This window comes from Sorex araneus, chromosome 1 (assembly GCF_027595985.1).
Source record: "Sorex araneus isolate mSorAra2 chromosome 1, mSorAra2.pri, whole genome shotgun sequence".
NCBI lineage: Eukaryota > Metazoa > Chordata > Mammalia > Eulipotyphla > Soricidae > Sorex > Sorex araneus.
In genome coordinates this window covers 120,272,485-120,416,663 of record NC_073302.1, presented here as the reverse complement: position 1 = coordinate 120,416,663, position 144,179 = coordinate 120,272,485, and the positions used below count along the sequence as shown (strand labels likewise).

The 144,179-nt window shown below is 44.7% G+C and overlaps 1 protein-coding gene and 1 pseudogene across 6 annotated transcripts; one reads left to right on the top strand and one right to left on the bottom strand.

The window, feature by feature from the left end:
- Positions 1–41,180: 41,180 nt before the first annotated feature.
- Positions 41,181–41,261, bottom strand: LOC129401213 (U4 spliceosomal RNA; annotated as a pseudogene).
- Positions 41,262–64,748: 23,487 nt separating this feature from the next.
- On the top strand, positions 64,749–139,936 carry ZFR (zinc finger RNA binding protein). Of its 6 annotated transcripts, none has more exons than XM_055145457.1 (21): positions 64,749–64,903; positions 65,226–65,325; positions 81,385–81,408; positions 83,567–83,849; positions 88,325–88,469; positions 91,599–91,817; positions 99,144–99,391; positions 104,279–104,470; positions 105,347–105,638; positions 107,229–107,425; positions 108,213–108,332; positions 111,619–111,764; positions 115,424–115,586; positions 116,552–116,757; positions 118,414–118,564; positions 122,852–122,993; positions 128,067–128,164; positions 129,013–129,108; positions 134,457–134,568; positions 134,675–134,772; positions 138,418–139,936. In XM_055145457.1, the coding sequence occupies exons 1-21, from the start codon at positions 64,867–64,869 to the stop codon at positions 138,595–138,597; spliced, it is 3,249 nt and encodes a 1,082-aa protein (XP_055001432.1). In that variant the 5' UTR covers positions 64,749–64,866; the 3' UTR covers positions 138,598–139,936. The 6 variants fall into 6 exon arrangements, with proteins under 6 accessions (XP_055001432.1, XP_055001494.1, XP_055001555.1 ...); XM_055145580.1 differs by lacking the exon at positions 64,749–64,903 and adding an exon at positions 64,958–65,035; XM_055145519.1 differs by lacking the exon at positions 81,385–81,408.
- The last annotated feature ends 4,243 nt before the right edge of the window (positions 139,937–144,179 follow it).

The following is a 144,179-nucleotide window of genomic DNA, read 5'->3' as shown; positions in this document are numbered from 1 at the left end:
TTTGCCGATTCCCGTTTGCAGCAGATGGTGCCTCCTTCTAATCTCTCCGCAGAGTGATGTCGAGTGTCCTTGCTGCAGATGGAATCAGAGTGCTGTAGGCAGCGCTGGGTGTTTCTCTAAGTATCAGGAAGTAATGTGGGTCGGCAGCCACCATGACCATGAAGTCAAATATGGAGCAACAGAACCCCCGTTGCAAGTCAGGCTAAGATGAACCCAGTCCGTCCCCCCATGGTGCTTTCCAGAAGGGATAGTCCCACTCAGAGACCCACTGAGGTCTCGCCCAAGTGAGGGTTCTGAGGAGCCCTCCGCATGGGAGTCTGGGAAATCCAGGGTTCCCACGACAGCGTGGGGTGGGGGCAGGGGAACTCTGTGACTGGGGCCCCGGGCCTTGTCTGGGTCGGAGAGCAGAGATTCAGTCACGCCACCAACCACCCCCACCTACACCTCAGAAAGAACCGCTAGGGGGCTGGAAAGGTAGTCCAGGACTTAAGACGGGGAGTAGGCCAAGCTCCCGCCCTCCCCAAGCTCCCCTGCCTCTCCCACACCCCAGCAGCTGCCGCTGTGCTGATGGCCAACTGCCCAGTCAAACACTCCGGAGTTTCCAGAACGACACCTCCAAACGCTGCAATACGAACATCCCTGCAGGAGCACACCAGATTGGATGGGAACATAACGTAGTAAGCAGCCAACTAAGCTCGACTCACGAGAACATTAACAAAGAAGGCTTCGCTTACCGCAACCGTTTATTAAACCCTCAGACAAGGACTTCATGTCCCCATGGTGACATACAATCATTTTTGCATATTTTCAAGAAAACTGAAGTTTTTCCTTTTTTGTGGGGGGGGGAAAGGAAGGAATTAATCATCCCATTATCCATTTACAAGCAATATAAGATCAATAAGTAAAACAAGCAATATAAGATCAATGCCGTGGGCCTGCTACAGGGACAGGCTGGAGAAGTGGGTGGGAAATCGGAGATAATGGTGGCGGGAAGGTGACAGTGGTGATGGGTTGAGGTTGGGGCAGTGAGTGCCTGTCACAAGTCATCCTGAACAGCTTGTAAACCACAGTGTTTACATATAGTGGGGAGATAATCGCCTGGCATGTTGCCGCCCCCCAGGTTTGATGCCCCACAAGCACCACCAGTGGCTTACTCCTTGGCACAGAGCCAGAAATAGCCCCTGACTGCTGCTGGGGGGGGGACACCCAAAAGCCTCCCCCAAATTTCATGACTCATGTAGTAATGCAGGAGTTAAGGCGGCTGCTTTGCATGCTGCGGACGCCAGTTTGATGCCTGTTTCTATGTGGTCACCCCAGCACCACCTGGGAGTGACCCCCAAGCACTGAGCTGGCCCAGGAGTAGCCCCGGAGCACTGTAGGATCGGGAGAAAAATGCAAAGCAACACAAGACAGGAAGTCGACTCAGCCCCTCCCTTAGAAGGTCTTGATGCAGGGATGGCACTGCACTCGGCCAACCCGGGGGTGACCCCCCAGCACCCCAGATGGACTCCAAAGCCCACCAGGAGTGCTCACTGAGCACATAGCTAGGAGTCAGCCCTGAGCACTTCTGGGTGTGGCCCCCCCAACAATAAATAAATGAATAAAAGATTCGGTTCTGCTGATTTTCATGGCAGAGGAGCCAGTCAGAAAGAAGAGGTTTCAGAGGCCATAAAAATATCTCTCTTGTGTTGCAACATGGTATGACTGAAACCCAATAGCGAACAGATTTGTAATGGGCTATCCCACGGTGATTAAATTAAAAATATCATCACTGTCATCACTGTCATCCCATGGTTCATCTATTTACACGAGCAGGCGTCAGTAACGTCTCCATTTATACCAGCCCTGAGATTTTAGCAGCCTCTCCTTACTTGTTTTTCCCAATGAGTGGAGGAGACTATTTCAGGGTCAAGGGAATGAAACCTGTTATTGTTACTGTTTTGGGCATATTGAATACACTATGGGGAGCTTGCCAGGCTCTGCAATGAATTAAAAAATATATATATATATGTATTTTTATATATATATATAAAATTTTGTGCTGGTGAGAGCCGCAAGTGAACAGAGAGGAGAAAGAGGGCTCAGGATAGGATAGTGAGTTTATTAGAAGCTCAGCGCTGTGGACCCCAAGTCAGAAGAGAAAGAGACTTGGAGCCCCATTTGCTGAGAGGGCCTCTCTTCTATCCTTCAATGGTGGCCTTCAACGCACATCCATCCTTATCTGTGAAGCAGGGATACAGAGGTTATAAGCCAAAGAAAAGCAATCAAAGCATCTCTCCTGCATGCCATGGCCTTCGCGTGCCCTACAGAAAATCAGTGTCAGTGTCTCCCGCCCACTTGGTGCGGCCTCCCTGGTCCGCCTCCCACACACTCCCGTCAATCTGGTCGGCCCTGAACCGGTTGATTGGGGACATAGAAAGGAAAAACTTTTTCCTCCCTTCTCTGGTTAACCCTGGGGTCAGTTTCAGTATCTCAGTTCTCATTCCAGTTTTTTAGTCCTTATTACACACAGTTTCTTATTCTCATTACAGTTCCATAATTCTCATTACACACAGTTTCTTTTTAAAAAAAAAATATTTAAATTTATTTATTTTTTAATTAGTGAGTCACAGTGAGGGTACAGTTACAGATTCACACATTTTTGTGCTTGTTTTTCCCTCATGCAGTGTTTGAGAGCCCATCCCTCCACCAGTGTCCATTCTCCACCACCAATGAACCCAGTATCCCTCCCCCCCCCCAATGCCGTCCCTTCCACCCCACTCCGCCTCTGTGGCGGGGCATTCCAATTTGATATCTCTCTTTCCTTTTGGGTGTTGTGGTTTGCAATAGGGGCATTGAGTGGCCATCGTGTTCAGTCTCTAGTCCACTTTCAGCACGCATCTCCCTTCCCATGCAAGATCTCCAATCACATATTACTTGGTGTTCCCCTCTCTATCTGGATGACTTTCCCCCAGCGTACACACAGTTTCTTGGTTGTCATTACATTCTCCCCTCTCCTTGTAACTTAGGCAGGTCATCCGACCTCCTCGTCAAAGTCAAAGTTATCTGTTCTATTCAAAATTTCATCGTGCTGCCCTACCACCCTCAATTTTATGGTGTCCGTTCTTTCAGACCCAAAAGTGACCAGCTGGTTTAAAAAAAACTCACTATTCTATCCTGAGCTCTCTCTCTCTCTCTCTCTCTCTCTCTCTCTCTCTCTCTGCCCATTCGCAGCTCGTGCCAGAACGACATACATATATACATACATACATATATATATACACATATATATGTATATACATATATATGTTCCTTTTTTTTTTTTTTTTTTTTGCTTTTTGGGTCACACCTGGCGATGCACGGGGATTACTCCTGGCTCTGCACTCAGGAATTACCCCTGGCCGTGCTCTGGGAACCATATGGGATGCTGGGATTTGAACCCAGGTCGGCCGCATGCAAGGCAAACGCCCTACCCTCTGTGTTATCTCTCCAGCCCCATATGTTCCTCTTTAGGATATACTAGGCTTTGCAATTTACCAGCTGAATGTTTGCAGGCTACTAACATCAGTCAATATTGAAATGCAAATGAAACTTCCAGTCCTAGAAAGTACCCTGGGTACACACAGCAGAGGTTTCCTGCTCTCCAAACAGGAGACCTCGCCCTGAAGGCAGCCCCCCCCCCCCCCAGAAAGCAGAGAGGCCTGGGAGCTCAGGGGAGGGAGCAGTGACCCGGAGCGAGGGTCTGGCTGGCTCCCTGGAGGACACGCTTGAGGGACAGTGACCCTGAAGAGACAGGCCACATGCTCTGGGCCAGAGAGAAAGCAGCCCAGATGCAGTGTGCTCATGACCTAGGGCAGGACAGGTGGCTGAAGCCCCCGCTCCATACCAGTTCTGCCTGGCCCCCAAGACCCCCCAAACCTCAGAAGGTCGAGGCCCACCAGGGTTTCAATGTTGCAGCTGAAGAAAAGGCCAGTCTCCTCCTGGGAGCTGCTAGTGACCCCCAGAGGAAGAGATATGTGACAGTGGCCGGGAAACAGACTAATCCCAAACCAGCTTTTCTCTTTTTTTGTATGTGGGGGTGGTTGGTTTGGGGACACCCCAGTGGTGGCTCCTGGCTCTTCACTCAGGAATTCCTCCTGGTGGGCTCGGGAGCCCATGCTGGATGCCAGGGATTGAATCGGCTGCGTATAAGACAAACTCCCACCCCGGAACCTGTGCAACCTTGGGGGAAAGGGGTGTGTGTGTGTGTGTGTGTGTGTGTGTGTGTGTGTGTGTGTGTGTTGGGGGGGTGGAGATGGCCCCAGGGGCTGCAAGGCATGAGGAGCCCCAGGTTGAGCCCCAGTATGGCACAGTGCCCTGAACACTGCTGGGTGTGCACCTCAATAAAAGAAAAGACAAAGGGGCTGGAGCCATAGCACAGCGGGTAGGGCATTTGCCTTGCACGTGGACGATCCGGGTTTGATTCCCAGCATCCCATATGGTCCCCTGAGCACCGCCACAGGGTTAATTCCTGAGTGCAGAGCCAGGAGTAACCCTCCTGCAACGCCAGGTGTAACCCAAAAAGAAAAAAAAAAAAGAGAGAGAGAAAGAAAACACTGTCAAAATGTGTATAAACATTGGGCCAAAGAGAGAGAGAAAGAGAGATTACCAGGCTTAAGGCATTTTCCTGGCATCCCACTGACCCCTGTTTCAGTCCCGACACCACATCTAGTCCCCTGAGCACTTATGGGGTACTCCTGAGCACAGACTCAGGAATACCTCCTTGTGTGAACCTACCCCCTCCCCCCCCCCCCGCCAACCCTCCCCCCACAAAACACAATTATGTAGCAACAGCAAGGACAATTGCTGCTAAGATTCTTTGCAGATGGAGAAGTGAGAGGGAAAACTAAGGGTCAACTAAAGGTCAGCATCAGTGGACAGAGGGGGTGGGGGGCGATGACGTCTAACCATTGCCTCATCTCCAGGGCTGGAGATGGGGAGATTTGAAGAGGTGCCTCCGAACCCCTTTGGAGCCCCAGGACCCATGTTGGGGGTTTCTCCTCGTGGCCTCTAAGCTGCTAGTGACGCCCCAGAAGGCTGGGAAATAGGGCAAGCCAGAGGGGGGTTGGTCCTAGGCGTGCTGAGCAGAGGTGGACACCTGCTGGCCTGACTAGGCGCTGTGACATCAGGGAGGGTGGCCAGCTGCTCAGAAGAGCCTAGAAACACAACCTGGCGGGCTCCACGGAGAGCTGAGGACTCAGCTCCCAGTACTCCATGGTCCTTGAAGGAAGCTCACAAAGCAGTTCCTGACCGGGAGGGCTCTCTGGGGAACTTCACTCTTCTCTCCCCAATGCAGAGTTTCATCGCCAAGCTAGTTTACAGTATACGGAGGGAGGTGACGGACACATAGAATGAGCCCCGCAGGGCCAGAGTTAGGCCAGTGGCTAAGGCATTGGTCCTGTACACAGTCAACCCCAGGTCAATCCCTGGGACCACATACGGTCCCCTGAGCACCACCAGGAGTGGTCACTGAGTGCAGAGGCAGGAATAAGCCCTAAGCACAACTTGGGGCCAGAGACTCAAAGCTCCCCCCTCGCCCCACAAAAAAAAAAAAAGGAACCCTTAACCCGAGTGGACAGTGTGAGGGTAATACTGCAGATATCCGCGCCTGGGAACTAGAACGAGGTCCAGAGGGAAAGACGAGGTTTTCTTGGCCTTTAATAAAGACAATAATGGGGCTGGATCGAGACCATAGCACATTGCCTTGCACGCAGATGACCCGGGGTTCGAGTCCCAGCATCCCATATGGTCCCCTGAGCACCGCCAGAAGTAATTCCTGAGTGCATGAGCCAGGAATAACCCCTGTGCATCACCGGCTGTTACCCAAAAAGCGAAATAAATAAATACATAAGGACAATAAGTGTACCGAAAACTCCTTGAAAACCCCAGAAAAGTGCTTGAAACAATTATGACATCTGGAAAAGAGACGCCTAAGTTCGTTGGTCCAGTTAAATCAGTAACTAACAGAGAAACTAAAAATAACCACAAGCTCTCTTATGGGAGGGGAGGGGGCAAAGGAAATCCTTTGGGTTCACAGCAGGAAGCCAAGAGATAAAAAGTCTCAAGTTGCTGAAGCGAGAGAAGCTGCACCAGCCGGGTATTCCGCGCAGCGCGACTGACTGCCCCAGGCCCTGCTGGGATGGGCAGAGCATCACCACAGAGACCCCCTGAACCAGGAGAAGCCCCCCACCCCAACACCGGCCCCCACCCAGCACCTCCAGGCTTGTCCCCTCCCCCCACCCCAGACGCTGCTGATGAACAGGACCGGGCGCCTGGTTCTCCCTTCCCTTGGGTTTTCTTTTTTTCTTTTTTTTTTTCTTTTTTTGGGTCACGCCTGGCAATGCACAGGGGTTACTCCTGGCTTTGCACTCAGGAATTACCCCTGGCGGTGCTCAGGGGACCATATGGGATGCTGGGATTCGAACCCGGGTCGGCCGGGTGCAAGGCAAACGCCCTACCCGCTGTGCTATTGCCCCAGCCCCTCCCTTGGGTTTTCTTTCCAATCATGCGCCTCTATCTCTTGGCTAAATGTTTCGAGCACCGCTCAGAACTTGAATGGGCTCTGTGGCCCCAGCCCCTGAATCCTGCTTCCGTGACTCGTGCTAGGATGACCCCGCCCCTGCCCCCTTCTGCACCGGATCCACAGTCCCCAGGGAAGTGAAGGCTGCCGGGGGGGGGGGGGGGGGCGGGGGGGGGGCGCGGGGGGGACGCCCAATGCCTCAGTGTCAGCAGGGGTCCAGCTTCTGGCTGAAATTCAGCTAACGCCGATTTCCCTGCCGTCAAGGGGGGAAATGCTCCCCGTCCCAAAGAACCAGATCTCACGGTGGAGACGGCTTTCGAGGGGGCTGGGAGTGGGCCCAGCAGCTGGCCCGTGTCCCCTGGGCATCCTCGTTGCCCCCAATTCTAAGGACCCTCATCTGGCTGCCAGCAGCTACTTGGCTCTTCCACCCGCCCTTCCTTGCAGGAGCAATTCCTGAGGGCAGGAGGCGGAGCGTCCACCCCCCCAGAGCTGCGGTGCGTGCGGGCAGAGAGAAGGTGCAAATGCCCCGCCCGCTCAGCCCTCAGGAAGAGGGTTCCCGGCTGGGCTGTTCGACCACTTCCCCCCTGGCAGGAGGGAGCTGGGCTGCCGGACAGCCTGCTGGGAACCCGCGCTCTGGCCGCTGCCCCTGCACGTCTCTCAATCTCTCACCCCCTTCTCCTCTCGGAGCTACCTCGGTTATTTTCTGAACAAACTGCTGGCCCTTAAAGCCCCCCTTCACTGTCTTTGGTTTTGCTTGGGTATCGGTTTGGTTTGGGGGCCACACCCAGCCGTGCTCGGGGCTTACTCCTAAGCCCTGAGCACTCAGGAATCTCTCCCCACGGTGCTCAGGACACCATATGGGATGCCCAGGAGAGACTTCCCCGCCAGCCACATGCCAACCACATGCAAGGCAAGCGCCCTCCCCACTGTGCTACTGCTCTGGCCCCCGGAACTTTGTTCTTTTCTTAATTGAATTCCCGTGAGATACACAGTTACAAAATTGTTCAAGATTGAGTTTCAGTTATACAACGTTCCAACACCCTTCCTTTCACCAGTGTATATTTTCTGCCACCCATGTCCCCAGTTTTTCTCCAGTCTGCATCCTCCCTTAACCTCCCGCCTGCCACCTCACAGCCTACCACTATGGGAGACACTTTCCTTCCCTCCCTCCTCCCCTCCCTCCCTCCCTCCCTCCCTCCCTCCCTCCCTCTCTATTTTTTGCTCTCTCTCTCTTGCTCTCTCTTCTTCTTTCTTTCTCACTCTCTCTTCCTCTGTCTGTCTGTCTCTCCCTCTGTCTCTCTCAGTCTCTCTGCCTCTGTCTATGTCTCTGTGTGTCTCTGTCTGTCTGTCTGTCTCTCAGTCATTCCTTTTGAAGACAGTGGTACAGTGTGCTAGGCACTTGCCTTGCATGCACAGACCCTGGCTCATTCCCCGACCCCAGGTGGTCCCCCTGCGTGGCAGGGTATGGTTCAGTGATCAGTGCGCACAGCGGCATCACAGCCTTTGTATTGAACCGGCATGGCCAAGAATTCCAGAGAGCCCACCCTCAGCCCTCAGGAGCCCCGCTGGGAAGCACCATCCCCGGCCCCTAATCTCCTGCAGATCCCGGATCACTCAGTGAGCCTCTGGCACTGGGCTGGACTCTGGCACCTGCTGCACAGTCCTGGAGTCCACTCTGAGCCTCAGTGGGGGACTGACCAGCCCAAGGACCTAGAGCCACAGACTTGCTGTCTTTGATGCTTTTAGGTTGAGGCAGGGGCCCCCTCTGTCATATAAGAGAACCGTGGCTCTGCCGGCATCCCTTCATGCTCACAAGTGACCGAAGAGCAGAGTTTCAATAAGAAGCAGGCTTTCTGGTCTGTCTCAGAGCAGAGTGATGACAGGCCCTGGACGGCTGCCCTGGTTCTGTCTAGGCTTTGCTGTACTTCACTCTACAGGACCTCAAAGTCTCCTCCTCCTCCTCCTCCAGAATGGCTGCTCACATTCCAGCCTTCTCATCTGAGTCCCAGCCAGCAGGAAGGAGGAAATCAGCTTAAACTCTCTCTAAGCGCTTTGACAAATATCTTACATGGTTTCTTCTTCCTGTGCCCCCATGGCCAGAATGGAGACTCCCCTGCTGCCAAATGGCACAGTCTAGGAATGCTGTCATGACCGCACCGTGTGTGCCCAGCTGAAAAGGAAGTTTATTCCTGCAGAAGAGAGACAAGACATTGAGAGAGAAAAGTGAGTCTCCGACAGATCCCTGTAGCCTTGGATAATGGCCCAGGAAGTGTAGGAGAATTCCTGGAGGGCTCAGAGAGAGACGGAAGCACCAAGAGAAGCAACTCCGAATGGAATCCTACAGCCCAGAGGGAAGCGGGCAGATCCTTGGAGACCCCATGGATGCCAACCTGACAGATGAGAGCCGAGGTCCAACTGGCCTCTGCCATCATATCACACTCTCCCACCTGACACCTGGAACCCCAGGGAGTGTTTCTGCTCCCTTAGATCACTAGGACAAACATACGCCCCTCGGAGCTGCTGGTAGGACTTGCACCTCCCCGCATCCCGGAAGTTAGGTGCTATCCTTTGGCCAATGACTCTATTGTCTAGCTTGAAGGTAAAATGTTTTGGGGGTTTAATTTTATGTATCAACTTGAGTAGATCCTGGTACCCACTGTTTGGCAAACATGAGCCTAGATGTTGTTATCAAATTATTTTTAATTAATTTGGGTTTTTTTTGTTTGTTTGTGTGGGAGGCTACACTCAAATGTGTTCAGGACTTGCTTCTGGCTCTGCATGCAGGGATCACTCCTCATGGGGCCCAGGGGACCATAGGTGGTGGCACCAGGGCTATTCGCCATAATATCATGGGGGGGTATCTATGCCACTGGGGGTCAAGCTCAGGGGTTCTGTAAAGGATGTGCTTCATTTACCACATCAACCACATCCCAGCCCACTAGGAAAGTTGTGGGTTTTTTTTTTTTCATAATTCACATTTATATCAGGAGAGTCTGAGTAAAGCAAATTAACCCCCTCAAATGTGGGTGGACCCAAGGGCCAGGAATATTGCCCATAGTTGGAAGCCTGTCTCATGAGCTGGGGGAGAAGACAGCTGGAATAGAGAAGGGATCACTAAGTCAATGATGGTTGGAGGAGGAATTGTTTGGGATGGGAGATGTGTGCTGAAAGTAGATAAAAGACCAAACATGATAGCCTCTTAGTATCTGTATTGCAAACCATAATGCCCAAAAATAGAGAGAGAGAGAGTATGGGGGAAACTGTCTGCCATGGAGACATGGGGAGGGTGGGAAAGGGGGAGTATACTAGGGATATAGGTGGTGGGGAATGTGCGCTGGTGGAGGGATGGGTGTTTGATCATTGTATGATTGAAACACAGACATGAAAGCTTGTAACTGTATCTCAGGGTGATTAAAAATAATTTTTTTAAGTGTGGGTGGACCTCATCCAGTGATGCCTGGGGTCTCCCAAAGAAGGAACTCTGCCTTCAGACTGCCTGTGGACGGGAGCACGAGATCTCCCCTGGGGATCCAGGATGGCCTCACCATCTCAGAGCCACTGACCCCACTATCATGTAAGACAGTTTAAAAAAAAATTGAATCACCGTGAGCTACAGTTACAAAACTTTCATGTTTGAGTTTCAGTCATACAGTGATCAAACACCCACCCCTCCACCAGGGCACATTCTCCACCTCCAATGTCTCCAGTATATCCCCCCCACCCTGCCCCACCCCTCCCTCTGCCTCTAGGGCAGACAATTGCCCTCTTACTCTCTCTCTACTTATGGGTATTCTGGTTTGGGGGAGAGCCAGTTCTGTAAACCTGTCCCCTCCTCTGTCCTGTACACACACACACACACACACACACACACACACACACACACACACACACACACACACACACACACACACTCAAGCACTCAAGCAAGCACAAGCAGCACTCACGAGCACACACAGCTGGTCGTTTATCCTGCTTCTCTAACACAGCCTCAAGTGCCATTTCCACGGTGACCTTGGAAGTTCGTGTGCAGAGGAGGCCGGCAGGATCCTGAGCAAGTCGAGTCCCTCTGCTGACCCACAGTGGACAAGCAGCAACAGCCAGAAAGAGGCCTCTGTTGCTCGCTGCTTGTTCTGGCCGCAAAGGGAAACAAAGTAGAAATTAGGTGACCCAGAACCATAAATTTGGGGCCAGGGTGATAGTCAGAGACTTGCCTTGCACATGGAGGACCCAAGTTTGGTCGCTCCACCTCCTGAACGCCGAGCCAAGAGTGAGTCCTGAGCACCACGGGGTGTGACCCCAACACAGATAAACAAAGGAAGAGACATTCAGTTCTCCCTCTTCCATCCGAGCACTCGCAGACCGGCCTTCGCTGCAGCTGTAAGTCCTCAGTGTTTCTGTCTCTGCCAATTAGGATTTTTCCTAGGGCTTGAAACCCTCTGGGAGGAACCAAATCAGCATTCAGAGTTTTCTCTGCTTAGCTTGTCCCTGGAATCAACAATCTATTTCCATTTTTCTACCCTGCAGGAAGCTGTCCCAACTTTAAATGACATCCTTCCTCATAAGTCAACAGAGAGACGTTCTGTGAAAGCAGGAGAGGCGAACCCTAACAGCCAAGCTTTTTAGATGTGCCTGTCAACTCATATGTGGGATATATATATATGTATATGTATATACATATATATATATAATAGTCTGAGACTAATACCCAAGGACAGTAGAAACAAGGGCCTGGAGGACTGGCCCATAATTGGAAGCTTGCCACAAGTCAGGCGGCAGGGAGAGGAGGCGGCAATTAGCACAGAGAAGGGACCACTATGACAATGATAGTTGGAAGTGATCACTCTGGACAAGAACTGAGTGCTGAAGGGAGGTAAAGGGATATGCATGCTAACTTCTCAAGATCTGTATTGCAAACCATAATGCCCAGAAGGAGAGAGAGAGAGAGCGAGAGAGAGAGAGAGAGAGAGAAGTGAGAGAAGAGTCTGCCACCGAGGCAGGGATGGGGTGGAGGTGGCAGGTGGAAGCCCGGGGTGTTGGTGGTGGGAAATGCACACTGGTGAAGAGACAGGTGTTGGAACACAGTGCGACTGAAACCCAATCATGAACAACTTTGTAGCTGTGTATCTCATGGTGATTCAATTAAAAATGAAAGGGGGAAGGGGGCGGGGGCGGCGACCCCCGCCCACCGCAGTTAGATACTTAAACCCACCTCCCCCACGTGTGCTTCCTTTTGGACCCGGCTGTGGAAGGAGCATGATGGAGGGGCCCGAGGGAGCGCCCTCGGACCCCAAGCAGCCCACTGAACTAATTCCGGCATGGGACCAGAGACCCCACGGCGTGCTGAAGCTGTGGGACCCGGGCATCCCCCAATTCTTTTAACCTGTCTCTCTCTCAACTCCTCCCTCCTGAGCACAGCGCAGGGGCCGCGGTTTTCCTGAGCGCAAAACGGAGACGCCGAGCCTCTCTCTAGGTTTCTCCATCTTATGAGCACCATAAAAGGGTAAAAGTTTATAGTGATGTTATTTCTGGTTGTACTTTCCCTGGACTTTATACAGAAACCCAAAACCGCGCAGCCGCGGCAGCGGCCGCGCGACTTAATGTCATCTTAGTATGAGCAATATGTAATGGTTCCTTTCTAATGGGTCGGACTTTTGTGGGAGATCCTAATAGTAAGTCTGTTGCTGAAATATTGAAGGCAATCAAAGTGGTAGCCATCTCACTAGACTGAACTAAGCTATATCCCCACGCCGGCTGAGAAGAAATTTTCTTCTTTCTCGGGAAGAAACGCGGTGTGTCATCAACTACAGTGTGATGTCCATTAAGCAAACAGACCTGGTGGCGTGGGAATGGGATATAAGGGGAAAAATTATGTACAAGGAACAGCGGGACGCTGGTGGAATCTCGAGCCGGAGCCGACACCAGCGCAAGACCGTCGGTTCCAGAGACTGCTTGCAGATACTCTACAAGTCTATCAACTAAGCCAGAGCCCCACGCCTGCTGATGACGGGAAATAACCATCCTTTTCGGGTTTTTTTTCCCTTGTCAGGCAGCGTGGCGATTACTAAAACAGGCGTGAACTCGGTGGCGCGGGGCAAGGGGGAAAAAGAAAAACTATGTAACAAACAGCGGGACTTAATATCTCTATATTCTTAGCAATGGAGAACTATCAAATGCCTCCTTGGCAATAGGACTGCTTTTCTTTTTTGGGGGAAACCCCAACAACGGTAGTGAGTTGTGTGTTGAAACATGGAATGTAATCGAAATAAGGCGTAAACGAAGTGAAACATATCATGTGCAAGGGTTGGGACTGGGGAGGTGGGAGGGGGCGGCAGGTATACTGGGGGGGTTGGTGATGGAAGATGGGCACTGGTGAAGTGAAGGGTGTTTGAGAACTGTATAACCGACATAATCCTGAGAACTATGTAACCCTCCACATGGTGATTCAATAAAATTTAAAAAAAAAAAAAATGAAAGGGGGAAATATATAAAATGTGCCTGTGGAGGTGGCAGGCTGGGACGGGTTTAGGGCGGAACCTGGGGACACCGGCGGAGGGGCTGGGGCTGTCACACTGCGTGCCTTACACTCAACTATGAAGAACTTTGTCAATCATAGTGTCTTAATGTAAAAAAAATGTAAAAACACAAACGCTTCTTTGCTCCTTAGCGTGATGTTGGCAGTATTCCCCGCGTGCAAGCAGAAACTTCTTTTCCCAAGGCATTCGCCTTAGAAAGATCTGAAAACAAAACTAAAATCCCACACAAATGAGGTTATACTTGGCAAAATTCCAGAAGGCGTGAAAAAGCCAGCAGAGACGTCCCACAGGCGGGGACTGGGTGACATTCTCCACAGGTGCTCTGCAGACGGGCCCAATACCGTTGGATATTGTCCATGGGATTTCTGGGTACTCAGAGGGGCAGAAAATGAGAAACCCTGGGAATGAGTCAGAGCAGCCTCCGTGCTGTCATGCAGTCCCCTCTCTCCCTTTCCATCAGCTCCTCCAGCCCCCAGGAGTCCCTCCTCAGCCCTCACTCTCTGCCATTTTGCCGGGCGGCTTCCCAGGACCGGGAACCCTCGTATTGGAGTAAAAGGCGGGAAGCCTGATACAGAAAGGATAACAGTCCAAGACCTCATCTCCCCTCTCACTCTGCCCTAGGAGGTTCACTGCTAGTCTCAAGAATTATGCATCGTCGCCATAAACCAACCATGGATTGTCAAGAGATGAACACCCAGCGGTCCAACGCTGAGTCCGTAGCAAGGCACACAGCCCACAAAGCCGCCTTCTTGCAAAACTTCTTCCCCTGTGTGATGAGGTGCCAGGATGTGGTCCTTAAACCAACGTGTAAGATAGGGTGTCCCAGGAAGATGGGGTGAGCTCAGTAACACAGCCTGCCCGCCCGAATCTCCAGCAAGATTCACTTCTTAAAGCTCTGGCTTCATTTGTTATGGCTGTAGCAGGGGTGTCTGGTCACAGCCTTAGAGCAAAACAAAGCAAAGAGGAGAAGCAGCCCCAGGAATGTCTGCGCTGTCTTCCCCTCTTCGTTCAGTCTACCGAGAGACGCTCTTTTTCTTGTGATGTGGTCTTTAGTGACAAAAGTGAGGACCAGGTTGTCTCCTCTGCCCCTCGGCTTTTTCCCTATTTGCAGAGATCAGGAGACCAGGACCCAAAGTAAACAATCAGGAAGCCACAGCAACCAGTTCCCCAAAGAAAGTGGGGGTGACCAAGAGTTCTGTGCAACGACCAAAGCTATGCCTCTCTCTGGGGGCTGGAGCAATAGCACAGCGGGTAGGGCGTTTGCCTTGCATGTGGCCGACCCAGGTTCAATTCCCAGCATCCCATATGGTCCCCTGAGCACGGCCAGGAGTAATTCCTGAGTGCAGAGCCAGGAGGAACCTCTGTGCATTGCCGGGTGTGACCCAAAAAGGCAAAAAAAAAAAAAGAAAAAAAAGCTATGCCTCTCTAACCCTGCTTTAGAACCAACAGCCAGAGGGCAGAAGCAAGTCAAAATGACAATCCATTGGGCCAAGAGAAGAGTCATTTCACCCTGGCCCCTGAGAAAGGACTGAAAGTTCCTCATCCCTGAAAGGAAATATCCCTCCTGGGTCCCCAAGCAACTGGTCAGGTCCCCACCCGAAATCCGTGCGCCCTCTGGTGGTTGTAAATTAAGATGCAATTGACCGTGGAGACCCATCACCAGTTCATAAAAATGATTCTTTTCCATCACTCAGCACCCTCAAAGAGTTTTCACAGGAGAGGATCTGTAGATTTAATGGTACCCTCCAAAGGTTACACCAGACAGAAAAGGCGGTGGTATCCTCATACACCTCAAACATTTGAGCATATTTCACACACGCGCACCTGTAGTCGCAACCCGTAAAAGCACAGTGCTTGCCTAATCCAGCTCTGTGCATTGAAGCAGCTCAGCCTACAAGAGCAGGCCACAGAAGGAGCTCCTTAAAGGCCAAGTCCCGGGGCCAGAGAACCAGTACAGCAGAGCGGGCTCTTGCCTTGCAGGCAGCTCACCCGGGCTCGATCCTGGGTATCCCATATGGTCCCTTGAGTCTGCCCGGAGTAATTCCTTCCCGAGTGCAGAGCCAGGAGTAACACACACACACACACACACACACACACACACACACACACACACACACACACACACACAGGAGTCTAAGCCTTGGTTCAGGATATCTCAGTTGGATCACCTGCATGAGGCCTGGAGTTGGAGCCGCTGTCCGAGCCCGTGTGCAGAGCCCACGCCACGCCCGGCAGCTCTGCCCTGCGGGCTCCTCGGGTCGCAGGAGTAGGTGGGTGGGTGGTCTCTGCTCAGGGAAACCCCATGTGTGAGCGCCACAACTGAAAGCATGCAACGCCCACCAGGCACAGCAGCCATGGCTGAGGTCCCCAGGAATCACAGCAACAAGGGAAGAGAAAAATTACTCATAGATTACTTTTTCTCTTTTTAATGTTTTAAAAATCAAACTCCAAGGGACTGGCAATGCAGCCCAGTGGTTAGGGGGATGCCCTGCCATACTTTGATTCCTAGATCATGAAAAAGAATGGGGCAGGGAACGACCTTTCATGTTTGGCATGTAGGAGGCTGAAGTTCGGTCCCCAGTGCCACCAGAAGGGACACCAAGCAATGCACCAGAAGCAGGCCCTGCCCCTCCCCCCCGCCCCAGCACTGTTCAAGCACAGCCCCCCAAATAAAGTGTTGCCATTATTCCCCAATTCCTGATCCAAAATTGTCTTTTGGAGTAGGGGGAAGGCAGGGCGAGGTTGGACCACCCCTGGGAGCATTCAGGGATTATTCCTGACTCTGTGAGCAGGAGAGACCCCTGGTGGGCTTCCCAGAACCACAAGTGCTGCTGGGAATTGAATGAGGGTCAGCCATATCCAAGGTAAGTGCCTCAACCCAGCCCTCTCTCTCCAGTGCCCCAAATTATCTTTAAAATTAAAACTTTCTCCCCCCTGCCCCGCCCCTGCAAAGCTGAACCTACACCTTCTGCACCAGTGCCCAGACCTCAGTCCCCACCCTGCCTGCCCTCATGACAAAACCCAGAATCTGCTCCCTGGGGACAGAGCTGGCAGCCACCCTGGGCTCCTGGCTCCATCCACCCTCTGCCCCCTCCAAGGGCAAATGTCACAACTGAGAACAGGGAAATAATTTCTTTTAAGGCTCTGAACCCTCAAAAGATTCTGGGTGTTAACAGATACCTGCTCATTCACAGAGGTCTTGGTCTGTTTTGTTCGGGGCCACACACAAATGCTCAGAGGCTACTCCTAGATCTGCAGGGTGGGGTGTGGCTGAGGGGCTCCAGGAACCATGAGGTTACCACGTCAAAACTCCAGCAGGTAAAGCCTGTGCTCCAACTGTTTAAGTGGCCCTCTAGCCCTGGAGCTTCCTCTCTCTCTTAAATATACATTGCACAAATACATGCGTTGGTTTTTTTTTTTTTTTATTGTTGTTGTTGTTGTTTTTAAGTAGAGAAGTAGAGAAGCCCTTGTTTCTAGTTTGGTGCATTTCCTTGGGGAACTTTCAGTATGTATTTAAGTATATAAATTGCGTATGAAATGATCTCTCTTAGGTGGGGCTTCAAGATACATGGTGAGGTAGCAACAGAACTGATCCATGCAACTGAGTTGGGGTGAATTGGGACTTAGGAGAGAGGAATGTTGGGGTCCAGTGAAGTGGGTACACTAGGGATGGGTGGTTTGGAATTATGTGCATGAATAGCACTGTTAGCACTGTCATCCCGTTGTTCATTGATTTGCTCAAGCGGGCACCAGTAATGTCTCCATTGTGAGATTAGTTGTTACTGTTTTTAGCATATTGAATATGCCACGGGTAATTTGCCAGGCTCTGCTGTGTAGGTAGGATACTCTCGGTAGCTTGTCAGGCTCTCCGAGAGGGACAGATGAATCGAACCCGGGTCGGCTGCGTGCAAGACAAGCGCCCTACCCGCTGTGCTATCGCTCTAGTCCAATAATAACAATAATTGGAATTATGTGTATGAGAAACCATTATTGTAAACTAAAGTATATCAATTAAAATTTTGTTAATGAATGTATAGATGGGGAAAAAACTGAAAAAAGAAGTATATAGAAAGAGGTGGAGGGATGGAGGTCAACAGTGGAACACTAACTGTGTATGGCTAGAGGCCTGAGTCCAGTCCCTGGCACTGCAATAACAATAATAATAAAATTAAATTAAAAGTATTAGTGAAGCACAGAGTTTTATAAGCCTATGGAGTTTTTATCTCTAATGAGACAAATGGGATCCTATTGTACCTATCCTATTATTTTGTAATTTGACTGTAAATTAACAGGAAAGGCCAGAGAGACAGCAGAGGAGTTTAAAGCACTTGCCTTGCCTGTGGCCCACCTCAGTTCGAGCCCTGGCACTGCATATGGTCCCCAGGTGACCTCTGAGCACAGAACCAGGAGTAACCAGATGTAACCACTAAGCACTTTTGGGTGTAGCCCCAAAAACTCAAAACTAAGTAGGTTAAAAATCAACAATAATACCTTTTCTTGCCGGTGCATCTTTCCATGTATGTATACAGAAAGCCATAAGTTTTGTTTTGGTGGGTTTTGGGTTTTTTGTTTTTTGTTTTATGGGTCACACCCAGAGATGCTCAGGGGTTACTCCTCTTCTGCACTCAGGAATTACTCCTGGTGGTGCTCGGGGAACCATATGGGGTGCCGGGGGATCGAACCTGAGTCGGCCACATGCAAAGCAAATGCCCTCCCCGCTGTACTACCGCTCCAGCCCCAGAAAGTCATGTTTTAACCACTCCTGTATTGCGTTTCTAGTTGAGAAAGTCCACGAATCTCTCTTCCTTTCCTAAGCATGAGACGGATGGAGGAGATGGTAGAGGCCACGGAATCAATCAGAGGCTGACAGATCTAAAGAACCATGTTGAGAAGCTCACTGGGGGCCAGAGAGATACACCAAGGGTTCAGGTACATCCTCTGCGCACGGCTGGCCCCGCTCCTAATCCCCAGCCGCGCATGCTGTGCCCCGACACTGCCAGCAGTGACCCCTGAGCTCAGGGCTCGGAGTAGGCCCCCAGCATGGCCCATGTGACTCACTTTGTCTCCATTTCCCTCTGGGTGTCCCAGCCTGGCCTTGGAGGCAGGGGGCAGGATCACCGCAGCAGCCCGCTGTCCACGCTGTCTTCTCTCTCTTGGACGCGTGCCTCGCCCTCCCCCGTGTCCCTTTGCTGGCTCTGTCAGGCTCCGGCTTCTCCCTATGGCGCCTGCCCTTCCTCCTCGCCCCTCAGAGAGAGCAAAATTTTTAGCCTATCTACTATTTTATTTTTTTAATTGATGAAATTGACTAAAATGCGTTCCAAAATTGATTTGATTAACTTTTCCCAAAGATTCTCTCTAAGGAGCCTCAGCCCTCCTAACCCTGACAGTCAGGTTTTTCCAGATTTTTTAAAAATTAAATCACCGTGAGATACACAGTTACAAAGTTGTTAACTGGGTTTCAGTCATACAATGTTTCAATACCAATCTCTTTAACAGTGTAACGTTTTGCACCACCAGTGTCCCTCCTTTCCCTCCTGCCGCCACCACCCCAGCCTTCCTCTCTCTCTCTCTCTCTCTCTCTCTCTCTCTCTCTCTCTCTCTCTCTCTCACCCTGGGCATTATGGTTCTCAATACAGGTACTGAGGGATTATTGTGTATATCCCTTTACCTCCTTTCAGCACTCAGTTGACTCTCTTTCTCTGTCTCTCTCTGTCTCTGTCTCTCTGTCTCTCTCTGTCTCTCTGTCTCTGTCTGTCTCTATGTCTCTGTCTGTCTCTCTGTCTCTGTCTCTGTCTGTCTCTGTTTCTGTCTGTCTCTCTCTGTCTCTGCCTCTGTCTGTCTCTCTGTCTCTGTCTCTGTCTGTCTCTCTGTCTCTGTCTCTGTCTCTGTCTCTCTCTCTCTCTCTCTCCCCCTTGGCATTATGGTTCTCAATACAGGTACTGAGAGATTATTATGTGTATCCCTTCACCTCCTTTCAGCACTCAGTTCTTGTCCAGAGTGATCATTTCCAACCATCATTGTCTTACTGGTCCCTCCTCCACCCTAACTGCTCTCCTGCCACCCATCCGCTTGAGGCAGGCTTCCAACTGTGGACCAGTCCTCCAGGGCCAGCTCTTGTTTCTACTGTCCGTGAGTATTAGTCTCACATTTTTTTTAATCTCTCTCTCTCTCTTTTGACTCGTTTCACTCAGCACCCTTGCATCTTTCTGAGTGGGTTTCGTTCAATAAAACTTATCTTACTTTACCAAGGAGCTGGAGCGATAGCACAGTGGTTGGGCGTTTCGCCTTTCATGGGGCCGACCCGAGTTCGATTTCTCCGCCCCTCTCGGAGAGCCCGGCAAGCTACCGAGAGTATCGAGTCCATGCGGCAGAGCCTGGCAAGCTACCCGTGGCGTATTGGATATGCCAAAAACAGTAACAATAAGTCTCTCAATGAGAGACATTACTGGTGCCTGCTCGAGCAAATCAATAAGCAATGGGATGACAGTGACAGTGACTTTGCCAAGAAAAAGGCAGGGGGATTGCCAAAGTGATAGTACAGCAGGCAGGGAGTTTGCTTTGGACGCTGATGACCCAGCACCCCATACAGAGTGACCCGCCCGCTAGGAGCGATCCCTGAGTACAGAGGCAGGTGTAAGCCCTGAGCACTGCCTGGTGTGGTCCAAATCCCAAAGGGAGAAGAAAATCACCAGAGGGACTGCTAACGGGACCCCCAGAGCTCTGACACTGCAGTAGGGCTGGCACGTCGGCGTTCCGCTGAAGTCCCAGTCCTGGTCTGGGCCCAGCCCGTGGAGGTCCTGGTCTCGGCTCTCCCTCTTCGCTTACGAGAATCTTCCTTTTCTGCTTTCATTCTTCTCCTACTCAGCCCTAAAGCCTGTTTTCCAAATCTACTCCGGTTCGACTTCCTGTCTCTCTGAGAGAGGCCTGTGAAGGTCTTTCAAACCCTTGGCATGACAGTCTTGTCATGCCATTGACTGTTTCTTTGCCTCAATCTAGGAAATCTTTGTTTACCAATAAAAATTGAAAAAAAGCAAAAAACAAAAAAAAAATATTTCCTGGGCCAGAACGACAGTATGGTGGGTAGGGCATTTGCCTTGCAAGTGGCCAACCCAGGTCCCATCCCGGGCACTCCGGGTGCCCTGAGCACCAGCAGGAGTGATCCTTTAGTAGTGCAGGACGAGGAATGAGCCCTGGGCACTGCTGAGCATGACCCAAAAAACAGGGGGCGGCAGGGGGTGGGGAACGAACATTTCCTCACAATCTGGGCAGTCTTTGCGTGTATATTATACTCCAAAGGGGGTGAGACACCCCCAGCTCTGTGCTTAGGGGTCTCTCTCTCGGTGCTCAGGGGGACCACACGTCGTGAGGCTAGAACTGCTGTCTGCCACATGCGAGGCACACCTTAACCCCGGTGCTAGCTCTCTGGCCCTATCCTGGAATTTTATATTTATTTATTTATTTATTTATTGCTTTTTGGGGTCACACCCAGCAATGCACAGGGGTTACTCCTGGCTCATGCACTCAGGAATCACTCCTGGCGGTGCTCAGGGGACCATATGGGGCACTGGGAATCAAACCCAGGTGCAAGGCAAACGCCCTACCTGCTGTGCTATTGCTCCAGCCCCGGAATTTTAGATTTTTAAACATATACATATTCATTCTGATAATGAAGCTGTCATTTTTGGTTCTTTAAATTCCACAGCCCGGTCCAGAGGTTATGTAACCGGTCGAGCAGGTGGGATGAGCAGTTACAGACAAAGCAAATGATGGCAGCAGTATTGAGCCCCGCCCTAAAGCCAATGGAGAGAGTGGCCTCTTCTGCAAGCGGCCAAGACCAACAAAACCCCCCAACAGCCCCAAGCCTAGCCCCTGCCCTTTCGGCTGCAGCATCAAAGCATCCCTCCAGGGTCTAACTCTGCACGGTTCTTTCTATTCTCAAAGCTCTAGGTCTTCAGGATTTAGGAGGTCAATGCGCTACAGTTCTTTACTGCCCAGAGAGGGCCAGCTGGAGCACAGACAGCGGGCAGGATTTTGTGTCCCATGGTGTTTGCTGATAAGCATTGACTTGGCTCTGGACTCAAATCTTTAGCTATGAGCCTAGAGTTGCAGCCTCATAGTCAGACAGAGTTAAATAAGCCAGGCTCCCTGACTCTGTCATGGTTAACCGCAGGAGACTAGCACTGATTCACAAAATGCATAGTTCCTGAAGTCGCCAACACTGTAGCACTGTCGTCCTGTTGTTCATCCATCTGCTAAAGCGGGCATTAGTAACGTCTCCATTGTGAGACTTGTTGCTACTGTTTTTGGCATATCGAATACGCCACGGGTAGCTTGCCAGGCTCTGCCGTTGCAGGCGGGATACTCTCGGTAGCTTGCCGGGCTCTCCGAGAGGGGCGGAGGAATCGAATCCAGGTCGGCCGCGTGCAAGGCAAACACCCTACCTGCTGTGCTATTGCTCCAGCCTGAAGTAGCCAGAGAAGAGGAAAAGGAAAGGAATTAGCTGAGTAAATCTAGTTTTCTTTCTCCCATATTCAACAACCCTAGATGTTCCGAGGAGTGAATTAGAACTGGTCAAGGGGCTGGAGCAGGTAGGACGCTTGACCTGGGTTCGATCCCTAGCAACACATATGGTCCTCTGAGCACCACCAGGAGTAATTCCTGAATTCCTGAGTGTAGAACCAGGAGTGACCCCTAGCATTCATTGTCTGGTGGTGTCCCCTCCACCCCCTCAAAAAAAAAAAAAACACAGGGTGTTACTCCAGTTTATTTCCTTTCACTGGAAATATGAGGCCAGAAAAGAAAAATAGAGGTGCTCCAACATATGATATGGGCTTACCAGCATTTATTTAACAATTACGCTCTTTGAGCTACTTAAATTGGGAGTGTAAATTGTGGAGAGGTCACAGTTGGACCATACCCAGCTGTGCTGAGAGTTTACTCTGGGCTCCATCTCAGGGTTCACTCTTCACACTTCTGGGGGAACGTACACATAAGCAGGGATTGAACCTGGATCAACAGTGTGCAAGGCAAGCGCTTAGCCTCTGTGCTATCTCTCCAGCCCTTAAATTGCTCTAATCACCCACGCAATGGCCGTCTGTCCCTGAGGAAGGACCCTGTGTGTTTCATCTGGGCGTGTGCAAGCCTCTAAGTCAAGCTACCTTCGAAATGTTAATCGCCTCTGACAGCTGACTTTCCAAAACAGTCCTGAGTGATTCCCTGCCAGGAAATTCCTGTTTCCCTGCAACCCAATCAGCATCGGCAAATAAAAGCCTTTTGAATGTTTACCAGCCTGATAGGTGAGGAGGAGGTCAGTTTTGTTTTACCAAATAGGATTCTGATTCTGCGGAGACTGGGAATCCTTTGGGGGGGAAGGGGGGTGCTTTTTATTTTGTTTGGGGGCCACCCCTGCTGGCGCTCAGGATTTCCCTCTGGCTCTGCACTCAGGAATCACTGCTGACGGTGCTCAGGGGACCTTACGGGGGCACCGGAGATCGAACTCGAATTGGCTATGTGCAAGGCAAGAGCCTTACCCACTGTACTATCTCTCTGACCCCGAAATGAGTTTCTTTTTGTTTGGGTTTGGTCGGAGGGGCCACATCTGGTGGTGCTCGGGCCTGGCTCTGCGTTCAGGGATCCCTCTTGTCAGAGTTCAGGGGTGTTCGGGTGGGCTGCATGCAAGGCACACACCCCATCGGCCTGCCTGCCCCACTTCCTGGAACTTCCCAACAAGCCTAAAATAGACCCGGGAGCTCTCTCGTCCTGCTCATGCCTCCTGGAGGCCCGTGTGGTACCCACTGCCACGAGCGCCCGCTCAGAGTCTCAGCCTGGTTGCTTCTGCCCGGGTTACAAGCTCTTGGGGCTGGCAGCAGAGCGAGCGGCAGACTCGCACTTACCCTGCACAGAGGAAATCAAGGAAGCTCAAATTTTAGCCCGGAGGGTGAAAAGCAGGACCCCGGTATCAAAGGAACCTTAACAAAGGGGCCGGCTGCATTCTGCGTCCCTTCCGTGGACAGCGTGGACAGTGCCCGCTTCTCCCGCCTCAGCCCAGTGTCACCATGGAAACCCGCGGGCGCCTCCAAACAGCCCTGCCTGGGGCCCTGAGGGAGTCGGGTGCCGGTCTGTCCCTCCTCCTCACATGGGAGACGCAGCTCGGCCTTGCCCATGTGACACGTCCCAGGGAGGGTCTCCATGGTTACACTTGCACAGCCCGTTTTAAAGAAACTGCCAGGTGCGCATCTTGTTATTTTGATTACTTCAGAGCAGTTTAGGTAGCGTGGAGACAGCGGGCATGATTTTAGAATAGTCCAGGCAACACAGAGATGAACGTTCATGGTTTTGATGTGCACAGGCTGCCTCATGTCACCAGCAATGTGCTTATGTCACTTCCCGGCCACCCCATCGACTCCCGCCCACCCCCCTGGCCCCCTACGCTGTACGCTCAGGTCTGAACCCCAGGCCCAAGGCTTGATATCTGTTTCTATTACATCCCAGCGACCACTGGAAATCTATTCACCAGCAGAGGCAAAGCCGCCTCCACCCCTCCCCTTCTCCCATTTTACACACCCGCCCATCCCTTCCCTTCTGAAAACCTCCATCCTGTGGCCAAAATTTAGTGATTATTTTTGTTCATCGATTTATCTTTCACATACGAATGAGAGCTCTGGCATGGGTCTGCTCTGTCTGATTTTCTTCTATTTTGTGTGATTCCCTCAAGACTAGGTGCCAGGAAATGACAAGATTTCATTTCTTCCTCCCCCCACCCCCCGATGGCTCCGCTGTCGTGTGAAATGCCATCCCTTTTTTACTGGCTCGTTGATCCTTGGACTTCTGCCCCGCTTGACATCAGGCTTGACCCGTACGTTTTGTTTGTCAAGGAAATATTCGAGAGCTGTGACCTGAGCTTTCCTACACGGAGGGCTTCTGTTTGTTTGGAGGAGGTACGTGCCAAGGTGCTTTAGGGGCTACTCACTCCTGGCACGGCAGCTGATGGTTGCTCTGGGGGTGCTGCAGGGATCATGCGGTGGCAGGGATCGAACCCAGGGCTCTCTCTCTCTCTCTCTCTCTCTCTCTCTCTCTCTCTCTCTCTCTCCTCTCTCTCACTCTCTCCCCCTCTGTGTATGTGTCTGTCTCTCTCTCTCTCCCTCCCTCCATTGTGTGTCTGTCTGTCTGTCTCTCCCCCCTTCATTGTGTGTGTCTGTCTGTCTCCGTCTCTCTCCTCCTCTCCCTCCCTCCACTTTGTTGCTGTTGGGTTTTTTTTCTGGGGGGGGGGGTCACACCCAGTGGTGCTCAGGCTTCACTCCTGGCTCTGTACTCAGGAATTATTCCTGGTGGTGCTCAGGGGACAATATGGGATGCTGGAAATGGAACGCGGATCAGGCGCGTGCAAGGCAAATGTCCTATCCACTGGACTACCTTTCCAACCCCTCATTGCTATGTTTTTTGAAACTTGCCCATCCTCTCTCTCTCCCTCGCCCCCTCTCCTCCCCCTTCCTCTGTCTCTCTCTCTGTCTCTGTCTCTCTCTGTCTCTGTCTCTCTCTGTCTCTGTCTCTCTCTGTCTCTGTCTCTCTCTCTCTCTGTCTCTGTCTCTCTCTCTCTCTCCCCCCCCCCTCCCGCTCTCGCTCTCGCTCTCGTTCTCGCTCTCGCTCTCTCGCTTTCTCGGAACTGGAGGTCTGAAAACTGAAAACCGCTGCAAGATCCCGACCGGATCCCTAGATCCCGCAAGGACGCTTCTGGCGGCACGTAGCAGCTCAGGGATCCGCCCTGCGGTCTCTTTGGGCGGAGGTAGAGCACAGCTCCCCCTGGTGGCAGCTGCGGGGAAACCCTTTCCTCCTGTCAGAACTACTGAAGCTTAAACCAGAGCCTTGGGGCTGTGCCCCGCCCTTCCCCCCCCCCCCCACTCCACTCAAGCAAGACCACTGAGCCCAGCTTCATTCCGGACACTTCTGAGGGCAGCACGCTCTCCAACTATGCAGTGCTCCTGGAGTCAACATGAGTAGTCCTTTGGGGCTGAGTCACTTTCCCTTAGAATAGTCCTGAGGGGCCTGGAGCGCTCCTGCCAGGAGTGACTCCCGAGCACCACTGAGTGTGACCCCAAAATCCAAAATTAAGTAAATAGGGCCAGAGAGATAGTACAGCGGGTCAGGCACTTGCCTTGCACCGGTGTGACCCGGGTTCAATCCCAGGACTCATTCCTGAGTAAGCCCACACCACCAAAATTCTTAAACTTTTTTTTTTTTTTTGCTTTTTGGGTCACACCCAGCAACACACAGGGGTTACTCCTGGCTCTGCACTCAGGAATTACTCCTGGCGGTGCTCAGGGGACCATATGGCATGCTGGGACTCAAACCCGGGTCAGCTGTGTGCAAGGCAAACGCCCTACCCACTTTGCTATTGCTCCAGCCCCTCTTAAACATATTTTAAAATAAGGCATAACAACAGTACAATTATTACCTTTGTAAGAGTCACTTACCAGGTCATAAGTTGTGCCAATGTTTCAGTTTTCTTCTAAATGCCTGAAATATCTTCACTTTCCCTCACTTTCCTCCACATTGTTGCTCTTGGGGTTTGGGTTTTTTTGGGAGGGAGGGTGTCACACCCAGTGATGCTCAGGGGTCACTCCTACACTCAGGAATTATTCCCGATGGTGCTCAGGGGACCATATGGGATGCTGAGGATCGAACCCAGGTGAGGTGCATGCAAGGCAAATACCCTACCCACTGTACTTCCTTTCCAGCCCCTCATTGCTATGATTTTTTAAAATTTTTTTATTTTATTGAATCACAATGTGGAAAATTACAATGCTTTCAGGTTTAAGTCTCAGTTATACAATGCTGAAACAACCATTCCTTCACCAGTGCCCATATTCCACCACCAAAAAAAGAAAAAAACCACCAAAAACCCAGTATACCTCCCATCCCGCCCCCCCCCAACTGATAAATTTCACTTTACTTTCTCTTTACTTTGGTTACATTCAATATTTCAACAAAAATCTCACTATTATTGTTAGGAGTTCCCCGCTAGAGTCAGACCTGTTGTGAAGATATATGAGGTGCAATAGCGGCCACTCGGTTTTGGGTTTCTGTATTTTAGTAACTAAGTCCAGAGAAATTTCTTCCAGATATTGGATCACTGCAAGCTTGTAACTCTCATCTGTGGTTGTCATAATATGGCGGTTGCCACGCCTTTCACCCACGGCAAGGAAAAAGTCGAGAGAGAGAAATACCTTTCATCTCCTGGGCAGGCATGGGGCCACGGCTTAGTTCTCAGTCTGGAGACATTCTGCAAGGAGCTGCCCATACTAAAAGTAGTTTAGCTGGCCTCTGGAGTTATGCTCGTGCAGCTGCGGAGAGGCCGCACACATGCAGCCCCAGAATCACATCCTGGCAGCGACTCATTGCTATGATTTTTCAAACCTCTTCTAGCCATAGGTTTCCCCTCCACTTCTTTTTGTAACATTGGTGATCTATGTGTTGGAGAAATCAGGCTGTGTGCACTGTTGGTTTCCAAGAGTCCTGGGTCTGACTGCGGTATGGGGTTTATAAAGCATGTTCCTCTGACCTCTGTCTGTATCTTCCATCACTTCCATTAGGGAGCAGATCAGTTTTTTTTTTTTTTTTTTTTTTTTTCTTTTTGGGTCACATCTGGTGTTGCACAGGGGTTACCCCGGGCTCATGTACTCAGGAATTACTCCTGCCAGTGCTCGGGGAAGCATATGGGATGCTGGGAACCGAACCCAGGTTGGCTAATTGCAAGGGAAAGCGCCCTACCTGTGCTAACGCTACCTGTGCTAAGGGCTGTACTAACACTCCAGCCCTTCAGTTTTTTACTATGTTTTGGAAAAACACAAAGCAAACTAGGAAAAGAGTATACTGAACTCATCAGTTTAAGTTCCATCGCTTTAACCCTCTTTCTGAACACTGTTTAGCAGAAACTGGTCCTTCCCTGCTGCGGCCTGCGCGGCCAACTTGAACCTCGGCCGGAGAGAGGGAATGAGAGTTGAGTGGGCTAGGGAGGACCGCATGCAATATATGGCATACAGCCAGTTTATTGAAATCCAAGCGGGTTTATATAGTCTTATTTTAGCAACGACCAGCAGGTTACATAAGTGGCATAAACATTATTAATCAAGCGGTGCAGACAACTTTATTTTTGCCAATCTTACTTGTTTTTCAGTTCCTTCTCTCAGCCTTGAGAAACATGGGAAAGCAGATGTGGCCTTGAGCATGGCCATGGCAGATGTGAGCCAATCCTCCCTTCAGCCTCCTCTCGAGTCCAGCTGCCAGAGCATGGTGGCCCTTCAACTTTTCTCACGAGGCAGGTCGCCAGAGCATGGTGGCCTTTCGACCCCCTTTCCAGGCTGGCCGCCAGAGCATGGTGGCCCTTCGGCCACCTGTCAAGGTCGGCTGTCAGGGGATGACTCGCCCTCATGCCACGTTTCTTCATACTCATTCCTATTTACAGGAACTAAGGTAGGGGGTGCCTAGGCCCCCTCCTCACCCAGTCCCTGTTTACAGGCACAGAGGCAGAGGGTGCCTCAGCCCGTCCCCAACACTCCCCCTCTCCTGCACAGGCACGAAGGGGACTTGGAAGACATCGCTCCATTCTGATTTGCTTTGACCACGCCCAAGTGTTCTCAAGGGTTTTGCGTGGCTTCGTGTTCATGACTGTCGCGTGGCAGTCTCCAGGGGACCATATGCAATGCTGGGAATCGAACCCAGACATCGGCAGGCAGCGCATGGGCTCCAGCCCATGAGCTATCTCCAGTCCAGAGCTCAGCTTTAAAATGAAAGCAAACAGCATCAGAACTGAGTCACACAATTGAGTCAGGGGGAGAGGTTTGAAAGGGAGGGGCGCTGAGGTCCTTGGGTGGGGGGAGGCGGGTACACTGGTGCAGGGCGGGGGGTGCGTGCTGGAGTTTCTGTGCATGGGTGCCATCATTCATCTGTGTGCTGTAAACCACAGAACTAAAATAAATTTAAAACACAGTGAAGCCTAGAGCTGGGGAGTGGTCTCAAGGGAAAGTGCTCTGGGTGTGAGAGACCCAGGCTCCAGCCCCGACACTGCTCCATCCCTGAGCACTTCTGGAAATGACCCCCGCAGCATTGCAGGGTAAGCCCCCTGTAAAAAACTAAAGCTCGCTGAGGGGCGAGAGCACTCGTGGGCTCTCCGGGCGGCTCTGTCTCACCACCCGCGTTCGGTGCTCTGGAACCACAGTGTGTGGACTGGATCGGGATGGCCGGTGGTCAAGGAAAGGCGAAGGAAGAACGAGGAAAAGCTGGTTGCTGATTAGTTACCGTTTATTCAATCTTTCATCTTTCTCATCTCCCGCACTCCCAGCTCCGGCCTCTCTCTGGATCAACTGCCGCCTCTTTCTGGCTTCTCTCTCTCCTCCTACTTGTCTCTCCCACCTTGCCCTCTAGGCTACACCCAGCCAGGTAGCAAAATCAACATAAGAAAGCCCTCCCTGAGGGCAGGGCATTCCAAAGCCCTTCCTCACTCTTAAGGTTTTTTTCTTTTCCTTAGTCCAGGAACTTATTAACATCTTAATACTAGTTATTTTTGTATGGACATAGCAAGGGCTACATTGAGGCTTGCAAGGCAGCTCTCCTGGCAACATCTTGACACAGGCTCAGACCACAGCACTCAGGCCAGATTAATCATTCCTCACCCTAGCAGGGTCCGAATCTAGTTATCACTGTTTGGATCATGACAGCATTTGTCCATGATCAAGCTCTTAACTTATAGTTAAGCATTAGGCACTTTGGCCAGGCCCATCTCGATGCCAGGGTAGCACACAACTCACCGCTTGCCCTGGGTCCTTCTTGTCCCACGTCGGGACCGTGCTTTGGGGTGCTAGGAAGTAAGGGCAGCTGAGGCTTAGGTCAAGAGAACAGATGCCCTGGAGGAAAATATCATGTAGAGTCAAATGACTCCCAGGTTACAAAAGCATAACATTTGCTAAGTCTTCCTGTGTCCATACAAAAAGGACTTGCCCTGAATAAACTATGCAAAGGACTCAAGGAGAAGAGAAAAACATTATTTACAAGTCAACAGAACACTAAGAAAGAAGCTACAAATAAACAAAGAGGAATAGGAGCACTGTAACGGGAGTAACCCAATAAACCTAAACTACTGAGGCTATGTTATCCTACAGCCCCCATTTTATGTGTCCACTAGGCAGGGCTGCGAGGTGTTCAGACAGGTGGTCAGACTTTATTCTGAGTGTGTAGCTAAGGGTATTTGGGGATGAGATTAGCCTTAAGACCAGTAGACTAAGGATTGGTTGAAGACCTAATCAAGAACAAAAAGAAGAATCCACTTGCCAGATCCAGATTGCTTAAACTGAGACTCTGGCCCTTTAATTGGTCTTTGTATTCAGAGTGAAACTTCGGGTCTTCCTGAGTCTTGGGTCTGATAGTTTTGGGAATGAAACTTACTCCGTGAGTCCCCTGGTCCCTGGACCTTTGGACTGCCTGAAATGTACACATGAGTTCTCCTTGACCCCTGACCTGCTGACTGCAATCTTAGGCCACTCATCTTCCATGATTGCATAAACTGATTCCTTATCATCTCCTCTCCCTCCCTCCCTCCCTCCCCCTCCCTCTCTCTCTCTTTCTCTCTGTCCCTCTCTCCTTCTCTCTCCCTCCCTCTCTCTCCCATCTCTCTCTCTCCTTTCCCCCCAGATGTGTCTATCTGTCTGTCTCTCTATCTCCCCCATGTGTGTCTGTCTGTCTCTCCCCCATGTGTGTCTGTCTCTCCCCCATGTTATCTGTCTGTCTCTCTCTCTCACCCATATGTGTCTGTCTGACTGTCTGTCTCTCTCTGTAGTCGGTTCTCTTTCTCCAGAGAGCTCTAATAATGAAAGCTACATAAAGAGGATGGAATTTAAGTTAAGGCCTGAAACATTAGTGGCATTTAAATGCTTCAAGACAAGAGGAAGGGCATGCCAGGAAAACAAAGTGGGAGAATCTGGAATATGAAGCCGTGGCATCAGCTCAGTGGAAAAATTGGACAAAGGGCAGCTGATTGCTGGGATTGTTGAGTGACTAGTAACTTGGGGAGGCCAGAGTGAGGGTTAAGTCTACGGGACTCCAAGTCCACAGAAGTCATTGTCTGTTCTCACGGGGAATCAGCTCTGAGCAAGTTCTGTCTGTTCAAAACAGCTTAAACCACTGGGCTGGCTGGGCAGCTTCCCTGAAGGATTCTGAGGCTCCCAAGGTTCTCATGGTTAACTGGTGTCAGAAGTCCCACGTGTGACATTTAAGAGTCACCTTTGGGAGCTCTCCAAAGTTAAGGTGCAAAGGAAATGAAATCTGTGCAGAACTGGCCCTCAGTATGGTCACATGCTCACCTGACTGCCACCAACCATGGTCCGGACCCTCCTCCCCTTGTGGCCTTTGGTTCTTGTTCTTCAGATGCTTCCATTTCTGTGTTACCTTGAGTTCTGATGCATCAGGATTGCCCATCTTTGCTCGAAATCAGCTTAAGGGTCTCTGTTCATCTGCCTGGCTCACAAGAGAGGCAATGTTGGGGTGCTGAGTTTATTTTTGTTTTGTTTTGTTTTGCTTTTTTTGGGGCGGTCACACCCGGCAATGCTCAGGGGTTCCTCCTGGCTCTGCATTCAGGAATCACCCCTGGCAGTGCTCAGGGGACCTTATGGGATGCTGGGAATCAAACCCGGGTCAGCCGCATGCAAGGCAAATGCCCTACCCGCTGTGCTATCGCTCCAGCCCCCAATGTTGGGGTACAGAGTTTAAGTTTCTCTGGGATCATAATAATACAGCAACATTTGTTTTGTTTGCTAGGTGGGGCCACACCCAGAGGTGCTCAGGGCTTGCTCCTGACTCTGTGCTCAGGGATCACTCCCCACAGCACCAGGGACCATCATCAGTGCTGGGAATTGAACCTGGGTCAGCCACATGCAAGGCAAGCATCTAACCCCATGTGGTATCTCTCCAGTCCACATAGCATTAACATTTAAATCCTAGTGTTACCTTTTGGCAGTGGGGGGAGAGTGATATCACATCCGGTGGTGCTCAGGCACCATGCAGTGCCAGGGATGAAACCCAGGCCCCCTGCTGGTAAAGCGTGTGCCCCAGGCCGCTGAGCTCTCTCTCCAGCTTAGTTCGCCTCCTTCAGGAGGTGTGTGATCTTTCTTTCTTTCTGTCCCAAGAGCCTCAGATCTGTGTGGGCCTGTTTCCCCAGCTGTTAAATGAGGTGAGTTCGAGGTGGAACTGTGAGGAGGATTAACTGACGGCCTAGGTGGAGCACAGCAGAGCCCCAGCGTGCCGGTGACACTGGGGGTTGTCTAAAGGAGGGAAAACGCCATGCTCCTGCTCCCAGAGCTTGATTCCACTGTTGTCCACGCTGGCTTTAAATTTCAGCCTGTGGGTCTCAGAGCTGCTCTCTTGGAGAAAGCCCAGGTTTCCCCCTTCTTCATCTCCCCAAGGCTGGTTCCACGGCATCAGTCTGCAGCAAGTTGCACATCCTGAGCAGAAGAAGAGAGACCAGTCCCTGCTCAGCTGCGCACCCTGCGGCTGAGCTGACTCTGCCCCGAGGGACCTGGACATCTCAGCCACCAGTCACGGCAAAGCGCTGGGCTCAGTCACATTGCTGTGGTACTGGGGATCAGCGTGCCCCAAGAGTAGTAGAGATAAGGACCAGGAGGTCTGCCCCAGAGCTTGGAAACCGGCCTCACTTGCTGGGGGAAAGCCAGCTCAGATAGAGAAGGGAACACCAAGTAGAGGATGTAGGGAGGACCCATTCAGGTTGGAAGATACGAGCTGAAAGTAGACCATAGACCGAACATGAAGGCCACTCAATACCTCTATTGCAAACTACAACACCCAAAAGGAGAGAGAACAGGGGCTGGAGTGATAGCATAGCAGGTAGGGCGTTTGCCTTGCACACGGCCGACCCGGGTTCGATTCCCAGCATCCCATATGGCCCCCTGAGCACCTCGAGGGATTATTCCTGAGTGCAGAGCCAGGAATGACCCCTGAGCATTGCCGGGTGTGACCCAAAAAGCAAAAAAAAAAAAAAAAGAAGGAGAGAGAACAAAGGGGAATGCCCTGCCACAGAGGCAGAGTAGGGTGGTGGGGGATGGAGTGGGGGTGGTGAGAGGGATACTGGGATCATTGGTGGAGGTGAATGGGCACTGGTGGAGGGATGGGTAAACGATCACTGTATGAGTGAAATGCAAAAACAAAAGTTCATAGGTTTGTGACTGTACATCACAGTGATTCTCTAATAAAAAAAATTTTTTTAATTGCTGTGAGCTTAAGACCTCTCAGAAGTTCTTCAAACGTCGTGCCAGGCCCCCAGCCTGCCCCATCTCTCAAGATTCTGCCTGTCTCCCTCTCCTGGTCCAGACAGGAGTCTGCCCCTCCACAAAACTGGCCTGTGTGTGACACCTTGCTCCATCCTTTCTGGTGCTAAGGGCCGAGACTCTGTTTTTCTCTTAAGGTTTTCTTGCTTCCTTGATCGCATTAGAATTTTTTTTTCTTTTTGGGTCACACCCAGCGATGTACAGGCGTTACTCCTGATTCTACACTCAGGAATTACTCCTGGTGGTGCTCAGGGGACCATATGGGATGCAGGGATTCGAACCTGGGTTGGCCGCGTGCAAGGCAAACGCCCTACCCGCTGTGCTATCACTCCAGCCCCGATCGCATTAGATTTTACCAGCCCTGGGAAACGGAACCTGTCTCGGGTTGGCATGTTCTTCAGGGCCGAGACTGGAGAGGGGGTGAGTTCCTTAGGCACACGTGTCTCTCCAGGCTGCTCAGGCGCCCCTGCTCACTCCCCTTCAGCACTGGTCCAAGCCCAGCTCTCCAGCCTCCTGCTAAGAACATGCACTCGCGATCACTCCTTCCAAGTTTCCTGGTTGTGCCTCAGCCTAAGGTGAGTTCCTCTGCTCACCACCAGAGCCTTCATTATTAGTATTTTCGCTCTTGACTGAGATGCTATCACTGACAGTATTGTTAATAATCGTGTCCACACAGGTCATTCCAACAGCACACCCAGCACCAGAGCACCCACTTGCCTCCACCAAGGTCCCGAAGGTCTCGCCCACCCTATACGCTCAGTTCTGTGGCCCAGGTCTCCCGTTCTGTTGCCTTTGACTATGTGTTGCTCTTCCCATGTATGTCTCAGTCCCGTGTATGAGAGAGATCATTCTGCATCTGTCCCTTTCCTTCGGAATCACGACTCAGCATGGTAACCTCTAGTACTATTCATGTAGTAGCAAATTGCATGATCTGTTCTTTCTTACAGTTGCATAGTATTCCTTTGTGTGTATATACCACAACTTTTTTTATCCCTCCATCTGTAGTTGGACAGGCATTTGGGTTATTTCTGTATCTTGTCAATTGTACTAGGTGTGACAGTGAACATAGGGATGCAAATATCCTTCTGAAGTGGTATCACTGTGTCATACAGGACTCCTACTCTTACATTTTGGAGAAATCTCTATACTATTTTCCACGGAGGATGACCCAGAGGAGATTCCCACCCGTAGTGAATGAGAGCTCCTTTCTCTCCACATCCCCACCCGTGACAGTGGCTATTTCCAGACTTTATGATATATGCCACTAGCACCAGTGTGAGATGATATCTCATTGCTGTCTTGACTTGCATTACCCTGATCATAAGTGATGCTGAGCACTTTATTATGTGCCTATTATGTGCCATCCACATGTCTTCTTTGGCAAAGCCCTCATTTTTGTACCCAGAAAGGTAGCTAACTCAGGTTCACCTGTTTGGAGTGAAGATGGCGGGAAGGAAGAACTTTGAAGAGATCAAAGTAGGAAGTAGAGATGGCAATGGGTGGACTGTAAACGTCACACTTCTTCCTTTGTGCAGGCGACTCTAAGTGCCCATTCTCAGGCCTTGGCTAGAAATTGGACCCTTCAAATAGCCATAGAGATCTTCCTGGCAAAGGCCAGAGAGCTAGTACAGCCAGTAGGGCACTTGCCTTGCATGCAGCCAACCCTGGTTTGATCTCCAGCATCCCATACGGTTCCCCAAGCACCGCCAAGAGTAATTCCTGAGTGCAGAGCCAGGAGCAAGCTCTGAGCACTGCCAGATGTGACCCCAAAACAAACAAACAAACAAACAAACAAACAAAAAGATGTTCTAGTCATTGAGTAGACATAGGCAGACAAGACTGCTTTTGTGGAACATTCCAGAAACTATGATAGTCTTCCATATATCTGTATAGGGGCCAGGCTCGGGGTCAAACCAGGTCTTGCTCTGACAGAGCGAGTGCCCTGCCCATTCTCAGCTGCCCCAGGATGGCAGAGATGGCAAAGGGCCCTATGTGTGCAGAGTTCCTTGCTGGGACTCAGGCGAGAAGTGTGCAGACTTGTTAATTCTGAAAGTTCCTCTTCACATCTTCCAGGTCCCCTGAAACCAACACAGGCCCTGGGCTGGGACCACCAGTTCATCCCACAGACAGGAAATGCCAGATATTGCTTCTTCCTGGGAAAGGGTGTGAGCTATGTGTTAGCATTCTAACTGAAGACCATAATATGAGTGTATTTGGACATAAGGCCTTTTGGAGGTGACAGGGTTAAGTGGGAAGCAAAGGGCAGACACTCATGATCAGAGAGTTCCCTACCCTACAAAGGGACATGAAAACCCTCATCCATCTCTCCCTTCTCTCTCCCTCCTTCTCTTTCTTTCTCCCTCCCCATTTTCTTCTCTTCCCCCTCTCTCTCCCTCTCCCTCTTCCTTCCTTTCTCTCTCCCCAACTCTTTTCTCCTTCACTCCCCTTTCCCCCCCTTTCCCCCCTGCTTCTCTCCTTCTCTCCCCTGGTCTCCTCTTTCCTTCTCTTTTTCCCCACTCTTTCCCTCTCTCTCTCTCTCCCCCTCTCTCAGAGCACACATGCCAAGGAAAGGTCAAATGAGCAAGGACAAGATGGTAACGAGTGTCCAAACAGGAAGTGAGCTCAGCAGAAAGCCAGGCGCGCCTGACTCCACGATGCACTTTCTAGCTTCTCAGTTCACTGACTGAGAACTCACTCAGTTGATTGAAGCCACCTTGTCTGGTATGTTGCTATGGTAGCCCCTGCCGGCAGAAGCTGCAGCCTTTCCCTCTCTGTCCTAACAGAATCCTCACTTCATGATGGGTGGCCATCCCGCGTGACAAATCCCAAGGGGGTGAAGAATGTCTGAGGCAATCATTGTAATGCCAGTCTCTTCTTTTCAATATTAGACTTACGGACAAACATTTTGATGATAGCTAATCTCTCTCCCTCTCCCTCGCTCTCATCTTTTCCCTCTCTCTCTCCTTCTCCCTTTCTCTCCCCCCCACCCTCTCCCCATCCTATTTCCTTTTGGGCATTACATGCAATATAGGTTCTGAAAGGTTATCACTTTCATCCCTTGACCTGCTTGGAACACTCAGTTCTTGTCCAGGGTGATCATTTCCAGCTGTCACTGTCATAGTGGACTTCTCTATCCTAACTGCCTTCCCCTTCCCTCCCCTCCAGCCTCCAACCATAGCCGGGTTCTGATCAGAACAGTGGCTCGGATTATTTACCTCTCTGGAAAGTTGCGTCACGGTGCCACTAACTAACTGAGCTCACAGTCTAGCTGCAGCAATGTTACCTTCTGCCATCTGCCTTTCCACTGGGGCATTCTGGGAGAGTTTCCACTGGATGCAGGCACGTGATGGCTCCCTTAGGGCTTCCAGAGATGCATCGCCAAACATTCAGATGCTGGAATACATGTCTGTGTGGTTGTGGGTTTGGGGATCACACACAGTAATGCTCAAAGCTTGCTCCTGACTCTGTACTCAGGAATCACTCCTAGCAGTGCTAAGAGACCATATGTGGTATCAGGGATCAAACCTGGATGGGCGGCGTGCAAGGCAAGTTCCTTAACCCCTAGACTATCTCTCTGTCCCTGACACGTGTTATTTTATGATAAAAGTTCCCTCTCTTTTTCTTTTTCCTTATGCAATTGCTTTTGTTTGGAGCTATACCAAGCGGTGCTCAGGGATTATTCCCAGCTCTGTGTTCAGGAACCAGTTCTGGCAGTGCCCAGGGACAGGGCCCAGGGAATCTGAACAGTGCTGGGGATCGAACCCAGGGCCCCACTCACACAAAGGAAGTTAGCCCTTTGAACACTCTCCCGACCTCTTTCCTTATTTTTTAGAGAAATCACTCTGATGATTCAAGGGGGGAGGGGGCCTGGGGCCTATGACCACCCGTTCTGGTGACACTTGCCCCTGGGGAGGGTCAAAGTTCAGTGCTGGCTTCTGTGTTCATTCCAGCCCTAGTCACAATAGCCAGAATCTGGAAACAACCCAAGACGACTGGATAAAGAGCCTGGGGTACACCTACACAGTGGAATACTATGCGGCCACCAGGAAAAATGAAGTTATGAAATTTTTTTATAAATGGATGAACACAGAGAGTATCATGCTGAGTGAAAATGAGCCAAAAGGAGAGGGACAGACAGAGAATGATTGCACTCATTTGGGGGGGGTGTAAAAAACAACGTGTGAGACTATCACCCAAGGACAGTCAAAATGAGGGCCAGAAGCAGTCGCCCACAGTTGGAAGCTTGCTGCAAGTGGCAGGGAGAGGGCAGCTAGGATAGAGAAGGAGCCACTATGACACTGTCACTGTCATCCCGTTGCTCAAAAATTTATTCAAGCGGGCACCAGTAACGTCTCTCATTGAGAGACTTATTGTTACTGTTTTTGGCGTATCCAATACACACAGGTAGCTTGTCAGGCTCTGCCGTGCGGGCTCGATACTCTCGGTAGCTTGCAGGGCTCTCCGAGAGGGGCGGAGGAATTGAACTTGGGTCGGCCGTGTGAAAGGTGAGCGCCCAACTGCCTGTGCTATCACTCCAGCTATGACACTGAGAGTTGGAAATGGTCACTCTGGACAGGAATTGAGTGCTGAAAGGAGGTAGAGGGATAGACATGATAGCCTTTAGCCTTTCAGTACCTGTTTACAAACCAGAATGCCCAAAGGGGGAGGGGGAGAGAGAGAGAGACAGAGAGACAGAGAGAGACAGAGACAGAGACAGAGACAGAGACAGAGAGACAGATCGACAGGAGACAGATAGAGAGAGAGAGAAAGAGAGAGAGACAGAGACAGATAGAGAGACAGAGACAGATAGAGAGAGACAGATAGAGAGAGAGAGCGAAAGAGAGAGAGAGAGAGAGAGAGAAACAGAGAGAGAGAGAGAGGAAAAGTACCTGCCATAGAGGCAGACTGGGGGTGGGGTGAGGTAGAAGGAGGGAAGTTGGTGACACTGGTGGTGGGAAATGTACATGCATGAAGGGCCACAGCACTAGCACCACCCCCGCCCTTCTCCCATAGACGCTGTCCTGCTTGCCCCCCTGTCCGAGTCCATTCTGGGAGTGCTCGGGGTTGAGCCTGAGTTCAGAGCAGGAGGAAAGGCTGGAACGCAGCCCAGAGCCCAGCCCCACGGTCTCCAGGGCTCCCACTGAGTCTCCAGGGAAGGGGATGACTCAACACGGAGCAGAGCGGGTGCTGCTGACTGAGCCTGCAGGAGTTGGGGGGGGGGCCTGAGCGCACAGGTGGAGGGCTGTGGAGTGGGCCGAGGGGGCGGTGCAGGGCAGTCTGACAGCCAGGAAGCTGGCTCAGTGGAGGAGCAGGGCGTACAGATGACTGGCTTTCCACGAGCTATGCAAATCAGATGTACTGAGAACGAGGGTTTTAATAGAAAAATGAATTCATTGTACAGGGGAAACTTTTTTTTTCCCCCTCAACCATCACAAAAGGGCTTATCGTGGGTGGAAAAGTCTTTTATGGTCTCTTAGATTCTCGGTGTTGCAGCCCCGCCCCCAGAGAAGGGAGCCTGAGCTCCTGTCAGCAGAGCCAGGGACAGCCCTGGAGGCTGAGACTTCCCCAGGCTTTGGCATCTTCATCCCGAGAACGCTGAGGTGAGCACGGTGCTTCCCCAGCTGCCCTGCTGGTAAGAACCCCTTGATGGGGGGTAGCGGCTAGGGAGGGGGGCGAAGGAGGGGGAGGGGTGGGGTGCAGGAAAGGGATGGAATACACATTCATCAGTTTCCCAAGTCACCTGGCCCTGGGATTCCAGTCTAGTGACTGTGGTGGCATCCAAGGATTCACGTTACTGCAAGAATCCCTTTGTGTGATCCTTTCTTATCACCGTGGAGGTAGAGCCTGGATTTAGGGCATGTCTAACTCTTGAAAGAGTTCCAAATGCCTAGGATATTCTGTTCTGTAGGAAATCTACAGTGATCTCACTTTTCAGAGATTAAGAAGAGGTTTCTGGGGCTCAGAGTCATTACAGGGTAGGGAAGGCACTGACACGTGGCAGACCCAGGGTTAGTCCCCAGCAGTACATATGGCTCCGGAAGCCCTGCCAGGGGTGACCCCTGAGTGCAGAGCCAGGAGTAAGCGCTAAGCACTGCTCGCGTTTCCCCCACCCCCCAGATAAAGGGGAAACTAAGAAATGAAGAATAAAGACAAGTGCTGTGGGCCAGAGCAATGGTACAGTAGGTAGGATGTTTGCCTTGCATGCAGTCAACCTGGGTTCAATCCCCTCGCACCCCACAGGGCTCCCCCAAGCCCTGCCAAGAGTAAACCCTCTCAGGAAAGCCCTGAGAACTAACTACAGGGTGTGGCCCCCAAACCATGTAGCACTGCACTGTCCTCCCGTTGTTCATCAATTTGCTCGAGCGGGCACCAGTAACATCTCCATTGTGAGAATTGTTGTTACTGTGTTTGGCATATTGAATATGCCACGGGGAGCTTGCCAGGCTCTGCCGTGCAGGTGGATATTCTCGGTAGCTTGCCAGGCTCTCTGAGAGGTATGGAGGAATCAACCCGGGTCAGCCGCATGCAAGGCAAATGCCCTACCCACTGTGCTATCGCTCCAGTCCCCCCAAACGATACAAAACAAAAAGATGAGCACTTCGTGGCAGCCGATTAAATGTAAAACTGGACCAGGGTGATAGTGCAGGGGGTAGGGAGCTGCCTTGCATGCAGCCCACTCAGTCTGGATCCCTTGAACCCACCAGAAGTGATCCCTGGACCCAGAGCCGGTGGTAAACCCTAATCACCACCAGGCATGGCTCAAAAACAGAATGAAATTCAAAAACAAATCAAATCACACACACACACACACACACACACGCGCGCACACACGCACACATGCACACACGCACACACGCACACGCATACGCATGCAGGACATTGTCAACATCATGGTAAACGTTAGCTCCCTTCTTTGGTTTTGTTGGTTTCCGACTTTTGGCAGCTGTGATGATAACTGAGTTGGCTCTGATGACTCAACAGAGGGGACCAGCGTACAGCAGGGAGGGCACTCGCCTTGCACATCACCAACCCAGGCTCGGTTCCCGGCACCCGACATGGTCTGCCAAGTCCACCAAGAGTGATCCCTGAGTGCAGAGCCAGGAGGAAGCCCTGAGCATTGCCGGGTGTAGCCCAAAAACAAAACGGAGGGGAACATCTTTTCTGGACACGTCAGTGGCGAGCAGAGGGCCAGGCCGTTGGGAGGTCAGCTCAGTGGTCCTGACCTGCCTCGGCCTGTGGACAGGCCCCAGTCTCTAAGCTGGTAGCTGAGAGCACTGATACAGAAAACGTGTGTAAAGCCTGGGGACTACAGGAGTGGAGAGGGAGCTCAACAGGCAGAATGTGTGCTTTGTGTGCGGGAGTCCTGGATTGATTGCCTGTGCATGGTCCCCTAAGCACCGTTGGAAATGACCCAGGACACTGAGCCGGGAGTGTTCCCTGAGCACCCTTCATGTGGCCTCAAAATTCAAAACCAAAGCTAAACAAAAGATCTGGGAAGTGCCCAAGTTCCTGTGGACCAGACAGCCTGAACATCCCCCAGTTGGGCAATAAAGCAACTCTAGCCAGATTCACAACTTGAAACATCTAAAATTTAAGACAGGCTCCCTGTGGGGCTAGAGTGACAGCACAGCGGGTAAGGCGTTTTTGCCTTGCACGATGCCAACCCAGGTTGTTTGAATTCCAGCATCCCATATGGTCCCCCAAGCACCACTGGGAGTAATTCCTGAGTGCAGAGCCAGGACTAACCCCTGTGCATAGACGGGTGTGACCCAAAAAGAAAAAAAAAAAAGACAGGCTGCCTCAAAGATGTCTTTTTGGGGCTGGAGCAATAGCACAGCAGGTAGGGTGTTTGCCATGCACCGTGGCCAACCCGGGTTCGATTCCCAGCATCCCATATGGTCCCCCAAGCACCACCAGGGGTAATTCCTGAGTGCATGAGCCAGGAGTAACCCCTGAGCATCGCAGGGTATGACCCAAAAAGCAAAAAATAAATAAATAAATAATTGTTTAAAATAATTTTTTTCATGCAGTCATTGTTGATAGAATGGTTCATGCAGAGAATGTTGCTACAGCACACCGCCCACCAGTGTCACTGAGCTTCCTCCACTGTCCTGATCCCCTTCTCACCCCTCAGCATCCCAATTGAGTGGGTTTATTCCTCTAGGCAGACTCTCGGGTCTGTTACATCGGCCATCATTTATCACTTACTGGCTTCCCCACAAAATGAGAGATCTTTCAGTATTTTGCCCTTTTATTTTTGAGGCAGTGATGTACAATACTGTTCATGATAGGGTTTCACACATACAATAATTCAACACCACACCCTTCACCAGAGTGTCCACTTCCCTCCACCGGGGTCCAGCCCCCTCTATCCACTCCTGACCGACCACGGTAAACTCAGTTCTTTAAACCATTCTCAGGTTTTGTTGCTTTTGGCCATTTGTTACCCCTTACTCTGTTTCTTTACCCCATATATAAGAGATCATTCTATTTTGTTCCTTTCCTGATGACTAATTTCACTCAGCATGACACTCTCCAGATCCATCCAAGTAGTGGGAAATTGCACGACTTCATCTTTTCTTTAGCTGAGAAATATTCCATTACGTATAAACCATGAGATCCTTTGTACCTCGGGTCTAAAATAAGAGCACTTCTCTACATAATTATACAATAACAGCAATTGCCATTTTCTAGTATGGCTGTAGTAAATATTTCACATTTTCCTATAATGTCTTTTATAACTTTTTAGATTCCAGGCCCTTGCATTTCATCGTCATGTTTTTTTTTCTAGTTTAGTTCAATTAGCAATAATCATGCCTCTGATAAACCTCATTGGCTATGATACTGCCACTGCGCAAAACTCTAGTTTGTTTCAAACTAGAAAGGTTCTCACCAGCCATACTGTCTTTCATGACCTTGATACTGTTCAACAGAATTGAATTCTGCATGATTTTTTTTTCCTGTTCTAATAGCTCAGTTTGAGAGTTTCAGAGTTGTGACAAAGGAATTAAAATACAGCAGAAACTTTTCTTCTCTTCTCTAGGTTTTGAGGGTCAACATGATTGTGGTCAGTTTTATAAATATTATGGTATTGGGAATGTATTATCAATAGTGGTTTGCTTACAAATTGAGAACTTAAAGCTTTCCACGGAAATACTATGGAAAGTTTGTCTTTTTGCTTTATGCTATGAGTTTATTTATTTTTGTGGGTTTTAAAGGAACTTTTTTTTTTATCGAATCACCATGTGGAAAGTTACAAAGCTTTCAGGCTTAAGTATCAGTTACACAATGCTCAAACACCCATCCCTTCACCAGAGCACATATACCACTTAAAGGAACTTTTTTAATTGGGGGGGGGGCACCTTTCTAGAAGAGCATGGGGCCCAGAGGCTACCCCTTGTGATACTTGGTCAGGCTGTGCAGACCCAGTGGGTGCTGTCTTATGCTGCCTCTTGTTGTTACTGTGGCCACACCCTGCCGGGGTGCCAGGGCCCTGCGCAGGTGAGAGTGCTCCCATTCTTCACTCTGTCTTCTCATTCAGCCTTCCTGGCATTTAAAAAAATTTTTTTTTACTTTTTTGGGTCACACCCGGCGATGCACAGGAGTTACTCCTGGCTCTGCACTCAGGAATTACTCCTGGTGGTGCTCAGGGGACCATATGGGATGCTGGGAATCGAACCCGGGTCGGCCACGTGCAAGGCAAACGCCCTACCCACTGTGCTATCACTCCAGCCCCTAATTTTTTTTTTTATCTTCAAACTCAAGAGCCTGGCAAGCTCCCCAGGGTGTATCTGACATGTCAAATACAGTAACAATAACAGTCTCATTCCCCTGACCCTGAAAAGAGCCTCCAATCAATGGGAAAGATGAGTAAGGAGAGGCTGCTAAAATCTCAGGGCTGGGACAAATGGAGATGTTACTGGTGCCCACTCGAGTAAATCAATGAACAACGGGATGACAGTTGTTAAACAACTCTTTTTGGACACTTGGATTGCTTCCAGATTTCAGCTATTATGAAATGCTGCAATGAACATAGGAGTGCAAATGTCTTTTAGAACAGGATTTGGGCGCTGTTGTGTTAGATGCCAAGAAGTGGGTGATATGAAAGTTCAATTCTTGGGGCTGGAGCGATAGTACAGCAAGTAGGGCATTTGCCTTGCATGCTGCCGACTCGGGTTTGACTCCCAGCATCCCATGTGGTCCCCTGAGCACCACCAGAGGTAATTCCTGAGTGCAGAGCCAGGAGCAATCCCTGTGCATCGTCGGGTGTGATCCAAAGAGGAAAAAAAAAAAAAAAGGAAGCTCAATTCTTAGTTGTTTTTTTTTTTTTTTTGAGCAGTGTCCATATTGTTTTCCAAGGAGATTAAACCAATTTCATTCCCACCAGCAGTGGATGAGGGGGTCTGCTTTCCCTACATCTGCACCTACACTTGTTGTTTTTGTTCTTTTTGATGTGAGCCAGTCTCTCTGTGAGAGGGGATACCTCATTGTCTTGATTTGTATTTCCCTGATGATAAATGATGGAGAGCATTGTTTCACAAAGCCAGTGGCCGTCTGTATATCTACTTGGGGAAGTGTCTGTTCCTCTCCCAATGAAGACTCTTTATAGCAAAAATATCTCTCAAGTTGTGTGAACAAGATATATTTGTTTTTCTGATGAACTACCCTTTCTGTGGGACTGAGTGTGTGTGCTGTCTGTGTGTCAGTTACCGAAAGAGCCTTGTCATTCCATTTGATTTTGGTCAGGATGAGGGCATGTCTGCTAAAGACCTAACCTCTTTTTCCTAATCCCGACATAAAAGGAAATAAGGCCTTTCAATCCATGTGTTTATTTTTGCAAAGTTTGGAGTTGTTATTCATACTAATTAGATGTAACAGGCCTATGTGACTAAATAAAACTGGCTTCAGACTGAAGTTCAGGATGTGTCTGCATGTGGCACTGCCACGAAGGAGCTAAAAGGAACCAATTACTTCTCAAAACACATTTCCCTCGATGAGTGAAGGAGCAGGGTCTCAGCAGAAGCTTATTTGTGCTGATTCTATGGTGCACAATTTTGTTTCCTTTGGGACAAAGAGGTGGGGGGGGGGGAGTTGCACCACGCCTGGCTGTGCTCAGGCCTTACTGGAGGCTCTGTGATCGGGGATCACTCTTGGCTCAGGACCATATGCGATGCCTGGGATGGAACCAGGGTTGGCTGCATGCAAGGCGAGCACCCTACCTGACATACCATATGCTCCTGCCCCTTGCTTCCCATTTAACTCCTCTGAACCTAGACCATATCTTGCAATCCATGGTATCTTGCAATTATTTTCAATAATTCTTTTCTTTTCTGCTTTTATAATCTATAACAGATTAGGGGCAAGGGAGATAACACTGGGACCTAGAGAGATGCTTTGTTTGCTATGAATACTTGTTCAATCCTTAGTGTCACCAAATGAATCTCTGGGGGGCTTCCAAGCACTGCTGAGTGTGGCCCCGGTGACCCCTAATGCCTGCAGGCGGCCCTGATGGCCCTCAGTCCACTAGGCATTGTCCCGAGGGTCTCTGCACGCTGTTGGGTGTGGCCTCAGTGATCCTCTGCCTCCAGGGTGAGCCTCAGGGGTCCCCACCACTGCAGGGCCCAGTAGAATATTAAGCTGTTTGATTCCATTGATAGAATATTGCAGAGAGTGGTCCTGGGGTTTCCTCTGTCAAGAATAGTTGACTTTACCTATAAATTTACTTCTTTCCTCAGAGGCTAATGGACTCTAAGAGAGCCTGAATCATACTGAAAAGTGTCTATCATTAATTGTCCCTTATGAACTAGGCATTATCTTAGCCTCCAAAAGTTAAGTAACCATATATTATGGTATTAAAGAAAAAGAATTCCTGGGTATATGAGAACAGGCCAAAGGGGATAAGTACACTCTCAAGAAAATGACCCAAAACCCTGTTATCTGTTCCTACTGTCTTGCTCTCTCTTCCTCCAGCCATCCTCGGGCCCTCATGGAAGAGCTCTCCAAGATTAATTAATAAAGGAGGTCAATAAGGAAGACTCGAGGGCCTGCATCATTCACCCATCTGTATGGTATGCCCATTCCAGCTGAAACTGGGCAGTTGTGGCCCTATGGCTTTAAAATACAGTGGTGAAAGGAAGACCCAGAGGCAGAATTTAGGATCTATATCTTACCATCTACTTTATGTGTATATAAGATAGACCGGATCCATCTATAATTATATTAATGAGCACTGCCTGCTTAGTTGGCCAACTGGTTAAAAACTAAGAAAGTCTGGGCTGGAGCAATAGCACAGCGGGTAGGGTGTTTGCCTTGCGTGCGGCCGACCAGGTTCAATTCCCAGCATCCCATATAATCCCTTGAGCACTGCCAGGAGTAATTCCTGAGTGCAGAGCCAGGAGTAATCCTTGTGCATTGCCGGGTGTGACCAAATAATAATAATAATAATAATAATAATAATAATAATGAAAAACTAAGAAAGTGAAATAAATAAATAAATAAATAAATAAATAAATAAATAAATAAATAAATGAAAATGAAAAGAAACTGACCAAGTGGGCCGGAGCGATGCACAGGGGTAAGATGTGCCTTGCATGCAGCTGACCCAGATTGACCTCCAAGCCCTACTGGGGTGGGCCCAGAGCACAGAGATGGAAGAAACCTCTGAGTGCCACTTCATATGACTCCCCTCCCCCCCAAAAAAGTATATATGTCTTGCATGTGGCTGAACCTGTTTTGATTCCTGGATTCACATGTTCCCCTGAGCACCCCTGATTACGGAACTCAGGACGTCCCAGCACCACCCATATATCCCGTGTACTCCCTGGCACCACTGGCCTGAGCACCAGATCCACTGCTTGGGAGACACTGCCCCACGGGCAAAAAACAAAAACTAAAAGAAACCCAAAGAACTGAGAACACAAATCAAGAGAAAAGTGAGAATAAGGCTCAGGAATGGTCCTATAGAAAGATTTAAAAGCTATGCCTGATGGGCCAAAGAGTAGAACAGAGGGCATGGCATTTACCTTGCATGTGGCCAACCTTTGTCCAATCCCCAGCATCACATATGATCCCCAAGCACTACCAGGAGTGATCCCTGAACACAGAGCCAGGAGTCAGCCCTGAGCATTGCTGGGTGTAGCCCAAAAACTTGTCACTGATTGGGTCAGAGAGATAGTTCAACAGGCTGAGTGCTTGATCCCCTGAGCTCCTCTGGAACGACCCTTAAGCAAGAAAATGAGAGTAGCCCCCAAGTATAGCTGGGGGGTTCAAGCTCCACCCAAGTCTCTAGAGAAAGAAAGAAAGAAAGAAAGAAAGAAAGAAAGAAAGAAAGAAAGAAAGAAAGAAAGAAAGAAAGAAAGAAAGAAAGAAAGAAAGAAAGAAAGAAAGAAAGAAAGAAAGAAAGAAAGAAAGAAAGAAAGAAAGAAAGAAAGAAAGAAAGGAAAGAAGAGAGAGAAAGAAAGAAAGAAAGAAAGAAAGAAAGAAAGAAAGAAAAGAAAGAAAGAAAGAAAGAAAGAAAGAAAGAAAGAAAGAAGGAAAGAAAGAGAGAGAAAGAAAGAAAGAAAGAAAGAAAGAAAGAAAGAAAGAAAGAAAGAAAGAAAGAAAGAAAGAAAGAAAGAAAGAGTGAGAGATAAAGAAAGAGTGAGAGAGAAAGAAAGAAAGAAAGAAAGAAAGAAAGAAAGAAAGAAAGAAAGAAAGAAAGAAAGAAAGAAAGAAGAAGAGAGAGAGAGAGAGAGAGAGAGAGAGAGAGAGAGAGAGAGAGAGAGAGAGAGAGTTGTCCCGGAGAGTGAGACTATGCATACCTCATGTGCAGTATACAGAATAATGACCCTTAAGCCTAATATATATTGGTTTAATGTAAAAAAAAACTTTGAAGATGTCATTGAGAATCTTGAGATGGGAAGGTTATCCTGGATTATCCAGATGGGACTAATATAACCACAGTGTTCTTGCTAACAGGAAAACAGCAGAGTTAGAATAAGAAAATTGAAGACGCTATTTTTCTGACTTTAAAGGTGAAAGAAGGGACCATGAGCCAAGGAATGTATGTGTTCACTAGAAGTTGAAAAAAGGCCAAGAAATGAATTCTCTTTCAGCGCATTGGAAAGAACCCAGTCCTATTAATATTTTGACTTAGCTTGGTGGAAAGTCTGAACTACAGAATTATAATAAAGATGAATTTCATTGTCATTTGGGGGGGAATTTTAAGGGGTGTAGGAGATAAGGGGTGTAGGAGACTCTCAGGCAGTACTCAGGTGACTCAGGAGCCACTCATGAATGGACAGTGGTTTGATAGGAAGGCCAGAGGATGCAGGTTACACCTGCCAACACTCAAGGGAGCAGTGATGTAGGAGATCAATGAGAGTTCAGCAGCATACAAGATAATAAAATGGGTCTTTTTGTTGTTGTTTAGATCACAGCCAGCAATATTTAGGGGCTACTCCTGCCTCTGCACCCAGGAATCATTTCTGGCAGTGCTCAGGGGGAAAATTGGGATTCTGGGGATTAAACGTGGGTCAGCAGCCTGGATCCTAACAGCTATACTATTTCTCTGAACCCTAAACATGTGATGTTTTAAATTTGCAGCGATTTATTTAAAGAACAATAGAATCTAAGGCACTGTATGAATGCCTACCATAGGTGTTCCCAGTAGAAAAGGCATCTCATTTATCAGGTAGACAAGATGAACTTATTTAATGAGTGTTAGTTTCTTTGTTTTTTTCTCTTCTTTCTTTCCTTTCCCTCCTTTCTTTCCTTCTTCCTTCCTTCCTCCCTTCTTTCTTTCTCCCTGCTTTTCTTCATTTTCTTTCTTTCCTCATTTTTTCCATCTTTCCATCCTGCCTTCCTTTCCCCTTTCTTCCTCTTTTCCACCCTTCCTTTTCTTTCTCAACAGTTTCGGTGGTGTTCATTTTCACTTGTGTCCATAGTGACAGCCCACTAAAGTGAAGTAAGCATGGCATTTTAAATCTTTATTTATCTTTTATTTAAATGAGAGAGCATCTTTTTCTTGAATCCTGAGAGATAAACAGCATGATATTTTTAAATCAGAATTTCTTTTTGTAGGGAGAGGGCTCCCAAGCGGTCCTCAGAGGATCCAGGGGCCGCTTCTGATCATACTTGGCCAACCAGGCTAGTGGTTCAGTGTGAGGGCCTGAGGATGTAGTGTTGATCAGGCCCGAAGTGCTGGGGATCACCCAGGCAACCCCCATGGTCCTCAGGGACCTCCAGGGACACTCCAGGCAAGGCTTGGGAGATTAAGTGGCGCTGAGGATTAAACCAGGCCTATCTGGACTCTCTGGTCCATCAAGGTGACTTTCTTGGTAGAATCTTACTGATCACATAGTAATTACACGAATGTCGGCTATAATGATGCATACAACATACACCAGATAGACTGGCTAGGCATTGATATCATGTAAAAATAACGCACATTAAAAGTTAACCATGACTGGGGGCTGGAGCAATAGCACAGCAGGTAGGGCATTTGCCTTGCACGCGGCCGACCTGGGTTCGATTCCCAGCATCCTATATAGTCCCCTGAGCACTGCCAGGAGTAATTCCTGAGTGCAGAGCCAGGAGTAACCCCTGTGTATCGCCAGGTGTGACCCAAAAAGCAAAAAAAAAAAAAAAAAGACGAAGTTAACCATGACCATGGTTGGAAGCTTATCACATGTGGGAGGAACGGAAAGAGGGCAATTAGGATGGAGAAGGGACCACTACGGCAATTACAGTAGAAAATGATCACTCTGGACAAGAATTGAGCACTAAAAGTAGGTAAAGGGATAACCTTATAGCACCTCCACTGCAAACCATAATGACCCAAGGTGGGGCCAGGGAAAGAGAAAGGAAAAAAGTGTCTGCTGTAGAGGCAGACCAGGGTTGGGGGGTGGAAGGAGAAAAATTGGGAACATTGGTGGTGAGAAATGTACACTGGTGAAGATATGGGTGTTGAAATATTGTTTTACTGAAACCCAATCATGGACAACTTCGTACCTGTTTATCTCATGGCAATTTAATTTTTAAAAAAATTTTAGATAATTGGGGCTGGAGCAATAGCGCAGCGGGTAGGGCGTTTGCCTTGCATGCGGCCGACCCGGGTTTGATTCCCAGCATCCCATATGGTCCCCTGAGCACCGCCAGGAGTGACTCCTGAGTGCAAAGCCAGGAGGCAACCCCTGTGCATTGCTGGGTGTGACCCAAAAAGCAAAAAAAAAAAAAAAAATTTAGATAATTAAGCATGAGATTCACAGTCATGCGACATCGCCAAAATCTACAACACTCAGATCACAGTAGTAGCACACCAGATTGGATGGGGTGTAACACAGAAGCCAACCAATCTCAACTAACAAAAACACTAACACAGAAGGCTCAGCAGCTTAGTAAACCCTCAGACAAGGACTTTATGTCCTGAGGGTGAGATGCAACAATTTTCACAAGTTTTCTTCTGTGGAATTTTTTTTTATCATTCCATTAGCTATTTAATGGTACCAACCAATATAAAATAAGTTATTGTGGGCCTGTTATGAGGACAGACTTGAGGGGTGGTTGGGAAAACGGAGACAATGGTGGAGGGAAGGTGACAGTGGTGGCGGGATTGGGGTTGGGATATCGAATGCCTGTAACAAATCATCATGAAAAACTGTAAACCACGGTGTTTAAATAAAATGCAGAGGGGGAGTTAACCATAACGGACCAGAGAGATGTGACAGTGGGTAAGGCACTTGCCTTGCAAGCTGCTGACTCAAGTTTCATCTCTGTTACTCTGTAGGCCAACTGATCACAGGAGTGATCCTTGAATGCAGAACCAGGAGTAAGTCCTTAGCACCACTCAGTATGGTCACCGCCCTCCCCCCACACACACAAACACATACACAAAAACATGTTAGTCATAAAGACAGATACAAGCATCAGGAAGAGTTGATGAGACATTGGCAGTCATGCTGTGATAATGCTTTTCTCCATTTCATTGCAGGAAACAACTTCAATCAACAGATAAATACAAGCATTCCACATATCTAAATATAGGATGATAGCAAACCCCATGCAAGTAGTAGAATGCACTGGTTACTTATTCCAGCTGGAATTTTTTTTAAAGTGTTAGAATTTATTCTCATTCTTATTATAACACCATAGTTTACCAAGTTGTTCATAATACAGTTCAGGTAGCAAATGTTCCAACATCAAGTCCTCACCAGTGTGAACTTCCCTCCACCAACGCCCACAGTTTCCTACCCACCACCCTAGCCTGCCCCCTTAGCAGGCACAGACAAATTTATTTCATATTGTTTGTTACAACTCAAAGGCAAATCAAATTCTCAAAAATCAAGAAAAGTCACTCTGTGATCATTGTTCTATCTCACAAAGATGTTACTGAAGTCATTGTCCGAGGAGCTACTGGGCTGGTCAGTGCTAGTTGAGCCTTCTGTGTTATTGTTTAGGTTCATTGGTGGTCTTCTACACAACGTTCCCATCAGAATTGCTGTGAGGGGGCTGGAGCAATACAGCAGGTAGGGTGTTTGCCTTGCACGTGGCTGACCCAGATTCGATCCCCAGCATCCCATATGGTCCCCTGAGCACTGCCAGGGGTAATTCCTGAGTGCAGAGCCAGGAGTAACCCCTGTGCATTTTCAGGTGTGACCCAAAAAGCAAAAACAAACAAACAAACAAACAAAAATAGAATTGCTGTGATTCTACCGGGCTGATAGTACTCTGAAATTCGGAGGTGTTGTACAGCCGCATACACACTCTTACATTCCAAGAGCTGTGGAACTGGAACGATTTGATGGCTTGGCAGCTTGATGAGGTTCAGTTTTGGAGCTGGACCATTTCTATGTCAGAGAGTGTCAGGTGTGGTGCCAGCTGTGCGCCTTCAGGCAGAAAGAGGAATCTGCTTGCCCCCATTCCAAAAAGGCCCCAGAGTTTTCATCCTGAACCAACCTACCTGGGAAGACTTGGCAGCATCATGCTTCTTTCAGGAATAATTGTGGAGCCGCTTCCCTCCTGGAAAGATGGCTATGTGTTTATAACTTTTGAAGTTATGTGTATAAAAGGAGTATGTCTCCTGTCACAATCTTTTCTTCCCAATGGATTTGCACTTAGAATACAAAATTCTGAGGGTTGTTTGATCTAACCAGGATCGTTGAAATAATCTTTAAAATATGCTAACTTTTTAACAACTTATTTTAGTTACATGCTACATAAGACATGGGCTGGTCCAGATAGATATTACAAAGGGGAAAGCACCTGTCTTGCATGTGACTGACCATGGCTCCATCCCCAGCACGGCGGACGGTCCTCCAGACGATTCCAGGAGTGACCCCGGAACACAGAATGAAGAGTAAGCACTGCTAGATGTGGCCCTCAAGTGAAAAAGCCAACAAACAAAAAGAACGTGGACCCATCTGTTGCTTTAAGTTCAAAAAGCAGAGAAGATACATCTGGACTGTAATGCTTTCTGTTTTAGAGTTCCTTAGCTTCTCCCACTCTGCTCAAGAATTAGATTGATGAGGCCTATGAATGTGGCTCCATGGTAGCGCGCTTGCCTTGCACGCATGAGGCCAAGACTCTGATCCCTGACATCCACCCCACAGTGCCAAATGTGACCCCTTGCACTGCCATGCACCAAGCGTATGTGAACAGCACAGCCAAGCCCGGGGTGGACATCACAGCACCAGAAAGTCTGGAGAGAAAGATATTGAAATAACTGTTTATTTATTTACCCAAGCAGGATCAAGTTTGAGCTCGTGGAGTATCCATTTATTTATTTATTTATTTTTTGCTTTTTGGGTCACACCTAGCAATGCTCAGGGGTTGCTCCTGGCTCTGCACTCCAGAATTACTCCTGGCAGTGCTTTGGGGAACATATGGGATGCTGGTGATCAAACCCTGGTCAGGCGCGTGCGAGGGAAATGCCCTCCCTGCTGTACTATCACTCCGGCTCCTTGTGGAGTATGCAAAGCAAGAGAAATGTCTCTTTTTCCCTCTGGTCCCTTTAAGAAGCTAAACCAAGTGGGGGGGACGGGGGACGGGGTGGGGGCAAGGAGTATCATTTAGAGGTAGAGCGCCTGCCTCAGAGGAATTAGGCTGAGAGAGGTCGATTCCTGGCACCATTCCACAAATTCTGATCTACAGGCACCGCTGTCTAGGATTCCCAGTGCTATAACAAAGCCTGTGTGTGACACACACAAGTGTGTGCATGTGTGTAACCCAACTATCATAACAACATCATGGGGGGAAAATGAAGAAACCAACAAAAAGGAACTGTGATTTTTTGGGAGTGGGGAAACTGGGACAAATATATGTTGAATATTGGAATTGGATTTTCAGCATAGAACTTAAAGTATATTGATTGATTTCCAGTGAGGCACACCTGAAGTTTACACAATGGTAGAGTGGAATGCTCAATACACAAAAGAAAAACAGAACAAAATGCTTTAACCAGATCCTTACTGAGGAGTGTTTGGGAGGTTTTGTTGTTTGGTTTTGGCTTTGTTTTTTTCTGTTTTAAATTGTCTAGAGGACAAATCAAATCGGAATGTCCTGACCTTGCGTGGGCCTTGGCTTTGGGTATTCTAATAAGATTTAGCTGCCGCTGGAAAGATGGCTCAGAGCTCTGAAACACTGCATGCTTTGCATGCAAGACCTGTAGGCTCAGTCTCTGCTACCACACGGTTCGGGCCCTGATGGGAGTGACCCTTGATGAACAACAATAAATAAAATAATTGGGAACCTTGAACTGTAGCTTTTTTTTTTTTTGTCATGCCCCTTTTGCTGTTTTTTTCCAACCATTATCATGAGTGAGTTTGAGGTTTTTGGAGGAGGGAGTCACTTAGCCTGACAACATAAAGAGTTTTTTTTTTTTTTTTTTTTTTTTTTTGCTTTTTGGGTCACACCCGGCAATGCACAGGGGTCATTCCTGGCTCATGCACTCAGGAATTACCCCTGGCGGTGCTCAGGGGACCATATGGGATGCTGGGATTTGAACCCGGGTCGGCCGCGTGCAAGGCAAATGCCTTACCCGCTGTGCTATCACTCCAGCCCCCAACATAAAGAGTTTTGTACAGAAATTTCTGTTAAAGTTGGCAGGTACTCTGAACCTACAGAGAAGGTAATATCTCTCTGAATGCTCAACTTGCGAGTTCCTATTGAGGGGAGAACACAAAATAACTTGAAGGTATATTCTGCTGGCAACTCAGAATGCAAAATATTTTATTTTTAAACTTGTAAATTTGAAAAGACAACCTCAGTTAAAAAACAGAGTTTTCAAAGCTGACTGCACTTAGTTGGAGTTCTTTTTCCCCTCCTTGAAATACAAAAGCCATCTCTTAAAAGTTGGAGGTAGAAACACTACAGTTCGGAAGATCTGGAATTGATCAGTCTCACTTGGAGGCAACTCTATGTTTTACCTGAATAATGGTGTAAAGAAAATTAGAGGTTTTTGAAGATCAAAAATAAAACTTGGGGGCCAGAGAGATGGTACAGTGGGTGGGGCATTTGCCTTGCAACCTAGGCTTGGTCCCTGTCATTTCAACTGGTCCTCTGAGCACTTCTAGGAGTGATTCCTGAGTGCAGAGGCAAGAGGAATCCCTGAGCACTGCTGGGTGTGGCCCCAAAACAAGTACATTAAATTAATTTCCCCCTGAGCGCTGAAACCCAAGCTGTTCACATGATGTGAAGGAATATGAACTTGCAATGCTGACATCTCTACAGGAATGTTGCAGGCAGGTGGCTATGGGAAGGAAAGAGCCATTCTGCCCTACTGAACAGGGGGCTGAGGTCAAGCAGATTCCAAGATAGAGAACTACCCTAAAAGAGCAAAGCCTGCATCTATGATGCTAAGCCTGTTTATAGGGTGCACATATTTAGCCTCCTTAGCAAATTTACTATGCTGAATGGACATGTAGCACAAAGATTTTTACTCTGAGAAATAAGATGAATATATTCCCCCCAAAACTTCTGGCTTTCTGAGATAGTCCAATACGAGAGGAAGGTGTAGAAATATTTCCGCTTTTGCAAGAATTTTTTATTGCTGTTGATGTCAACCTGAGAGTCATATTCAATGGTAAAAGCCAATATTCAAGGGCACTGGCTCAAAAACTTTAACTATTGTTACCCTGGAAACAAGGAACCTCATGAAAGTAACCTCTGGATTAATTATCCCTTCATGCAACATGTCGATTCAGGTGTGCTACTTAATTCTCTTGATTAAATTTGATTAAATCATCTTTTTATATCACTCTAGTAACCAAAGATAAAATGCAATCATTAGGGTCAGAGAGATAGGTCCAAGAGCTGAGCACACACTTTTTACTTGAAAGGCCTGGAAATAGCTATAGAATTCTCACTTTATGATATTCGACTTAAATACAAAAAACAAAATATTACTTGTTATCAGCGATGTATTTCTGCCTTAGTAGTCCATAAAATACTTCTCTTTCACCACTCTGCAGGTGTGGAAAGGTTGAAAATGACAGTGCTGGATCGGATTGCCAAGGGGGCTGGGAGCTGAAATGTGTTGGCATTTGCTCATGTGCCCAGTGCTATGTCAGGTGGTAGTTGGGAAAGTGAGGAGGAGGAAGATACCAAAGACATTTATCATAAAACTACTGCTCCCAAGTACCAAAGGGCATGGGGCTAATCTTATCCATCCCATAAATAGTCACTAAGTGCTTACTGTGTTCTCATCATGGTCCTCAGCACTGGAATTTAGTGGCAGACGAAACAGAAATGCTTTCTGATTCCATGGAGGTTAGATTTTTTTCCTGGAGAAAATCTTGATTTGTTTTTGTTTGGGGGCCACATCTGGTGGTGCTCAGAGCTTATTCCTGGCTCTAGGAATCATGCCTAGTGGGGTCCAGGGGACCATATGGGGTGCCGGAAATGGTCGGCCGCATGCAAGACAAGAGCTTTACCTGCTGTACTACGTTCTGGCCCCAGAAAAAACATTTCAAACTGTCTACTTTTCTTTTTTGTTGCTCTTGTTATTTTTGGAGTTTTCTTTGGTTTTTTGTTTGCTTTTGGCTACACCTGGTGGTACTCAGGGCTTACTCCTGATTCTGTACTCAGGGATCACTCCTGGTGGACTCAGGGGATCATATGGGGTGGCAGGGATAGTCCAGGTCAGTTGTGTGCAAGGCAAACATTCTACCCATTGTATTTTCACTCTGACCCCAAGATATCTACTTTTCAACCTGTCTTTTTCCTTCTAAATCTTATTTTACTTCATATAACCCCTCTCAGCTCTTCATTTGGCTATAAATGGCAAAATTTCACCCTCACTACATGACTCTTCCATTATACCACAGTTTACGTATCTTCTCTTATTTCTCCAATCAGCTATACATGGGATTTTTTTATTGTCTCCACTTCTTTTTTATTTTAATTTTGTTTCTATAAAGTTACTCATGGGGCTGGAGCAATAGCACAGCGGGTAGGGTGTTTGCCTTGCACTCGGCCGACCCAGGTTCGATTCCCAGCATCCCATATGGTCCCCTGAGCACCGCCAGGGGTAATTCCTGAGTGCAGAGCCAGGAGTAACCCCTGTGCATGGCCAGGTATGACCCAAAAAGCAAATAAATAAATAAATAAATAAATAAATAAATAAATAAAATAAAGTTACTCACAATCTTTTATTACATTTAATATTGGAACACCAATCCCACCATCATTACACCTTTCCACCACCATATTTCCAATTTTTCCATCCGGAACCCCAAATCCTGCCCCGAAAGCAGAACCAAAACAATTTATTCTGCATTGCTTATTTTAAATAATCTACTAAAAATGATACAAAAAAGTTCTCCTAGAGGAAAGTGTGTGAAGATTGTTGTATTTCACCTAGGAGCCACTAAGCCCTTCCATAGAGATTAGTAACATGTTGTTAAAAGTTGAACCTTGCGTGCTGTATAAATATATTTACAGATATATGTAGCACTGTAACACTGTCATCCCGTTGTTCATCAATTTGCTCGAGCGGGCACCACTTAACGTCTCCATTGTGAGACTTGTTGTTACTGTTTTTGGCATATGGAATACACCACGGGGAGCTTGCCAGGCTCTGCTGTGTGGGCGGGATACTCTCGGTAGTTTGCCAGGCTCTCCAAGAGGGATGGAGGAATCAAACCCGGGTTGGCCGCATGCAAGGCAAATGCCCTACCTGCTGTGTGTAGTACATATATATACATTGGGAGGAATGTAAGTTTGAGTTGATATTCTTGAATTTGATCTTCTTCAGATCATGCCCAGCAGTGGAATTACTGGAGCACACAGTTGTCTACTTTTAGCTTCTTGGGACAAGTCCAGGTCTGCATCAGTTTACATTCTGTCAGTGTCCAAGGTTTTCCTTTCTTTACATGCTATAATAATGTATTGTGCAATAATGTATATTATATTTCAAAACACTGGAATATTACTTGGTCATAAAAGGGATAGGAGCACTGACATTATTTGAATTATGTTCAAACAGTGTCTCTCAGGGCAAGAGAGATAGCTCAGTGAGTAAAGAGTATGCTTTGCATACAGGAGTTCCTGCAAACTCAGATGAAGCAAAAATATAAGACTATGTAGTGGTGAGCTGGCATTGGAATGTTGGTGATGGATGTGGTGAGAGTTATATACATACAGAGGTGTGAAGCTAAACCTCTGTAATCCCATTATATGGTAAACCAATGACAAATATATTTAAATAATATGAACTTTAAAGCTATTAGACCAGACAAAAGAAACCAGACACCAAAGAAACAGATATGCATGATTCCCTATATAGTAACTGACCATTTTAGACAAATCCATTAATAGAGAATTGATTTTCTGCATATATCCTGGAGGCAAAAACCAGAAACATGTTACTGTTTTCCAGGGATCTAGAGGAAGGGGAAAAGTAGTGACTACTCATGGGAACATGATTTATGAATGGGTTGATGAAGATGTTCTGAAATCAGATATTGGTGAGCGTTACACAATTTTGTGATTTAAATTTTAAAAATTTAAATAAGTATGAAGTGGAAAGGAAATTATATTGCAATTTAATATATATATATGTAATTGGGGCTGAGGGTGTGGTTCAGTAGAACCTATGCCTTGTGTGCATGAGGCCCTGGGTTCAAGCACCAGTACTGCAAGAACAAAAAAAGTAATTGAAAATAGGGGTCAGGGAAATAGTACAGTTGGAAGGACTCTTGTCTTGCATGCAGTTGGCCCAAATTTGATTCCCAGCATCCCATATTGTCCCCAAGCACCTCCTGAGTGCATTCAGGAGTAACCCCTGATCATCACTGCCAGATGTGATTTACCCCCCCCCCAAAAAAATAAGAAAATACATTAAGTCTAACACGATTACAGAGATCCGTGTATTAATATGAAAAGACCTTTGACACCCAAAGACATTGCCAATAGCTAGTCTCTCTTGTTGGTAACCAAAAGAATTGCACAAGCAATAGCGAAACATGTGTTCAGCCCATTGAACTATTTCCTCAACCCCAGTGCTGTATTTTGCTTTTGTTTTGTTTGAGGCATCCCAAGTGGATCTGGGGTCCAAGCCTGGTTGTCTGGAACCTTTAGGGCACACTCAGCAATGCAGGTCATGTGGGGCTGGAGTTGAACCTGGGGCCAGGCTCAGCAGCCACCCTAACCTTTGTACTATATCCTTGGTCTCAAGGATAACTTTTTTTTGTTTTGCTTTTTGGGTCACACCTGGCGATGCTCAGGGGTTACTCCTGGCTCTGCACTCAGGAATCACTCCTGGTGATGCTCGGGGGACCATATGGGATGCTGGGAATCGAACCCAGGTCGGCCATGTGCAAGGCAAACACCCTACCCACTGTGCTATCGCTCCAGCCCCTCAAGGATGAAAAGGATGAATTTTATCCCTGCTGTCTAACCTTGCAGCTTGGGTCTAAGTCTGTTTCTTACTCACCCCCCCCCCCCGTTCCCCCGGCAAATTCTTCATGTCTTCATCTATTTCTCTATTGTCCACTGGACAAAAGTTCAAGAAAGAACTTCAGTTGGGTTCTAAAGAATAGCCTCCCACTTCTGCCTCTCTCCTAGATCAATTATTCCTGCAAGGGGAGGATAAAGGGGAGGGGAAAGGAAGGAAGGGAGGAAAGGAGCAGGAAGACTTTCGATGAGCCTGTCTCTGGATCTTTCCCTGTCAGGCCTCACCATCTGGATTACATGGAGCCTTCAGATAAGGATCTTATGCCCAAACTCAACACTTCCTCTTGACCCGGAAGCACTGTCCCTCCTTCTCTGAACCTCAGTAGCCAATCTGAGAGCCAGGTGAGCTCCCTGGACTGACTATTGTGTTTCCAGTGATGTCCAGTCTCATGGCCACCTGCCTGTGTTGTAGGGTCCTAGAATACAGGACTCTTGACCTACGAGAGCCATGAAGAGATCGACCCCAGCTGCAGTGACTCAGCCCCCTGGAAAGAACCACCTGGTCCACGAAAGCTCCGGCCTCCTTGATCTATCCCTGCACCCAGACAAAACCCCAGCAGAACGCTCCCACCTCCCCTCCCTCTCCATTTCATCTTTTTATAGACTCCTAGGCTTTGATCTTTCCTTCCTTACAAAAATCATTCTCCTGTTGACCCATTTTGAATGTGATAAGAAATGGACAGTGATTGTTCTTTTGAATTCTGACCAGAGTGTGGCAGAATTGTCCCGAGAAAATCCAGCGACTAAAGAGCTACTGAAAGTGGTTATATCTGGGCTGGAGCGATAGCACAGCGGCTGGGTGTTTGCCTTGCATGCGGCTGACCTGGGTTCGATCTCCAGCATCCTATATGGTCCCCCAAGCACTGCCAAGAGTAATTCCTGAGTGCAGAGTCAGGAGTAACCCCTGAGCAACTCTGTGTGTGACCCAAAAGAAAGAAAGAGAGTGGTTGTATCTCTGAGAATGTCTGAAAATAGCAACAACAAAGCCCAACTCTAATAAATACCTGGAAATATCTGTCAAAAATTGTGATTTATATAAACCAGGAAGAAAGCTGGTGAAATTCTAGCAATGTTTGCATTTGCCAAACCCAGAGAAGATGGAGGTTCTTTGACATTATACCTAATTTCTTTTGCCGGGCTCTTGAGGGATTAGTCATCTTGATTCAGGAATGGAGTCATTTAGGCCTCTGAAGTGGAAGAACCCTCTGACGCTGCCAGTGATGGTGAAGAACTTCATTAACATCAGCCTCTAGGGCACTGGCCAAAGGTTTATAAGAGGAAAGAATCAACCTCGGAATCAGAGAGCAAAGAGAAGTTAGTGAAGAATTCATACTGCAGAAACATGAAGGAGAAAAGCAAGAAAATTGTCAATAGTTGAGGATGAAGACCCAATGCACTGTTTGAAGGCACCTGGGCCAAACGGATTCCTAGCTTAGAGCTCCTGAACTCTAGGAATTCCTTTGAATCTTATATGATCATTAGGACTGAGGGTGAGGGAGTCTAACAGATTCACATGAAAAAAATCTCTATCACATATATAAAGAAATGGAGGAGGAGCAGAATGAGGAGGGGAGAAGGAGGAGGAGGAAGGAACAGGAGGAAGAGGAGGAAGAGATAGACAGGCTGGTAGTTTGAGCAACCAAAACCAAGTTGCCAAACTCACAATGTTGGCGATGAAGGAGACTATGATCTAGAAACTAATAACCCAGAGGTCACAAAGCTCTTATCAACATCCTGCTGTAGATGCTACATTAAAAAAATTTTTTTTTTTTTTAAATTTTCAGTATCGGGGCTGGAGTGATAGCGTTTGCCTTGCACGCGGCCGACCCAGGTTCGATTCCCAGTATCCCATATGGTCTCCTGAGCACCGCCAGGGGTAATTCCTGAGTGCAGAGCCAGGAGTGACCCCTGTGCATCTCTGGGTGTGACCCAAAAAGCAAAAAACAAACAAATAAATAAATAAATAAATTTTCAGTATCATGGTTTACAATGTGTTCATGATAAGGTTTCATGCATAACACATTCCAGCAAGATGCTACTTTTATTTTATTTTATTTTATTTTTTTTGCTTTTTGGGTCACACCCGGCAATGCACAGGGATCATTCCTGGCTCATGCACTCAGGAATTACCCCTGGCGGTGCTCAGGGGACCATATGGGATGCTGGGATTCGAACCCGTGTCGGCCGCGTGCAAGGCAAACGCCCTACCCGCTGTGCTATCATTCCAGCCCCAAGATGCTACTTTTATCATTTCTATTTACAGAGGAACAAGGTCGCGTGCTGGCTGAGGTCACATAGCAGTGACAGAGCTGAGCTCTGAAGCCAGGTGTTTCCAGCCCCCGAGCCCACTTTGTCATCCACTGTGCCTCTTTCTACGCCTCTGCTGCAGAAAGACTGTGTCACCCTTTCTGGCTAACAGCCTTGTGTTTTACCAAGGTCTTTCAGGACACGGGTCTCAAAGGTGTGACTAAAGGTGACAGCATGTATTTAAGTGAGCTTCAGGGCAGGCCCTCTCAGGTTGGCTCCACCTGGTGGTTAAAGGATCGTCCGTGGCTCTTCATTTGTTCTCAGATGCTAATTGGGGTGCCTCAGGATGACCGGGAGGCACTAACTGGATCCCGAATTGCCTTCTGAGTCATCAGAGACTGAGCTGTGCAAAGCCTGGTGCATTCACTCTGTGAGCATTGGTGAGTGCTCAGCGCTGGGCACCCATGGTCGGCACCCTGCCGTACCAAGCTGTAGTTGGATGGAAGGAATACATGTTCACCAAAAACAAAAACCTCCCCCACAAGTGTAAAATTATAACCATCCCAAGGGCTTCCAGGGAGAGTCCCTTGCTGCTTTGAGAGCTCAGAAAGTGTCTGAAGCAATCCAGGGGGGCTGGGAAGACAGAAGACGGCTTGCAGGACTAGCGATGTTGAAGCCTGAGCGGTACGTGGACGAAGCGAGGAAGGAAGCGGACTCTGGCCAGGAAGATTCTGTGCAAAGCCCTGTGATGGGATGGAGCAGGGTTAGACGTAGGAGGCCAAGCATCTGGGAGGGAGAGAACAGGGAGGGCGGTGCAAAAAGGCTGGGCCAGACCACAGGCTCTAAGTCACAGGGACAAACTTTGCTTTATCTCAAGAGGAAGGAGAAGCGCCCAGGATTTGACCAGCTTCGAGTTTTAAAGGCATCACCAACTAAAGCGCAGAGAATGACTGCTACGATTTGGTTTTCACTTTTTAATTTTCTTGAGCAAGTAGCACCTCTGTTAGTGCTCAGGGGCTCCTCCCGGTATGGAACTCAGAGGCTTGCTCTGCTGGTACTAGGGGAGCATATAGTGCCAAGAATCAAACCTGGATTTGATGTATGCATGCAGACTAAGTACTCCTGCCTTTGAGCTATCTCCCTGGTCCTCGGTTTCTCTTTTACTTAATACCCTCAGGTGCTCAGTGCTTACTTTTGGCTCTGTGCTCAGGGGTCACTCCTGCTGTGCTCAAGAAACCATATGCGGTGCCAGGGATTAGAATCAGGGTCAGCCGCAGGCAGGCAACCCCTGTACCACCTCTCTCTGGCTTCCTTTGTTCTCTTTTTTAAAAATTGGGGAGTAGGGCAAAGAAATAGTACAGTGGGCAGAGCGCTTGCCTTGCATTATGGGGTCCCTGGCACACCATATGGTTCCCTGAGTCCTGCCAGGGGTGATTCCTGAGGGCAGAGCCGGGAGGAATCTCTGATCACCTTCTGGTATGGCCCAAAAGCCGAGAGAGAGAGAGAGAGAGAGAGAGAGAGAGAGAGAGAGAGAGAGAGACAACAAAAGAGGAAAGAAGGAAGGAAGGAAGGAAGGAAGGAAGGAAGGAAGGAAGGAAGGAAGGAAGGAAGGAAGGAAGGATGAGAGGGAGGGAGGGAAGGGGGAAGAGGGAGGGAGGGAAGGAGGAGAAAGGAAGAAAGAAAGAAAGAAAGAAAGAAAGAAAGAAAGAAAGAAAGAAAGAAAGAAAGAAAGAAAGAAAGAAAGAAGGAAAGAAGGAAGGAAGGAAGGAAGGAAGGAAGGAAGGAAGGAAAGAAGGAAAGAAGGAAGGAAGGAAAGAAGGGAGGAAAGAAAGAAAGAAAGAAAGAAAGAAAGAAAGAAAGAAAGAAAGAAAGAAAGAAAGAAAGAAAGAAAGAAAGAAAGAAAGAAAGAAAGAAAGAGAGGCAAGCAAGCCTCATAGGTAACATGTCTTATTTCCTTCATTTAATTTAAATAACCTTGTAACTAATGGTTTGAATTTTGACTTTATCAAAGCAGTTTTCAGTCTGTACCTTGAAGACTTGATTGCTCTCTGAAGTTCAAGGCAAATTACCATTTAAAACACAATTCTAATATCCTATGTGTGGGAGATATTTTTCCCTGGCAACTCACTTGAAGCACAAATTCTTGTCTGAGGAAACATCAGTATTCTCAAAAACAATGACATAGATTTTTGTTAAGTAGTCTACATTTTTTCTCTCTCCTTTGCAAAGGGGAGGCGACACCAGGCAGGTTACTGGGCCTGTGTCTTTGTAAGAGCTCCCGGGAGCAGCCTTGGCACCAACACCAATGGAGGTATTGTTTCTGCTCTGGCAAAAGACGGTGGAATGGAGCCCTAAACTTCAGGAGTGAATGAGTGAATTCTGATAAATCCTTTTGTTGGTGGTGGCAGAGCTGAAGGGCTAGAAGCCCTTCCTACCACCTCAGCTACTAGGGGAAGTGCCTGGGTCAATCTAGACCAGTGAGAGTCTGCTCTGAAATCACCTAGCCCAAAAGAAGGTGGGGGGGAGGGGCAAAGTGCCTGCCATAGACGCAGGCTAGGGGACCGTGATGGGAAGTAACCTGGGGACACTGGTGCTGGGAAATGTACACTGGTGGAGAGATGGGTGTTGGAACATTGTAGGACTGAAACCTAATCATGAACAGCTTTGTAAGGGTCTGTCTCAGAGTGATTCAATAATAAAATCTTAAAAAAAAAAAAAAGGACAGGATGAGTCTGCTCTGAGTCTGCGAAGCACAGGCCTCATATCTCACCAGTGCCACAAGGCTGTCATCAAACCACACCTGGGTGCCACGTGTTCAGCCAGGCATGGAAAATGAGCCCTGCCACCTGATTTCTCAGAGAGCCATGGAACCCTGGCTGGAGAGAGGAATTGTTATTTGCTAGAATGGAAAGTCCATCCTAAATCTTTCCCAGGTTTTTCTAGGTTCACTGCCTTCTCTCGCAGCAAGAATACACAAGTCAATAAATAATTTCAGGAGGAGAATAATGGTGAAGCAAATTAAGTTTATGGGGGGGGGAGGAGGGGAAGGCAGGGGAAAGAAAGAGGGATAGTGACAGACAGACAGACAGATGGAGAGAGAACACAGAACTCCAGAGTGGAAGAAGCCAAGTCCACATCACAAGTATATCTGCAGTGAATTCCCAAGAGGGAGAATACAAGCTACAGGGTAAGAAGTACGAGACTCAGGGGAGATGCAGGCAAATGTCCACCCTTTCTTCTGCAAGTTACTAACTAATGATAAAATTAATTTATATGCAGTTTTCCCAAACTGCCCCCCAAAGCCTGTTGCTAAGGGAGTTGCCAAGGGAGAGCGCTTGGAGCCGTTGATGGTCTCCTGATATTCTTAGCACGGCCTCAGTTCCGGCAGAGGAGTCTCTGCCGGGGTCCAGCCGTGCTGGGCCTGGAATCCCGCTTCTCCGTGCTTTTCTGGGTTCCTCAGATGGAGCCTGGGTCTCAGAGACCTTTATGCCTTTAGGTTGGTTTAGGATCTAGACTCCCCCTGTCTCCCCCACCCCAGTAAATACCCAGGATCCCCTATTTATCTTCCTGCAACATTTTGTGGGTGTTTCGCATGCTCAGATCAGATACTGGACGGAGGCGGTGGTAGTGGCATCTGGGACGGGCATGGAGACGCCAAGGAGCGGTGAAAAAGGAGTAAGTGTGCAGTGTGCACTGCAGGGGCTGGGACAGCCCGAAGAGGGCTTGCAAGAGGAGGAAAATGGTTGGAAATGAACGGGGTGTGGGGGGAACTCCAGGCTCCATCCTCAGCACGACATAGGGTTCCCCAGAGTACCAGCGGAACTACCCCTGAGCGCTGAGCAGGAGTGGCCCTAAGCATCCTCCCACACTCCAAATAAAAACACCCACCCAACTCAACCCAAGGGGGGGGGGGGAGGAACGGGTAGGGTGTTTTTCTTGCACACAGCCCACCCGGGTTCGATTCCCAGCATCCCATATGGTCCCCTGAGCACCCCCAGGAATAATTCCTGAGTGCATGAGCCAGGAGTAACCCCTGTGCATTGCCGGGTGTGACCCAAAAAGAAAAAAAGAAGGAAAGAAAGAAGGAAAGGAAGGAAGGAAGGAAGGAAGGAAGGAAGGAAGGAAGGAAGGAAGGAAGGAAGGAAGGAAGGAAGGAAGGGAGGGAGGGAGGGAGGGAGGGAGGGACAGGCAAGTAAAGAGGTCGGCAGAGAAATTAAGCAGAGGGCAGATCCGCCTGCCTGCGGAGTGAGGCAGGGCTCAATTCTTCCACACTATCAGGCCTCTCCCTTCCTCCCTCAACTCAATTCCGCCCCCCCCTGCCCCCCCCCCCCCGCCGTCCCCCACTAACCTCCAGGCTGCGGTGGGCACTCCCAGGTTAGGACCCTCGGCCTGTGTCCTCTCCCCAGGGTTAGTGCCCTCACTTCCTGCTGCTCCGCTCAGGAGCGGCCCAACCTAGAGCCGAGACAGCCGCAAGCCCCTCGGCCTTGCAACCTGGCCCTCGCCGCCAGGACATCCTCCCCGCTTCCCAGGGTCCACGGCCCCTCCGCCCTGAGCCCAGCACTGCGCCTGACACTTGCGGGGGCTTGGGCCGGGGCGTCTATAGCCACCGGTTGATTCGGGACGGGGGTGGGGGGGTGCATGAGGACGGGGAGGGGGTGGTCGGGGTGTGCTTCCAGGCCACCGGAACTGCCCACTCTTGCCCTTCGGGTTCTCTTTCCTTCCCTCTTCGCCTCCCCAACCCAGAGGCTGGGAACCAGCAGCGGGGACGCGGGAATCAAGAGAGAACTGTCCTTCTCCCCTCTCCACCCCTCCTCACCCCTCCCCACCCCACCCCACCCCGCACCACCCCGCCCCGCCCCGGAGGAAAAAGCGGAGCGGCGAGGAGGTCCCGAGAGGGAGCGAACAAACGTCCCGTCCCCCGGCCCAGCCCAGAGCGAAAAGTAAGAGGAGGAAGAGAAGGCGAGCAGACGTCACTCCCTCCGGCCCCTCGCCCCGGACGCCCCGCCACGCCGGCCGTCCCCTCCAGCCGCCACCTCCTCGGGGCAGGCTGACAGCGCCGCCCGTCCCCTCCCCCCTCCCATACTCCCCGCCGGCGGGCCCGCTCCCCCGCCTCCTCCCCAGGGCCCGCGGCGCGGGGCGGCGAGGAACTACAACTCCCGGCGTGCCCGGCGCGCGGCGCGCCTGCGCAGTGCGGCGGGAGGCGGCGGTCTGTTCTCCGCTGAGGAGGAGCGGGGCCGAGGAGGGAGGCAGCGGGTGAGAGTTCAGAGTTCAGCAGCAGCAGCCCGAGCCCATGATTCCCATATGCCCTGTAGTTTCTTTCACCTATGGTGAGTAGGCGCGGGGCCCCCCCAGCCCGCCGAGGGGGCCCGCCCGCCCGCGGCCGCGGCCCGGGGCGGCGCGGGGGTTGGGGCTGGCGGCGGGGAGGCGGCGGCGGCGGCCGCCACGGCCGGGGCGTGCGAGTGAGTGAGGGAGCGTGCGAGGCGGGCGGCGGGCGGGGGCGGCGCGGCCGCGGCTCCTCACGGCGCCTCTCTCTCTCTCTCTCCCTCTCTCCCCCCCCTCTCCCTGTGTCTCCCCTCCCGCGGCGTCCCTGCCCCCCCCGCCGGCGCCTCGCCTCCCGCCATGGGACCCGACTCTCCGTGCCCGCCGCAGTGCCCAGCCGGCTGGGGGAAGATGCCAAAATGGCGACCGGCAACTACTTTGGATTCACCCACAGCGGGGCGGCGGCGGCGGCGGCTGCGGCCCAGTATAGGTAACGGCTCCCCCGCCCGCGCCCGGCCCCGGGGCCCCGGGGCCGCCCCCCACCCGCCCCCGGGAGACCCCCCCACCCCCGCACACACACACACACACCCATACACGCCCCCGCCCCCACCCCCACCGCCCCGGGCCGCGGCGGGCCCGCGGGGCGGGGGGAGGCGGGGGCCGGCCCGGGGAGGATGTGGGGACGTGGAGGGCCGGGCCCGGGGCCGGCCCCCGCCGCTAAAATGGCCTCCCGCCGCCGCCGCCGCCCCCGCCCGGCCCGCCGCCGGGGGGCTCCCTCCGCCCCGCCCCCGCCCCCGCCCCCGCCCGGCGGGGGCGCCCGGCCGCTCGGGCCCCGCTGCCCCGCGCGGAGCGGGCCGGGCCGGAGGCGGCGGAGCGGGGTGGCCGTGCGTGCGTGGGCAGCCCCGGGCCCCGGGCCTGCTCGGAGCGGCGGCCGCGCTGTAAACACACCAACCACCTGTGCATTGATTGGGTGGTGCGGGGCGGCGGGCGGGCGGGCTGGGGGTGGGGTGGGTGGTGGGTGAGGTGGGGGGGGGTTGCTGGAAGGGATCGCGAAGTTGCTGGGGGCCCGCGGCGGCCCCGGGGCCCGGCGCGTCACCGTCGGGGCGGGGAGGAGCGAGTGTGGCGTTGTTTCGGTGCACCCCCACCCCCCACCCGGAGCCGCGGCCTCCCCTTGGCGGAGCTCGGGTTTCTGACGCCTCCCGTGGCCCTTTGTGCGCCCTTATCTGGTGGGGGGGGGCCGCGGGGGGAGAGGAGGGGGACACGGGTTTTGTGGGGTTTTTTTTTGTGTGGTGGTGGTGGTGTTGGCATTTGTTACTTTTTGGGAGTCGGGCTGCGACGGACTGAAGGGAGGGCTTCCTCCCCTCCGCTTCCCTCCCCGCCCTCCCCGCCAAGCGCGTGGCGTTGGGGAGATGCGTGTGCCCAGCGCCGTGTCGCGGTGGTCTGGGTGCGCGACGGCCGCCCGCGCGTAGTTTTTTTCCATCGACTTCGCAGAGACTTCCGGCGGCGGTGGTGGCGGCCGCCGTGTCCTGGAAAGGGCATCGTGGGCAGCGGGCTCGGCCTCTGGATGGATGACGTTAGGGACGTGCATTATTTGGCCTTTCATTTTTGCTTGTCTGTAAAAATGAGATCTTGGGCAGGCTTGTGAAAAACATGCGGTGTTGAGCAACAAAGCTGCCCTGTGTGTGTGTGCGCGCGTGTGTGTGGTTTGTATGTATGTATTTATATTTCATGGAATTCTAACGTGCTTTTTATTGCAATGGGTATTTTATGTATTTATATACATGCGCGCCTGCACGCAAGCACGCACGCACATACACACAGCCACCAATTTACAGGAGGCCATGAAGACCGTTAAGGCTCCGTTATGTTAAAATGTTTAATGTGCACTTTATCGATGCAGTTGGTATTATGCTAATTGTTGAATGCATGTGGTGTGTTTGCAAATATCTGTATCTGGAGGCCCGTATTGGAGAACCAGCCTGCAGATGACAAATTACCGGGGCAGAATCTTGAGGCTTTCCAAACATCGATAAATGCCTTGCTTATAAGTTGTGGTAATTATATAACAATCTTTGCTACTCTGACACAACCTTTTAGGGCAAATAATTTTCATGGGGAGAGGAAAATCAAGTTGTATTTTTCTGGGAAATGAGATTGATAATCTGCATCTGTCAGATCTATTAAGTACTGTGTGTTCTAGACAAGGCAGTCTTTAACCATTAAAAGGTTTGCTTTCATACTTAGTTTTCTACTACTGCGGGCAATGATTTGTTAGATTCTTAACTGTTTGCTAACTGTAGTGAATTAGTTCTTTTCGCAGTTTTTAAGTCTAATGTGAACCTACAGTTAGAAATGAGAAGGAATACCAGTTCAAAAATCGTCAGATTTTTGCAGGAAAATGTTTGCTTGTATTTATTTTATCCCACAGTAAGAAGCATCAGAATTGCTGTTCCTAATTTTTCTTTAACTTAGGATCCTTAAGGTTCCTGTGAACAGCAACAATCCCAAATGATTTAATTGCTTGTAAAACGTATCCTTGTGCCCAGGGATCATTTCTAGCACGGTTGTCAGGACCATATGGGGTCCCGGGATCAAACCCGTCAGTCTTGTGCAAGGCAAGCATCCTGCTTGCTCTGCTACCTACAGCTGGGGTGGCTAAGACCAGTACTCATTTAACATTACTCAACAGCAATGTTAATTAAGCAAAAAGTTATCTACAAGCAAAACTAATTAAGGATGCTCATCTTTGTATCCAGATATAACATGGGCTGTTTACTTTGAATGGAAAGAAATCAGGCCCAGTTAGGAGATGTTAGAAAGGTCTCTAAGTTCTATTAACTTTCTGATTAACCAAGTCTTTTACTTGTATAGTACACATTAAACTTTTTTTGTGGTAAACATATACTCAAGTTCTTGTGACACATGTTTCTTCAGCTACTTGATGTTTTTCTTTCTGCTTTGTGTATTTGTGTATGTTTGAAGCAAGATAATTTTATTGAATGAAATGTACTTAGCAAGATGTAAGGGGAGAAAAAGAGAAGACCACTAATACAGGCTTCTCTGGAGTGGGAAAAAACCCAACTTTGTGTTTTTTTAAAAGGCAAATCCCTGTTCAGTCATTTTTTCCGCTCTTGGAAATGTAATCTTTTTCAGTGAGGAATCAAAAGATTTTCTTAATTTTAAATTGTATGTATATGCGTATACTTCGGATTGAGTGTTCATTTAGGTTGCTTAGGGCAAAACAGATCTTAAGCATGTTTTTAAAAAAATAGGAATAGTGGGGGCTGGAGTGATAGCACAGCGGGTAGGGCCTTTGCCTTCCATGCAGGAGACCCGGGTTCGATTCCCAGCATCCCATATGGTCCCCTGAGCACCGTCAGGGGTAATTCCTGAGTGCAGAGCCAGGAGTGACCCCTGTGCATCGCCGGGTGTGACCCAGAAAGAAAAAAAAAAATAGGAATAGCTTCATAGCAAAAAGGGAAACGTGACTGGATAAATAAGTAATCTACTTCTGTAGATTGATTACCTTTTTCTTTGAGAAGCTAAGAGTTTTAGACAATTCTAGGACTTGGAGAGGTAATACAGAGGCAGGGCATCACTTGCCTGGCTAGGATCAACCTGGGTTCATTTGTGTTCCCTCCCTACACCACCCAAAAAACCATTTTAGACTAATCTAGTAATGATTCTTAGACTATACTTAAACAGAAGAACTCTAGTACAAGCAAAGAATGTTTGGACAGATAATTCTTAATAGACAAACTTTGTAATAGCGTCATAGGACCAAAGTCTTTTTTCCCCATTCCTTCATTAGCAATAATAAGAAATTCTCATTGGCGATCTTCTTGAAATGACTCTGTGGCATACACAAATATGTGTATATGTAGCTTAAAATAATTTAATTTTAGCCTTCTTTTCTCTTTTTTTCTTTCTGGGTCACACTCAGCAACGCATAGGGGCCAGTCCTGGCTCTGCACTCAGGAATTACCCCTGGTGTCCTCAGGGGACCATATGGGATGCCGGGAATCGAACCTGGGTCGGCCGCGTGCAAGGCAAACGCCCTACCTGCTGTGCTATTGCTCCAGCCCCTAATTTTAGCCTTTTCTTTGAGAGTTTTAAGCAGCCAATTTATTGAGAAGCCTTTGTCATAATTAAGTACCATGTCATCTATCAAATAATTTAAATCTCAAACCTGTGCTTAATTAAATATTTTCTTGCTCTCCATAACTCTTGGTGTGTATGTGTCAATGTGTCATTGATAGCTGAGAGATATTTTAAATGTCTTTAAGTTAGTCACTTAATAATCGTTTGGTAGCAATATGCAAAAAAAAAACCCAAAACCACTTTATATCTATAGTGTTTGTTGAATTAAAAGACTATGGGATGAAGACTTTATAAAGGTATAAAATAATTAGTATAACCCTCCCATCTTTTCATGTTCTTGTAGTCAACAAATACTCAATGAGTACTATTTAAGTGGTTTTTGACTAATGCCTGGACATTAGTTTAAATTAGGCACTTGCTAGTCTAAAGAAAAAACCTTGGGGGGCCAGAGCAGTAGTACAGCCAGTAGCCTTGCATGCAGCCAACTGAGGTTTGGTCCCCAGGACTCATATAGACCCACCCAGCCTGCTGGTGTCCCCCCACCCCCAAAGAAAAAAACTAAACTAAAAAAGAGGGCATCACATTTGATACTTTGTGAGATGTATTCAGGACATCCGTATGTTTCTAAAGGATATGTCTCTTCATATCACTAAGAATCCTGAGGTCGGCTTATCAACCAGTGAAGTTTTCTTCAATTTTTTTCTGTAATTGGGGAGAGGGAGAGGCATGCAGTTGACTGGTGCTAAAACCTGGGGCCCCTGCTTGCAAAGCATGCCCTCTAGTCCTTTGAGCTATCTCCCTGGCTCTGGATTTTCCATTTTTAAATTTGTCCCCCATCTCTCTGCTCCTCTTCCCCTCCTCTCCTCCTCTCCTTAAACTGTAGTATTAAGAATATGGCTTCATGGGCTGGAGAGATAGTAAGGTTAGTATAGGGCTTAGGGTACTTCTTGCTTGCCCAAACCCCCACCCATCTGAAAACACTGTTTTGGAAAAAAAGGATAAAAGCCACACTGATAAGGTAGAGAAAAGGATTAGTTACTGAGAAATGGGGAGGTAGGGGGGTAGACAACAACAGATCAATGAGGTGTTTTTTTTTTTTTTTTAATTTATTGGGAGGATTTGAAGTGAAGTTTTTAAGGAAGAGAGGAAGTAGTAAAGATCTTCCCACAGCATATGGGGAGGGGAGCACTAAGGGGAGCACCTGGAACATGGTTTTATTTTGTTTTTAATTTAGTATAGTTAAGGAAATGTATTTACAATGATGTTGGTATGCTCTTTTTTTTTTTTTTAATTGCTTTTTGGGTCATACCCGGTGATACTCAGTGGTTACTCCTCGCTCATGAACTCAGGAATTACCCCTGCCAGTGCTCGGGGAACCATATGGGATGCTGGGAATGAACCCGAGTCAGCCACGTTCAAGGCAAATGCCCTACCCGCTGTGCTATCACTCTAGCCCCGATGTTGGTACGCTCTTGGTGTATTCAATTACTTCACCAGTACCAGAGTGCTCAGGACACCCCACCTTGGCTCCTGTGACAAATCAAGTCCACCTGTTCCCCTTCCAATCTGGCCTGAATTTTTTATTTTGTTTGGGGCCACACCCACTGTACTCGGGGCTTATTTCTGGCTCTGCTCTCAGGGATCAATCCTGATAGGTTCAGGGGACCATATGGGGCACCAGGGACCAAATCTTCGTTGGCCACATGCAAGGCAAACACCCTACCTACTGTACTATCTCTCTTTGGGCCCCTGAATTGTATTTTATTATTATTATTATTATCATTATTATTATTATTTTAGTAATCGTGGTTTGCAGTGCTGTCAATAATAGGGTTTCAAGTATACAGCATAAAATACCCACCAGTTTCCATTTCTCTATGCTGTTGCTGAACATGTTTTTTTTAACTAATGGTAGTGATGGAAATTTACTGACTCTTTAAAATCGTCTCTGCTAATTTTGTCAGCTCCTCCATTGTTGAATCAGAGATCTTTAAATTTATACTGCACAAATGAGTTTGAAATCATGAAAGTTTCTTTCCAAAAGGATTGTTGGTGTTACACTGATACTACATTGTAAATATTTCTTAATAGCCTTAAGGATAGAGCAAATGAAAATCTCCAAATAGAATGTTTAAGTTGTGTGTGTGTGTTGTAAATTGCTGTATAACGTACCACAGTGAAAATTTGAATTTGAAACTAGCTGGACTTGGGATATGAATTTTATCTTCATCTTCAGTTTCTTGACCTTTTTGGAGAAATAACCTTAACCTTTGCTTACCTAAATATGCCTCAGATTTAAGATTACATGTAAAGGGGTTAGAGCAATAGCACAGCAGATTGGATACTTACCTTGCATTTGGCTGAACTTTGTTTGATCCTAGGCACTCCCTCCTCCCCTTACGGTCCTGCCAGTCGTGATAGGTGATCACAGAGCCAGGCATAAGCCCTGAACACTGCCAGGTTTAGCCCCAAAGCAAAAGATTTGATGTAAAACTTCCAACACAGTGCTGATTTTCAATAGGCATTTGCTAATGTTGATTTTTTTTATATATTTAAATACTATTATAAGAGTTTTAAAAGATCTTTTAGTTGATGTCTATTGTGTATCTAATAATAGGTATGCCTTATTGTTTTTGTTTCCTAGAGCATATAAAAATTTAGTTTGCATTATATGTGCATTATGTATAAAGTAGCACTATTAAGCGGTACATTTGGGGCCCAGAAAGATATGCAGGGGTTATGGTTAAGGTTTGCCTTGCAAGCAGCCTACCCAGATTGTCCATCCCCATCATTGTGTCTGATATAAGCGCTACCAGGAGTGATTCCCAAGCATTATCAAATTTGACATAACCCTTGCTCCTATCAAATATTTTTTAATCAAGTTCATTGGAGAAGGAAGGAAGATCAGTACTGGGAGGAGTCATCTGGCTTTCTGAGATACACACCACCAGCACCCACCCACCCACCCCCGCCAAATATATACATGCCTTAATTATTATTTGGGGTCTTGGGGTTGGAGAACCACACACGTGACTGTACTCAGGGCTTACTCCTGGCTCTGTACTCAGTAATCACTCCTGGCAGGGCTCAGGATAGCCTGTGGGGTGCCAGGGATTGAGTTCACATGTGCTAGTAAGCAAGTGCCCTACCTACTGTACTCTCTCTTCAACCCTGTTGCCTTAAGTTTTTTATTTTTGCTTGGGGTCCACACCCAGTGATGCTCAGAGCTTACTCCTGGCTCTGCACTCAGGGATCATCACTCCTGGCGGAAGAGTTCAGGGAACCACGTGGTATGCTGGGGATTGAACCTGGATCAGCTGCATGCTAACCCAATACTTTAAAAGTACTTTATTGCTTTGAAGAAAAAAAAACAACCTGGACATGTTTTATGCTAAGGACAGTTCTTATGTTCATCACGGGTCCTAATGGATGAGAGTGATGATCTCTGAAAGTTGGGTAGCTCAGGGAATTTTCTTAAAATAAAACAATGGGTGGGGCCAGAGAGATAAGAAGAAAGGCATTTGCAGAACCAGTTCAAATCCCTGGCACCAGTCACTGCCAGGAATATGGCCCAGCCCCTCTCAGCTCCCCAAAAATAAAATAGTGAGCCAAAAGGATAGCTGAGCAAGCTGAGAGCAAGCTGCAGGTCCAGATTCAATCCCAAGCACCACATCATTCTCCCAAACACAGAGCTGCGAGTCATTTTCAAGTACCATCTCCCATTGTAGCTCCCAAACAGCTATGCTATCTGTCGCTCCAGCCCCTCTTTTCACTATATCTAGTTATTCTTCCATTGGAGTCCTGAATCAAAATACTCTTTGGGGTGGGGGCAGGGGCAGTGTCCCACACTTGGTGGTGCTTAGGGTTTTATCCAGCTCTGCTCAGGGTTGTTTCTAGTAGTGCTTGGAGTGTGCATGGGACAGACAGGACTAACCTGAACACCTTATGGTGCTGGGGATTGAACCAGGGACTCTGACATGCTTGTGTACTAGACCGTAGAGCTAACCAACTACCTGGCCCCTGTCCTCTGAAACCTTGAAGGAGGCTGTTAGTGTCTCTTTAGCTGTGAAAGTCTTAGATGGCATCTTCTTTTGCATCACAAACTAATCATCTTAAAATTCATTGTTTAGTTTCAACCTTCGGTTTATGTTAGCAAGTCCATCTAGCTAACTTGCTACAATTTGTACATCAAATAGAAATTTGACCTTGCATTTTTCATGTTACAGAGATGGCTTGTGAACCAAATTTAGCTTCAGGCTTCGGCAGTTTCCTCACTTCTTTGCCTTTATAGAGTGAAGAGCACTTGCTCAGTATTGGCTTTGGTATAAGGAATGTTGTAGCTGGTTTGTTCCTTTGCCCAGACCAGTCAAATTTTTCTCCATGTCAGCAGTAGGACTTTTCTCTGGAGGAGCACTATCCTTCAAAAATTTAACTTTAGAGGCTAGAGAAATAGTACAGAGGGTAGGACATTTGCCTTGTATGCAGCTGACCTGGTTTGATCTCTAGCACCCCTTATGTCCCCTGAACCTGCCAGGAGTGATCCCTGAGCACAGAGCCAAAAAATAGGGAGAAGATTTTAACTTTACACGCCTAGGATGTGGCTTAGAGGTAGAGCATATTCTTAGATGTGTGAGGCCTTGAGATTTGATCCTTAGTATCAACTTTTTTTTTTTTTTTTAAGATCTAAAAAAAGACCTTTACTAGGCTGTAGAGATTTCAGTGTCAGTTTAATAGGGAAGAGCTTGGGAAAGGGTTTTTGTGGTTTTGTATTGGGAAGGAGAGAGTTTGTTAGGTTGGGAGGGAGATTGGGGAGTTATTTGTTTTCCAAGCAATAGACAAAATATATTTAACATTTTCTGACTCTAAAATCAGGCAAAAATCAGTAGTAATACTCCTGTTTCAATAATACTGAGTTAGTTGACTAAACCTCAAATTGGTCCTGTTTATAGCCACAACTCAGTATATCAAGTATAAATAAAACTAATAGGGTATGAGCACTGCCAGGAGTGATTCCTGAGTGCAGAGTCAGGAGTCAGCCCTGAGCATCGCCGGGTGTGACCCAAAAAGCAAAAAAAAAAAATGGGGTTGATGGGTGATGGGTAGCAGCAGAGATACAGTACTGAGTAGGTTTTATCCATGGTACCAGGGATGGTCCCTGAATACAGAGCCAAGATTAAGCCATAAGTACCCCTGAAGGTTACCCAAACCTGCCCTCCAATAACAGCCAAAAAAAATTTAAAAAACACTTGTGATATTCCAAACACTGTAAGGAAAAATTATAATTGGAGTATCGTAATAGCCATAAAAGAACACTGAGAGAAAATAGTCTGTGTTCATGGAGTGAAACTTTACTGGGTCTTGAGAGGTAGAACAGAGGGTAGTGCACTTGCCTTACATGTGGCTGACCCTAAATTTGATCCTTGGCATCCTTTATGGTCCCCAGAGCACAGGCAGGAGTGATTTCTGACTGTAGAGCCAAGAGTTACCCCTGAGCATTGTCTGGTGTAGCCTCAAAAAGAAAAAAAAAAAGTCATTACCTTCAAATTACCAGTTTTTACTCAAGTCCTTTATAGTCTCTGAGCACTGCTGGATGTGGCCCAGCACCCAACGTTTAGGCACAGGTTTTTCTAGTTGATAGATTATGTGTCCAAAAGTAGTCTCAAGAATATGTTGAGGGGCTGGAGTGATAGCACAGCGGGTAGGACATTTGCCTTGCAAGTGGCCGACCTGGGTTCAATTGCCAGCATCCCACGTGGTCCTTCAAGCACCACCAGGGGTAATTCCTAAGTGCATGAACCAGGAGTGGCCCCTGTGCATTGCCGGGTGTGACCCAAAAAGCAACAACAACAACAAAAAGAAAATGTTGAGATACAAGGAAGGTGTTGTTTTACAAGATGCCGAGACTTCATTTTAAATCAGGAGAATGTGGAATTGGTACAGGAAATATGAACAAAGAGATCTCTGAATTAAAATAAGGATCCTGGGATAGAGGAGTTCGGAGCTTTTTTGGCAGTGGGCTGAGTGTTAGACCCAACTTGATGCTCAAGGTCACTCCTAAGGTATTTGGAGGACCATGCTGTGCAGAGGCTTGAACCTGGGCCTCCTATATATACATAGCAAAGCATGCTCTAAGCCCACTGAGCTATATATCTCAGGTCCCAGGGGTGGACTTGGGTTTATGTACAGTTGAACTAGAATATATAGCTGGTTAAACAAAGATGTTAGTCACAGAAACAAGTCCAGCAAACTATATTTCAGAGAAATAGTAACAGTTTAATGAGAACAAAGTGATTGAGTTTACAAATGTAAATACAAATTAGTTACAAATGTAGTTACAAATGTAACTCTCAAAGTAGGCTAGAATTAGGTTCATGAATCAAGGTAGATTCATGAAGAACTACCTTGTCCACTAATTGTTCTTGGTACCACTCTGTCAGAATTTGTGTCATTGTTCTAAGTATGGCCTTTCTGAGTATTTTGTGAAAGCTGTGTATTATGCCGCTTTTAGTTCATATTTTAAAGGGGCAGGTTACATTGGTTTGTTTTTGCTTTAATGTTTTCACATGTATTATGTATATGCATTAAAATGAATTTGTAGGGAGTAACTTATGCTATTTAATGAACATCTACAGTATCCATAGTTTTTTTTCAGGAGTTTATATTTCTGGAGCATGCAAGTAGGGATAGATAGCTGCAAATAACTGCCATGGTAACGGTCATAACTGAGTTTTAACAAAAAACTGAAATAGGGAATTGGAAAATTCTAACTATGGAGTTTGAGATAGTATTCTTGGTCTTTCATTCTGAAAGTCAAGGAGAGGTCATTTAATTTATTTTGTAGGCTTTTGGGCCAACAAATAAACAAACCAAAGAAAGCTCAGAGCTTACTCCTAGCTCTACAGTCAGGGACTCTTGGTGGGACTCTGGTGGGACTTAGGGGACCATCAGGAATGTTGTGGATCAAACCTGGGTCTGTTGCATGCAGGGCCTTACCTGCTGTACTACCTCACTGACCTAGAAAGGTCATTTTAAATAGATGTGTGGAGTGACACATGAATTGCTTGGTATGAGTAGACAGACTTCAAAGGTGAACTACCTGAGGGGTTAGGGAGATAGTACAGTAGGTAGGTCCTGTGCCTTGCACAGGTTGCTTGCCAGTCTGGCTTCAGTCCTCAGAACCTTACGAGTTTCCTTGTGTCCTCCAGGAATAAGCCCTGAGCACTGTTATCGAAGACTGAAAAACCAAAAAGTCAGAACAGCAAAATATGCCTACCTGAGCTAGATCCAGGTCCTTTTCCTACTTGCCATATAACTTTGGCAAACAGTCTGTGGCACTAAAGTCTCTTGGTCTATAAACTGTTCGTAGACACTAACCCTTGCTTGATCGGATTGGAATTGTTTTTAGTTTTTGTTGAAGTGTCATTAAGTAAAACAATAAAGATTTATATAACATAGAAGAACTTAACATATGATTTAAGTTGATGAAATATTCATTATATAACTTTCACCGAGTTAAAAAAATGTTACAAGTATTCTGGAAGGTCCTATAGCCTGCCCCATGTTTTGAAAATTCAGTGAGATATTTGTAACATGCATCATAGGTTCTAATGTCATTAAATTGCTATCAGTGTTAGATGTTGTATTCAGTGGGTGTTCAGAAAGGGGCTCAGAAAAGGGATACAGTTGGTGGTGTGAATCCGGTTGTCTTCCATATGGTGAAGCACTGTTATTACAGCCCTATGAATGAAATCAGAGCAAGTACAGTGCCTGGTATATATTTAAATGTTCAAACTCTTTTTTTGAATAAATGAAAAAATTTTGAGTCTTGTTACAATCTTAGGGAACATCTGTGTCTATGATCGAGGCAGAGACAAAAACAATAGTGGGCAGAGCCGTGGTAGAAGGTTGTATCATAAAATGAAAAGAAGATAAGTATGGTAGTCAGCCATGATAGGGCCTTAGAAAAGATAAATTAGGAGTTGAGAATTACTGAATTGTTCTCATAATTTCAGTGGGTAGCCATTTTAGGACAATTGGATTTGATTATTTTGGAGCTGCAGAATAGCATGAAATTTTGCCTAAAATAAATTCTGTAGCACTGGATAAAGTAGTGTGTAAGGCACTTACGTGCACACGGCTGACCTGAGTTCAGTCTTCAGCATGCTCTGCCAGGATGATTTTTCTGAGCCCAGAACCAGGTGTAAGCCATGAACACCGTCAGGTGTGACTCAAGACCAACATAAGTAAATTTTGTGGTCTAATTTAGTGTTCAGATACTTGATGATCCTGAAGATCAAATGGGCTTAAAATATGAGGAAGCAACTGTTTGTTTTGGAACCACATACAAGGACTGTGAGGGTGGTACTGTTAAGCAGTACTAAGAATTACTCTGGGTATTGCCCAGAGGACCATGTGGTACCTCTGGGCTCTGGCATGCAAAGTATGTACTTCAACTCCTTGAGCCAGTCTCACCAATCTGAAATAATTCTGTTTTTATTTCTGGGAAATGATAACTGCGTAAAATGTCTTACATTGGTAATGATAGTCTGGGAAGAATGCCCTAGGAAGGGAATTTGAAGAATTGTGATACTTTCTGAAGACAGAAAGTCATGCCATTTACTTATTAAAATTAAAAAACATTTTTGCCTGGGGCAAGGGCGTATAGCACACCCACTGCTCAGGAACTGTTCTGGTTTGATGCTTAAGGAACTTACTGGCATTTCCTTGGGGGACCATGAAGTGCTCGGAATCTAACCCAGGGCTTTACACATGCAAGGCAAGTGCTCTGCTGCTGAGCTCCATTAGTACATTCCTGGCCCCAGAAAGCCTTGTTTTAATTCATTTTTTCAATTCCCAAGCAGTGCTCAAGGAACCTGGCAACCAATGCGGACAAGACTCATGTAATCAGGCGGACAGTCATCAGGCCCAGCAATTTGGAGGCCAACAAGGCCACCGCTGTGGTGCTGGGGTGGAGGAGGGGCTGCCTCCAGGGCTATAGCCGGCAGTGCTTGGCATTCCTTTTGACAATTCAAGTGCCTAAGGAAGCAAGGACAAATTAGAACCTGTTAAAAATATATTTGAAATCTAGAAATCATTTATGAGCTGAATGTTTTCCAGGCTCATACATGAAACTTGTTGGGCAGTTAGCTCTAGAGAACAAACATAGTGCATTAGAGGCAGTTAATACCATTAATACCTTTAAAAACAAGCACCCGCCAATGATCAGGGATTATTTCTGGTTCTGCACTCAGGAATTAGTCCTTGTGGTGCTTGGGATGCTGGGGATTAAACTCAGGTTGGCTGTGTGCAAGGCAGATGCCCTACCTGCAGTACTATGATTGTTCTGACTCCGTAATTAACTTCTTAGTGTTTTTCAGATTGGGGCCTCGGGATGGCTTGCAAGAATGGAATCACACAGTATTAATTACTAGACAAGACACTTTTTTTACCTGACTGTTTAATAAATAAAAGTACAAAATGTCAGTGGAACTGAACCCAGAACCTCACACATGTGAAGCAGATACTGTTCTACTGAACTACAGCCCCAGTTTCCCAAATGTATTTTTATAGCTCAAGATTTTCATTTACCGATGCCTCCTTTTACTTAGGAAATACTTTTAAAACTGCTAAGTCTTATATTATCCGTAAGAAAATTAAAATTTTTTAACATCTTTTATTCCAACATTTCAAACTAGGAGAAAAACACCATTTATTAATAAATGTAATTTTTTTATATGTCACTGTGAAATTACAGTTGTTCATGATTTGGTTTCAGGCAGCCAGTGTTTGAACGCCGCTCTTTTCAGTGTTCAATTCCCTCACCATTCCCATTTGCCTCCCTCCCCCCAGTCTGCTTCTAGGAGAGGCTTTTTTTTTTTTTTAAATATAAGTTTGTGCACTGTGGTTTACAGTTTACAGTACTGTTACTGATCTGATATTTTACCACCTTCCAACACCAACTCCTGGTTTCTCCACCATAGGTGTTGCCCCCTCTTTGCCTTATCTCCAGCCCCCTCAAGTGGCATGGTTCCTCCTGAAGACCAGTTCTCATGTTTTTGTTACCATTGGCTTTGGGTATTTGTTATTTTCCCCATTTTGTTTTAGGGCCCGTAGGATGTATTCCAAGTGGAGTCAAATGGAAGTCAAATGCAAGCTCAGTTTTTTTAGGCATGTCCATACTGTTTTCTAAGAAGGCTAGACCAGTCAGCATTCCCATCAGCAGTGAATGAGAGTTCCTTTTTCTCCCCACACCCATGCCAGCACTGGTTCTTGTTCTTTTTGATATGTTCCAGTCTCAGTGGGGTGAGGTGATAATCTCATTGTTTTGATTTGCGTCTCCCTGATGATTAGTGACACAGATAATTTTTTTCATATGCTTTTTAGCATTTGTATTTCTTTGAGGAAGTTTCTGTACACCTCCTCTCCATTTTTTTGGGGGGTTGGATGATTTTTCCTTGTAATGGTCTATCAGTGATTTGCACAGTTTAGACTCGTTTTGTTCTTAAACTGGTTTTTCCTTAAGTATGTGATACCACAGGAAGTGGGCAGAAGCTCAAGTTGTAGCTTCTGGTCCAATTTCGGGGTGCTGAGTGATATTTTTTCCCTCTGAAGAGTAAAGACAAAAATTCTCTGGGATCCTGACTTAAGTATTAATATTCTGTATGTACCAGTTTCACAGTTGAATGTGGTTTATTTAATACAAATTACAGCACTTGTGTCAACATGTTAAACTACTTTGATAGTAATTTGGCCTAAATTAATAGATTAGACTTAGTCATTGAATATTTATTTGAATTAGTGTGCTGTCTGGTCAGATATGTCAGGTAAGACATTCCCTAAAAGAAAATTAAAAGTGATTTTTGAAAGTGATACTCTAAAAATATTTGAAAATGAGTGGAACTTTCTTAGCTGGATCTAAGGTAACCAGAGAATTTTTATTCTGAGTAGCAACTGCCCTGGTCCTTGACCCATTGGAAACTGGGCCTGGATCATTATCTTTAATGATGCTATAGCACTGTCGTCATCCTCTTCATCGATTTGCTCGAGTGAGCACCAGTAATGTCTCCATCGTGAGACTTGTTACTGTTTTTAGCATATTGAATATGCCACAGTTAGCTTGCTATGTTCTGCCATGTGGGCAGGATACTCTTGGTAGCTTGCCGGGCTCTCTGAGAAGGACAGAGAAATCAAACCCGGGTTGGCTGTGTTCAAGGCAAATGCCCTACCCGCTGTGCTATCGTTCCAGTCCAATGATGCTATAGAAGTATAATTCTAGCCATTGGTAGATCAGTTCTAGTCTAGAGAATGGGTTAGGTGCATGATTTGTGCAGTGCAGGGATAGGGTAAGGTAGAGATGGGATGGAGTCACACACACACACACACACACACACACACACACACTTACACACTTCCTGGAAATGGTGATTATATGATTTATTGTTTAATTGTGGCATATAACAAGATGAGAACATTACTATCAGTAGCTAGGTGTAAGCAAGAATGTAAAAATCATCCCTTCCTGAGCAACATGCACTTAAAATGTAAGTCAGATTGCTTACCTAGTGAAATAGACATCTCTATTCTATTCCCATCCTGCTTTTTGTTCATTCACACGCATTTTGGAGAAATGTGAACGTTTTGATAATGAACAGTGAGATGAATGGAATTTGCACAGGAATATGCATAAGAAAAACCCTTTCCATTGTAGTTTGACTGTGTAAAATCTGTTTTTTTCTTTTTGGGTCACACCTGGCGATGCACAGTTGTTACTCCTGGCTCTGCACTCAGGAATTACTCCTGGCAGTGCTCAGGGAAAATAGAATGCTGGGAATCGAACCCGGGTTGGCTGCATGCAAGGCAGACTCCTACGCTCTGTGCTTTCGCTCCAGCCTCAACTGTGTAAAATCTTATCTCATGAATGTTAAAGATTTTATAGAACTGACATTTATATTTCAGTGTTTTTTTCTTTTCAGTTTTAGGGATTTTGAAGACATTCAGTATGTTGTTGGCATTTTTCTTTAAGAATGTGGAATTAGAGGCTGGAGCAATAGCACAGCGGGTGGGGCGTTTGCCTTGTACTTGGCCAACCCGGATTTGGTTCCCAGCATCCCATATAGTCCCCCAAGCACCACCAGGAGTAATTCTTGAGTGCAGAGCCAGGAGTAACCCCTGTGCATCGCCGGGTGTGATCCAAAAAGCAAGAAAAAAAAAAGAATGTGGAATTATCCATAGAAAATGTCAATCCCAAATCTATTTAGACTCACTTTTCTTGTCTTATGTTTGGCATATATGTGGAATTGTTGGCTAATTTTAATATCAAAATATAAAAACCCTCATCCAAATAAAAATTATAAGAGTTTCTTTGGACTCTGTTCTAAGTTTTTGTTTTTGTTTTTTTTCTTTTTCATATTGGGCTGAAATCTGCCACCCTTCCATCCATTGATTCTAGTTCTGTTCTCTGGAGCAGCATGGAGTAAGTCTCTTCTCTTAGAAGGCAGCTGTCATTTCTTCCCCAGTCTCGTTTTCTAGACTGAATGTCCCCAGGTCCTCTGCTCTCTAATAGTACCAATATTATGCCCATACTTAAAGCTTCATATTGATTCCATTGAACACATTCTAATTAATCAGTGTTTTCAGTAGTATAGTAGGTTCTTGTACATAACTTTTATTCACTATTATTTTATTATAATATTGATTGGGAGCTTGTGGGGTTCCAGAAAATCTTGTATGAAACATCATTTAAAGACTTGGGTGTATTATGTTATCTTTTCTGATTAAAATCCATTTTTAAGACCAAGAAACCTTAAAAATATTTCCAGGAACCTGTAGAAATGTGGAGGATTCAACTGTATGGTGAAATGTACAAATTTTAATTGCATGCCACGTTTCTGTGGTGATGTGCGTACCAGTGAAGAATATCCTGTATCATGAATCCAGACACTAGCTTACTAAGTGCAGCTTCAGCTTATGTCTTGCTCATATTTTTTTCCCGTAGCTATTTTTTTAATTTATTATTATTTTTTTTATTAATGAATCACCAGTGAGGGTACAGTTACAGATTTACATATTTCTGTAGCTATTCTTAACTATTGGCTCATTAAAACTTATGGTTAGCTAAAAGCTGTTGATTAGCTGATGAGGCTTTTTTTTTTAAGAAGGCATATCTCCCTTAGAATACAGCTTTTACAAGGAATTAGTCTTTTTCAGAGAACCTAGGACAACAAATAATACTTTTCATATGGTGGCATCAGAAGCTTTTCTGTTTTATGTAACATGGGTTCTCAGTCTAAGTTGAACATAATAACTTAAGCTGAAAATTCATTTAAATGTTTGGTTTTGGAAAATGTTTTTACAGTTTAAAGAATGATTGCTAAGCATCTTAGGTCTCCTTTTACAGTAGGTAAAAGGGAATAATTTTTTGTAATTATTTTTTGACCATACCCAGCAGTGCTTAAGGGGCTTTTCCTTTTTTATGCTCAGGAGTGACCCCTGGCCCTCATGGTGAACTGTGTGTGATGCCAGGGACTCCGACAAGGGTTGGTGGGATGTAAGGCAAGCGCCCTAGCCCCTGTACTATCTGTTCTGCCTCAACATGTGCTATATTTTAAAGAGATTTTTTAATTTGTATAATGAAAGGATTTTATCCGAAATAATAGATATTTCATGTAGGTTTTGTACTCTAAACAGAACAAGATTTCTCAACTTCAGTCCTACTGACATTCTTAGGAAATTCTTTGTTGTGGGTCATTGTCTTGTGCAATGTAGGACATGTAGCACCATTCATCACTGGTTTCTGCACATTCGATGCCAGTAGTTGTATATCACCACAGCCTACTCTGCAGCCTACTGTCAAAATATCTCCAGACACGGCTAATGTCCCATGGAGGCTGGGGGATGAAGCAAAATCTCCTGCATTTCCCCATGCTCTAGAGAGCTCAAGCAGTGTTTCTCAACCTTGTTCCAACTATGACCCCCTTTCCAACCTCGTTTCTAACCTATGGTGCCCTGTCCTGTCGTTTTGACCCTTAGTCTCATGCCAGGGCTTGCCATTGACAGTTTTTAACCTGTTGTCTTGGAATATTCTAGGGCTCACAGGGAGTCAAGTGGTACCTGGCTGAGAAGTACTGATCTAGGGCATCAGAAGCATTTGTGTCAGTTAGGGAATAATTTCTCCCTTATCTTTTTCCATTGTTAAGTTGAATACAGTATTTTTCTTTATATCTATGTAGAGGTTTTTTTTAAAAAAACTAGGACATCATAAGGATCATATCAAAAGTTACATTTTAATTTCTTGTTTGATCAGTTTTTCTTTCTTTTTAATACTGCTATCCCTTATCCCTTACTGCTTTGGGATACGATCTGTGATTTCAAACTGAATATCTAACACGTTGAGATTAAGAAAATGAAAATTTATAAAGATTTAAAATATTAATAAAAAGTATACAGCAGAATCACACAATAAATAATGGTGTTGATTAGAAAGTCTATTAAATTAATATATTTTGCTTTAAAAGCCAAATACCTGGTCTTTTGTAGTTCGTAATTGCCTGAAACTATGCTTTTCATTTAAGTTGATTCAGTTCCTATACTTTTAAAATTGTATTATTTTGTTCTTCCACTCTACAATATAGCCAGCAGCCAGCTTCGGGTGTAGCCTATTCTCATCCAACCACAGTTGCTAGCTACACCGTCCACCAGGCCCCAGTAGCTGCTCACACAGTTACTGCTGCTTACGCACCAGCAGCCGCCACAGTTGCAGTTGCCCGACCTGCTCCAGTAGCTGTTGCAGCTGCTGCCACAGCCGCTGCTTATGGAGGCTATCCCACTGCACATACAGCAACTGATTACGGTTACACGCAGAGGCAACAGGAAGCACCCCCGCCGCCGCCGCCAGCTACTACCCAAAACTACCAGGTAAGAACACCGCTGGATTCAGTAAGCATTAGTTGCCTTCATTTAGGGTTCAGTGTCCTCATAGAGATTCTCAGACTTGAGTCTTGCGAAGTATGCCTCACCTGAAGCACGCCTTCCGAAAGGGTGAGTCAGGGACCACGCACTAAGTTTCCTTCCATTGTTTTTGTTTTGTTTTGGGGCAACACTGGTGGTGCTCAAAGATTACTTCCGGCTCTGCGCTCGTGGATCACTCTTTGGCGGTGCTCAGGAGACCATTTGGGGTGCTGGGCATCAAACCTGGGTTGGCCATTGACAAGGCAAACACCATACTTATTGTACTAATCCTCCCTCTTACCGCGCCCCTCCATTCATACCAGGTTTTTATCTGTGTTGGCTTTAATTTTTAAATTTGAATTATTAGATTACTAGTTAAATATTTTAATTTTATTACAAGCCTTTTTTTCTTTGGGTTTTGGGTTATTCCTGGTTCTGTGCTCAGGAGCTGGTCCTGGTGGTGCTCAGGGGGTCATGCTCAGGGGGTCATATAGTGTCAAGAACCTATATAGTGTCAAGAGCATGCCCCAACCTGTTGAACTTTTTCCAACCCAGTTTTGCTGCACTTTTAGAGGAAAAATAAGACACCGGAGAAAATGCCCTTATTACTATGGTATCACTTGAATCGTGGCTATGTCTCCTCCAATTTTGAGAACCATGAGTTTAAACTATAGAGGACAGATACTGCATATAGTCTTGAAACTTTCTGAGGGTGAGAATTCTGTGGCCCGTGCTGCTTTCTTCCCATAAAGGTGTTCCTTCTTACTGGTATGTAAAACCTCTCTCTCTCTCTCCCCCTTGCTCCCTCACTCTCTCACCTCTTCCCCCTGCCCCCCCCCCCCAAAGAGAGGAAGTACATGCTCAAAGGAGAACATGGGCTTGAAGAGCAGGCTAAAATAATGTTCTTCTTTACATAACTCTGTCTTTATGAAAAAAATCTGATCTCTTCCTCCCCCCCTTTTTTGTTGTTGTTTCTTTGAGCCACATGTGGTGATGCTCAAGGGTTACTTTGGTTCTACACTACAGAACTATTCCTGGCAGTGCACCGGGGACCGTACGGGATGCCGGGGATTGAAACCCAGTTGCAATTGGCTGCATGCAGGGTAAACGCCCTGCCCATTATACTACCTCTCCAGCCCTAAAAACCAATTTCTTGTTGTATAATTATGCTTGATAGAGGCATTAAACTGTTTTTGGTTTTTTGAGTTTTTTTTTTTTTTTAACAGTAAACTTCTTTAAACTTGGTCCTCATTCTTTGTCTGGTTTTGTTTTTTAGATCTGTCTTATAAAGTTTGGTACTTCTGGATTTTGACTATTTTTATATATATATTCGTCAAAAGCAGCATTTATCTCTTTTTCTTTCACTTTTTTGTATTAATATGAAGGCACTGTTATTTATAGTTATTCATGATGGAGTTTCAGTTATACAATGTCCCAGCACCAATTCCACCATTAGTGTCAACTTCCACCACTGTCCTCAGGTTCCCTAATACCACCAGAGTACACACTATCTCTCCCCCAATATTCTGCCTCCCCAAGCCTCTCCCCTCCCTGCCTCCAAAATATTGTATAGATCAGTTCTACCATTATGTTGCATTTGGAACTTTGTTGCTACCTTGCTTTGTATCTTTATGAGAAAAATCATTCTATCTATTCCTTTTCTTTTTCTCTCTCTCTCTCTCTCTCTCAATTTTAAATTGAATCACCATGAGATACACAATTACAAAGCTGTTCAAGATCCCATTTCAGTCATATAGTGTTTTAATATCCATCCACCAATGTGCATTTCCCACCATCCAGTTTCTTTCAATCCCCTCCCCTCTATGGCAGGCTCTCTCCCTCCCCTTCCCCACTTTCCCCCTTCCCCTTCTTCCCTTCTTCCCCTTCTCCCTTCCCCCTTCCCCCTCCCCCTCTCCTTCCTTTTGCCTTTTGGGCATCATAGTTTGCAGTACAAATACTGAGAGGTTATCATGTTTGTTCGTTTACCTACTTTCAGCACACAGTTCTTACCCAGAATGATCATTTCCAACTATCTTTGACATACTGGTGCCTTCTGTATCCCAGTCGCTTTCTCCCTCAACACTTGAGGCAAACTTCCAACCATGGACCAATCCTCCTGGCCCTTGTTTTCACTATCCTTGGATATTAGCCTCGTCTTATGTTGTTTTTTTATTCACACAAATGAGTGCAATCATTCTGTATCTGTTCCTTTCCTTCTGACTCATTTCAGTCAGCATGATATCCTCCATATCTGTTCATTTATAAGCAAATTTCATAACTTCAATTTTTCCTAACAGCTGTGTCGTAGTCTATTGTGTGATGTACCATCATTTCTTTAACCAGTCATCTTTTCTCAGGTCCTCGAGTTGTTTCCAGGTTCTGGTTATTGTGAATAGTGCTGCAGTGAACATAGAAGTGCAGATGGCATTTCTACTGTGTGTGTTTGGGTATATTCCCAGAAGTGATATTGCTGGGTTGTATGGAAGCCCAATTTCTAGCTTTTTGAGAATGCCCAGATTTTTTTGCAAAAAGGCTGGACCAGTTGGCATTCCAACCAACGATGAAGGAGATTCCTTTTCTTACTGTTTCTGTGCCAGCACTGGTTGTTCTTGTTCTTTTTGATGTGTGCCAGTCTCTGTGGTGTGAGCTATCTCGTTGTTTTGATTTACATCTCTCTGATGATTAATGACATAAAACATTTTTCATGTGTCTTTTGGCCATTTGTATTTCTTCCTTGAGGAAGTTTCTATTCATTTCTTCTCCCCTTTTTTGATGGGGTTGGATTTTTTTTTTTTAAGTTCTACCAATGCCTTATGAATCTTAGATATTAACTCCTTATCGATGGGTATTGGGTAAATAATTTTTCCCAATCTGTGAGCTGTCTTTCTTGGTCATCGTTTCTTTTGAAGTGCAGAAGCTTATTAGTTTAATGTCCCATTTGTATATCTTTGCTTCCACTTGTTTGGTCAGTGGTGTTTCATTCTTGAAGATGCCTTTCACTTCAGTGTTATAGAGGGTTCTGCACTAATTTCCTCCAGGTACCTTATGGATTCAGGTCTGATACCGAGGTCTTTTAAACCATTTTGATCTGAGTTTTGTGCCAAAGGCAGCATTTCTTAATTGAGATCCATTTCTTTCCTAGGGGCCTCCAGAATATTACTGCAGGTAAAAATTGCATAAATGGAGAGCCATAGCAGGTATCTAGGGCCCAGCCTGTAGGACAGAGGGCTCACAGCAAGGAACCAAGGTGGGAGGTTGAGAAACAACATTCTTCTCAAGTATAGGAGTGCAGGGGCTGGAGCAATAGCTAGAATAGAGGGTAGAGCGACTGCCTTGCATGGTCGACCTGGGTTTGATTCCCAGCATCCCATATGGTCCCCCAAGCACACCAGGAGTAATTCCTGAGTGCAGAGCCAGGAGTAACCCCTGAGCATCACTGGGTGTGATCCAAAAAGCAAAAAAAAAAAAAAGTATGGGAGTGCATAAAGCCCATCTTTTACGAGGTTCTGCCTGCTTCACCCTTTGCTTTTACATATCTCTCTATCCCTATTTATTTTATTCAGTGCCAAAATTCAGCCCATCTTTCCTTAATCTTCTTTTACCTGAGATATATTTATATGTGTTATTCCTTTTTTCTGGAAACTCCTAATCGTGAGAAAGGATTTTTAAAAAACTTAAAAGCATCACAAACTTAAGAACGTTTAGGTATGTTTTACTTTAGGATCCATCTTTAGGCATTATTGCTGTGAATTTTTAATAACATTAATCTGACTGTCTTAAATGCTTTTTGTGGGGGTTGTTACTGATCTCACTCAGAGCCAATTCCGGTGGTGGTGGTGGTGGTGGTGGTGGTGGTGGTGGTAGAGGAGGATACAGCGCTTGTCAGGGATCAGGCCTGGGCTCCTGAGGCACACACCATTGTATAGCAGGTTCTGCACTTGACTTGCTGTTGATCTGGGTTTGATCCCAAACAGTACCCAAACAGTCCCTCAAGCCCACCAAGAATGATCACTGCGCGCAGCCAGTAGTAAACCCTGAGCTCCTGCATTCAAACATGTGTTCAGTCCTTTTAAGTCAGCCTCCGCCTCCCCCCCAGTCACAACATTAATCTTTTTAAAGCTTACTTTCAGAGGTCAAGGAGATACCTTATGTGATAGAGTACATGTCTAGTATGTGAGGGTCTATGAATTTAGTCCCTGGTACTGCATAGTGTCCTAAATTATCAATGATAGTTATAAAGCTAAACTTGAAATGGATTTGGTCTTACCTGATGAAGCTGAAAATGAATCTCCTTTGTACTTGATTTGGCCCTTATAGTTAGGTCTGGGTACATACTTAGTCTTTTGTTTTCTTTTATTATACTGTTATATAGTAAAGACGGGGTTTTGTTTTTCCAGCCACTTCACTCACAACAGGTTTCCTTTCATTTCCTTTCTCTTTAGGATTCATACTCCTATGTAAGGTCCACAGCTCCTGCAGTCGCTTATGATAGTAAGCAGTACTATCAGCAGCCGACAGCAACCGCTGCTGCTGTGGCTGCTGCTGCCCAGCCTCAGCCCTCCGTGGCTGAAACCTACTATCAGACAGGTGAGTTGAAGTTGGGTGCATGGTTCCATTGTAAGCTGGTTAAATGTAAGACCAGTGTGGGGGTTGGGGTTTTTGTTTTTGTTTTGGAGATAAGCTTCTGAAGTTCATCTAAACTCAGTTCTGGTTTATCATCTAGAAAAGTTGGTTCTAAAAAAAAGAAAAGCTGGTTCTAGCTATGTTCTCTTTCTCTGCTGTGATGCCTTTGCATTCCAGAGAGAAGGCCATGGAAATAATTGATGATCATATCTTTTTCTCCTAAAAACATATTTTATTTCTGGTCTCCTAGTGGTAACTTTTTGGAGCAGTCATATCTCTGCACAACTATCCAGAGCATACTGACTGCCTTTGAAACTAGAGGACACCCTTTGGACCAGTGTTTTTAATTCATCTTTTTCTGATTTGTGGTGACAGTCACTTGTTACCAACCACTAGTGTTTATAAGGATTCAAATATAGGAAATGTCTTCAGAGAAACGTGCACATTTTTAGTCTTTAAAAAATAGATTTTCTAAAAATAGGAATTTAAGAATAAAGACAAAACCCATTTCTGTTAGGCAGGTAATTCTTTTAATTGTTTGAAGGATCTTGAAGGTGAATAGTTAGAGCCTTGATTAGGGAAGGGTAGATGGACTTTCTCGCCCTGGCTTTACCAACAGTGGGCACATGATTTTTATCTTCATCTTTGATCTCGTGTTTCTAAGTGAGGCTGTTGACTGAGCTCTCTTTGGAATACTTTTTAAGTATTTCCAAGACTCTTGAATTCCTTCAAAACAGTTTAAAAGTTCTCTTAAAATTTGATGACCCTGACTTTTCTTAGTCTCTCCCTTCCCTAATGATTTGTTTATATAAGATCTAATGAAGTTCTTGTTAACAGTCAAACAGCTATCAGGCAATGTGCTTAAGAATTCTAGATTATCATCTGCCACACAGATAGACTGGGAGGGTGGGGGGGGTATGCTGGGGTTCTTGGTGTTGGAACATGTGTACTGGTGAAGGGATGGGTGTTTGATCATTGTATGACTAAGACTTGATCCTGAAAGCCCTGTAACTTTTCATGGTGACTCAATTAAAAAGAATTAAAAAAATTTTTTTATTAAAAATATTTTTTTAATTCTAGATTATATAAAAGTCAAAAATCTAGAATTAAGCTCTCGCATGGATTATGTAACCTTTTGCAAGTCAGTTAGCTATTGGATGTTAGTTTTCTTTTGTACACTGTTCTCATCTATGTATGGTTCAAATTTCATACAGGACAGAGATCTATACAGGGGTTTAGGCTCTTGCCTTGCATGCAAAGTTCAGAACTATGGCTCAATACCTGGCACCACATACAGTTCCCATGAGCACCATCAGGAGTATGGGTGTGGTACAAAGCTTTCCCTCCAATTTTTTTCATTATAAAGGTAAAATTTAGTAAGATCATTTGGAGGAGACAATAGGCCGTGCTAGGCTTGGTCATCAGGAAACGGTGTGCTGCTGGGGATGGGACCTGGCCCTCCCACATGCAAAGCTTGCCCTCCAGCCCTTGGAACTACCTCCTTGATCAAAGACTTTCTAACACCTCCCCCTCCCCCTTCCCCCCTTCCCCCCTTTCCTCTCTATCCTCCTCCTCTGTTAGCTTGGGATGTGTTGCATCTAGGGCCCTTAGGAATCACTCCTGGCAGTGCCCAGGAGTCATACATGTAGTGCCAGGGATCAAACACTAGTTGGCTGCATGCAAGACAAGACTCGTTCTTACCTGCTTTACTGTCGCTTCATCCCTTAATACCAATATTTAATTTAGTTGTAGAATTTGCCACAGTGTCATTTTAGAAAGCCTCTAAAGGCATGGCAGGTTAGCTTATATGGATGTTAATTAATTCAGTCATTAATAAGAAATTGTATCCCGGGGCCGGAGCAATAGCACAGCAGGTAGGGCGTTTGCCTTGCACGCGGCCGACCCGGTTTGATCCCCGGCATCCCATATGGTCCCCCAAGCACTGCCAGGAGTAACCCCTGAGCATTGCTGGGTGTGACCCAAAAAGCAAAAAAAAAAAAAAAGAAAAAGAAATTGTATCCCTTTTGCTGGAAAGAAATTGCTAGCATGGAATTTAGAGTTACGCTATCTGTTTTTCTAGTTTCCAAGAAACTGCAATTTAAAAGATAGACTCTCTATTCAATAGGTCACAATCTAATATCTTGCAACAAAGCCCCAAATGAGGAAAACGGTCCATATTGAGCATTTTTGGTAGGCTTAGAATTATGCTAAAATATGACCGAGCAATTCCACTTTGGGGCATCTACCCCCAGACATAAAAATACTCCTCAAGAGGACATATGATCACCATTATTCATTGCTGCTCTCAGTAGTTAGGAGAGAGACAAAGAAGGAAAGAAATCTAGTACGGAAGAAGAGAATGGGAAGTAACAGGTGAGCAGGCATCGGGGCTTCAGTTATACTGTTAATACGGGTGAGTGGTCTAGCCACATATCTAAAACACGTACTCAACAAAACTGAAAACATGAGATCTAAGTGGCAACCCCTGAAACCTTGTAATGTGACTGTCAAGTTTACCAGCGGGATGGGGTGGGGGCTGGGGAGGGGAGGGAAATACGGGAACATTGGCAGAGGGAAGTTGACAGTGGTGGTGGGATTGCTGAGGAAATATTTTTGCCTAAAACTCATCTATCAATAACTTTGTAAATCATGATTATTTAATAAAAATAAAATGAAAATTTTTTCAAACAGATTGCTTCTACTGATCAACTGGCAGAGATGTGGTCATTTGTTGCAATGCAAAAGATTTTTAATTTGATGCAGTCCCTCTTATTTATTTCTTGCTTGTATTTTTGGTGTAACATATAAAAATTCACCACCAAGATCAATGTCAGAATTCTCTCCCCACATTTGTTCCTAAAGTTTTACAGTTTTGAAATTTTAAATTTAAGTTTTAAACCTATTTCAGGTATTTTTTTTCATAGTATTAGAGTCTGGTATCATTTTTTTACATCTGAGTATCTTATTTTCCCATCATTTCCCATATTTGATGAATAAAAAACTTTCTCCTCTGAGGAAAAAAAAAAAGAAACTGCAATTTATAATAATTGTAGTGGGTCAGCCTTCTAATATGTTTGTTTCTTTCCCTCTTAGCCCCCAAAGCAGGTTATAGCCAAGGTGCAACTCAGTATACACAAGCCCAACAGACTCGACAAGTGACAGCCATAAAACCAGCTACACCAAGTCCAGCTACCACTACTTTCTCCATTTATCCTGTATCTTCAACCGTACAGCCAGTGGCAGCTGCAGCTACTGTGGTGCCATCCTATACCCAGAGTGCTACTTATAGTACCACAGCAGTTACTTATTCTGGTAAGACTGATACATTGTCTTTAAATGATAAGACAAATTAAACCTAAAGTTATTGCATGCAGGATAACTCAAATAAGGTTATTTAAGGTTAGTGTGGTACTAATTGTACTCCCAGCACAAATTATAGAGACTTACTCGAGTGATCTTGGGGGGGGGGTGTGTAGTAATTTTACTTAAAAAGGCAAGAATTGAATTGACAGATTTGTTGTAGAATGTGAATTGTAAATTGTATGCTTTTCCTTTAAAAAAAATTTTTTTTTTTAAGCCAGAACACTCGACAAAATGTAGAATTATTTGTGGGGATTCGAACCTCATTGAGAGTCTTGGGCCTACCCTTGCAATAAGAGAAAAATCATACCCAAGTGTCTATGAGGTTATTTCCTTTCTTTTCTGGTTTTGCCAAATGAATTTGAAACTCAGTATTAACATTTAAGGAATACCATGACAAGGTGTTATATCATTTATTTTAGCCCTCAAGGAGGTATTTCTTCACTATGAGAATAATATGAAAATAATGTGTAGCCTTTGTAAATATCTTTTAGATGAAATTATGTAACACAGTCTCTTGGCAGGCCAGATCAGCTTAATTTTCCATAAATAGCTCTATTTTCCCTAGAGATTTATAAGCACTAAAACCTTACTTTTATCTACTGCTGTTGTTAATTTCCAGCTGAGGAATTTGGCAGTATTGTAGTGCACTTTGCTTTTTAGTAGACAAACAGCATTATATTGCTATGTGGCTTGTTATCTTTCATTAAGTTTCCTATATTGTTCCTTGGATGATTTAAAGGGTCACGGACAGTTGTATTTCTCACCTCTTGAAACTTGGTTGTAGCATGAGTGTTAGAGGCCTAGCTACTGACTTTAAATTTACTTTATTTCTCCAAGTCTTTTACCTATACCTAGTGCAATGGTAGATGGTAGGAATATAAAGGTGAATTAGGCAGATGTGGAGTATTTGGAACAATAGTTTGTTGGGACTGGAAAATAGGATATATGTGGGGAATGATTAGGAAATTGAATTGGAAACACAATTGGGAAAGCCTTAGATCTCCGCTGTGGAGTTTTGTTCTCATCTCGCAGTAGATGTGTCAAATAGGAGATCTTAATGGTGGTAGTAAGCAGTAATTTTTTCTCATCACCAGGGATCCCTTACTGAGGGTCTCCTCACTACTTATGCAGAAAGTTCCAGGGTTTGAGTTTGCAGTTTTATGCTTACCAGGCAAGCACTTGTAGCCACCAAACCGTCTTCTGAACTCTCCCAAGATTTTTAAGTTAACTGGGACAACCAAATAGAAATTAGAAGACGCCATAGAAATAAATATTTTAGGAGCTTTATCATTCAGAATTGTTCAGATAAGGTGTTTATGCCTTTTAAAAATGTAAAAATATGATACAACTATATATTAGTTAATATAACTAATGGAAGTATTTCAGTTAAGTCTGATTTAACACTTCAGAAAAACTTCAACAAAGTGTGAGTACTAGTGATACTTTTTCCTATTCTCTGTTCCATGTACTTTTCCCTCTCTTTTTCTGTCACTGCCATTTTGTCTGTTAAATATAACTTATGTAGAATAAAGGCAATTTTGTCTTTGTTTTCTTGTTTTGAGGTCACACCCAGCAGTGCTCAGGGCTTACTTCTGGCTCTGCTCACAGGGATCAATTCTGACAGGGTTTGGGGACCATGTGTGTAGTGCCAGGGATTAAACCTGGGTCCGGGTCTGTTTTGTGCAAGACAAGTGCCCTGTGTGCTATACTGTCCCCTGAAGATAATTTTTATTGCTGCTTCATTTCAAGAATAATAATTGTTTTAAAACTGAGTTTTTAAGCGATTAAAAAAACTAGACATCTGCCGCTACTTGGCATTAATATTTTAATGTATAACTTTTCTATACTTATTAAATATACATACAAATATGTATGCATAATTCATTCTTTTTTTTTTCACCAGTCTTTGCATCATACCTAGCAATGCTCGGGGTTACTCCAGGCTCTACACTCAGGAATTAGCCCTGGCGGTAGTCAAGGGACCATATGGGTAGTCAGGGATCAAACCCAGGTCGTGCATATGCAAGGCCAGCACCTTACCCGCTATACTTTTAAACCCCCTATTATTCTTTTTTTTTTTTTTTAAGTTTTTGGGCTTGGACGCAGGATCTCATATATCCAAAGTATGTGCTCAACTGAGCGATATCCCTGACTTCTGAACCTCATTGGTTCTTCTTTTGCGGGGAGTTAGGGACTGATGCCACCCAGGGGGCTCAGATTATTCCTAGTGGTGCTCAGGTGACCATAGGGAATGCTGGATTGAATACAGGTTGGCTGCGTGCAAGGCAAATGCCTTAACTTTTTTTTTATTGTACCAGACCCCTGTGGGTTCTTTAAAAATAAGTTTAAATTCTGCAGGAAAGTTGCATTGCCCATATCTTTATACTGGGCTGGAGAGCTAGTACAGCTGGTAAAGTGTGCACCTTGCATGCTGCCGACCCAGGTTCAATCCCCAGCACGCCGTATGGTCCCCTAAATGCCGTCAGGAGTAATCCCTGAGCATCTCCAGGTGTAACCCCAAAACAAAATAAATATCTTTATATTTTGAAACATACCAAATTAAAATAATCAAAATGTCTTCTTCTTTAAAATGTTTTCAACGGGGCTTGAGTGATAGCACAGTGGGTAGGGCGTTTGCCTTGCACGCAGTTGACCCGGGTTTTGAGAGAGTGTGAGTGATATCTGTTAGCGCTTGGGGGCTACTCTCATCTTGATGCCTTAGGGAAGCTGTTCTTGCCCATGCTTGGGGCCACCCAGTGCTGGGGATTGAATTGGGTCTCCTCCGTCTCCAAAGCATGCATTCCCTATCTTGGAGCTATCTCCCAGGTCTGCAGTTTATGTTTTCAGAACAAAAACAAATACCAGAAGGAAAAAATGATTTTATGTAAACCCATCAAGCATATATGGGGCATGCTTAGGCTGAAGCCACATCACATCACTCCAGAGGACCCAAAGTTGTCACTTAGAATGGGCTTTTGGGCTCCTTTTAATTCCCCCTTCATATTTGCAATGCTGCCCTTTACTTACGGGTCTAACCTTGAGATTAATTTTGATGAATAGGTGTTTTTCAAATACATATTTCTAGCCTGTGAACTAGTTCCCTTTTGGCTTAAATTTTTTCTTGGGCGGGGGGACACACCTGACAGTTTTTAGGGCTTTTAGTTCTGTGCTCCGGGGTCACTCCTGGCATGCTTGGGGGTACTGAGGACTAAATGAGGTGCCTGGGTCTAACCTGGGTTGGCCAGATGCAAGGCAGATGCCCCACCCACTGCACTGTTGCTCTCTCCCTCTTATTTTTTTCTTTTAAACACCTATCTTCCCACTCCTCCACCTAGCTTCCACTGTTACCCCTTTCTCAGGTAACCTGAGTGATCATTTCCGAACATCATTGTCCTGATGGGCCTTTCTCTATCCCAACTGCCTTCTTCCCCAACACTTGAGTCAGGTCTCCAACCATGTAAATTGCTGTATCTCCTCATGGAGATATTAAGTCCTTGTATAAGAGAGATTACTAAAATGTTACAGGTTAGGCCTTCTGTGTTTATGCTTTGTTAATCCAGATCGGTTGCTTTTTCCAATTTGGTGCATCTAGGGTTTTAATTTACTTTAAGTTTATTTTTGTATACAAGACTAGAATGTAAATCAGCTTCATTTGTTTGCATGTGGCTATCAGGTTTTCCTAATATTTGTCAAAGATATTCGTCATTGTAGTTTTAGATTTTTGTCATAAATCAGGATGTGAGCTTTTATTTTTTCTCGTTGATCTGTATCTCTATTTTTATATCTGCACCACTCCATTTTAATTACTACCGTCACTTTTTTTTGTAAAGGTTGAGCTCAGATACACAATGCTTCCATTTATCTTTTTCTTAGGATTCCCACAGCTGTTCAGGGTTTTGTGTGGTTCCATATAAAACGGTATCTGTTGTCTTACTGCCTTAAAATGTCATTGAGGAGCTAGAGTGATAGTACAGCAGGCAGAGCATTTCTTTTAAATGTAGTTGGCTGAAGTTGGATCCCTAAAAACTCATATGGTCCCCCAGGCCACCAGGAGTGATCCCTGAGCACTGCCAGATGTGGCCCAAAAACAAAAAAGGGCAACAGGGGGAATTACTGATATTTTTATTGGGATTGCATTAAATCTTACAATTTTTGACAGAACAGACATTTTGTTGATTTTCCCCAATCCATGTGCATGGAATACCTTTTCATCTCTTCTTAATGTCTTGTTCTTTGTCTTATACCTGTTTACTCTCTTACGACAATACTGAAGAGCTCAGACCAGTTTCCTTATAGATGATCCCATAATACGAATTCACCTGTTTTATTTTTGTTTAGATTCGGAGAACTTTTTAGTCAGTAAAACGTAGTATTCCAGGAGAGTTAAGTAGCCTTGCATGCTCCTGACCCTGATTTGGTCTCTGCTCTGTGTGTCACTGAGTGCATCCTTTGAAGGCCCGAGCTCCACTTAGGTGGCCTGGGTAACCCCTGGAGCACAGGACCTGAGCCAGTGCTGTTTCCTCAGTCTTGTATTGGCCTAATTGGCCCAACATTGCCAAGGAAGGACCTCCTGCCAAGAAAAATGACTTCTTTCCATAGCAAGTGCATATAGTAATCTGTTGACTCTTTGTTGAAGATACTAAGTTAATTGCTGGTTTAAAGTCATGACCACCAGGTTTCCCCATTGTAAAGATACCCCTAAGCAAGGTCATTTATAAGTCAGCTGCCTTCTTTTCTCTGGTGTTACACTCTTTAAGGGCTGGGGAAATCATGCATGGGTTACACAGATCCCCAACATCATTTGCATCATTTACCTGAGCACTGCTGTGGGTGTAGCCCATATAGCACATCCCACCCCATCATCTCTTAACTGAATCAAATTTTACAGCGTTGGTTGCAAAATCTTTTACTTTGATAATTTGCATTCTTCTCTGTTAAGAAATTTTCTTGATGGGGCTGGAGCGATAGCACAGCGGGTAGGGCATTTGCCTTGCACGTGACTGATTCCCAACATCCCATATGGTCCCCTGAGCACCGCCAGGAGTAATTCCTGAGTGCAGAGCCAGGAGTAACCCCTGTTTGTTGCCAGGTGTGACCCAAAAAGCAAAAAAAAAAAAAAAAAAAAAGATTCCTTGATACTACTATGGAACCTTTTCTTAAATTTTCTTGTGGGGAGCCAACTGGCAGTTTTTAGGGCTTAATCCTGGCGTTGTGCTCAGAGATAACCATATCTGGCAGTTCTCATATGTTGTGCCCAGGATTCAGACATGCACCTTAACCTTGACTCTATGATCTTTTTGGCCCCTGAAATCTTTTTTTATTTAATATGGCATGCTCCAATGGCAGACATTGGTTTGTTTGGTTTGGTTTTGGTTTTTTGAGCCACACCTGGCAGTGCTTAGGGCTTATTCCTGGCTTTGCTCAGGGACCACTTCTGACAGGCTTGGGGGACTATGTGTGGTGCCATGGATGGAAGCGGGGTAGGTCCCATGCGGGGCAAACACTCCGCTCACTCAGTTTTTAAGTGGCCACGTACTATCTTAATTGTATAATCTATCTTTTGGAGTTTTAATTTTGAGAGACTTAGTTTTATATTTATATAATTCATCATCTAACATAAGTGTCTAGGAAGTCTTTCATGAAAGTTGCCTGATAGTTGTTCTTGTGGATATGGCCAGTTTTAGATTTCAGTGATCTTAATTATCTGTGCGTCTTAACTCTCAAATTTCTTATTCATGTTTTCTTCTCTATTCTTGTGGATAGATATTGGAATCAGTGAGTCATAAATTTTTATATTTCAGTTATAGCAGTCTGCAGTTAAGAGCCAGAGAGTTCAGTTTTAAGTAATTTTGTGCCATCCTAACAAATGCAGAATCTCTTAAACTTTAAATGTCTCTCCCCATCCATTTCTGCTGTAGGGATAAAAGGGAAGTCTTTTCTTTAATTCAGTAGGTGGGATTTCTACCAAAGTACCAGAGGTTTTAGTTTGGAAGGGGCAGGTTTACCAGTTTTTTTTGTTTTGTTTTGTTTTTTTGCTTTTTGGGGTCACACCTGGCTATGCTCAGAGGTTCCTCCTGGCTCTGCACTCAGGAATTACTCCTGGCGGTGCTCAGGGGACCATATGGGATGCTGGGAATTGAACCTGGGTTGTCCATGTGCAAGGCAAATGCTCTACCCACTGTACTATTGCTCCAGCCCCCCAGGCTTACCAGTTTTGAGATGCACTTGCAAATAAGAAACTTGGTCAGTTTTTTTTTTAGGGGGAGGAGGAGGGGGAGATGATGGCGTGATAGTTTGGATCATAGACAGCAGAGCTCAGGGGTTATTTCTGGCTCTGCATTGAGGAATTATTCCTGGTGGCGCTTAGAGAACTGCATGGGGTGCCAGGGATCCAACTTGGCTCTGCTGAGTACAAGGCAAATGCCCTCTGCTGTACTATTGCTCCAGCTTGAGATGTTTTTGAATTTCATAAATCACTGAGTACAAACAACATATATATGTTAATAATAAGCATAGAGTGTTCATTAGAGACTTCAAATAATGGAAATGAATAGGGTCCATGTGATTGGATAAAGAGCTTTTTTTAATTTCAGAAGATGAGAACCAGTATATTAGGGTTTTAGTTACAAAATTTTTCATCTTGTTGGCCTGTATTTTCATCTTCATTCCAATTCCATATCAGGAAGTTTTTTTAAGCTTTATTTACTTTACTTCTCCAAATCAGATTCTATCAGTTCCTTGTATTTTGTCACTCACTGGAATTGAAAACCTTGGTGTTGCTTTCCTCTTCTTTCTTAACTTCTGTCCCTTTAGCCACCGAGCATGTCAAACCATATTTCGTGAGTTTTCTTCTCTAGTATCCTAAAATTTTCCTCAAATATAACACTTCCCAAGTAGTACTTCACAGGAATTAATAATATTTGGAAAAATTACAGGTTCTGACCACCTAGTTTATCACTGTCACATTATTCCAACTGAATGAATTATAAACTTCTTAAAGTTCAAGGACTTAGTTTTTTTAAGGCGAGTGTTACACTTTCCATGTACCTTCATAAAACCTGGCATAATTTGAGTAAATGTTTGTTCATTAACTTATCTAAAATGGAAGGTAAGTTTTTATTTTCCCACTAGGGGTTTTTTGGGGGGATGGGTGGGGGGTTAGTACGCATATGTAAATCTACCTTTTTATCAGGATTTGTCTCAATTTAATTCCTAACATTTAACTTGGCCTTTTGTAATTTTGTAACGTAATCTTTGTTTGATTTTATTTGTAAGGTACATCTTATTCAGGTTATGAAGCAGCAGTGTATTCAGCTGCATCCTCCTACTACCAACAGCAGCAGCAGCAACAGAAGCAGGCGGCGGCGGCAGCTGCTGCTGCTGCTGCCACAGCTGCCTGGACAGGGACCACCTTTACTAAAAAAGCACCATTCCAAAATAAACAACTGAAACCAAAACAGCCTCCCAAACCACCCCAGATTCACTATTGTGATGTGTGTAAGATCAGCTGTGCTGGACCACAGGTACTTCTATTGTATACCCTGAGTCTTCAATGGTTAATTTTGATGGTTAATAATATTGATTCTTAAACCTACATTTTCTACATTGTTAGCATCTAGCTAATGCAAGCACATTTTGCTCAAGAGATATTTAATGTCTCTTTATAAGGTATTTGTATTGAGATGTGAGAATTGTATTCTTAGAAACCTGTAAAAATATGAGTGGAAAATAAAAAAATATTTTTAAGAATAATTCACGATTTAAAGGTAACTTTAGAAATTTATATTAACATTTATTGGAATTTGGAGTTAAGAATAAAATTTTATTTTTAGCACCCTTTGTCTTTATACAAAAAAATTACAACTTGATGGAATTTCCTAGCTATTTTTCAAGTTCCATTTTTGTGTGTGAGTGTATGTTCTAAAATTTTATGCCCAAAGATGATCATTTTTAATTTTAATCTTGTAATTGAAAGGTGGGATTTTGCCAACGTATTGAATTGAAAAAATATTTTTTAAGATGCAGAATTCTTAAATTATTTGATCATCTATAATTTTTAGGAATATGTTTCTAATGATATTTGGGATTATAGCTTTTATAGAATGTAACTTATTACTTTTATAGAATGTAACTTATTTTTATGAAATATAACCTACTTTCATGAAGGAATAGGAATTTTGAAACAAGAAAGATATAGGTAAATGTTTCTCTCCTGGTACCTGTACCTTACTACACCTAAATGTTCTTTAGACATGACTCTAATGTAAAAATCTAATAAGTTTAACTCGTTGTTGTTAGTGGTATAAGAATATTCAGTTTTGAGGCCTGGGAGATAACCTAAAGAGCTCGAGCATGTATTGGGTGTGGGAAGTTCCAGTTCAGTGCTGGGCACTGTGTGGCCACCTAAGCATTGTTGAGTGTGACCCAGAAACCAAAGGGAGAAAGTGTCTAGATCCTTGGTGTGTTTCATTTTCGTTTTTTTGGCCCCGTCCAGCAATGCTCAGGGGTTACTCCTGGCTCTTCACTCAGGAATCACTCCCTCAGTGCCTGAGGGACCATATGGGGTGCCCTGGATCGAATCCTGGTAGGCTGTGTGCAAGGCAGACGCCCCACCCGCTGTACTATCTGTCAAGCCCCCACAGTGTCTAGTTTTATATGTAAAAGTTTGACCAAACTTTTGGCAGATAAAAGGTAAATTATTTGAAAAGAGTAATTTGTTTTCTATGTATCTCCCACCCCTACCCATCCATGTTCTTTTCTTTAATAGTGTGAGGACACTTTACATATGGCCACTTAAAAGTCTTTCTCCCTTGAGTAATAAATGATTTCATGGCAGTTTCAGATGGGTAGTATTTGCAGTGACCTAGGATTGAATATGCAAAGAAACAAACTGTTAGTATTTGAAGATTTGACCCTACTCTGTGATGACTACTTAGAGGGCATGAGTTCTATCTACTCATTGGTAGATTAGTTCTGCCAGTGTAGAACTGATACTTACTAAGCACATGTTCCCTGTATAAAAGAGCAGAGCATGGGAGGATGATCAGTTAGCAGCAGTATTTTAGATTATATCTAAGGCTGACCATTGATTGGGGTGGAAGGGAAGGAGCTGGATTGCTATACCAGAACATGTTAAGCAGTGTATTCCAAAGTGGGTGAGACTCCAGAGGGCCTTGGAGTGACCCCGTGGTGAGTGGTAGTAGCCTCTTGTGCAGCTCGGAGATGCTTTTCTGTTTGCTTTAAAAAGATGGATTTCAGAGATGGGGCGGGGGGTGTTAAGATTTCTAAGGAAGGTGCCGAGTGATTATTACTTTTTTTTTTTTTACTTTTTTTTTTTTTTTTTTTTTTTTTTTTTGGTTTTTGGGTCACACCTGGCGATGCACTCAGGAATTACTCCTGGCGGTGCTCAGGGGACCATATGGGATGCTGGGATTTGAACCCGGGTCGGCCGCGTGCAAGGCAAACGCCCTACCCACTGTGCTATCACTCCAGCCCCTATTACTTTTTTTTTTTTAAGAGTTGTAGACTTAAGTTTGGAACCTCTGTAGTCAAAGGTACTTCTATAAGTCAGGCAGTGCTTTATAGATAGAAATATCATTGGGATTGTTTAAGTCTGGTTGTGATCATAAGAAAAAGAAGAGGGTAAAAGTAGGTTTTGAATTTGAGAGGTCATGGTTTTGTTTCTTGCTCTCCCATTAACTTTGCCTTGGGCAAGTTGGAGACCTTAATTTTGATGAGTTATTTTTTCTGCATTTCTATAATAAGAATTTGTTGTAAAATAATCAAGGTTCAGGCTGCTTCAGAGAGCCACTTTAAAGAACTGCAGATAATGAGAGAAGGATCAAATGGCTGGCTCTCAGGTCTTCTTTTGTTTTAAAACCAGTGACTTTGCTTGTATGTAAGATTTCATTGGAAGGGGGGCAGGAGAGATAGTATAGCGGGCAGGTCACTTGCCTTGCATACGACCAACCTGGATTTGATCCTCAGTGCCCCACTTGGTCCCCTGAGCCCTGCCAAAAGTGATCGCTGAGCACAGAACCAGGAGTAAGCCCTCAGCACAGCTTACTCAAAAGAGAATTTCATTGAGAAAAAGAGTTGCTTGTTTAAGCATCGTGAATTACTCTTAGGCAGTCTTTAAAGCACTTTCATATTCTGAAATCCTTTGATAATATGTAATGTTATTTTGCTAATCTGTCCGAAAAATAATTTTCAAATCAAAGAGCCAGGTGATATCGTGAAGGACTGAGTATGTTTTGCATGTGGGAGACTTTATTTCATTCCTGGCAGTACCACATGGTTCCCCAAGCACAGCCCTAGAGCACCACCAGGTGTAGATCCCCCAAGTAAATAAAATGAAAGAGGAATGATTTCACCCACTCAAAAAAGTTCTAGTAGTCTCTATATAATATTCTTAATTTTTTTTTAATTTCCTTTTCTTGATGTCACAATGACTGGGGCTTACACATATGCCTCGCTGTGGTGTTCATGCATTTTTATCTGGTGCCGGCAGTGGGTGGGTTACACATTTAGTTGTGGTACCTGCACACAGATAATTCCTTTTTTTCTTTTTCTATTACACTCACTGGGTATCACTGCAGTGCTCACATAAATATTCACTAGAGGTTTAATTTCCCTACCATGGCACTCGCACATCTTTTCATCTGCTCACTGGGAGTCACACTTTTGTGGTGCAGTGGACATTTCTTGTGCCTTTGGGAGATGACACACAGCAGAGCTGCCATGATTGTGCTCTGCTGCTGGATTCCAACTCATCATGGTACGTTGCATGGCATGTGCTTGCCTCTGCTATTCTCCAGGCCCAGCCCAAAATTTCCTTCAATGCCATGGATTGAGCCCAGGACCTTGCACATAAGGCATGCACACTATCATCGAGCCATATTACTAGAACAACAGTTTCTTAATGTATAATTTTACTATTTCTAGTATTTTAATAGTATTATTTTCCTTTGAAAATGCCCCCTGACTTGGTAAAGTTGATTTTATAAGCAAACACATCTTTTTGTAGAGTCTTGTTAGTATACAGGAGCTTTTTCTCTTCCTGTGCGTGTACATTTGTTCCTTTTTCATGATAATCCTGTAATTATACTATGTATGGAATAATTTCTGTCAAACATTATACATAAACATTAAAAATTAAACCTTTGGGCTGGAGCAGTAGTACAGCGGGTACTACTTGCCTTGCATGCGGCCCACGCGGCCCAACCAGGTTTGGTCCTCAGTATGGTACCCCAAGCTCACCAGGAGTAATCCTTGAGGACACAGCCCTGAGCATTGCTTGGAGTGCCCCCTTACCCCTAAAAAACATTAAACCTTAGCACTTGATTTTCATAGTATTATTTTACAAGTACACTTTTTAATTAATTTATTTATTTATTTTCTTTTTGGGTCACACCCGGCAATGCACAGGGGTCACTCCTGGCTCTGCACTCAGGAATTACCCTTGGCAGTGCTCAGGGGACCATATTCGATGCTGGAAATCGAACCTGAGTGCAAGGCAAACGCCCTACCAGTTATGCTATCCCTCAACCACAAGTACGCTTTTTTAAAACCATTAGGAGGATGGAAACCTGTTGACAATCACAGATTAGTCAGTAGTGAATTATTTGACTTCTACTGCTTTCACTTGAATAGATAAGGCCTGTTCGTTCCTTCCCCTTTAGGCAATTGATTTTCTATGTGCACCTTTTCATTTAAATGTTCATTGGGACCAGATCGATAGTATAATGGGTAGGATGTTTGCCTTGCACGAGACCAATCCTGGTTTAGTTACGGCTTTCCAGATGGTCTCCTAAGCCCAACTCTGAGTGATCCCTGAGTTCCACTGGGTGTGGCCCCAAACTTAAAAAAAAAAAGTTGTTTATTATTATTAGACGATGGATGACCCTACATAATTATCAAAAATTTGACTAGCCAGTGATTAACTTTTCAGCACATTATAGCGTGGCATATTTATTTTCTTTATGTTCTTCTGGCCATAGTTGGCATATTAGCTACTATATTATTAATATTAATATATTAGTTTGTATTAGCTACTCCATGCCTGAGAAGCATACTTATAGTCAGCACTCAATTTGTCAGTGCCTTGGAAAAGTACTTGGAGTGCAAAGGATTAAAAAAAGATGCAGATTCTTGAAGTTGAATGCAGTTCTGTTACTGTTATTGGTATGAAAGTACTTCCTAAATCAAAGTACAGGTAAATGTATTCCTGGTAAAGTACAGAGGACCAAAGATAGATCATATGTAAGAAATCCTACATTGTTTTGTTCAATTGTATTTAAAAATCACTCAGCACTCATTCTTAAATGAATGTTAGATTTGAAAATTGAGTAATTTCAAGTGATATAGCTGAAGATTGGCAAAGCAAAACTTACCCTTTTTGTTTGAAACAGACTTACAAAGAACATTTAGAAGGACAGAAACATAAAAAAAAAGAAGCCGCATTGAAAGCCTCACAAAATACCAGCAGCAGCAACAACTCTACTCGTGGGACTCAAAATCAGCTACGTTGTGAGCTCTGTGATGTGTCTTGTACAGGAGCAGATGCATATGCTGCCCACATTCGTGGTGCTAAGCATCAGAAAGTAGGTGGTTTTTTTTCCCACACACACTCTTATGTCTTGCTGTTTTCATTTACATTTTCAGTGGGGGTTAAGTAAAAGTGACTTCAAAAATGGAAAACTAGGGGGCTTGAAAAATAATACAGCAGGTAAAGCACTCGTCTTGCATGTGCCTCATCCAGATTCAATCCCCAATTCCCCATTTGGTCCACTGAGCCCATCAGGAGTAAGCCCTGAGCTTACTCACACCACTAGATGTGGCCAGGAAAACAGCACAGAAAAACCTCGAAAACTGAGTATTTATAAGCCTTCCTTCTGTGTTAATATACGTAGAGGTGGCAGCCAATAACTTTTTAAGTAGGGAAAGACTAGAGACCTTAAACTAGGTTATATATTCCAGTTGTAAACTTAAGTTGGTTTTTTTTTTTTATCCCTTATGCCTAAATCTAGGCTTAAATATGACCAAGTCATCCCATTTGTTTTTTCTTAAAGGTAATTTCCTATCTAGTACTAGTTGGTGTATGAATGCATATCATAGAGATTAATTTAAAAGTAAAAGTACTGTATAATAACAATAAAACATCATACTATGTATAATATAGCAAGTACAATAGAGGTAAAGCTTTCATTTTGCTATGTTTTTGTTTTTTTTTGGGGGGGAGGGGTTTGTGTCACACCCGGCGATGCACAGGGGTTACTCCTGGCTCTTCACTCAGGAATAACCCCTAGCGGTGCTCAGGGGACCATATGGGATGCTGGGATTCGAACCTGGGTCGGCCGCGTGCAAGGCAAACGCCCTACCTGCTGTGCTATCACTCCAGCCCCTTGCCATGTCTTTTAGACAAACTGTTTAAAAAATCTGCACTTGAACTTACTGACAATTGTGGTTTTGTTTTGTAGGTGGTTAAATTACACACAAAACTTGGTAAGCCCATTCCTTCAACAGAACCAAACGTTGTTAGCCAAGCCACTTCTTCTACGGCTGTGTCTGCTTCAAAACCAACTGCCTCTCCTTCAAGCATTGCAGCAAGCAATTGTACTGTGAATACATCATCAGTTGCAACTTCTTCAGTGAAAGGTCTTACAACTGCAGGAAACTCATCTCTTAATAGCACATCCAACACTAAAGTGTCAGCAGTGCCTACAAATATGGCTGCCAAGAAAACATCTACACCCAAAATAAACTTTGTTGGCAAGTACTACAGAATCTCCATGTTCCTCCTAACTCATCAGTCATATTTCTCCTCCTCCTCTATAACCCTTTTCAATCATATATCTCTTTCTTGAATTTTCAGTCAGTTTCTTAATGATGCCTCCCTTCTTCATTTTAATCAAACAGTTGTATCTGTTGCCTGTGATCTTAAAAAAATACACACACACACACACACACGTATACGTCATTCCCCCCATCTGCCCCCATCTATTTCTTACCAGTGTTATACTTTTGTGTTTCTTTACCAGACTTCAGTCTGTTTTAGTGTTCTTCACTATATCTTTTCCTGAAACTGTTAGGAATCCCAGAAGGCCCAGTAGATAAATGTTAGGTGTCTTTATTGGTTCTCCTACTTTAATGATTCTTAATAATAGTGGCGTTTTAAAGATTCTGATTCGTCTCAAACATGCCACTCACCCAGTATTCATGAGTAGTCTCATCTGTTATCATGGGTACTATGTCTTGAAACCCTACTGAGTTCTGAAGCTATATTTTAGATGTATCTTGGTCATCACCAATACATTGTGTATATGTATATATAGATGCCTGCCAGTATCTTCACAATCCAGAGCATACCACGAACTACATTTTTAAATTGTTGAATTCTCCACACAGAATAGTTTACTAACATCACTTGTTCTTTGCCACTGCCTGTCGTTTTTCATGCCCTTTTACTTGTCATTACAGTATTTCTACAGAGTCTTCTTCATAGCCATTGTCTTGTTTTGAGACCCTTTAGTCTCCTCAAGACATTTGTCTTTTTGTATCCATTTTCCCCACACACTCTTGGTTAAATAACTTCATTAAAATTATATCATTGTCTTAGTCTTCAGCTTTAAGTTTCTCAGTGACTTTGTTTATAGGAAAAAACTGTAATCCCTAACTCATGCAAGGCTCGGCACAGTCTGACTCTTGCCCCAGATCTCACCACCTCTATTTTGGTAGTTCAAACATAGTTACTGAGTTTCTGTGAACTTACTGGTTTTTGAGCTCTGTATTGTTGTTTTTATCCATTCTAATCTGTTTAGACGTTCTCTTTTTTCTACTTGGACAGTTCGTTGCTCTTCTTTCAGAGACTAGCTCAAGTGTCACACCTGGTGGAACCTCTCCTAACTGGATCAGGTTAAAGGGTAGTGGCCCCATTCCTTTCTAGGCCCACAGCATGCTACTCAAAGTCGTTAGAGCACTGGAACACACTGTGTTATATTGTGTCCTCACTTAAACTCTTGGTATCTCAAAGGCAGCATCTGTAGTGTCAGCAAGGAAATGAGAATTGAAACAAATTAGGCTTATCTTTACCTTACTGAGTTCTTGTTTACTTTTATATACTTAATGTTTTGAGCACCTTGGTAGGCCTGATGGGATTGTTAGATATGAGTGGATAAAATGGGGGGGGAAACATGTTAGTAAGAAAATAAGCTATTTAGTTCTTCATGATTCTGATCTGTAGTATGTCTTGACAGAAGCTTGATTACTGACAAAAATTAAGTGAATTATAGTTTATTTATCAGCTTCTCTATTTGCACCCAAAAAGTTAAAATGATTGTTAATTCTTTTGTGCTCTTCTAGGTGGTAATAAGCTGCAGTCAACAGGAAATAAAGCAGAAGACTTGAAAGGAGCCGAGTGTGTCAAGAGCACTCCCGTTGCCTCTGCCGTACAGATTTCTGAAGTAAAATCGGACACGGTGTCGGAACCCGTCACACCTGCATCCCTTGCTGCTTTGCAGAGTGATGTGCAGCCAGTCGGACATGATTATGTGGAAGAGGTAATTGATTTGAGAATACCTTTCCTGGGACAGAGGAAAGAAGTGTGTCACTGTGTTGCAAGTATTCCTTACATGTAAAATTTTATTCAGGGCCAGGGAGATTCTAGATAATATGCTTTGCTTGCTGGAGGCATGATTTCAGTTTCCTGCCAGAGCAAGAAGCCAGTAGTGTGCCTCTGAGCACTGTCAGGTCTCTCCCCACCCTACAAGCGAAAACCTAAAACAATAATGGTATTAATTCAGTCAGAACTGGAGAGATAGTATAGCAGATAAGGCAGTTTCCTTGCGTATGGCTTACCCAGGTTTGATTCCTGGCACCCCATATGGTTCCCTGAACCTTGCCTGGAGTGCTCTCTGAGCTGGGAGTAGGCTCTCAGCACTGCCTGAGTGGCTCAGAAAAGGGGGGGGAGCAATAACTTTGGACATTGTAGCAGTTTGTATACCAAATATTTCCTTTAACCTGTCTCTTAAAACAGGATCTTACCAGTAGAAAGTATTAAGTAACTTTATTAGAGAACTTCAAGTATGTTTTTGCATTTAAATCTAGATATTTACTTACAGACAAAAGTATTTTCAGTCTGTTACAAAAATACTTCTTGCCGTGCCACAGTTAAAAATTGTTTATTTCTGTAGATACCCTTTTATAAATGACCAACATCACGTTTTCTCACTTATTATTCACCACTGCTCTGTTAGAGAATCTGAGGGTTTGTAAATGAAGTCATATGGTGTAGCACTTCCTGTTATAATTCTTGAACCTCCTCTCCCTCCCAACCCCCAAATCAAGGTACGAAATGATGAAGGAAAAGTAATTCGTTTCCATTGTAAATTATGTGAGTGCAGTTTTAATGACCCCAATGCAAAGGAGATGCACTTAAAAGGACGAAGACACAGACTTCAATATAAAGTAAGTTAAGATTTCATCTGTTCTTATATATAACTTGACATAAGTTATATTGATACAAGTTATGTGATCTACAATCTCCCTTATATGTATAAGATACATGCTTTTATATGTAAGATAACTTGAAACATTCTAGGTGCAAAACAAAGCCTACAAAACAAAGTCCATAAACTCCTCTCATTGTAAAGTTAGTGTGTTATGTCCCACCTTGTTCAGATATCTGGGTTCTTTTGAATAATTTTGTACTATTATAAAACTGTTATACTAAAGAACAGTTTAACAATACTTTATTGTTTTTAATGATTATAGCAAAATTTAAGATTGCTCAGATCAGGGCTGAAGCAGTGAAGCACTTGCCTTGCACACAACTGACACAAGTTCTATCCCTGGCACTACTATGGTCCCCTGAGCCCTGCTACACGTGACCAAAAACAGACAGACAAAAGATTGCTCAGATCAGTGAAGTATTCATCTAAGATTATTTGTTTAAAGAAGTAGCAGATCTCCACCTTTATCTTGAGCTGATAAAATTAATTTAGAGATGAGGAATTCTTCATTGTGAAAACTTGATTGTTTCAATACTCTTTCACAGTCTTAATTAGAGTGAACCATTTTGTGTCTTCTAAGTACCTAAACGGTGGGTCCGAGAGCATAGTTGGAGTTTGCTGAGCATCTCTGGCGATACTCTGGAGCAGCATCTCCGGGGCAACTCTGGTGGTCTCTAGCACCCGGGAACCCAAACAGCATTGTATCTGAAGACCCTAGTGCTGACCTGCTGGCCCAGTTGACCCAAGTATCCCTGAAAATCATACTTAGATCCCTGTAGTACCTCTTAAGGAGGCCCCGAAACAAATCAGAACAAGTGAAAAAAGTTTTACAGAATAAGCACAGAAGGCAAAATGTGGTTTTTTTTTTTAACTTAAATTTTATTGAATCACTATGTGGAGGGTTACATAGTTCTCAGGATTATGTCAGTTATACAATACTCAAACACCCTTCCCTTCACCCGTGCCCATATTCCATCACCAACCACCCCATTATACCTCCCGCCCCCTCCCGCCCCCCCAGTCCCTGCCCTTGTAAGTGATAAGTTTCACTTCGTTTACGTTTTATCTTGGTTACAGTCCATGTTTCAACACATAACTCACTATTGTTGCTAGGGTTTCCCCCCAAAAAAGAGAAGACAGTCCCACTGTCAAGGAAGCATTTGATGGCTCTCCATTGCTGAGAATGTAGAGATATTAAGTCCCGCTGTTTGTTACATAACTTTTCTATTTTTTCCCCCCTCGTCCCGTGCCACGGAGATCACGCCTGTTTAGTAATCACCACGCTGCCTGACAAAGGGAAAACAAACCAAAAAAGATGGTTATTTCCCGTCATCAGCCGGCGTGGGGCTCTGGCTTAGTTGATAGTCTGGTAGAATGTCTGCAAGCAGTTTCTGGAACCAAAAGTAATACGCTGGTATCGGCCCCGGCTCGAGATTCCACCAGCGTCCCGCTGTTCCAAGTACATAATAATTTATTCCCTTGTATCCCATTCCCACGCCACCAGGTCCGTGTCAGCTTAATGGATATCATACTATGGTTAACGCCACGCCGAGTTTCTTCCTGAGAAAGAAGGATATTTCTTCTCAGCTGGCGTGGGGATATGGCTTAGTTCAGTCTATAGAGATGGCTACCACTTTGGTAGCCTTCAATATTTCAGCACAAGATTTACTATTCTTGTTAGGATTTCCCACCAAAGTCCCACCCGTTAAAAAGGAACCATTTCATATTGGTGATGATTAAATGACAATAGGTTGCGCGGCCATGGCAGCGGCCTCGCGGCTTTGAATTTCTGTATAAAGTCCAGGGAAAGTACAGCCAGAAATTACATGTCGCTACAAACTTTAACCCTATTATGGTCCCCCCAAAGTCCAACCCATTACAAAGGAACCATTTCATATTGCTGATGATTAGATGACATTAGGCTGCCGAGGCCGCGCGGTTTTGGGTTTCTATATAAAGTCCAGGGAAAATTCTGCCTAAAATTCTATCCCTACAATCTTTTACCCTTCATCAAAAAACTCAGTACTATTGTTTGGAATTTCCCCCCACGGTAAGCCCTGCCAAAAAGGAACATTTACACGTTGCTGACAATCAAGAGATATTAGGTCATGCGGCTGCTATTGCAGCCGCGCGGTTTTGGATTTCTATATGAAGTCCAGGGAAAATTCTTTTGGTAATTGCATCACTCACTGGCAGCGCCTGGGCCAGAAGCTCCGAGCACACAGTTTGGAGGCATTTTGGGGGCACCGCTCGTGTCCAAAGTGGTTCAGTTGCCTCCGGGGTCGATCTCGCGCGGGGCCAGAAAGGAGCGTCCCCACATGGCTCTGTGCTTAAATGTCACAGGGCGGATCCGGAAGTCCCGCCCCATCGGCTTTCCCGGGCTTCCTGCATAGTCTAAAAACCGGCTATTGCCTCGCTGTGTTCAAAAAGAAAGAGTTGAGAGAGAAAAGACCATACCCCGCTGGCAGCGCCTGGGCCAGAAGCTCTGAGCACACAGTTTGGAGGCATTTTGGGGGCGCCGCTCGTGTCCAAAGTGGTTCAGTTGCCTCCGGGGTCGATCTCCCGCGGGGCCGGAAAGGCAAAATATGTTTTTAACTCGAGGCCAGATCAGTGGGCAAGGGGCATGCCTTGCACACAGCAGACCTGGTTTCTCGCTCTCCTGTGAGTGATTCCTAAGCACAGGGCCAGGAGGAAGCACTGAGCACAGCTAGGTGTGGTCACCAAAGGGGAAAAAAAGGAAAAAAAAAAATTAGTTGAAACAAAATGGTCTGTTTAAGGAGAATAGTTTTACATGGGAAGAAATTTTCCAGTGGGGCTGCTGAGGATGGAACTAAAGGAAGGCCTCGCTAAACAAAGCATGGGCTCCACCACTGAGACATATTCTGGCCCCAACTTTCTTAGCTGCCTTTTCCCACTCACAGTGATGGAATCATCTTTTTATAGACAAGAAAATTTCAGCAGTGATTCGTCCCCTAAGGATTTCTTTCTTTGGTCAACACTAATTTCTGTATTTTTTCAAGTGCAAAGTATATAATTTCTAAGTTGGATAATAATTTTGGAAGGGGGAAAGATTTTTAGTATATTCTCAATACTCCCCTCCTGTTCAGTTCACTAGCTTAGCTCTTAAAATTCAACCTTTGCAAGTACCTCATGAAAGGACATGTGGGTTTGTTTGATTTAATCTGTAAAAATATGTGGACTCTGTTGAAGGGACCACTAGTTTTTTCACTTGTTTGTTATAGAAAAAAGTCAATCCAGATTTACAAGTCGAAGTAAAACCCAGTATTAGAGCAAGGAAGATTCAGGAAGAGAAAATGAGGAAGCAAATGCAAAAAGAGGAGTATTGGCGAAGACGAGAAGAAGAAGAACGCTGGAGAATGGAAATGAGGTAATGTTACTTACTTTAAGTAGCACATTTTTAAATTTTTGTTTCTTAGGAAGATCCTAATTCAGGGATATTAGAGGGAGGGAGAAATTAAACTTATTTTCCAGCGATATGTTTAATTTTAGGGCCAGAGAGATAGTACAGGGAATAAAGCACTTGCCTTGTAGAGATAAGTTTAGTTTTGTTGCTAAAATTATATTTCTTGGAGCTGTAACGATATACACATCGGGTAGGGCATTTGCCTTGCACGCAGCCGACCCTGGTTCGATTCCCAGCATCCCATATGGTCCCCCAAGCACCGCCAGGAGTAATTCCTGAGTGCATGAGCCAGGAGTAACCCCGTGCATCACCTGGTGTGACCCAAAAAGCAAAAAAAAAAAAAAAATTATATATCTTTAAGTGTTGTATACAGTTGAGTAATTTTGACTATATTTTAAGCATTGCCACGTGCAGTTAATTTATACATTTTTCAAAACCTGCCAAAGGAACCATGAGCTCAATTAGAAGTGACATCAGATATTTTCCTTCGACCCCACTACTCTTTATTCTCAGGCAGCTACTGGCCTATGTTGCAGGTGGGGAAGTGTGGAGAGGATACACCTAGTGATGCTCAGGGCTTACTCCTGGCTCTGCACTCAGTAATTAACACCTGGCAGTGCTCAGGGGACCATATGGGATTCCAAATATACATCAGGGAGGGGGCTTGCCTTGCACACCCGATGACCTGGGTTCGATCCCCAGCATCTCATATGCTCCCCGGAGGTCACACAGAATCTGATTGTAGTACTCACAAATTTACTTGTGGTGCTTCCAAATTTAGCCATGGTACTTGTGGGCAGAAGGTGGGTGTCACACTCTGTAGTTGTGGTACTCTCCCAAGTGCTCAGCAGTATTGTTTTCCCAGCCACAGTTCTTCTGATCCTTGGTTACTGTGCTTGCCAAGGACCACATGCTTTAGTTGCAGTGCTGACATGTGTATCCCTCCACCATGTGTCACACACTCAGCTACATCATTGAGGGTCCCAGAGAACAGCCTTGGGAATCATTTCTACTGTGGTCAGCCCCAGGAACCAAGCTCTCCACCTCATGCTTGTAAGGAAAGTGTTTGCTGCTAAGTCCTCCCCATACAACCCTAATTTGTCATAATGACCATCCTTGAGTTATTGCATAATCTGTGATTAGTTGCTAGTAAAATCCCAGAAAAATGTTAACATTTGTTTGAAGGATACATATATTTCTGCTTGTCCTGGATAGTGTATCTCGGTAGTCCCCAATGTTTTGGTCTTTGTATCCTTGATTTTTAAAGACTCTAATAGAGTATGTGGGGGCAAGAGAAATAGTACAGCAGATAAGGCACGTGCCTTGCATGGCCAATCCAGACTCAATCCCCAGCACCCTATATGGTCCCATGAGCACCACTAGGGTTCACGAGCTCAGAACCAGAACTAAGATGCGGTCCAAAAACAAAAAAAATATACATATACTGTGACTGTGGAGTAGTGCATGCTTATGAGGCAGCCTCTGTAACCATTGCACTCTTCCCTGATGTTTGATCAAAAAAGCAGACCTGTTTTGCTTTGTTTGGGGGCCACACCTAATGGTGCTCAGAGCTTATTCCTGCTCTGCTCTCAGGTGGTGATCAGGGGAACCACATGGGGTGCCGAGGGTCAAATCTGGGTTGGCCATGAGCGAGGCAGTCACCCTACCCTCTGTACTATCACTCTAGCCCCTTTAATTATGTTTTTATATAAAATGTATCTGATCTTATTGCTGCCAAAATTCGCTCTAGAATACATGATTTCTCTTGGGACTTACCAGTATTTGAAGCTGAAAAGTCATAGAATTAAGAGAAATGGTGAGAGTTAGGAAATATGTCTTAAAGCAAACACTGTAACACTTGCTTCCCTTAGCTCACTGGGATTTGTTATTTGATATACCTGGTCAGTTTTTTTTTTTTATACCTTTTACCAATATTGAAAGACAATGAGATTTCACACAAGATTTCAAAAAAATTCTGGGCAACTTAGTATTTCTTATGACTATAATTCACACGAGCTCAGTCACTATTGTCTCTAGCTAGATTTCATGCCACTATAATTCTTCCCTTTTTTTCCACCCCTTTTTGGGTCACACCGGGCGATGCACAGGGGACCATATGGGATGCTAGGAATTGAACCCAGGTCGGCCTCATGCAAGGCAAACGCACTACCTGCTGTGCTATTGATCCAGCCCCCCCCTTTTTTTTTTGAGTATAATTCTTATCACCCTTAATGTGTCGCCAAAGAATAAAGCAATGTGAATTGCCATTTATCACTAACTGTATTACTGCTTTTTCTTTTAGTAGAGAATTAACTTCCCTTTCCTCACATCATAAATGGAGAAATAAAACAATCTTAAAAAATCTCTCTAGGGGCTGGAGAGATAGCACAGCGGTTAAGGCGTTTGCCTTGCACTCAGCTGACCTGGGTTCGATTACCAGCATCCCATATGGTCCCCTGAGCACCGCCAGAGTTAATTAATTCCTGAGTGCAGAGCCAGGAGTGACCCCTGTGCATCGCCGGGTGTGACCCAAAAAGGGGGGGGGGGGGAGAATCTCTCTAGGGCCAAAGGGCAAGTACAGTGGGTTAGGTTCTTGCCTTGCATGCAGTGACCTGGGTTCTAATCCCTAGTACAACATAAAGTCCTCCAATCCCAATAGGAGTGACTGGAGTTCAGCATCAGGAGTCAGCCCTGAGTACTGCTGGGGTATTGCTCAAAGATTTTTATTTTTAATTATCTCTAAAGGAAAAAAAAACCACTTTCAAATTTTAATTTTTTTTTTTTTTTTTGCTTTTTGGGTCACACCTGGCTGGCTCTGCACAGGGGTTACTCCTGGCTCTGCACTCAGGAATTATCCCTGGCGGTGCTCAGGGGACCATATGGGATGCTGGGAATCGAACCCTGGGTCGGTCGCGTGCAAGGCAAACGCCCTACCCGCTGTGCTATCGCTCCAGCCCCTCAAATTTTAATTTTGAGGTTCTAAGTGTGTGCTTTGTGTCCTTTATGTACATACAATATTGGTTTGTTCAAATGCATTTAAATTTCTTGTTTTCTTTAAAGCAGGAGAGATTGAAAGCAAGTGAGATTTTCAATGATTTTGTTGGTTTTGTGTTTGTTTTGTGTTTCGGACTACTCTCCTTGGTGCTTAGGCACCACTTCCACTGTGGTGCTTTGGGCTTATGCAGTACAGGAATGCAAAGCATGCGTCTCAGCTCTTTGAGCAGTTTCCCTGATCTTGACGTTTGTTCTCTTTTGATTTTGTGATTAGGCTTAGAAATTAAGTTTTGCTTTCTTTCTCTCTTCCCTTCATTATTTTTTCACCTACTTCATTTTACTTTAAGATGAAAGCAGTAGAGGATGTGAAGTGCAGTAGAGGGCATTGGAGAGAGTGCTTAGCAAGCTGAGCGTGGTTTACCTGGTTCACTCCCTTTGCCCTGAGCACTGCAGTGGGAGTAGTTCTACATGTGGTGCTTCGTATAAACCCCTCACAGATAGAGAAGAAAGATAGTTATTGATGCTGGTAAAGAGGTATTTTACTTGTTTTGCTTAATAGCTTGTGTACTGATGCAATTTTATGGGTTGTATTTTTCTTCAGAAGCTTATACTGATTCTTTCTATTTCAGACGTTATGAAGAGGATATGTACTGGAGAAGAATGGAAGAAGAACAACACCACTGGGATGATCGTCGCCGAATGCCCGATGGAGGCTATCCCCATGGTCCTCCCGGCCCGTTAGGCCTTCTGGGAGTTCGACCAGGCATGCCTCCGCAGCCTCAGGGGCCTGCAGTGAGTGTCTGCTTATTATTACTTTTTTTTTTTTTTTTGCTTTTTGGGTCAACCTGGCGATGCACAGGGGTTACTCCTGGCTCTGCACTCAGGAATTACCCCTGGCCGTGCTCAGGGGACCATATGGGATGCTGGGATTTGAACCCGGGTCGGCCGCGTGCAAGGCAAACACCCTACCCGCTGTGCTATCTCTCCAGCCCCCATCTGCTTATTATTTTTAATGTAGGTCTGTGCATAATGGAAGTATGCACAGTTCTGTATGTAGAAGACTAATATTGGTTTATCTTAATTCTCTTAAATTTATCTTCATGTAAGTTTTTTGCCTATTAGAAATTTCCTTTATTACAGGTTCTTACTCCTTTGTTTTTATATATAATGACTTAAGAGTAGCTGTGAATTTTTAAATAAAAACTAAATTGAGCAAAGCCTCTTTTGCCAACTATTGTTTCATACAAGATTTACTACCTTTGTTATCATTTAGATTAGCTGGCACAGCTAATTTTGAAAGCAAGTGCTTCTGCCTTCAAAATGATTCTCATCTTCAAAATGATTACCAGTAGTTTAGAACCTTTTTCCTACTTTGAATTCTGTCTAGAACTTACTAGTTCTAATTTTAATTTTTCTAGAGAAAACAAGCTTGTTTTCTCTATAAGAAAGCAACAAATTTCTCTTTAACCTAGTTCTCTCCTTTATAAAGCGGTATTTCTAACCCTTGTTTTCAGTAAGAGCAGAAATAACCACTTAAACCCGGATATCCTTGTAATGTGATGATTTTGCTTGTTTTGAGGCATGTATTCATATATATACGTAATCTTATTAGTATAATTTTGCATATATTACACTCTTTTTACTGAGATTTAGTAAAGAAAGAAGATAGGAATGACTGATAACCTTGTATAGTTGAAAAATAATAGCTGACTTTCACTCAAAAAATGGTTTTTTAATGAAGTTAATATTCTTTTTAGCCTCTACGTCGTCCTGATTCATCTGATGACCGTTATGTAATGACAAAACATGCAACCATTTATCCAACTGAGGAGGAACTACAGGCAGTTCAAAAAATTGTTTCTATCACTGAACGTGCATTAAAACTTGTTTCAGACAGTTTGTCTGAACACGAAAAAAGCAAGAACAAAGAGGGAGATGATAAGAAAGAGGGAGGTAAAGATAGGTATGTTTTCAGTTTCATATAAAATTTCAGAATTTTATATAAATTTGCTCTTTCATGAGTCATGTCTTTGTTTACATCTACATGCCTTACTAGGCTGTGTAAGATTTAATATATAGCTGCATTTTGCTAAAATGAGAATATACAATTCCATGTGCGTATATAATTAAATCTTAAGTTATAAGTTTAAATTTTGGGGTTGGAGAGAAAATACAGTGGGTGGGGTGTTTTCCTTACACACGGTCATCCTGGGTTCAACCACCAGCACCCTAAATACTGGTTCCCCAAGACCCAAGGTCTGCCAAAAGTAAGCCCTGAGCACCTCCAGGTGTGACCCAAAAACAAACAAGGAAAAAAAAAAGAACTTAAAATTTGTCCATTTTATTTAAATTTATAAAACATTATCTTAAGTCTCTTTTCATTTCGGTCTTTATAATTCTCTGATTGCATTCTGCAGTTACTCAGTTGGGTGGGGGAGGTGGGAGGGCTTGGGGTCACACCCAATAGTGCTTAGCACAGCTGGCTATGCTCAGCATGTGTGGTGTCAGGGATTGGACTGGGGTGTTTCAAGAGCAAGTGTCTTGCCTACTGTGCTATCTCTCCCACTCTTCAATTTTATCAATTTATTTGTCCCACGTTTAATTTTTGTTGGGCAGCTTCTTTTCTTGATGGTGGTTGTGGGTGGGTGGGAGGGCCTCCCAAACAATGCTTGGAACCAAAGGCCACTCATAGCAACAGGGCAGGTGGTTCATTGCTCAAGCCCAACAATGCTGGGGCCTGCTATGGCAACATCCACAGTGCCCTCTGGCCTCCTAGTATACACCTGGGCGTCCTGGGCCAGGACCGTGAATTGCCAGGGATCAAACTGAGTATGCACCACTGAGCATGGCTTCTTTTTTGTTAATGCAGTGATCATATGGGACAAATACACCATAGCTGTGGAAGCATCTTTATGACATCATGAACTGGAACTTTTCATTTTCCCTTTATCATGAAATGTATAATATGTTTTGTTGTTGTTGTTGTTTGCTTTTTGGATCACACCTGGCGATGCACAGGGGTTACTCCTGGCTCTGCACTCAGGATTTACCCCTGGCGGTGCTCAGGGGACCATATGGGAAGCTGGGAATCAAACCTGGGTTGGCCGTGTGCGAGGCAAACGTCCTACCCGCTGTGCTATTGCTCCAGCCCCGAAATGTATAATATGTTAAGCATGACTCATTTTATGTTTGTTACTTAAGACAGAGAAACGGTATCCTTTGCTTGACATCTTTGCAGTTGTCCTTGTGGAACTTAGTTCTGATTTATACCCTTTGAGGGGGCACTCTAAGGGGGAAGATTGGTGTTGAAGCAGACTTGTCATATTTGGTCTACCTCTGGCTCTGCTCAGAAGTCACTGATGGTGTTACTCAAGGGACCATAAGTTGTGCTGGGGATCGAAAGAGCCAAATAAATGTTGGCTGCATGCAAGACAGGCGCCTACCTTTATTCTTGTACTGAATCTCGCCCATCCTTCAATTTTTTTTTCATCTAAACCAAGGATAATTATAAAACTGAATGGAAATTGATAAAAAGTGTTAGTCGTATAAAAGTTATTTACTATTTTGTGTTCAGAGTTTGTAATTAAGAGAAGCCTAATACTATTTGATTTCACTGCAGAGCTTTAAAGGGAGTTTTGCGAGTAGGAGTATTGGCAAAAGGATTACTTCTCCGAGGAGATAGAAATGTCAACCTTGTTCTGCTCTGTTCAGAGAAACCTTCCAAGACATTATTGAGCCGTATTGCAGAAAACCTACCCAAACAGCTTGCTGTAAGTATTACAAAAATACTCACTTTTACCCCTTGTCTGGTTCAAAAGATTTTGACAGGACTAAATTTGCTTCAGATCAAACCTGTCAGTCTGGAAATTTTTTTTTTTTTTTTTTGTGGATCACACCCGGTGATGCACAGAGGTTACTCCTGGCTCATGCACTCAGGAATTACTTCTGGTAGTGCTCAAGGGACCATATGGGATGCTGGGAATTGAACCCAGGTTGACTGCATGCAAGGCAAACGCCTTATCTTCTGTGCTATTCCTCCAGCCCCCAGCCTGGGAATTTTTTTTTTTTTTTTGCTGTTTTTTTTTTTTAAAAATTTTATTTATTTTTAATTAGAGAATCACCGTGAGGGTACAGTTACAGATTTATACACTTTTGTGCTTATACTTCCCTCATACAAAGTTCGGGAACCCATCCCTTCACCAGTGCCCATACTCCACCACCAGTAAACCCAGCGTCCCTCCCACCCTCCCCAATCCCATCTCCCCCCCACCCCACCCTGCCACTGTGGCAAGGCATTCCCTTCTGTTCTCTCTCTCTAATTAGCTGTTGTGGTTTGCAATAAACGTGTTGAGTGGCCGCTGTGCTCAGTCTCTAGCCCTCATTCAGCCCGCAACTCCCTTCCCCCACATGGCCTTCGACTACAATGTAGTTGGTGATCGCTTCTCTGAGTTGCCCTTTCCCCGGAACGTGAGGCCAGCCTCGAAGCCATGGAGTCAACCTCCTGGTACTTATTTCTACAGTCCTTGGGTGATAGTCTCCCACTCTGTTATTCTATATACCATAGATGAGTGCAATCTTTCTATGTCTGTCTCTCTCTTCCTGACTCATTTCACTCAGCATGAAACTTTTCATGCCCATCCACTTAACTACAAAATTCTTGACCTCCTTTTTTCTAACAGCTGCATAGTATTCCATTGTATAGATGTACCAAAGTTTCCTCAACCAGTCATCAGTTCTGGGGCATTCGGGTTTTTTCCAGATTCTGGCTATTGTAAACAGTGCTGCGATAAACATACATGTGCAGATGTTGTTTCGATTGTACTTTTTTGCCTCTCTGGGATATATTCCCAGCAGTGGTATTGCTGGGTCAAATGGGAATTCAATATCTAATTTTTTGAGAATCGTCCAAATTGTTTTCCAGAAGCAGCCTGGGAATTTTTGATTGACTTTTCATATTGAATTTTTGCTTCATTGTTGCAAAATATGTAGAACTGTATTTGCCCTTGTCTTTTTTTTTTTTTCTTTTTGGGTCACACCCGGCGATGCACAGGGGTTACTCCTGGCTCTGCACTCAGGAATTACCCCTGGTGGTGCTCAGGGGACCATATGGGATGCTGGGATTCGAACCCAGGTTGGCCGCGTGCAAGGCAAACGCCCTACCCACTGTGCTATCGCTCCAGCCCCTGCCCTTGTCTTTTTAGACTTGATGGTACTTACATTTAGAATGAAATCATATTGCTAATTGACTTAAAATATAGAATTTTGCACTTGTCCTTTTCCTGTTTTAATCCAAAATTTGAATCATAAATGAGAAGACAGTTGTCTAGGACAGAAGTAATTTTTATTTTGAAACAAACTCATATATGGTATGCTAAAAAAATTTGTTAGTATTATTTTCTTGCCTTACTGGACTGTGCTCAGGGAACACTCTTGGCAGTGCGCAGGGGCCATGTCCAGTGCTAGGACTGAATCCAGATCAGGTGTGTGCAAGGCAGGAAACTTACCCACTGTGCTGTCACTCTATTTCCACAGTCAAGATCCTAAAATTCAAGAGTCACCTTAGTAGAGTACATGCTCTTAATTAAATATAATAGCACTGTAGCACTGTCGTCCCGTTGTTCATCGATTTGCTCAAGAGGGCACCAGTAACGGCTCCATTGTGAGACTTGTTACTGTTTTTGGCATATCGAATACGCCACGGGAATCGAACTCAGGTTGGCCGCATGCAAAGCAAACGCCCTACCCACTGTGCTATTGCTCCAGTCCCAACTCCAGTGGTGCAATCGGTTAGCACGCAGTACTTAATTAAATACAATAATTGAAATAATCTTTTTAGTTTGAATTTCTTCAGTTTCACTGATTCTTTTCCATTTTCTCCCTACTATAATAATAGAAGTTGGTTTTCTCTTTAGCATATCGTGATAATGCATAATTAATAAAATTAATCCTGTTTTTATCAAGTATATATATGTGTGTATATATATATATATATACATATATATATATTTGCTTTTTGGGTCACACCCGGCAATGCACAGGGGTTACTCCTGGCTCTGCACTCAGGAATTACTCCAGGCGGTGCTCAGGGGACCATATGAGATGCTGGGAATCGAACCCGGGTCAGCTGCATGCAAGGCAAACACCCTACCCGATATGCTATCATCTAATAACTCTGGCAGTTAACTTTTTTCCTTTTCATTGCCATTGTTCAAGATACAATGTTTCTTGTTATATCTTTTTTTAACTCCCAGCAAAATTGGGAGCCAGTTAAATTGGCGTTGTATGTCTACCCTGTAGAGGCTTCTATGGCAGTGAAGGAAGGGTGAAAAGAAAAGGATGAGGGCCTTGAAAGCATTATACAATGTGCTATGAGTGTCAGTCATGGTGTTTGTAGCAAATGGTAAAGCTGGACCTACTATATCCTAACTGACAGTTAACGCAGCTGAAAGCATCATTTCAGACTAGAAAGAGCTAGGGCTAGTGCATGCATTGCCTGCTGCAGCCCCAGACTGCATCCCACCACCTTATGGACTCTTGAGCACCTCCAGTGTGGCCAGAAAACCCAAAATGTTCTTATTCAACTATATTAGCAAAGTCCAGAAAGTTAGGACAAGGGTCAAAGTGCTTGCCTTGTATATGGCCAACCCTGGTTTGATCCTGACACCACATGACTTACTAAACGCTGCTGGGAGCCACTCACTTCCCTACCTCCCACCGAAAAGCACGTAAGCAGTAGAAATAGATTTCTCCATCATTATCGCTAACTTATAATACCCTGTACCAGGCGCTGTTGTATGTGCTTTATGTAAATTTACTTAACCCTCCAGCAGCCCTATAGGCTGGATGCAATTATTGTCTCCATTTTATAGAAACAGGAACACAACTGTTAAATAATTTGCCCAACTTCATATTAAAGTAGCAGAGCTAAGATTTGAATCTTGATATTGTACCACAAACACCTTGTAATTTTATTGTGGGCTTCAATGATATAAACTAATTCTAATTACATGTCAACTGAATAACAGTGAAAACCTGGTTTTCTTAATGTTAACTAGAATTTGCTGCTCCCTCATAGAATGCAGATAGTTGATTTCACAAGCATGAGCTGTGGGAGCCACTGATATCTGACTTCTGTTTCTGGTATCACAGTATTCAAGTCCTGCAAATGCATGACTGTTTTACTATGTGGTTAGTATTTAGGAAGGTATGGTAATAAGTAGGGCAGTGTTTCTTTTGTCCAGGAATTCATCTGAGTGAGAGAGATATATACATTTATAATGAATGGTGGAAATAATGCTACATAGTAACTCAGTAAAGAATTCTGAAGCAGGGCCAGGAATGTGACTCAGTCTAGAGTACTTGTCCTCCATGTTGAAGCCCTGAGTTTAATTCCTATGCTGCCCAAATAGAAAATGAATTATGCCTTTGAGTCAGAGAGATAGCTCAAAGGGCTGGAGTGTGTGATCTGCATTTATTAGGAGCTTGTCCTGCACCCTGGCACTTTGTGGTGCCTCAGACTGCGGGAGCAACCCCTAAACTTCTCCTGGTGTGACCCAACAGTAATAACAAAAGGAATTTTGAAAAGAGCAAGAAGTTGATGGTATATTGCTAAGATCCCTTAAAGGAAGAAGTTCATGATCTATTCCTTATAAAAATGGTTAATGTAGAGAGGCTGGAGCAATAGCCTTGCACACAGTCTGGGTTCAGTCCAGTTCCTGGCAGAGCCAGGAAGGAATAAGCCCTGAGCACTGCTGGGTATGGCCCCCAAACAAAAACAACCGCTCCTCCCCCCCCTTCAAGAAATGCTTAATGTGGTAAGAAAGCTCAAAGGCTATAGTGAGGGGTTGGAGGATAGTACATAGGACCGACTGCCTTGCACACAGCTGCCTGGGTTTGATCCCCAGCATCTCACAACGTCCCCTCAGCACTGCCAAAAGTAAGCACCGAGCATCACCACATGTGCCAAAATTTAAAGAAAAGGCCATAGTGAAGTTGTTTAGTGTAATTGTTTTTTATATCAAAGGTCCAACTAATTTCTTGTACTCTTCATTACTTAGGTTATAAGTCCAGAGAAGTATGACATAAAATGTGCTGTGTCTGAGGCTGCAATAATTTTGAATTCGTGTGTGGAACCCAAAATGCAAGTCACTATCACCTTGACATCTCCAATTATTCGAGAAGAGAACATGAGGGAAGGAGGTTGGAGAGCCATTAAGCATTATATTTTTCTATTCACTTTTTTTTTTCCAATTTACCTACTCTCTATGATGGCATTAAGCCCTAGAAGGCAACATGCTGGCATTAGATATGAATCTGAAAGGGATTGATTTATATAGCAACCAATTTTTCTTAAGATCAGTTCCTAGAAAGTAAAATGGTTTTTTTTCCCATAATGTATTAAATATTAATGGTACTGTTTCTTGATTCCCCCCCCCTTTTTTTTCTTTTTTGGCTAACCTCAGATTTCTGGAAAATTCAAATTTTTACTGCCGTAACGGACAGATACAAAAAAAATTTTTTTGCCACAAATTTAACTTCTTGCTCTTGCCTTATTCTTACGAAAAAGGACAAGAGTTTTAGAAATAAGCTAGTATACTTACATTTTTAAGAAGTTCTGCTACATATGTTATCATGGATTTGGCTTGTCCTGAGGTAACTATTTCTAGCTCTCTGAGGTTGCTCTTGGGTTTTGAGCACATTTATGAATGCAAAAGATCTTAATGCACTTGGATTGGGCCTTTGGTCCAATACTATACTATAGATACTGAGAGATGGTGTAGGTGTAGTTATAATACATTTCAGATTTATTGAACTTTATAATAGTAGATTATGAAATCCCGCTGGTGCCAGCAATGTTGCTTTAGGGACTCTTCTGTAACGTTTTCAAAGCTTCAAAAGCTTTTAAACCAAAAGCATGGTCAGTGTCTGCGTATGTTGGTTCTGTTGTTTTATGGGTCAGATAAAATTTACTTTGTTTCCTTACATGTTGTTTTTGTACTTCTTAATTTGTTGAGTATGGAGTTAAAGTCTACACTAATACTTCTTTGTGATACAAATAGAGGAGAAAAGAACACTGTAGAACGTTGAGATTATTTTGTCTAAAAAAAGCATCTCTACACTCTCAATTATTGCTCCTTCAAATTTGTTTTCTTGTAGCAAAGCAATGTGAGACACTGTGCATTTCATAGCCCAAGAAAAGCACATTTTACTAAAATGTAGTCATTGGGAGACATGTCTTATGTTGCATACTTTCTATATACAGCATATGAAGACTTGTATATTATATAAGCTTTGCATCTTAAAAGTAAATGGGTTTTGTATAATGGATCTTTTGGATGAATGAGTTTCCAGTCAAGGTCTAGCCATGGATATTGCTGGAATAACAGTATCTGAATCAGTGGAAACAATTCATATGCAGCATATGACTCTTAGGATATGAAAAATCTTATGTTTAATGAGTTAAAGTTGCTGTCGTTAGTGTGAAATTTATTCATATTTAACTATTTTAGAACATGTCTGTTCAATTATAGGCTTAAATATGCATAATATCATGACTTTTATGTTGCAAAACTCTTAAAGTTAGTATTATATCTGTAGTCGAATCTTTGTAACCTATCCCTCTTCAAGGAAACAAAATTATATTTTTGTCTGACCCAGACCTGAGTTTAGAATTACTGTTCTAAATTTCATAAATATGGTGAGAAAAATGATCAGTCCAAAATTAGAAGATTTCACTTCAAGACACTGAGCTGAAAAGTTGGATATGCAAAATGTGTAGAAACACTGATAGTGCTCCTTGCTGCAGATAACTGCAGTAGACCATGTCTTTAGCTTCATTGTGAAGATTGCTTCTTTCTTGCTGCAGAATAACGGTATGTATTCTCTCTCACTGCAGCTCTCAATGCTCTGTGTCTTAAAATCATTTAAAGCCTATAGCTTGCTTTGGGGAGTTAGTATAGGGGGTCAGGAAGGCTTTGCCGGAAGAGCACATGTAAATCACAAGACTTGATCTTGTGCGCAGTGTGGTAACTTCTTTAATGAGTAATGGTCCTGTTTGATTATTTTTAATGGCAAAAATTAAGTAGATGATTAATTTGTTCAAATAACTGTTAAACACATGGCCAATTTATTTAACGTGTTTGACAGTTAAGTAAACATTTAATTGACTGAAAACTTGAAATGTTAAAAATGTTCTAACCCTTGCTACAGAATTTTTCTGTAGCAAGTCAAGTACTATGTGTGTGTGTTTTTCTTTTCCACCTGTAGCTTATCAGGCCCGGTCCAAAGCCTTCTAGCAGAGGGGATTGATTCCTGTCAGGGGTTGCTGCCAAGACATCGGAAGGATTTTTGACCAAGGTTTTCGAAAGCTCAGTGTCACACCTGCCATTTGATTAAGGAGGGATTTTGGATGCAGGGTCTGGCATTTATTGTCCTTTTTGTGACTGTTTTGTTTTGTCCGTGTCTTTTCAGAATTGAGCAGTGTTCACACTAGTTTTTAAATGGTTGGGTGGATTACATTTTTTATATAACCATGTTAGTTTAATATATTCCCATTAACTTTTAATCATAAAATAGTGTGGACACAGCATGTCTTCTAACTAGTGATTAACCCCTTAAAATTTATTAAATATATTCGTGTAGGCTAATTTGCCTTTTAATTTTTTTAATAAATTAACTAATTGTTCTTAAGTTAACTGGGTAATAGGCAACAAGAATGACTTTAGTGCATTATGTCTAAGGGGTTAATCCGCTTGAAATATAAAATGGGTGCAAAAATCCACACTCTAAATTTCATGAAGATTTCCTCAAATTTTGTTTTTTGTTGCAATAGGTCTCTGGGCATCTTAGAAATTACTATTAAATTTTCACTTATGAATACTTACATACAAAAAAAATCTTTCTTACATATTGGAGGAAATTATAACATGTAATTAACACCAGAAATTAGAAAAATTCGTTTAGAAAGAGATGGCACATTGTCACTTCTTTGCATTCTAGCTTTAGCAATTATCATAAGTAAATAAGAGACATGGATTCTTCATCATATTCTGTAACCCTGATTTAGGGAGTAGTTCTCCCCCTTTTTTTTCTTCCTTCCTTAGCTGTGCTTTTACATGTTCCTTTTCCTTATCTAAGAATAGCCCATATCTGTATTCAGTATGTTTCTGTATTCAGTGATGGGTCTTGCAGGTTTTGAGATTGTTTATTGACCTTTTAAATTTCTGGGTTAGAGTGTAGTATAGCTGGTAGGGTGCTTGCCTTGAAGGTGACCAACCCAGACTTGATCTTCAGCATCCCATATGCTCCACCAACCATCACCAGGAGTAAGCCCTGAGCACTGTTGGGGGGTGGCCCCCCTTTTTTTCTAATACTAATATCTTTGTCTTAACAATTTCTAAATTGGGGCCAGAGCGATAGTACAGTGGGTAGGACATTTTTGCCTTCCACACAACTGACCGCTCAGACATCCCATATGGTCCCCAGAGCACCTGAGTACAGGTCCCCCGAGCATCACCAGGTGTGACCCAAAAAGCAAAACAAACAAATAAAAAATCTTAAGTCTTCCATCTAAATATGCCTTCTGAAAAATCTGCACCAGGTGATGATTATTTGAAGAGTTGGGCTATTAAAAGAAAGCTAGGATAGGTGGAATTATTTATCACTTTCAGATACAATTTTTTATATTCCATCTACTCAAAATTAAAGTAATAGCTTTTAATGGCTTTTGAATACTGCGTAGAATATATAATCTGTTGACTTTCCCAGAAATTATAGTCAAACTTTTAGATGATGTTTTTCATCTTTTGTCCCTTAAATTCATTTGGTACCTTTAGTGATTTATTATGTATTATTCCAAATACTCCATAATTGTGTTACTCCGTAACTGGTGACTATTTTTTTTTAAATTTTATTTTATTTTATTAAATCACCGTGTGGAAGATTACAATGCTTTCGGGCTTAGATCTCAGTTATACAATGCTGAAACAACCATCCCTTCACCAGTGCCCATATACCACCACCAAAAAAAAAAAAAACCCACACAGTACACCTCCCATCCCGCCCCCCCACCCCCTACCTTGTAACTGATAAGTTTCATTTTACATTCTGTTTACTTTGGTTACATTCAGTATTTCAACACAAACCTCACCATTGTTGTTAGGAGTACCCCACTAGATTCAGACCTACTGTGAAGACAAATAAGGTCGCGCGGCCGCAGTAGCGTCCTCGCGGTTTTGAATTTCTGTACTTTAACAAGAAGTACTGGTGACTGTTTTGCTAGATCACTTACAGGGCACACAAGTTTTCCGTATGTAGAAAAATATCTAAAATCACAAAAAACTAAGTTGATAATTGCAACTTATAAACACATAAGTAGTTTTAATTAGCAAATCTGTTACTTATGCATGTTTGCAAATATGTTTAGATAAATATAAAATTAACCTTTCAGCTACATTTTCTGAGTGTAAAAGTTACTATATTACTAGTTAGTTTCAGATTTTCTCATGTTTTATGTAGCTCATGTGTTTTAATGCTATTGTCTGATGAAATTGGCTATTGTAACTAATTTTATAGCTTAAAGAATCCTATCTATTTACCATTAAAACATTCTGCTTATTATATCTCTTCTATTTCCTCTAATCTATGCTGATTCCTATTGTCTTTTTCTGCTTTGCCCATTTCTCTGACTACGCTGATTCCTATTGTATTTTTCTCCTTTGCCCATTGTTCTACAATTATTATTTACAGGAGTTTGGATTTCAAAGGGTATTTCATAACTAAAATATCCCTGTAGAATAGAAAGGATTGAACTGCTAGAAATGCCTGTTTGTGCTCTTCATTTTTATCTAATTATTATTGGTCATTCCATATTTATCATCCTCTTCTATATTAGCCCCAGAACAACCTGTGACCATTTAAAATACTGAACAAACCCAGGTTTATTGTGTAATCTCATTAAGGTGGATTTTTGTGTTCCCCTTTGTCTTGTCTTTTTTGTGCTAGTACATTGTGTCCAGTAATCCCTCCTTTTTAATTTTGGTGGGTAGGGTTTAAATCTCCAGATTTATTATTACTACTTACACTGCTAGATTGAAGGTTTAAATTCTTTTGACATTCATATTGGATTATGTTGAAAATAATCCATGGGTATAGTAAAATGCTGAAAAATTCTCAAATGGCTCATGTGACACTGATGCTGCTTTAAGGAAGTGTCTTGCTCACCTGGTCAAACACCCATTCCTCACTGCATTTTGCCAATTCAATCCATTTTAGATGTAACCTCGGGTATGGTGAAAGACCCACCGGACGTCTTGGACAGGCAAAAATGCCTTGACGCTCTGGCTGCTCTACGCCACGCTAAGTGGTTCCAGGTTCGGAACATCATTTTACTTTTTTCTTGTAGCCTTATGAGAGAGTAGTTCAGTACATGTTTAACTGTGTTTAAACATTTCAAAAGATTACCCAAGCAATACTATTTAAATTAAACCTCAGAAATAAGTTAACATAGAAAGTTGAAGATGAAGATCTGCATATTGCAGTTATTATTGATTTGACAATAACTTAGACTTGGGGGTGTTTTGTAGTTTGGATTTTTTAATTTTATTTTTAGTGGCTATATTTAAAGTTGACTTGTTTAGGAGCATCATGTTTATATTATATTCCATAAGGCTGCAGATTAACTTTGCTTTAAATAATGGAATATGTTTAAAGCTTTGTGTATAATTTTAAGATTTCCCCCACTCCCCACCCCCCTCTTTCTCTAAGTTACAAGTGTAGGGAGTGAAAGGCGAGGAAGCAGCTGTTTGGTTTAGTGACTTTGCAGCCATGCAAAGGCACAGAAGGGAAACCAAGCAGATTTCCTTAACCTTTCAGTCCCTAGACAGACTTTTTAGCTCTTTACTTTTCCTTTTATTTCTAATGTAGACAGATTTTTTTTTTAATTTTACTGTTTTAAATGAACACAGGTCAAGGTTCACAGGGGATCAAGAAATTTTATTCTTGTATAATCTGTTTGCTTTGACCTAAATACCAGCTTTTAAATACTAACCCTGCTGTAAAATACTGCTGTAAATGGCAGCTCATCAGATCCAGTTTAAGCGTGGTTGTTTTATTTTTTATCTGAGCTTCCATTGAACAGTGGTATTTTAACTTTTTTTCAACAAGGGATGATTTTGATATTTCCAAGATTAATTCCGTTGGTTTTTGTGTTGCTCTCAAGGCTAGAGCTAATGGTCTGCAGTCCTGTGTGATTATCATACGTATTCTTCGGGACCTCTGTCAGCGAGTTCCTACTTGGTCTGATTTTCCAAGCTGGGTGAGTAATGTGTAACTATTTGTTGGTGGGTGTGTATCTGTCCATCAAGGGAAGAGGGAAAAGTGTTGAAATATTTCCTTTTATTTTTTTTAACATCAGTTGACATTTAATTTTAAACTTCTTGTTTGGGGGACCATACCATGTGCTCAGAACTTACTACTATAGTAGCTCTGCACTCAGGAAATGACTCTTGGTAGGGCTTGAGGAATCATTTATGGTACCAGGAATCAAATCCTGGTCAGCTGCATGCAAAGCAAGCAAGCAAGCGTCCTACACACCTAGACCCTAAACTTTTTGTTGTTGTTGTTTTTAATTTCCTAAATATTTCTTTTCTTTTACATCGAAAAATCCTGGGATAGTTTAAAATCTTAGTGTTTAATTTTCTGAGAATTTATTATATAAAGAATTGCATTTGCTGGTGAGATAGCTTGAAACATGTGCTTTGCATGCAAGAAGTTCAGGTTCAAATACTGGAACCACATGTCCCTGAAACATCTAGCCAATAGCAGCCACTGAGCAGCACTGGGGTTAGGCTCCCTTCTAAGAAAGAAGTTCAGGGCCAAAACAATAGTACATCAGGTAGGGCAATTGCCTTGCACACGGCCAACCTGGGTTCAATCTCCTGCATTCCGTATAGTCCCCAAGCAAGACCTGGTGTGAAACAAAAATTGGGGTAAAAAAGAAATAGAAGTGCACTTGAATTTTCCTCACCTCATTTTCTTACCTCACAGTGTTAAGCAATTAATTTGAGTTTTACATACATGAAGGTACAAAGAAGGCTGAAATGAGCTTTTGGAAAGATACATGGCATAAAAAAATTTTTAATCAGAAAGTAAAGCATTCCAAAATAATGCATAAAGCTAGGAAACTTAAATAATACCAGAAGGTACAAAATAAGTAGATGACTCAGGAATAGGATCAGTGGTAGAGCCATATATTTCTTTTTATTTTTTTATTTGGATTTGGGATAACACTTAGCAGTGCTTAGGACATATTCCTGGCAGTTCTCTGGGGACTGTATGGATTGAACCCAGGTTGTACTCATGTAAGGCAAACTTCGTACTCTCTAGTCCAGAGAATTTGCTTCTCAGATGTGAGGTCATGGGTTCATTCCCTGGCACTAAGTAAATAAATGCTCAAACGAAACTGGGTAGCCAGCTCAGAGGCCAGAATACATGTTTTGGGGGCTGGAGCGATAGCACAGCAGGTAGGGCATTTGCCTTGCACTCGGCCAACTCGGGTTCGATTCCCAGCATCCCATATGGTCCCCTGGGCATCACCAGGAGTAATTCCTTAGTGCAGAGCCAGGAGTAACACCTGTGAATTGCTGGATGTGGCCCCAAAAAGAGCAAAAAAAAGAATGTGTGTTCTGTATGCTCTAAGACTAGCTTTCATCCTAGCACTGATGACCCCCCAGCACTGCTTTGGCACCTAGTGTGGCCCAACGTGCCCACCCCAATAAACAGGGTAAAAAGAAAGATAGACGCATCAATACGCATCATCTATGTACCAGGTTTTTTAAGCACAAGTATTTTGCTGATGTTTCCTCAACAGCAAAAATTTAGATGAGAAAAGAGTAATCCATTCAAAACTATAATTCCAGGGTTAGATTAAGTGAGAGTAAATGACGAAGATTGTCTTAATTCTTTCTTTGAACCCAGGTGTAGTAGGGCTGTGTTGTTTACAACTTTATAAACAGTATATATCCCAGCGTTCCCTGTAAAGTAAGGGCACAGTCAGATCTGTCTGGTTCTCTGTATTGATTACATGGTATATTCCCTTTGGGCGTGCCGTGTTTAACTGGTATTTATTTGAAGGATACTTAGTCTCTGGCTATTTTTATGGGCCAGATGTGCAACCTAGTAAGAGGTATACTAAATGCCTCTGAATTACTCTTTTAAAATAGTTGAATAGGATGCTTGCTTAGCATGTGACCAACCCAGAGAGTTTGATCCCCGGCACCCCATGTGGTCTCCCAGGCCCTCCAGGAGTTATCCATGAGGACAAGGCTAGGAAATCCTGGTCATTACCAAATGTGGCCCCAAAAACACAGTAATTATTAAATTTAAATTAAAGAGTTAATTTACAGGGTCAAAGAGCTCAGCAGACAGAACAAGTGCTTTGTGGATTTAATCTCTGACACTGCATGATTCCCCAAAGACTGGGAGTAACCCTCCAGCACAGAGCCAGGAATAGCCCCTGAGCACAGCTGGATGTGGTCCAGAAACCACAAGTAGTCTCTAAAGTAGTGTTACATGGGTTATATATGACTCTAGGGGTGGTGGCAGTGCCACGCCTCAGGGTGCTTTAGAAATCACACACCACACTCCAGCAGTACTCAGGGACTGTCCCATGCAATGTCAGAAACCAAACTCAGACCTCCTGCATGCATATCATACTTTCAGCCCTTGAGCTACCCCCACCCCAGTCATGACTTTTTTCCTTTTTTTTTTTTTAAACATGACCTTGTATTGGGGTGGGGGGTAGTAACTGGGCTACACCAAGCAGTGCTCGGGGCTCAGTCCTGGCAGTACTCAGGAGACCATCTGTGGTAACATGGAACGTGGATTGAACCAGGGTTAGCCATGTGTTGCAAAGCATGTGCCTAATCCATTCAACCCTGTTACTATCTTTTGGATCCCCAAAATGACATTTAAAACGAAAGATGAGTTGTGGAGAAGCAGGACTGGAGCACATCCTTTGCATGGGGGCTTCCCATAGTCAGTCCTGGTACCGCCTGGTTCCTGAGCTGAGCACAAAAGGGGGGGAAACCCAATGATCTGGAAGTTGAGGGCATGGCTATGTGATAGGGCCCTGCCTTGCAGATGACACGAGTGAGGCCACAATTCAAGCACTGTAGGTGTGCAGCTCTGGACTATCACAGCATAACAAAGTGAGGGCGGGGACTGGTCTGTCATCTATAAAGGGACAGTTTCCAAGGAAGACAGCGGATCGGTATCATTATTCTTCCTATTTTAAATAACAGTTGAAATACGTGGTTCATTATTTCCACATACTTCATTGATTCTCCAAGAACTTCAAGGTGTTTTTGGTTTTTGCTTTTGCTGTTGATTTTGGGTCACACCCAGCGTGCTTAGTTAGGATTTACTTCTGGCTCAGGACTCTCTGGGATGCTAGTGGGATTGAATCCAGGTTGACGGCATGCAAGGCTAGCACCCTACTTACTACACTATCGCTCTGGCCCTTGGGTAGTTTTAATAAGATGTTTCATTTAACACACTGATGCCAGCACTGCAGTTTTGTTAATTAAACTACATTCAAGTATGCACTGATGTGAACGTGTTAATTTATTTAAAAAATAAAACATAGGGAGGCCATATCTAGTAGTGCCTACAAGCTGCTCTCAACACACTGTTTAGTGCACTGTGCAGTGCTAGGAACTGAATGAACCTAGGGCTCCCACGTGCTTCTAGCCCTTTGAGGTATCTCATCCCATCCCAGGCCAAAAGAAAAAGTGTTCAGGAAGATAGGGAGGTAGAAGGAGGTGGGGGGGTGTCATACCCCTGCAGTGCTCAGGAGCACTTGGTTACCTTGCATTGCTAGAAATCGTACTTGGTCTCACTGTTGCAAGGCAAGTATTCCACCACTAAGCCATATCCCCAGCCCTAACGGAATAATTTTACTGTGTTCATGATAATTTGTACATTTTTCTAGATTACTGTTTACTATTTGGGGTGGGGGTGAGGTGTGGTTCTTTGCTTCTTTATTAACACGTACTATGTGCCACAAACTAGTAAAACTGAATTAAACTCAGAAGATCCCTGCCTTCTTTCAAAATAAGTAAAATAATTTTCAGATTTTGGAAGAAAGTAAATAGAGATGGACAAAAGAGTGGGCAAAAATGGACAAAAAAGCATGGAAGGATAGAAGGCTAGCAGAAAGTTCCTGCCTTGCAATAATGTGTCCGCTGAGGCCTTACTGTGGGACCTCGTCCTACTTGCCCAAGTGAGGTCCCAGCTTTGCTTTTGGGGATCCCTGCCACTACAGTGAGTTTATTCTTGTGACACCTCAGCCAGGACATTAGGCCATGCAAGCACCAGTCACTGCAGCATGCACACACATACAGTGGGACAAGAAGGGGAGATAGGGACTGGAGGGGTAGGGCGTCTGCCTTGCACACGGCCAACCCGGGTTCAATTCCCAGCATCCCATATGGTCCCCCGGGCACTGCCAAGAGTGATTCCTGAGTGCAGAGCCAGGAGTAAACCCTGTGCATCACCTGGGTGTGACCCAAAAGAAGAAAAAAAGGGGGGGTAAAAAATAATAAAAAATTGGAGGAACTTACTGTGCAGTTTTCAAAAAGGAAGTTTAAGCTGGAAATGGAAGCATGAACTCAAGGTGAGATTTCTGTTACTTCCCCAGCTTGCAATAAAATTAACGCTATTAAGACTTATGGGTCCCTGAAAAATCTAAGCATAGTGCAAGTTAGCTTTTAGTGGTGCTGGGTAGTAGTAACAAAGTTTCTATTTGACTTTCAGGATTAATTTTGTATTACAAATTTATATATAAACTTTGTAGACCAAATTTATATTTTAGTGTTTTATTCAAATACAAGTCAGATTCTGCCTACCACCTGGGCATCAAAATGAGTCCATCATGGACTAGAGCGATAGCATAGCGGGTAGCACGTTTGCCATGCACTCGGCCGACCTGGGTTGGATTCCTCCGTCCCTCTCGGAGAGCCCAGCAAGCTACCAAGAGTATCCCGCCCGCACGGCAGAGCCTGGCAAGCTACCCGTGACATATTCGATATGCCAAAAGCAGTAACAAGAAGTCTCACAATGGAGACATTACTGGTGCCCGTTCGAGCAAATCGATGAACAACGGGACAACAGTGCTACAGTGGATTGTCGGGCTCTCTCCAGCCTTGGTGCCCCATGTGTCCTCTCCCTTTGGCAGCCTCAGTTCTGTGGTCTAAATCCAGTTGTAGTGCTCAGCAGGGTGTATGTATACACTTTAGTTACAGTGCTCCCATATACCCATCGTTATATACCAGAATTCACACACTTTTGTGGCACTTTGAAGGTCCCCGATGCTGCCAGTGCAGAGGTAAGTGTGTGGCCAGCACCGCAGAATCAGTCTCTGATGTGCAGGGCAGGCAGTTCAGCTGCTGAGCCGTCCTTGCACCCCGGAATCTCTTTTAAATTTGCATTATACTTGCCTTATATGCTTTATTATTTAATTTTCAATGTTTTCCTTTGTAATTTTAGGGTGTTTTTTTTCATGATTTGTTCTATAAAACTTTACATCTTTAAATGGGTTTCATTCTACTTGTGTTTGAAAATGAATAAATTTTGTTAATTGTTTTATTGTTATTATCATTTTAGGCTATGGAGTTGCTAGTAGAAAAAGCAATTAGTAGTGCTTCTAGTCCGCAGAGCCCTGGAGATGCGCTGCGAAGAGTTTTTGAGTGCATTTCTTCAGGAATCATTCTGAAAGGTAAGTTTTGCTTTATTTTTAACATTCGTGTGTTTGGTTGAATGAAAGTTCTTTTACAGATTGGTAATGCTAATGCTTTTTTTTTCACCTATGATGGTTACTGTAGGTAGTCCTGGACTCCTGGATCCCTGTGAAAAGGATCCCTTTGATACCTTGGCAACAATGACTGACCAGCAACGCGAAGATATCACATCTAGTGCGCAGGTACCAGTGTCTTCCTAATCACAAAATTTTATTGGATTACTGTTCCTAAGTTTTTTTTTTTTTGCAATTGTCCTTTAAAATAAATGATTGCAGGGGCCAGAAAGAGTATGGCAGGTAAGGTGCTTGCCTTGTACACGGCTAACCTCTTTGGATTCCCAGCACCATATTTGGTCCTCCAAACTTCCAGGAGTGATCCCTGAGCACAAAACCAGGTGTGCATGCCTGCACCCTCCAAAAAACAAAAGGCAAACAGCTGTCCTGCCACTGTCACATGGATCCTGTCATCCTGTCAGGATCCTGTCATATGGATCCTGGGCTCTGAAAACATAATAGCCCAGGAGATGACACACATGCCTTGGCCCCTTCATCCCTCACACCACATGGTTCCGAGGGAGACCTCCAATGCATCAAAGCATGTGGGCCAAACCCCCTGCCCCAACTCGAAGGTGTGGACCTTAAAGTTCCTGAGTTTCAATACCATTTCTGCCATCTTACCTACAAAATGGGGATAAAAGCAGTATCTACCTCAAGATTGTTGGGAGAACTGAATTAATATGTCTAACTACAGTTTCGTTTGGGCCACATCCAGTGATTCTCAGGGGTTATTAATCCTGGTTCTGCACTCAAATTATTCTGGCAGTGCTTGGGGGACCTTATGGGGTGTCGTGAATCCAACTTGGGCCAGTCACATGCAAGGCAAGTACTCTATCAACTGTACTATTGCTCTGGCTTCTCTCAACTACAAGATTTTAATAGAGTTGGATAATTAAATATCATTATTCTATTAGAAAAATAATTTTCGGAAAGAAAAATCTGTATGAACCTAATGGATTTAAAAAAAAAGTCAGCACGTGGGTTTTGTTTGAAATGGGGGACCACGCCTAGCAGTGTATACTCCTGGCTCTGTGCTCAGGGATCACTCTTGTCAGGATCCAGAGGACTAGATGTAGTGCCCAGATTAGTTACACACGAACTCCCCTCAGTATAGAACTTACAGTGTTCCTTTTTTCATTTTTGAAAATATGCTAAAATGGGTAAAAACTACTAACTGTGATTATTAGTACTCTAAACAGATAAATTTTTGAGATCTCAATTTGTTGTCTCTTCTACCAAGGATAATTTGACTATGCCGAGATCTCCAGAGCAGTTGTACAAGCGGGTAGGGCGCTTGCCTTGCATGCCGCCGACCAGGTTTGGTCCTGGCATCCTGTATGGTCCCACAAACAACACAAGGAGTAAGATTCCTGAGCACAGCCAGGTGTGGCCCAAAAGGAATTAGGCCAAAACAGAAGAAATATGCTGAGATGAAAGTGTGAAAATATATTGACAAAAAGTTGATAGTAATAGAACATAAGGGAGGTAGAGAGATCGTACAGCGCTTACCTTGTATATGGCTGACCTAGGTTTGATCTGCAGCATCCCATATGGTCCCTCCAGCACTCCAGGAGTGATTTCTGAGTGCAGAGTCAGGAGTAACCCCAAGCCTCTGCAGGTGTGACCCCAAAACAAAAACAAAAATTGCATAGACTCAAAAGATTGCCCATCTTTTATAGTAAGGAAATTTAGGTTTAATATCTTCGGATTTAATTTTGTGTGCATGAAACCCCTATTGTTAACAGTATTATAAATCACAGCAGACCTCAGCTTTCTTTGTTTTTGTTTTGTTGTTTTGGATCATGCTCGGCAATGCTCAGGGGTTGCTCCTGGCTCTGCACTCAGGAATTAGCTCCTGGCAGTGCTGTAGGACCATATGGGATGCCGAGGATCAAACCCGGGTCAGCCACATGCAAGGCAAATGCCCTACCTGCAGTACTATTGCCCAGACCTGCTCTTCTCCCTTGAATAAGTATCTCACTTGTCTTGACTTACCTCTGCTTGCTTGAGTTTTCCACTATGAGACACCTGTATTCATACATCTCTTGAACATGTACTTCCTGTCTCTCACCATCTCACATCTTTCTAATAAGTTTCATTCCATAAAAACTACCCTGGGACTGGAGAGATAGTAAAGTAGGTAGGGTGCTTGCCTTGCACATGGCTGACCTGTATTCAATCCTGGTCATCCCATGTGGTTCCCCAGGCACTGACAGGAGTAGTTCCAGAGTGCAGAGCCAGGAGTATCCCTGAGCATCGCTGTATGTTGCCTAAAACACAAACTGTCCCGCTTCACTTTAAAAAATAAAATTAAAATAAATTTTTAAAAAACTAACTGGGGGGCAGGGCAGGACTTGGCACTCAGGGCACAGTGTCCAGTGTAATTGGTTGGTTGGCCAGCCAGCTGCTTATAAAGCAAGCGCATTATTTTTTGTGCTATCTCTGGCCATCTTCTCTGTTTTCATGGGGGTTTCTTTGTGCTTGTTTGTTTTTGGTGCTCAGGGTTGACATGGTGCTAGGACGGAACTTGGGCCCCTCATATGCAAATTGCGCACAAGCAGATAGGTCTCCTTTGAGCTATCTCCCTAGCCCCAGGTTTACTTTCTGTAACTCTCAATAAAGAATTACTGTTCTGTTAAGATAAATATTCCTACTTTTCCACTTCTGAGTGCTTGGTAGTTTCAGTGAAATTGAAAAGCACCCATACTGGCAAAATCCAAAAATACAGATTAATCACAGGGCTGTATAAATCTGAAGGCAGATTTTTTTTGGATTTAAATGATCTGTGTATGAAGTAAATTCAGGAACAGGAATCATGTAAGTTTTGGAACAGAAGTAAATAGGAGTTAGAGATTAGGCTCAGGCTAGGTACAGGGGTTAAAGTGTTTGTCTTGCATATGGCTGACTCCAGTTCGATCCCCAACACCTTTATGGTCATTGAGTGAACAATTTTACTGTTCCTCAGTGTTTTCATATGACTCAACAGTTTAACTCTTAGTTATATATATATATTACCAGAAATCTGAAAATAGGTTCATACAAAAACACTTGTACAGAAATATTTGTTTAAGGGGTAATTCCAGAAAAAGAAATGAGTACCAGCATTTCATGAAATCTTTCAATATTATTGACTTAAAATGGCCTGTATAGGGGCTGGAGTGATAGCACAGCAGGTAGGGTGTTTGCCTTGCATGCGGCCGACCCGAGTTCGAATCCCAGCATCCCATATGGTCCCCTGAGCACCGCAAGGGGTGATTTCTGAGTGCATGAGCCAGGAGTGATCCCTGTGCATCGCCGGGTGTGATCCAAAAAGCAAAAAAATAAAATAAAAAATAAAATGGCCTGTATATAAATGCTTATGTTGTAAAAATTCTTCGTTGATAAAATGACAAGCTAAATTACGAGGAGTCTTTTGTAAAGTGTGGGGTTAGAGCGTGCTTACACAGATGCATGGAGTCTATAGAAGGATGTTGACAGTAAAGGTAAGGCTGTTGGATATGAACCAGAATGGATTTTACTCAGTGCCTGACATACTTTCTTTTGCTGTGTATTGTTCCAGAATTTTTTATAAACACTAATAGTTTTAAGATCTCTTTTTAAATTTGTGTTTTATACAATATGTACATCTACAAGCCTGAAAATAAAAGCCCAATACTCAACTAAATATTTCAGGTTTGAAATTGTGTTCAGGGTGTTACAGTAAGCATTCTTAAGTTTAGGGATAGAAACTCACCTAAGAATTAATAGAATCTTCAATTCTCTTTGTTGCAGTTTGCACTGAGACTCCTTGCATTCCGGCAGATACACAAAGTACTGGGAATGGATCCATTACCCCAAATGAGCCAGCGGTTTAACATCCACAACAATAGGAAACGAAGAAGGGATAGCGATGGAGTTGATGGATTTGAAGCTGAGGGGAAAAAAGACAAAAAAGATTATGATAACTTTTAAAAAGTTTCTGTAAATCTTCAGTGTTAAAAACAACAGGTGCCCATTTGTTGGCTGTTTTCATTCATAATAATGTCTACTTTGAAAATTTTATCAAAAGAATTTAAAGAATTTCATAGAAGAACCAAGTTTTTCTATGGCATTAGAATCTTTATGTACAGTGTTAGGTATTATATGAATGGAAAGACATCTCCCCCAAAATTGCTCTCCAACTAGGGGGAAAACAATGGTTCATATATATTTTCCTCGTAATTTTGGTTTTATTTACTGTTCCCCCTATTTTTGTGTCTTTTATTAACTAGTCTTATTAAATCTTTACTGTATTTAATGCAGTATTTGTGCTTCAGTTGCTATGTGTATTTTGATATTTTTTATTTAGACATTTTGTTTGCTCTTTGACACTAGTTATTTTGTGTTATAGGTGATATCCTTTGCCCTTTATATTTTAAAGCAGTACGTTTTTTTGTAACGTGAGACTGCAGAATTTTATCCTTTAGTTTTGTTATTCTATATGTGATGGATTACAATATAAAAAGTTACCCTGCCATTTAAATACTCAGAACTGAATGTTTCTGCAGATCTTGTGGCATTTGTCTCTAGTGTGATATATAAAGGTGTAATTAAGACAGATTTCTGTTAATCTAATCAAGTTTGCTGTTAGTTGTGCATTAGCAGTATAAAAGCTAATATATATTATATGGTCTTGCAACAGTTTTAAAGCCTCTGCATAACTGATAATAAAAATGCATGACATTTTTGTTTTTAATAGACTTTTAAAATTATAATTTTAGGTTTGACACGTAGATCTTTGTACAGTTGACTTTTTGACATAGCAAGGCCAAAAATAACTTTCTGAATATTTTTTTCTTCTGCATAAGTGGAAAGGGCATTTTTCATATATTAGTGGGCTAACCAATATTTTCAAAAGAACTTTATCATTTATCATTGTGCAACTAACAACAGTAACTAGCCCTTAATTATGATGACAGTTCTTTATTGGTGTGTGTGAGATTACTCTAGCTACTATTACAGTATAACAGTTGATTCTGCCCCCTGTTCCCACACCCCATCACCCAGATAATTTACAGTTCTATTAACAGTGAGGTTGATAAAGTATTACTGTTTTAAAAAATTAAGATTATCTAAGAAAAAAACAGAAAATTATTTGGTGTGGCCATCTTACATGCTTATGTGTCCTACAAAAAGCTAAATATTCTAGCAGTGGTGTAATGAAGAGTTACATCTTACTGTTGATGTATGTATGCTCTGGTATACAGATGTCATTTTGTTGTCACAGCACTACAGTGAAATACACAAATAAAAACTTAAATTCATATAATGACTTAAATGTATTATATGTTAGATTATAGGCTGCTTTTGTTTTGAAAATGAGTTATGCTTCAGCAAAGCCATACTCCAATTTAATATCATACCGGTTCATTTGTAGTCTTGAGTCAGAATCTTCCCCCTGACTTTTCAATGTTACTCTTTTTAAAAATGTTAATCTTCCCGTGTTGGAAAAATAGTACAGCAGGTAGGGCACTTGCCTTGCACACGGCCAACCTGCGTTTGATCTTCAGCATCTCGTGTGGTTCCCCAAGCACTGCTAGACTATAATACAAAGAAGCATAGTTGTATACTGTTTTTAAAATTAAGGATGTTTCGATTTATTGTTGATTTACAAAACTTAAGCTTCAGGAATAGAGCTTCACATCCCTGTGTGTGTAGACCTCCAGACCCACCATCAAAGTTTGAGTGCTGTTCCCATAATCAGATTTACCCCTAACCAGTTCCTACACCAGTTGTTTGGCAACTAATTTTACTTAAAAGTTATTCTTCTGCATCTTAGACCATATTTCCTATTATTAGTGTTTGCTCATGATAAGTTTTGTTCCGTTTTGGGCCCACACCCACCATGGTATTCAGTACTTGCTTCTGGCTCTGTGTTCAGGGGTCACTCCTGGTGGGTTCGGAGACCATATGAGGTGCCAGAGATCAAATCTGGGTTGGCTGCATGCAAAGTGAGCGCCTTACTGTACTATCGTTCTTGCTCTGTTAGGATAAACTTAATGACAATCCAAATACATTGATTCCTCCCCACCCAGAATTATAAAATGTATTCAAAATTAAATTTTTGTCTTCACTGTTTTTTTCTTTTACCATTCATTTGAATAAGCTAAAATTTAAAAGTACAAAATCAGATAATTCTGGAGTCATTTGCTACACAGAGAAAAGCAGAACAGGAGCTGGAGCGATAGCACAGCGGGTAGGGCGTTTGTGTTCCACACGGCCAACCCGAGTTCAATTCCAGCATCCCATATGGTCCCCAGGCACCGCCAGGAGTAATTCCTGAGTGCAGAGCCAGGAGTGACCCCTGAGCATTGCCGGGCGTGACCCAAAAAAACAAAAGCAGGACAGATTATATCTGCATTTTAACCAGTACCCAAACTAAGGTCAAAGATGGTATCTCATGTAATATGTCCAGGCTAACTTACTTGGCCCCAAAACAGATGAGAAATCCTGAGCCAACATCAAAGATTTAGCTAGAAAATACCAATATGATTTCTCTTTAAAATGCAAATATCTGGGGCGGAGTGATAGCACAGCGGGTAGGGCATTTGCCTTGCATGCGGCCGACCAGGGTTCAGTTCCCAGCATCCCATATGGTGCCCTGGGCACTGCCAGGAGTAATTCCTGAGCTCAGAGCCAGGAGTAACCCCTGAGCATTGCTGGGTGTGACCCAAAAAGAAAAAAAAGAACAAAAGTAAACATCATAACATTCAAAGCTTGAAACTACATGGTATAGTGACCAAAGCTGAGCATAAGTGGCTGCTTCCTTCTAGCACATGCATTTCAGACACATCTGACAGTTCACCGCAGGTAGTTCATTCACAATATGGAGCAGGCTACTCTTGGAGCGTTTGATTCTTTTTTCTTTTTTTCCTTTGTTTTTGGGTCACACCCATCTGGGGACTCATTCCTGGCTCTGGGTGCTGGAGAAATAGTACGGCAAGTAGGGCGCTTGCCCTACATGAGGCCAACCCAGGTTCCATTCAGTCATCCCATCTGATAACCTGTGCACTGAAGTAAACAACAAAAAGACCTGGCTCTGCTCAGAGATCACTCCTGGTGCAGGACTCAGGAGACCATATGGGGTACTAGGGATCGAAATCAACCATGTTGCAAGGGCTTGCCCGCTGTACTGCCTCTCCGGCTCCTGATTCTGCTACCTCTCAGACCTCCCAAATTAGAGTGCATGCCAGGATGTAATTCCTGAGTGCAGAGCCAGGAGTAACCCCTGTGCAGTGCCAGGTGTGACCCAAAAAGAAAAAAAAAACAAATTAGAGTGCAGTTATATCTATTAAACGAATCTTTCATTGCTTCCCATTTCTAGCCCGGATGTGAGCAGCAAAGCTTGTACCTTGTTTGATCCTCAGCACGGGAAAATAAAGTTACTGTCTCCTGCAGATACAGTCAGAGTCAAGCGGTGTGCCTGCCCACACTTTGGTTGGACTAAGGTGCAGAAGCGGGGGGGGGGGGGGGGGGGGGGAGGAGGGGGGAGGGGCGTTAAGAGATAGTAAGGAGATAAGGCACAAGCACCCTGCTTTGATCCTCGGCATGACATGGTCCCCCAAGAACCACCATGAATGATCCCTGAGCACAGAGCCAGGAATAACTTCTGTGTAATCACTGGTTTTATCCCCAACAAACCTGCCTTCCCCCCCCTCCCCGCCACCAAAGAAAAAAAAAAAAGAGAGAAGGTCCTAGGAATTGAGAACAAAGGTGGGCTGAAATGCAAGTTCAAGATGGCAAATTTTATTCTTAATTTTTTGTTATGGAATATTAGTACACAACAGTGGATTTGGGGGCAGAGTGATAGTGTAGCAAGTTGGGCACTTGCCTTGCACATGACCGAACTGAGTTTGATCCCCAGCATCCCATATTGGTCCCCCAAGCACCTCCAGGAGTAATTACTGAGTGCAGAGCCGGGAGTAACACTGAGCATCATCTGGTGTGGCCCAAAAACAAAGAAAACATGATTTGTATATGATACAGGAAATGGAAACCAAATTAATAATTGAAACTAAAAGTCTAAGTCCCCATCCCAATAAGGTGAAGTAAGCCCCCTTCTGTTGGTTACTTGCTGGTTCGCTGGCTCCAAATGCAGCTATTAAACACTCAAGTTCTTAGCACGTCAGGGTGAGGACTCGGAAACATCTAGCAGATGGCCAAGCTCACAATCTGCCATTAAGGCCCCTCCAGTGTTAACTCCTCGCCTAACCTCAGCTGGAGGGGTATGAGCAGAGCCATCATTGTGCAGGGGTCACAGACTGTTTACATGGCGCGTCCCTCTGATGCTCATTTTCAGCCAACAGGGCCAGTGGTGTCACACGAGCACCCGAGGATGAGATGCTGTCGAGTGCCTGGGGCGGTGGAGTGGATCATGTTGTGCAGGGGATCAAACCAGGGTCGGACTCGAGCAGGGCATGTTCTTTAGCCCCTGTACTACCTTGCTAGCCTCCATTTAAGACTTATTTTTATCCAGAGTCAAGCCCAACTTTATGAAGCCAGCTATTACCCTGACACAAACACCAGGAAAATAATTCAGACCAGTGTGCCTGGTGAAATTAAATGGAAGACTGTTGACAGGCTTATTAAGTCCAGTTATAAAATATAATCCACCCCAGCCAAGCAGAATTTACCTTGGAAACACAAAACTGGTTCACTATTTGAAAATCAATGAATGAATGCTGCTACCCAAAAGACAAGCTAATGTATTCTCTGGGCTGGAGCCATAGTGCAGTGAGTAGGGCTCTGCCTTAGACATACATCGCCAGCCCAGGTTTGATCCCTGGCATCACATTTGGTCCCTTGAGCCCTGCAGGAGTGATACCTGAGCACCGCCAGGGTCCTCCACTGGGGATTTTGTCCCAGAAACGAAAACAGTAAAACCGGTAAATAATTTTGCATAGTCCAAGAAAAGGCTGAAATTCCTAATGAGATAGGTTAACAAACGGTAGTTCAGTTCAGTATTTCAGGGGCCCTGAGCTCTTCCAGGTGTAGCCCAAAGCCCCAAAGCCCAAGATGCTCAGAAGGCATTCGGAGCCCCCAAACTGGAGCTCTCCCCCACCCTCTCACCCTAACCCTGCAGCGCCCTGCTCTGGGTGGGGTGTCGCCTCTCCAGCCACCTCTGCGCACACAGCATGCAGCCTCCGACAACAGGCCCAGAGGTCTCTGGGGAGCCCCTTTTCTCAAGAAGGAAGAAGCCTGCTGAGGAGGAGGGAGAAGGAAGGGGGGTCCCCTGGCATAGGAAGAGACAAGAGCAGAAACTAAAATACCAGCTGGGGCTGGAGAGAGTATAGACCTTCGCACACCTGGCACGAGACAGGCCCAGGTTTGACCCCCGGCACTCCACATGATCCCCTGAGCCCCTCTGGGGCTGATGCCTGAGCATCACTGGATGTGTCCCAGAACCCCTCCCCCCAAAAAACCCTCAAAAGTGAAAGCATTACTGGAGCCAGAGCCACCGTCCAGCATGTAGCACGTTTGCCTTGCATATGGCCGACCCGGGATGGTTCCCCAAC

Coding starts and splice junctions, on each gene's coding strand:
- ZFR (XM_055145457.1), top strand. CDS start 64,867: ATGATTCCCATATGCCCTGTAGTTTCTTTCACCTATG. Junction 64,904..65,225: donor TGTAGTTTCTTTCACCTATG/GTGAGTAGGCGC, acceptor TGCCCGCCGCAG/TGCCCAGCCGGCTGGGGGAA. Junction 118,565..122,851: donor ACCTACCCAAACAGCTTGCT/GTAAGTATTACA, acceptor TTCATTACTTAG/GTTATAAGTCCAGAGAAGTA.